At 40.8% G+C, this 125,318-nt stretch overlaps 2 protein-coding genes across 9 annotated transcripts; one reads left to right on the top strand and one right to left on the bottom strand.

The window, feature by feature from the left end:
• Positions 1 to 16,682: 16,682 nt before the first annotated feature.
• LOC121876677 (ubiquitin-conjugating enzyme E2 G1-like) lies at positions 16,683 to 44,702 on the bottom strand. 2 transcript variants are annotated; one of them, XR_006090800.1, is made up of 7 exons: positions 44,568 to 44,702; positions 33,389 to 33,491; positions 26,526 to 26,623; positions 23,094 to 23,272; positions 20,746 to 20,847; positions 20,606 to 20,641; positions 16,683 to 18,968 (listed from the first exon to the last, which is right to left on the bottom strand). XR_006090800.1 is itself a non-coding variant. In XM_042382028.1 (6 exons), the coding sequence occupies exons 1-5, from the start codon at positions 44,611 to 44,613 to the stop codon at positions 20,773 to 20,775; spliced, it is 501 nt and encodes a 166-aa protein (XP_042237962.1). In that variant the 5' UTR covers positions 44,614 to 44,702; the 3' UTR covers positions 16,683 to 18,968; positions 20,746 to 20,772. The 2 variants fall into 2 exon arrangements, 1 of the variants encoding a protein (XP_042237962.1); XM_042382028.1 differs by lacking the exon at positions 20,606 to 20,641.
• Positions 44,703 to 45,198: 496 nt separating this feature from the next.
• On the top strand, positions 45,199 to 98,790 carry LOC121876673 (hepatoma-derived growth factor-related protein 2-like). 7 transcript variants are annotated; one of them, XM_042382018.1, is made up of 15 exons: positions 45,199 to 45,541; positions 62,062 to 62,138; positions 63,976 to 64,108; positions 65,027 to 65,207; positions 65,970 to 66,175; positions 67,287 to 67,473; positions 69,941 to 70,089; positions 70,598 to 70,775; positions 74,155 to 74,210; positions 79,950 to 80,116; positions 82,218 to 82,433; positions 85,301 to 85,475; positions 85,948 to 86,013; positions 88,317 to 88,459; positions 95,436 to 98,790. In XM_042382018.1, exons 1-15 carry the CDS (start codon positions 45,464 to 45,466, stop codon positions 95,437 to 95,439), a joined length of 2,016 nt encoding a protein of 671 aa, XP_042237952.1. In that variant the 5' UTR covers positions 45,199 to 45,463; the 3' UTR covers positions 95,440 to 98,790. The 7 variants fall into 7 exon arrangements, with proteins under 7 accessions (XP_042237952.1, XP_042237955.1, XP_042237954.1 ...); XM_042382020.1 differs by having other exon boundaries at positions 45,200 to 45,541; positions 65,970 to 66,085; positions 67,290 to 67,473; positions 88,317 to 88,455; XM_042382019.1 differs by having other exon boundaries at positions 45,200 to 45,541; positions 65,970 to 66,085; positions 88,317 to 88,455.
• The last annotated feature ends 26,528 nt before the right edge of the window (positions 98,791 to 125,318 follow it).

The following is a 125,318-nucleotide window of genomic DNA, read 5'->3' as shown; positions in this document are numbered from 1 at the left end:
TCCTGACGAAACTCTGTACATATGCTGTATACTATACTGTATTGCAATGGATCAATGTTAAATAACTGTCAAACGGGATGTGGTGTTTTCATAACAGAACATCTTATCAATGAGTTATGCAGATAAAACAGTTTGTAAAATAGTTAGTAACAACCAACATCTCATCCACACTGGCTGAACTACAGTACATGCAATTTGTGAAGGACTTCAGGTTGCTATAGAGAAAGGGTGGACAACAAAGAGGTCGTCAGATAGGCTCAACTACCCTTAGAGATTGGAGCACCTGAACTTGCCTAGGTTATGCTTTACTACACTACCTCCTGCAGGACAGTATTAGTTCCTGGAAGCCTCCACTACCTCCTGAAGGTCAGTATTAGTTCCTGGAAGCCTCCACTAACTCCTGGAGGCTAGTATTAGTTCCCAGAAGCCCGTATTACCTCCTGGAGGAAAGTATTAGTTCCTAGAAGCCTCCACTACCTCCTGGAGGCCAATATTAGATCCTGGAAGCCCCTACTACCAACCGGAGGACAGTATTAGATCCTGAAAGCCTCCACAACCTCCTGGAGTACAGCATTAGTTCCTGTAAGCCTCCACTACCTCCTGGAGGATAGTATTAGTTCGTGGAAGCCTCCACTACCCCCTGGAGGCCAGTATTAGTTCCTCGAAGCCCCCACTACCTCCTAGTGGACAGTATTAGTTACTGGAAGCCTCCACTACCTCCTGGAGGCCAATATTAGATCCTTATAGCCTCCAGTATCTCCTGGAGTACAGAACTAGTTCCTAGAAGCCTCCACTACCTCCTGTTGGATAGTATTAGTTACTGAAAGCCTCCACTACCTCCTATGGGCCAGTATTAGTTCCTGGAAGCCTCCACTGCCTTCTGGATGACAGTGTTAGTTCCTGGAAGTCTCCATCACCTGCTGGAGGACAGTATTAGTTCTGGAAGCCGCCACTACCCCCAGGAGTGCAGCATTAGTTTCTCGAAGCCCCCACTACCTCCTGGGGTGCAGCATTAGTTCCTGAAAGCCTCCACTGCCTCCTGGAGGACAGTATTAGTTCCTGGAAGCCTCCACTACCTCCTAGAGGACAGTATAGTCTCCCCCAGGGTCCCTCTATGAGGCGCCTCTGCTCCCAAGGAACCTACCAGGGGCGACGGCGCCCCCAGGGGCCCTACCACGTACAGTATCGCCCCAAAAACTTCATAGTTTTGTCGTACATTTTGCATTCGTCCAGTAATCCCTTACTTAACTGTGGTTGGTGGAGCAAGATGTAACGTCATCAAATTACAGCCAATAGGAGAACAGAGCAATCAGTCAGCACAACACCCCAACTTATGCTCTGCTGTTGGATATTTATTCTCGTTTCACTATTTAAACTCTGGGAGATATGACGTTAAATACACACTGCCCATAGCATTTTCAGTATTATCACAACCTGAACAATGAAAAGGAGAATAAATATCCAACAGCAAAACATAAGTTGGGGTGTTGTGCTGACTGATATCTGTTTTCCTATTGACTGTAATTTGGTGACGTTACCTCTTATTCCACCAATCACAGTTAAGTAAGAGATTACTGGAAGAATGCAATATGTACGACACCACTATTCATTGTTTTGGGGCGCCGACTCCGATTGGAGGACTTATTGTGAGCCACAGGCCTTGGAAGGGTCCCTGGGAGCAGTGGCGCAGCATAAAGAGGTCTGGGGAGAGCCACCGCCTCGGGAATAGCCGCTGAAGGCGCCACCACTGCTGGCAGGGCCTTTGGGAGCACCACGGTCCCTAGGAACGTACCTGGAGGCGCCCCCATCCCTAGAAAGGCCCCAGGAATCATGGCTGTCCCGGTGAGGGCCCCTAAGGTCGCCAGTGCCCCTAGCAGGTCCCATGAGGGCTCCGCCGTCCCTGTGAGGGTCCCTAGGAGCGTGGCCGTCCCTGCAAACGTCCTTTGGAGCGTTGCCGTCCCTGAGAGGCCCATGGAAGCTCGGCTGTTCCTGGAGGATTCAGTGTGGACGCCGCTTTCCCTGAGAAGGCCCCTAGGACTGCAGTTGTCCCTAAGAGTGCCCCTGGTGGATCCAGCACCCCTGACAGGCCCCTGGGCGGCACCGCCGACCCTGAAAGGGCCCTGGGGGTACCTCCGTGCCTTGCATGGCCAAGTGACCCTCACAGGGATAGCAGCAATCCCAGGGTCCCTTACAGGGACGGCGGCGCCCCCAGGGGCCATACCACAGCGGTGGCGCATTCAGGGGCCCTTCCAGAGGTGGTGTCTCCCCCAGGGTCCCTCTATGGGGCGCCTCTGCCCCCAAGGAACCTACCAGGGCCTGAGGCGCCCCTATGGGCCCTCCTAGGGCCGGCGGCGCCAGTATAGGCCCTCCTAGTCGCAGTGGGTGCCTTTCCAGGGGCTGCAGGGTCACTGCCAGGGGCGACGGCACCCCCAGGGGCCCTTCCACATATCGCCATTCTCCAAATTTTCATTTTATTCAGAAATAGGAGAACAGAGCAATCAGTCAGCACAACACCCCAACTTATGCTTTGCTGTTGGATATTTATTCTCGTTTCACTATTTAAACTCTGGGAGATGTGACGTTAAATACACACTGCCCATAGCATTTTCAGTTTTATCGCAACCTGAACAATGTAAAGGAGAATAAATATCCAACAGCAAAACATAAGTTGGGGTGTTGTGCTGACCGGTTGCTCTGTTTTCCTATTGGCTGTAATTTGATGACGTTACCTCTTATTCCACCAATCACAGTTAAGTAAGAGATTACTGGAAGAATGCAATATGTACGACTCCACTATCCATTGTTTTGGGGCGCCGCCTCCCCTAGGAGGACCTCTTGCGAGCCACAGGCCTTGGCAGGGTCCCTGGGAGCAGTGGCGCCCCATAAAGAGGCCTAAGGGGAGCCACCGCCGCTGGAAGGGCCCCTAAAGGCGCCACCGCCGCTGGCAGGGCCTCTGGGAGCCCCATGGTCCCTAGGAACGTACCTGGAGGTGCCGCCGTCCCTGGAAAAGCCCCAGGGATCATGGCTGTCCCTGTGAGGGCCCCAGGGCTCGCCAGTGCCCCTAGCAGGGCCCATGAGGGCGTTGCAGTCCCTGTGAGGGTCCCTAGGAGCGTTGCTGTCCTTGCGAGGGTCCCTTGGAGCATTGCCATCCCTTAGAGGCCCTTGGAAGCTTGGCTGTTCCTGGAGGGCCCCTGTGGACGCCGCCTTCCCTGAGAAGGCCCCTAGGATAGCAGTTGTCCCTAAGAATGCCCCTGGTGGATCCAGTGCCCCTGACAGGCCGCTGGGCGGCACCGCCGACCCTGAGAGGGCCCTGGGGGCACCTCCGTGCCTTGCATGGCCAAGTGACCCTCACAGGGAAAGCAGCAATCCAGGGGTCCCTTACAGGGACTAGGGCGCCTTCAGGGGTATTCCCAGGGACGGCGGCGCCCCCAGGGGCCATACCACAGCGGTGGCTCATTCAGGGACCCTTCCAGAGGCGGTGTCTCCCCCAGGGTCCCTCTATGGGACGCCTCTGCTCCCAAGAAACCTGCCAGGGGCTGCGGCGCCCCTATGGGCCCTCCTAGGGCCGGCGTCGCTGGTATGGGCCTTCCTAGTCGCAGTGGCTGCCTTTCCAGGGGCGGCAGGGTCACTGCCAGGGGTGACGGCACCCCCAGAGGCCCTTCCACATGCGGCATCGCCCCAAATTCTTCATAGTTTTGACGTACATTTTGCATTCGTCCAGAAATCCCTTACTTAAACGTGATTGGTGGAGTAAGATTTAACATCATCAAATTACAGCCAATAGGAGAACAGAGCAATCAGTCAGCACAACACCCCAACTTATGCTTTGCTGTTGGATATTTATTCTCGTTTCACTATTTAAACTCTGGGAGATGTGACGTTAAATACACACTGCCCATAGCATTTTCAGTATTATCGCAACCTGAACAATGAAAAGGAGAATAAATATCCAACAGCAAAACATAAGTTGGGGTGTTGTGCTGACTGGTTGCTCTGTTTTCCTATTGGCTGTAATTTGATGATGTTACCTCTTATTCCACCAATCACAGTTAAAAAAGAGATTACTGGAAGAATGCAACATGTGCGACACCACTATCCATTGTTTTGGGGCGCCACCTCCCCTAGGACCTATTGTGAGCCACAGGCCTTGGCAGGGTCCTTGGGAGCAGTGGCGCCCCATAAAAGGCCTGAAGGGAGCCACCGCCTCTGGAAGGGCCCCTGAAGGCGCCAGCACCGCTGGCAGGGCCTCTGGGAGCACAATGGTCCCTAGGAACGTACCTGGAGGCGCCCCCATCCCTGGAAAGGCCCTAGAGATCATGGCTGTCCCTGTGAGGGCCCCAAGGGTCGCCAGTGCCCCTAGCAGGGCCCATCAGGGCGTGGCAGTCCCTGTGAGGGTCCCTAGGAGCGTTGCTGTCCTTGTGAGGGTCCCTTGGAGCATTGCCATCCCTTAGAGGCCCTTGGAAGCTTGGCTGTTCCTGGAGGGGCCCCTGTGGACGCCACCTTCCCTGAGAAGGCCCCTAGGATAGGAATTGTCCCTAAGAGTGCCCCTGGTGGATCCAGCACCCCTGACAGGCCCCTGGGCGGCACCGCCGACCCTGAAAGGGCCCTGGGGGTACCTCCGTGCCTTGCATGGCCAAGTGACCCTCACAGGGATAGCAGCAATCCCAGGGTCCCTTACAGGGACGGAGGCGCCTTCAGGGGTGTTCCCAGGGACGGCGGCGCCCCCAGGGGCCATACCACAGCGGTGGCGCATTCAGGGGCCCTTCCAGATGTGGTGTCTCACCCAGGGTCCCTCTATGAGGCGCCTCTGCCCCCAAGGAACCTACCAGGGCCTGAGGCGCCCCTATGGGCCCTCCTAGGGCCGGCGGCGCCAGTATGGGCCCTCCTAGTCGCAGTGGGTGCCTTTCCAGGGGCGGCAGGGTCACTGCCAGGGGCGAAGGCACCCCCAGGGGCCCTTCCACATGCGGCATCGCCCCAAATTCTTCATAGACTTAACGTACATTTTGCATTCGTCCAGAAATCCCTTACTTAAACGTGATTGGTGGAGTAAGATTTAACATCATCAAATTACAGCCAATAGGAGAACAGAGCAATCAGTCAGCACAACACCCCAACTTATGCTTTGCTGTTGGATATTTATTCTCGTTTCACTATTTAAACTCTGGGAGATGTGACGTTAAATACACACTGCCCATAGCATTTTCAGTATTATCGCAACCTGAACAATGTAAAGGAGAATAAATATCCAACAGCAAAACATAAGTTGGGGTGTTGTGCTGACTGGTTGCTGTGTTTTCCTATTGGCTGTAATTTGATGATGTTACCTCTTATTCCACCAATCACAGTTAAGAAAGAGATTACTGGAATAATGCAATATGTGCGACACCACTATCCATTGTTTTGGGGCGCCGCCTCTCCTAGGACCTATTGTGAGCCACAGGCCTTGGCAGGGTCCTTGGGAGCAGTGGCGCCCCATAAAAGGCCTGAGGGGAGCCACCGCCTCTGGAAGGGCCCCTGAAGGCGTCAGCACCGCTGGCAGGGCCTCTGGGAGCACAATGGTCCCTAGGAACGTACCTGGAGGCGCCCCCATCCCTGGAAAGGCCCTAGAGATCATGGCTGTCCCTGTGAGGGCCCCAAGGGTCGCCAGTGCCCCTAGCAGGGCCCATGAGGGCGTCGCAGTCCCTGTGAGGGTCCCTAGGAGCGTTGCTGTCCTTGTGAGGGCCCCTTGGAGCATTGCCATCCCTTAGAGGCCCTTGGAAGCTTGGCTGTTCCTGGAGGGGCCCCTGTGGACGCCGCCTTCCCTGAGAAGGCCCCTAGGATAGGAATTGTCCCTAAGAGTGCCCCTGGTGGATCCAGCGCCCCTGACAGGCCCCTGGGCGGCACCGCCGAACCTGAGAGGGCCCTGGGGGCACCTCCGTGCCTTGCATGGCCAAGTGACCCTAACAGGGAAAGCAGCAATCCAGAGGTCCCTTACAGGGACGGTGGCGCCTTCAGGGGTGTTCCCAGGGACGGCGACGCCCCCAGGGGCCATACCACAGCGGTGGCGCATTCAGGGGCCCTTCCAGAGGCGGTGTCTCCCCCAGGGTCCCTCTATGGGGCGCCTCTGCCCCCAAGGAACCTGCCAGGGGCTGCAGCGCCCTTATGGGCCCTCCTTGGGCCGGTGGCGCTGCTATGGGGCCTTCTAGTCGCAGAGGGTGCCTTTCTAGGGGCGACAGGGTCTCTGCCAGAGGCGACGGCGCCCCCAGGGGCCCTTCCACATGTGGCCTCGCCCCAAAAACTTCATAGTTTTGTCGTACATTTTGAATTCGTCCAGTAATCCCTCATTTAAACGTGATTGGTAGAGTAAGATTTAACGTCATCAAATTACAGCCAATAGGAGAACAGAGCAATCAGTCAGCACAACACCCCAACTTATGCTTTGCTGTTGGATATTTATTCTCGTTTCACTATTTAAACTCTGGGAGATGTGACGTTAAATACACACTGCCCATAGCATTTTCAGTTTTATCGCAACCTGAACAATGTAAAGGAGAATAAATATCCAACAGCAAAACATAAGTTGGGGTGTTGTGCTGACCGGTTGCTCTGTTTTCCTATTGGCTGTAATTTGATGACGTTACCTCTTATTCCACCAATCACAGTTAAGTAAGAGATTACTGGAAGAATGCAATATGTACGACTCCACTATCCATTGTTTTGGGGCGCCGCCTCCCCTAGGAGGACCTCTTGCGAGCCACAGGCCTTGGCAGGGTCCCTGGGAGCAGTGGCACCCCATAAAGAGGCCTAAGGGGAGCCACCGCCGCTGGAAGGGCCCCTAAAGGCGCCACCGCCGCTGGCAGGGCCTCTGGGAGCCCCATGGTCCCTAGGAACGTACCTGGAGGTGCCGCCGTCCCTGGAAAAGCCCCAGGGATCATGGCTGTCCCTGTGAGGGCCCCAGGGCTCGCCAGTGCCCCTAGCAGGGCCCATGAGGGCGTTGCAGTCCCTGTGAGGGTCCCTAGGAGCGTTGCTGTCCTTGCGAGGGTCCCTTGGAGCATTGCCATCCCTTAGAGGCCCTTGGAAGCTTGGCTGTTCCTGGAGGGCCCCTGTGGACGCCGCCTTCCCTGAGAAGGCCCCTAGGATAGCAGTTGTCCCTAAGAATGCCCCTGGTGGATCCAGTGCCCCTGACAGGCCGCTGGGCGGCACCGCCGACCCTGAGAGGGCCCTGGGGGCACCTCCGTGCCTTGCATGGCCAAGTGACCCTCACAGGGAAAGCAGCAATCCAGGGGTCCCTTACAGGGACTAGGGCGCCTTCAGGGGTATTCCCAGGGACGGCGGCGCCCCCAGGGGCCATACCACAGCGGTGGCTCATTCAAGGGCCCTTCCAGAGGCGGTGTCTCCCCCAGGGTCCCTCTATGGGGCGCCTCTGCTCCCAAGAAACCTGCCAGGGGCTGCGGCGCCCCTATGGGCCCTCCTAGGGCCGGCGTCGCTGGTATGGGCCCTCCTAGTCGCAGTGGGTGCCTTTCCAGGGGCGGCAGGGTCACTGCCAGGGGTGACGGCACCCCCAGGGGCCCTTCCACATGCGGCATCGCCCCAAATTCTTCATAGTTTTGAGGTACATTTTGCATTCGTCCAGAAATCCCTTTACGGTCAGTGATTCTCAATTTGCTTTGCTGTTGGATATTTATTCTCGTTTCACTATTTAAACTCTGGGAGATGTGACGTTAAATACACACTGCCCATAGCATTTTCAGTATTATCGCAACCTGAACAATGTAAAGGAGAATAAATATCCAACAGCAAAACATAAGTTGGGGTGTTGTGCTGACTGGTTGCTGTGTTTTCCTATTGGCTGTAATTTGATGATGTTACCTCTTATTCCACCAATCACAGTTAAGAAAGAGATTACTGGAAGAATGCAATATGTGCGACACCACTATCCATTGTTTTGGGGCGCCGCCTACCCGAGGACCTATTGTGAGCCACAGGCCTTGGCAGGGTCCTTGGGGGCAGTGGCGCCCCATAAAGGGCCTGAAGGGAGCCACCGCCTCTGGAAGGGCCCCTGAAGGCGCCAGCACCGCTGGCAGGGCCTCTGGGAGCACAATGGTCCCTAGGAACGTACCTGGAGGCGCCCCCATCCCTGGAAAGGCCCTAGAGATCATGGCTCTCCCTGTGAGGGCCCCAAGGGTAGCCAGCGCCCTAGCCTTGCGAGGGTCCCTTGGAGCATTGCCATCCCTTAGAGGCCCTTGGAAGCTTGGCTGTTCCTGGAGGGGCCCCTGTGGACGCCGCCTTCCCTGAGAAGGCCCCTAGGATAGCAATTGTCCCTAAGAGTGCCCCTGGTGGATCCAGCGCCCCTGACAGGCCCCGGACGCCGCCTTCCCTGAGAAGGCCCCTAGGATAGCAATTGTCCCTAAGAGTGCCCCTGGTGGATCCAGCGCCCCTGACAGGCCCCTAGGCGGCACCGGCGACCCTGAGAGGGCCCTGGGGGCACTTCCGTGCCTTGCATGGCCAAGTGGCCCTCACAGGTATACCAGCAATCCCAGGGACCCTAACAGTGACGCCTTCAGGGGTGTTCCCAGGGACGGCGGCTCCCCCAGGGGCCATACCACAGCAGTGGCGCATTCAGGGGCCCTTCAGGCGGTGTCTCCCCCAGGGTCCCTTTATGGGGCGCCTCTGCCCCCAAGTAACCTGCCAGGGCCTGCGGCGCCCCTATGGGCCCTCCTAGTCGCAGAGGGTGCATTTCCAGGGGCGGCAGGGTCACTGCCAGGGGCGACGGCACCCCCAGGGGCCCTTCCACATGCGGCATCGCCCCAAAAACTTCATAGTTTTGTCATACATTTTGCATTCGTCCAGTAATCCCTTATTTAAATGTGATTGGTGCAGTAAAATTTAACGTCATCAAATTACAGCCAATAGGAGAACAGAGCAATCACTCAGCACAACTCGCCAACTTATGCTTTGCTGTTGGATATTTATTTTCGTTTCAATATTTAAACTCTGGGAGATGTGACGTTAAATATACACTGCCCATCATAGCATTTTCAGTATTATCGCAACCTGAACAATGTAAAGGAGAATAAATATCCAACAGCAAAACATAAGTTGGGGTGTTGTGCTGACTGGTTGCTCTGTTTTCCTATTGGCTGCAATTTGATGACGTTACCTCTTATTCCACCAATCATAGTTAAGTAAGAGATTACTGGAAGAATGCAATATGTACGACTCCACTATCCATTGTTTTGGGTCGCCGCCTCCCCTAGGAGGAACTCTTGCGAGCCACAGGCCTTGGCAGGGTCCCTGGGAGCAGTGGCGCCCCATAAAGAGGCCTAAGGGGAGCCACCGCCGCTGGAAGGGCCCCTAAAGGCGCCACCGCCGCTGGCAGGGCCTCTGGGAGCCCCATGGTCCCTAGGAACGTACCTGGAGGCGCCCCCGTCCCTGGAAAAGCCCCAGGGATCATGGCTGTCCCTGTGAGGGCCCCAGGGCTCGCCAGTACCCCTAGCAGGGCCCATGAACGCGTTGCAATCCCTGTGAGGGTCCCTAGGAGCGTTGCTGTCCCTGCGAGGGTCCCTTGGAGCGTTGCCATCCCTGAGAGGCCCTTGGAAGCTCGGCTGCTCGTGGAGGAGCCCCTGTGGACGCCGCCTTCCCTGAGAAGGCCCCTAGGATTGCAGTTGTCCCTAAGAGTGCCCCTGGTGGATCCAGCGCCCATGACAGGCCCCTGGGCGGCATCGCCAACCCTGAGAGGGCCCTGGGGGCACCTCCGTGCCTTGCATGGCCAAGTGACATTCACGGGGATAGCGGCAATCCCAGGGTCCCTTACAGGGACGGGGGCGCCTTCAGGGGTGTTCCCAGGGACGGCGGCCCCCCCCAGGGGCCATACCACAGCGGTGGCGCATTCAGGGGCCCTTCCAGAGGCGGTGTCTCCCCCAGGGTCCCTCTATGGGGCGCCTCTGCCCCCAAGGAACCTGCCAGGGGCTGCAGCGCCCCTATGGGCCCTCCTTGGGCTGGTGGCGCTGCTATGGGGCCTCCTAGTCGCAGAGGGTGCCTTTCTAGGGGCGGCAGGGTCTCTGCCAGAGGCGGCGGCGCCCCCAGGGGCCCTTCCACATGTGGCATCGCCCCAAAAACTTCATAGTTTTGTCGTAAATTTTGCATTCGTCCAGTAATCCCTCATTTAAACGTGATTGGTGGAGTAAGATTTAACGTCATCAAATTACAGCCAATAGGAGAACAGAGCAATCAGTCAGGACAACACCCCAACTTATGCTTTGCTGTTGGATATTTATTCTCGTTTCACTATTTAAACTCTGGGAGATGTGACGTTAAATATATACACTGCCCATAGCATTTTCAGTATTATCGCAACCTGAACAATGAAAAGGAGAATAAATATCCAACAGCAAAACATAAGTTGGGGTGTTGTGCTGACTGGTTGCTGTGTTTTCCTATTGGCTGTAATTTGATGATGTTACCTCTTATTCCACCAATCACAGTTAAGAAAGAGATTACTGGAAGAATGCAATATGTGCGACACCACTATCCATTGTTTTGGGGCGCCGCCTACCCGAGGACCTATTGTGAGCCACAGGCCTTGGCAGGGTCCTTGGGAGCAGTGGCGCCCCATAAAGAGGCCTGAAGGGAGCCACCGCCTCTGGAAGGGCCCCTGAAGGCGCCAGCACCGCTGGCAGGGCCTCTGGGAGCACAATGGTCCCTAGGAACGTACCTGGAGGCGCCCCCATCCCTGGAAAGGCCCTAGAGATCATGGCTCTCCCTGTGAGGGCCCCAAGGGTCGCCAGTGCCCATAGCAGGGCCCATGAGGCCTTCGCAGTCCCTGTGAGGGTCCCTAGGAGCGTTGCTGTCCTTGCGAGGGTCCCTTGGAGCATTGCCATCCCTTAGAGGCCCTTGGAAGCTTGGCTGTTCCTGGAGGGGCCCCTGTGGACGCCGCCTTCCCTGAGAAGGCCCCTAGGATAGCAATTGTCCCTAAGAGTGCCCCTGGTGGATCCAGCGCCCCTGACAGGCCCCTAGGCGGCACCGGCGACCCTGAGAGGGCCCTGGGGGCACCTCCGTGCCTTGCATGGCCAAGTGACCCTCACAGGGATAGCAGCAATCCCAGGGGTCCCTTACAGGGACGGGCGCCTTCAGGGGTGTTCCCAGGGACGGCGGCGCCCCCAGGGGCCATACCACAGCGGTGGCTCATTCAGGGGCCCTTCCAGAGGCGGTGTCTCCCCCAGGGTCCCTCTATGGGGCGCCTCTGCTCCCAAGAAACCTGCCAGGGGCTGCGGCGCCCCTATGGGCCCTCCTAGGGCCGGCGTCGCTGGTATGGGCCCTCCTAGTCGCAGTGGGTGCCTTTCCAGGGGCGGCAGGGTCACTGCCAGGGGCGACGGCACCCCCAGGGGCCCTTCCACATGCGGCATCGCCCCAAATTCTTCATAGTTTTGACGTACATTTTGCATTCGTCCAGAAATCCCTTACTTAAACGTGATTGGTGGAGTAAGATTTAACATCATCAAATTACAGCCAATAGGAGAACAGAGCAATCAGTCAGCACAACACCCCAACTTATGCTTTGCTGTTGGATATTTATTCTCGTTTCACTATTTAAACTCTGGGAGATGTGACGTTAAATACACACTGCCCATAGCATTTTCAGTATTATCGCAACCTGAACAATGAAAAGGAGAATAAATATCCAACAGCAAAACATAAGTTGGGGTGTTGTGCTGACTGGTTGCTGTGTTTTCCTATTGGCTGTAATTTGATGATGTTACCTCTTATTCCACCAATCACAGTTAAGTAAGAGATTACTGGAAGAATGCAATATGTACGACACCACTAGCCATTATTTTGGGGCGCCGCCTCCCCTAGGAGGACTTATTGTGAGCCACAGGCCTTGGTAGGGTCCCTGGGAGCAATGGCGCCCCATAAAGAGGCCTGAGGGGAGCCACCGCCTCTGGAAGGGCCCCTGAAGGCGTCAGCGCCGCTGGCATGGCCTTTGGGAGCACCACGGTCCCTACGCACATACCTGGAGGCGCCCCCGTCCCTGGAAAGGATGCAGGGATCATGGCTGTCCCTGTGAGGGCCCGTAGGGACGCCAGTGCCCCTAGCAGGGCCCATGGGGGTGCCGCCGTCACTGTGAGGTTCCCTAGGAGCGTTGCCGTCCCTGAGAGGCCAATGAAAGCTGGATCTACCATGGGCGGTCTTAGGGACAATTGCAATCCTAGGGGCCTTCTCAGGGAAGGCGGCGTCCACAGGGGCTCCTCATGGAACAGCCGAGCTCCCAAGGGCCTCTCAGGGACGGCAACTCTCCAAGGGACACTTCGCACGGACGGCAACACTGCTAGGGACCCTCACAGGGACGGCGACGCCCTCATGTGCCCTGCTAGGGGCACTGGCGACCCTAGGGGCCCTCACAGGGACAGCCATTATCTCGTGGGCCTCTCCAGGGACGGGGGCGCCTCCAGGTACGTTTCTAGGGACCGTGGTGCTCCCAGAGGCCCTGCTGGGTGAGAGTATTAGTTCCTGGAAGCCTGCACTACTTCCTGGAGGACAGTATTAGTTCCTGGAAGCCTCCACTACCTCCTGGAGGACAGTATTAGTTCCTGGAAGCCTCCTCTACCTCCTGGAGGACAGTATTAGTTCCTGGAAGCCTCCACTACCTCCTGGAGGACAGTATTAGTTCCTGGAAGCCTCCACTACCTCCTGGAGAACAGTATTAGTTCCTGGAAGCCCCCACTACCTCCTGGAGGACAGCATTAGTTTCTGGAAGCCTACACTACTTCCTGGATGACGGTGTTAGTTCCTGGAAGCCTCCAGTACCTCCTGGAGGACAGTATTAGTTTCTTGAAGCCTCCACTCTCTCCTGGAGGACAGTATTAGTTCCTGGAAGCCTCCACTACCTCCTGGATGACAGTGTTGGTTCCTGGAAGCCTCCACTACTTCCTGGAAGGCTCCACTACTTCCTGGATGATAGTGTTTGTTCCTGGAAGCCTCCACTACTTCCTGGATTACAGTGTTAGTTCCTGGAAGCCTCCACTACTTCTTGGATGACAATGTTAGTTCCTGGAACCCTCCACTACTTCCTGGATGGTAGTGTTAGTTCCTGGAAGCCTCCACTACTTCCTGGATGGTAGTGTTTGTTCCTGGAAGCCTCCACTACCGCCTGGATGACAGTGTTAGTTCCTGGAAGCCTCCACTACTTCCTGGATGGTAGTGTTAGTTCCTGGAAGCCTCCACTACTTCCTGGATGGTAGTATTTGTTCCTAGAAGCCTCCACTACTTCCTGGATTACAGTGTTAGTTCTTGGAAGCCTACAGTACCTCCTGGAGGATAGCATTAGTTCCTGGAAGCCTCCACAACCTCCTGGAGTACAGCGTTAGCTCCTGTAAGCCTCCACTACCTACTGGAGGATAGTATTAGTTCGTGGAAGCCTCCACTACCTCCTGGAGGTCAGTATTAGTTCCTGGAAGCCTCCACTACCTTACGGAGGATAGATAAGTTCCTGGAAGCCCCCACTACCTCTTGGAGGATAGTATTAGTTCCTGGAAGCCTCCACTACGTCCTGGAGGACAGTATTAGTTACTGGAAGCCTCCACTACCTCCTGGAGGCCAATATTAGATCCTAGAACCCTCCACTATCTCCTGGAGTACAGCACTAGTTCCTGGAAGCCTCCACTACCTCCTGGTGGAGAGTATTAGTTCTTGGAAGCCTCCACTACCTCCAGGAGGATTGTATTCGTTACAGGAAGCCTCCACTACCTGCTGGAGGCCAGTATTAGTTCCTGGAAGCCTCCACTACCTCCTGGATGCCACAATTAGATCGTGGAAGCCTCCACTATCTCCCGAAGGATAGTATTAGATCGTGGAAGCCTCCACTACCTCCTGAAGGTCAGTATTAGTTCCTGGAAGCCTCCACTACCTCCTGGAGATGAGTATTAGTTCCTAGAAGCCTCCACTAACTCCTGGAGGCCAGTATTAGTTCCTGGAAGCCCCCACTACCTCCTGGAGTACAGTATTTGTTCCTGGAAGCCTCCGCTACCTCCTGAAGGTCAGTATTAGTTCCTGGAAGCCTCCACTACCTCCTGGAGGCCAGTGTTAATTCCTAGAAGCATCCACTACCTCCTAGAGGACAGCATTAATTCCTAGAAGCCTCCACTACCTCCTGGAGGCCAGTAGTTCCTGGAAGCCTCCTGTACTTCCTGGAGTGCAGCATTAGTTCCTGGAAGCCTCTCCAGTACCTCCTGGAGGCCAGTATTAGTTCTCTGGAGGGCCCTACTACCCTCTGGAGGACAGTATTAGTTCTTGGAAGCCTCCACTACCTCCTGGAGCCCAGTATTAGTTCCTGGAAGCCCCCACTACCTCCTGGAGTACAGCACTAGTTCCTGGAAGCCTGCAGTACCTCCTGGTGGACAATTTTAGTTCCTGGAAGCCTCCATTACCTCCTAGGGAACAGCATTAGTTCCTGGAAGCCTCCATTACCTCCTAGGGAACAGTATTAGTTCCTGGAAGCCTCCATTACCTCCTAGGGAACAGTATTAGTTCCTGGAAGCCTCCATTACCTGTTGGAGGACAGTATTAGTTCTGGAAGCCTCCACTACATCCAGGAGTGTAGCATTAGTTCCTGGAAGCCCCCACTACCTCCTGGAGTGAAGCATTAGCTCTTGGAAGCCTCCACTACCTCCTGGAGGTCGGTATTAGTTCCTGGAAGCCTCCACTACATCCAGGAGGATTGTATTAGTTCCTGGAAGCCTCCACTACCTCCTGGAGGCCAGTGTTAATTCCTAGAAGCATCCACTACCTCCTAGAGGACAGCATTAATTCCTAGAAGCCTCCACTACCTCCTGGAGGCCAGTAGTTCCTGGAAGCCTCCTCTACTTCCTGGAGTGCAGCATTAGTTCCTGGAAGCCTCTCCAGTACCTCCTTGAGGACAGTATTAGTTCCTGGAAGTCTCCCCTACCTCCAGGAGGCCAGTGTTAGTTCCTGGAAGCCTCCACTACTTCCTGGAGGCCAGTGTTAGTTCCTGGAAGCCCCCACTACTTCTTGGAGGACAGTATTAGTTCCTGGAAGCCTCCACTACCTCCTGGCGGACAGTATTAGTTCCTGGAAGTCTCCACTACTTCCTGGATGACTGTTAGTTCCTGGAAGCATCCAGTACCTCCTGGAGGAGAAGTATTAGTTCCTGGAAGCCTCTACTCCCTCCTGGATGACAGTGTTAGTTCCTGGAAGCCTCCATTACCTCCTGGAGGACAGTATTAGTTCCTGGAAACCTCCACTACCCACAACACGCTCAACCTTGTTGGGCACTTGTTATGATAACACTCATGATCCATTATCCACTAACAATTTTGTGTTATTTTTCAGCCATGTTTCTGAAAATAAATTTTTTCATGTAGGATCACTTTAAAATTTATAAAAATAACATGAAATACAGTACAGCAAGTCCTCACTTAACGTCGATGTTACGTTCCTAAAAACGCGATGTTATACGAAACAATGTTAAGCGGAAAAATTTTCCCCATAAAAAATGGCTAAAATACGGGACTTGCGTTCCTGACCCTCCCTTTGTCCCTCATACCCAGAATTTTCTGGGTAATGGAAAAATTTTCTCTGAAGTTCCAGAAATTGTGCATTACACCATCTCTCAAAGCTGAGTACCAATACAAACTTAGTTTTGTATGCACTATTTTCTATAGAAATGGCAATGATTTTCCGTATAAGTAATGTATTTCATGGGCAAAGGGAGGCTCGGGAACGTAACTCCCGTATTTTATATATTTTTTTATGGGTAAAATTGAACCACTTAACGTTGTTTCGTATAACTTTGCATTTTTAGGAACGTAACCCCGACGTTAAGCGAGGACTTACTGTATGCAAACAAAGTATTTTAAGAAATCTTCAATGTCCCACTTACACAACCATAATATTTAAAGGGCAATTTTATGTATAAAAAATCACTTAGCTTCTCTTTCTGCCTTTTCAATATGTAAACTGTAGATGTACAGAAAACCCAAGATACAACTTTTTCAACAATTCTACTTTCTCACTAGTCAATGTGTGTCTTCCTCTTTGGAGAGCTAGGACCACTATTTACAAGAAATTATATATTGTACTGTGAATTGGGGGTAAACAGTCTCTGGGTCAGGAGCAACAGGCACACACATTGGCAACTGGACAACTACATGTTGGCTGAAAGTACCATTAATTATGAGGTTTGCCAGATAATGATTTTTCTATAACCAACATTAAATGGGAGTTGTACGTTGATAGAATGCTGGATAAGAGAGGGTCAACTTGTATCATAATCTTGCTCATTTTAATTAGAATTTTGATGAACATATGAAAAAGGTTTTTTCTTAAGTTGAGGGCCACATGATAACTCAGTGGCCTGCAGCCAGAGTTAAGAACTGCTGCCCTACCTGATAGCCACTTAAAAACAAAATTCATAAACCCAAACCATAAAGTCAGTCAGTCTGATAGACACATGCATGTTTACAGATTACAGACATGGAGTACTTTCCTGAGTTACTTAAACCCCTAGCAGGGAATGAACAACTAATAACAGATAAAACAAAGCAGTCCTTCTCTACTTAGGTGATACTGACACATCCCAAAATAACATTTAAGTTTTTCTCATAGATGAACACTCCAGCTAAGGTTACCTGAAACTTAATGATGCGCACAAAGGAACAATGTGAGTTTCTAGTAATAAAATTCTCTTGAAGCTTGGTGTTTATTGAATATAAGGACAGCTACAAACTGTTACTTAAAACATATTGCAGGAATATGGAAAAAAAGTATAAAACAAATGTTCACAGTAGCAGTTCATAATGTCCAGTATCATATCACACTTTGTTTTTTGTTTTCATACTGGGGCTTCCACTTATTTGCCGAGACAGGGTTAAGACAGTGCTCCACCCACATTCCCTTAAGGCTTAACAATGACAGATTCTTGACAAACTCGCTCTCGACTATTTTTGGGTGACACCACTGTCGCTCCCTGAGCCCAACGTTTGCACAATGAGACAACTCAACACTTTGAGGTATTAAATCTTTCATGGGGGTTCTACAGAAGAACATGTAGTCAACTAACATGGCAGAGTCAAGCTAGGTAATATGAGCTGTACTTAAAAACTGTTGATTTACTGACCTGAACAAACACAACAGGAGGACGACCTTTATGTAGTCTGTTGATGCACATTTTACTTCTGATGTTACTTATATAAGCTGCTGCCCCAGAAAATTCACATAAGCCTGATAAATACCCGACTGTGCATCCATTTACAGCTATGAACAAAATTAAGATTCTTCTTTTGGCACAAAACATAAAACTAAAAAAAAATGAACGGCACACTAAAAGGTATTCCCTCCTGAAGGTAAATCTGACGTGTAGAAGAAACCCGTCTAGATCAAACGTGTAAAAACAGAATGAAAGCAATTCCTCATGGGTAGCTCAACTCTGTGCTTTGCTGAAGATAATGGCCTAAACTTAAACAGGGCTGGTAACAATTAGAGGTACCTTGAGCAGTCTCTTTCCATGAGCTTGACAACTTTTAGTGAAGAATTTTTATAGTTTAAGACTACATCTGCCCCCTCCATGATCAGTGAGCAAAAAGTTTATATTACTCCCATACAAATTCATTAGGGAAAAAAAATAAAAAAAATCACAAAAATAAAATTAAAAATTGAGAGAAAAATTCAATTGTATTCCCATTTTGTGCTACTGCACATTCCACTATATAGTTTAAGGCTCGAGACAGTACAGTAATTGCATACCTAATTCTAATTTCATTATCTAAAAAATATGACCTATCTAGTATTTTTGAATTTGATAATTCTAAGATGATGAGATCCACCTTCTTTCCTCTTAAAAGTAGAACCAAAATGGAGCCAAATTTGTAGGTAAATGGTGTCTGTTGTAGACGGCGCTTCTAGCAACTCTTGGCAACACCAACAACCACAAAATTCAGCTGGTGACTATCCCAATTGGGCTGAGGGCTGGCCATAACCCAAATATCCAAAGGTACTGATCATCAAGTAATACATTTAAAAAGTCTTGCGGTGAAATTTGGAGGGTTTCCATTGTTAAACAACTACCATCTTCTCTTGCTCAGGACCAACTCAAAAAAGCCAACTTGATGAGACTTGACGCCATCAGATGATAGCCAGAAAGCTGCAATCGAAGCTGAATTCAGGGTGCGTAACAAAATCCAAAACTTTCTAAAAGTAGGGCTTGACTGAGTAGTTTAATATCTATAAGAGCACTGTGGATTCGAGTAAGGAAAGGCAATCTCTCTTTCCTGTCTTAACCTCCACAAACTGTCATATTCTAGACATTAACTCACCGGAGTCCATCCTGAGCAAGGCAACACACTACTTCCTTACTATTGCTCTTTGAAAGGTAGGAAATACCTGTTGATCTGAAACAAAAAAAATTACACTTAAACTGCTTTATAAGATAGGAAATGTAAAGTAAAGGCTAAACGAGTTTGAAGCCTTGCTTTGACTTAAACTAGGGTGAAGTCAATGTCTAAGATATACCTATGAGCTTTTTTCACTGCTACTCTTTCCCTGGGGTAAGTTGAAGAGGTTTCACCTTAAAAATGATCACTGATAATTCACTGTGACCCTGATCAGACATAATGCCACAAGGATGCCAAACACTTGACTCAGTCTAGCATCTGGTCCCAGTTTCTTGCATCACCAAAAAAACTCTTTTCTGCACACTTCTTTGTAAGTTGTGAATATTTCTTTACATATATATATACACAAATATACATAAAGAACACTTTTTGATTAATGTTTATAAACCAATTTGCATTTTCTTAAAGTGCTGTGGTCATCTTGGTGACCTCTCCCACTGTTTGCCAACAGTTGCAAGACATTTGGATATCATCAGTTCCTTACAAGTGTGTCACAGGTCGGCATTTGTTGCTGTCCACACTTAAAAGACCATTTATGGTCTCTCGGGGATCACCACCACACCACTATTTCATCCTTAATACCTGAAGCAGAAAAATGATATTCATTATTAATTTCCTGAACACTTGAAGCAAAAATTATATTCATTACCAATCATCCTAATACTGAAAGAAGAGAAATAATATTTATTACTAATCATAATGAACACATGAAGCAGGAATAATATTCATTGCTTGAAGCAGATAGACTGCATTCATTTCCAATCATCCTGAATACTTGAGACAGACACACCAAAATATAAATATTGTTTCTAAAAATGGTAAACTGCCAACCCATGTGGTCTGGTACAACATGAATGACAATTTGAAACATAATTATTCAGAGTTGGTACATTGTTTACCACAGGCTGTTGTAGCCCACTCCACTGCTTAGTCACTGTGCTCTTAGTTTTCAGTGTTGTGTTTTTATAAATTATGCCCCTTTGATGGCATCCAAATAGTGTCTGAGTGATAGTGTTGTGAAGTGGAAAACTATTACAATAGAGGCACCAATGGAATGCCTAACTCCCAGACCGACACCTACAACAACTCGGCTCACCTAATGTATAAAGTCGGTTGCAAAGCAGCAAAAGAACTTTACCTTTTTCCAAGAGCCATTTGTCAACTGAGAGATGGATGGATTCACACCATCATATTCCCTAAACTTTTTCATTATAAGCAATACCATTAAGTAACCAGTAATCATGATGCTGTACAGTACACGGTCATGTCATACTGACAGTACTGTGCCCTCTTTCTATTTATCACAACAGATTTTCTATAAACTAAGTGGAAAAACAAAGTTTGACATAAAAAGTAATTCTGTCAAATAGAAATTTCTTACACATTAACCCCTCCCAACCAATTTAGGAATCAAGTTGGGTCACTCGTTCTAAGCAACTGTGCAACGAGAGGCAAATGTGAAATAAGCAAATAGCCATAATTCATCCTGTTGATCAAGCTCGGTTAAGCTTAAGTTAAGTTGGGTTAGGCTAAGCAAGGGCTGGGAGGACTGTTTGGCTATGGTTAGGGGGAGGTGGGTTAGATTGGGGTGAGACTAAAGCAAGGGTCAGGTTAGGTAAAAATGGGTCAGGTTAGGGAAAGATTAGCCTAAAATTGGATTAAAATAGGGTTAAATCATATTTGGTTGGGCTGTGTTAGGTTAGATTGGGTTTGGCTTGGTTGTTAAATTAAGTTAGGTTGGCTTATATGTTAGGTTAGGTTAGGTTGGGCTAGGTTGTGTTTGGTCAGATTGAGCTGATTTGTGTTTGGTCAGGTTGAACTGGGCTGTGTTTAGGTTAGGTTAGGTTAGGTTGAGCTGGGTTGTGTTAGGTTAAGTTGAGCTGGGTTGTGTTAGGCTAAGTTGAGCTGGGTTGTGTTATGTTAGATTAGGTTGGGTTTGACTGTGTTACATTAGGTTAGGTTGGACTGTGTTATGTTATGTTACATTAGGTTGGGTTGGGTTGGGTTGTGTTGGACCGTGTTACATTAGGTTGGTTAACTGTGTTATGTTAGGTTGGGTTGGTCTTGGTTGTTATATAAGTTAGATAAGGTTGTGTTCATCAGGTTAGGCTGGCTGGATAGGTTCTTCAACACACTTACTGACATATAACTGCCTGGTTCACTTAACTTTCCTTCTCACCAGGAAGACCAAGGCAATACTCCCATCTGTATAAACTTACCTGAAGTGTTTAGTTGCCAAGGGCATGAGGATTTCTCTGAAAGAACAGAGTTGGTTTGTGAAAGCCTCTACTCAACTTGATAATCGAGGTTATTATTATTTCTTTACTGTACAAATATTTACAAATTCAAGTCTACCCACCAGGGATATGCTAATAGTCTAGAGTTCCTATTCCTCTTGACTTCTCCGAACACAACGTGCTACTTTCTTCTTAAAGATATTGTAATCTTCACGCCAGTCTTTCTGTAATTAAAACAAAAGGGAGTAATTAAACATTTGATACACTAAAGGCAACAAATCAAGTCATTCAAGTACAGACAAGTAAAATTATTCCATAAGTATGAAAATTCTTGTACAGAATGTGACTCACAAATGATTACTGTAAACATATATATGTGTGTGTGTCTGTGTATGTAATGTTTCTACTTCTTGTAGCATCTTCCTGTTGCTTCATACAATGTTCTTGCACCACACTCCATTAGTTTGAAGTATATTTCACCTGATTCACCTCAAACAAAATAATGAGAGCCCAAGAAAAGTGACAGATAGATACTGTACTTATATACTGTATATACAGTATATATAGTAATACTAGCGTCTTAGATCCTGGAGTTCCATTTCAAAACGATCAAAATTACTTAGTTTATGATTACAGTGACCCCTCGTTTAACGAATGCCTCGGTTAACGAAATTTCAGTTAAGGAACTGCCTTCCATAAGGATCTTCAATTCGGTTAACGAACAAAAATTCGGTTAACGAATTTCTTACAAACCGACCTCAACATGTTTTCGCTTGCAGTGACCGGGCAACCAGCTTTAGTATCAGTCCGCCAATACATTAATCGGTTCTAGGGCTTAAATTCCTTACTATTTTAGTAAATATCAAACAGTTTATACTATTCAATAATTTTAAAAGTTTAATATTAACTTTTTTAGTCATTTTAACAATTATTGAACATAATTGAAGGTAAAGAAACTAGTTTCTGGCGTGCCATCCAGCCTGTTAACACACCAGACAGGCGTTAGTCTCTCTCTGTTTTCAGTGGAGGTAACATCTTGCTTGAGACTCTCTTCAACTAAATGCTTTTTTTCTGTGTTTCCAAGCAAATTATTGGTCATTTTGAAATATATTTTACATATTGACAATATATAATGCAGTGCAGTGTTGATTTAAAGAAAATAATCTTGAAATACACCAAGAAAACTAAAATTTTATGGATGAAATGGTGCCATGGGGTGACTTCTCTTCCACCCCAATGCCTTTTCTTCTTCCTTCTCCTCCACCCCCATTCTAATTCCCATCATCATCATCATCCAGGAGCCTTCTACATACACACCTCAAAGTAAGTGAACTTTTCTACCATTTTTGTTGAATTTAGGAAATTTTCGGTGAGCTGGAACCAATTACCCAAAAACGCATTGAAACAATGGTTTCGGTTAACAAACTTTTCGGTTAACGAACGACCTTCTGGAACGGATTGAGTTCGTTAACCGAGGGGTCACTGTACCAAATTTGTAAGGAATACACATTCTATGTTTAAGTTAAATATTCAGTAGATTTTGTGGTCCACATTCAAATGGAATTAATGTATGCTTAAATTATAATTTAAGATTTAAAATATTTTAATACAAAAATAAATAAAATGTAACGTACAGTACTGGTATTTATGTCAGACCAATAAATATATTTAAATTCTGACAGACTAATAAACATATTTATAAGGTTTCATTGATCGGTACAGTACAATACAATGAAATTAAGGGTTACTGAATAATTTACACCCTTTCATTCTATAGACTAAATAAGTGATGTCACCATGAGACTTGGGAATGGTAGTGTGAGCACCATGGTGAAATGATCCTTCTACTTCACAGACAGTACTGTACGGTACTGTACCTCATTTTGGCTAATATGAATATCTACATGGTTAAAGAGTTAGAATTACCCTAGTTCTTACTGAAAACCCAATACAATATAAGAGTTGAATTAAAACACTACCTGTAATGGAGTGATAGGTAAGTGAAACTGATAGGGTACAGTACTTAAGATAAATTATTTTTTCTTATGAAAGATGGGGAGATGTATATCAATGTCAGGAACAGTAAAATACACTGCTCCCTATACACAACAAGTCTTACTTTACATATTACAAAACATATATTCACAATATGACTGACATAATAAATTATCTTCATTATAAGCATGAACCATTATCTGAGTCAGTTAGCACCTGTACTATAGCTAACCTGATAGTCCCAAAGAACTTTTTGACCAGTCTGCATTAAGGTAACTAAGGAACCAATTCTTTATCATCTTGTATAATGGTGACAACATCTGGACATTTTTGGTATTAAGACTCAGTTTCATCAAAGTATTTATGATGAAAGCAGTAGCAACAGAAAATAAAAAGAGAGGACACAAATTAATGGACTTAGAAGAGATGAGATGGAAGTAGATGTATGACCAACAAAAAAAAAAAAATTTCTTACCGCTGCATCGACATTTGCTGGACTTTCATCATTAGGATCTGCTAGCATACTAATGACTGAGATGAGGATGGTCTCAACTGTATGCACGGGAAGCCAGCGCTCCGAGGCCTTTTCATATCCCCACTTATCATCCCCAGGTTCATGAAGAATTGAGATACATACATCCCCATTCTTCTCAACTGCAAAAGTGAAATACTATGTTCATACCATTGGCTTTTAAATAAAGTACGTTAAAATTACATTCCTAGCACACACAAAAGTATAGGGACAATTGCTATACAATACTGTATCTTAAATTCATTTTTACAACTAGCTTTCAGAAGTTAACAATCAGACCCCTGGAACAGACAAAATATTTAGAATACAAAAAAGTTGTGATTGGTTCACAAAGACTTTTCTTCCACAGAAACAAGATCCCTATACAGCATTAACCTTGAAGTACAGTAGTGCATGCAAGCAGCTGTCACACCACACACCATGTGGTTTACAGGACACATTATCTGGTTTAGTTTTAACTCATTTTAGATATTGCTGCTATAACAAATCAAGCTACAGCTCTAAAATATGCCCTAATACAGTACAGTCAACCCTCGCTTTACGCGTTTCCACGTTTACGCGGTACCCTGCCGAAACCAGAATGCTCACTTTCCGCGGTGCGTGTACCCCTTTAGGCGGAGAGCGGCTGGGGCGGTCCTCTCGCGCCGCGCCATTTTTGGATCCAAATCTCCCACCATCCGCCATGTTGTGTAAGCGGCGCGAGTAGGTTGCGCAGTGTATGTCTTTGTTGTGTTATCGGTGACGTCATATGACGTAGCGGACTGTGATTGGGCAAAGCATCCTTACCTCCCTCCCTGCTAGCTGTGATTGGTTTAATGTAGTACTATGACGTGCCCCGCCGCGGGAGCGTTCAAGCCCCTCGACCTACAGCGTCAGTTACACCCCTCCAGGCTACACCATGTATATCGGTATCCATTGTTCCATAAGAATGGCTTCCACCGGACCACCACCACCACCACAAAGAAACCTTGCATTACCTGGACCCAGCCGCCCTAAGCCAAATAAGACACGACGCTCCTTAAGCTACGAAATTAAATATAAGATCATACAAGAGTTGGAGAAAGGAACAAGACAGGTTGATCTTGCACGCCAGCATGGTGTTAACGAGTCTACGATCAGGACAATTAAGAAGGTTGCAGCCAAGATAAAGGAGCACATGAACATCACAAAGTCTACAGGTGCTTCTATGATCAAGTATTGCCACAACCAGGTGCTTCTCAAGACAGAAAAATTACTTGTGAGCTACTTGGTGCGTCAGGCGCGACGGAACATGGCGGTGGACACGCGCTCAGTTAAGGAGTACGCACGTGAACTGTATGCTGCAGTGTCACGAAAGATGGGAATTACAGAGCCCAAACCCTTTAATGCTTCCTCTGGGTGGTTACAGAGGTTTAAGAAGAGAAACAAGATCACCAATATCAACATTGGTGGTGAAGAAGCTAGTGCTGACCGTGTTGCGGCTAGGGAATTTCCTCCGTTTTTACGTGAGATTATGGAGGAAGGACAGTACACCGACGACCAGGTGTTTAACATGGACGAATCTGGTCTTTTTTGGAAAAAGCTACCTTCCAAGACCTTCGTTGTGAAGAATGCCAGCAAGTGTCGGGGCCGGAAGTTGCAGAAGGAGCGCATCACCGTCCTGTTTACCACCAATGCCTCCGGTACCTGTAAGCTCAAGTTATCGGTGATCCACACAGCACGCAAGCCGCACGCCTACAAGAGCATGGACATGACCAAGCTAAATGTCCACTGGCTGACCGCACGTAAGGCGTGGATGTTCTCTACACTGTCCCTCTCCTGGTTTGATGACTGTTTCGTTCCCGATGTGAAGAAATTCTGTGAGCAACATAATGTGCCATTCAAGATTTTGTTGCTGCTGGACAACGCACCAGGACACTCGCCCCTACTGTTAGATCGTCACCCCAACGTAAAAGTGGTCTTCCTTCCTCCCAACACTACGTCTATATTACAGCCCATGGACCAAGAATTGATCTGTAATGTAAAAGCTGCATTCTCTGCTAAAAAATTCAACCTCCTGAACGACTACACCAACACCAAGGAAGAGTTGCGTAACCTGAGTGACACCAACACCGATAGCAAGAGCGAAGACGACGAGAATCAACAGTTGGCAGAGCAAGAAGTACTTTTAAAACAATTCTGGAGAACATTCAACGTCAAGAAAGCTGTGGACTTCTTGGTGGAGGCATGGGATCAGCTGTCTGTAGCAACTGTTCGTCACGCATGGAGACATGTGTTGCAAGGCATTCCAGGTGTTAGGCAGAGTAAATCTGTGACTGGTGAGGTTCAGACTGTTGCAGTAGCAGTGGACCTTGCCAGAGAAGCTGCGCAGAGTGTTACAGTTGCAGGCTTCTCCGAGACCACCAACGACGACATCCTGGAGGTGATAAGGGATCCTGATGTGACTACCGACGAGATGGTAGATGATGATGATGTCAGTGAAGAGGCAGGTGGTGCGTCATCCCAAGAAGAACGCCGCTTATCCCATAGTAATGTTAGGGGTGCCATCGAGTGTATTGAGAAAGTCAAGCTCCTCCTTTCCGACAACCCTGACTCAGACAGGTATGAAATCTTCACTACCCAGCTGTTGCAGACTATGGAGCCCTACATCAAAGTTTATCACGACAACATAAACACCAGCCGTCAGCAAAGCATAACAGAGTTCTTCGCCCGCAACCCACCACAGCCAGCCCAAGCCAGTGATAGTGACAGAGGCAGAGACAGTGATGATGACTTTGAGGGATTTGTCAGGGAGGCACTAGTAAGTGTGGATGACACCGATGGAGACTCACCTGAGGGCCAGTAGCCTGCCCTCTGCTTCGGAACCAGCCTCCATTCCCCTACGCCGCCCCATCTCTTCTACTAACGTAAGTGTTAACCCCAACCTTGTTTTTTTCTAACCTAACCTTCAGTTTATTCTTCTCTTATTGACTGTTCCCTTCTATATTATGTGTGGGTGAATACCATCATAAAGTTAAGATGTTATTTTTAGTAAAACGTACGTATTGTGTCGGGAAAAAGTGGAGTTTGGGGGTCAGCCCGGTCTCTATTTCAATTAATCCCATATGTTATGTTGTTCACTTTCCGCGTTTCTCACTTTACGCGGGCCGCCGTGGGTTGAATTAACCGTGTAAAGTGAGGGTTCACTGTACAGTAATACTATTCCCAAAGTTCAAAAAATGACAAATTCAGGTCAAATCTAATAGACAGTGGCCTTGTGGAGTAAAAGAAACATATGGTCAATGAGCCATAGATGGATGGTACGTATGAGATGGTAGTTGTGGGAACACTGCACAAGACCACATGTCAATCATAACTATATTTTGTGACAGACATACACCCAGAACATGAACTTACTGTTTGGATGCCAAATATCTGTGATGAACTTCATTTTAGGTGGTCGGAGGGGATATTCTCGGGGAAATATTAGATGTGCTTTAAAAAAACCGCCTTCACTACAGGGTAAAGAAAAAGGAACTGTTATTAGTGAAGAAAATCTATTGCAATGAAAGAGAAAGCTAATAACAATAATGAAAGAATACATTTTACATATTGAACTGAAAAGTCTCTTCTTTCAATATTAAATTTTCTTCCTCTGATTATGAAATATATCTGAAACATCAGTAACTGATAATGATAATTGACACTGTCAATGACTAAAACAATGCAAGTGTCAGGCATTTACATGACAGAGACCAACAGCTACACCAATAAGGGTAACTAACCTACAGCACAGTGTATACACCACCCACCCATGTACACTTTTAACAAAACACTACCATTCTCTTAAAATATAGTCATATATTTTAATTATATATATATAAAAAAATAATAAAACAGATTAAAATATTATAATTATCTGAGAAGTGTATGATACAGGTACTTGAATATATTTTAAACTTTAATTTTTGAATGTGTATACAGTATCAGTACATACTGTTAATATTTAAAATTGTTCAAGACTATTGAGATTAAAATAATATTTTTTTAAACATGTAAATTATAAAATTCTTTAGAATAAACTGGTTAATTTTTCATAAAAGCATATTTTTTAAATTCTCTCGGTGCAGAATGCAAAATGAGACTACTATTTGTGGAATACAATATAAAGATAATTAAAAAAAAATCCTGAGAATATGGGCTATCTCAAAATTCTTTAGGGATATACAGGTAAAAAAAAAAGAAAAATAGCTTTACATTACAGAATACTAATGAAATTTTAAAATACTTTAGTGTAGAATTTAAATAAAATTACCTTAGGGTACAGTAAACAAGGCATATTACACAGGCTAAAAATTTAAAACAATTAGTATCCAGGTTACATTTTAAAATTAATTTGGGGTTATGCAATTAACCAATCACTTTTAAGTACTATACGGTTAAAAATAATGTTTTTAGCATACAGGTTAATTTAATTTAAAAAAAAAAGTATACAAATCACAATGAAATAAATAAGAGAAAGCATATATCACAGGTTAACGCGGCAGGAGTATTCACCGACTGCTGTGGCTAGTGTCCTCCCTACGACATCCTGTGCTCTAAAGGTTCAGTGTGTGGTGAGGGTGTCAGTTTTAGTGTGGTGAAGAAGGGTTTCAGTTTGTGGCAAGGACGTGTTTCAATTCCAGTGTGTGGTAATGAGGGATTTCAGTTTCAATTTGAAGTAATGAAGGTTTTAAAAGTGGAAGCTATACATATACTGTAGCCGGAACACTTGAGGAGACTCTGGCCACACCATAAGAAACAAGTTAACAATTGCTAGTTTGACTATCATGTAAGTGAAGCAGTTGACACTTGCTTGTACTGTACACAAGAATGTGGTCTTACGTCCATATAAAAAGTAACAGTCCAATTGAGCGGTGATTAACTGTGATTTTTGGACAAAGAAATGAACCATCAATTAAAGACTGTCTATATACTTCCCCTCAGCTAATAACCCAGAAAATAGCCTCTATGTAAATATTTTTTTTCTGTCGAGATTAACCAAATACAATACTGTACTGTAGTAGAAAAACTTCCGCTGTGTATGTTCATTTTATTGTATGGGCAATGACAGATATCCACCAATAGTGTACAAATTTATATTCAATTTACACTTTAAGAATCATTAACATCTACAACTGAACTGGAATCTTGAATTAAAAATTTAATTTTAACCCTTAAATAGGAACCTACATCAATACACCCATCCTAAACAGCACAGCAACCAAGTCACCGATGGTTTACCGTCATGCATTCTGGGGCACATCTGAGGTTAGGTCTGCCATCTTTATTTTATTCCACTTAAATTACAAGGAATGAGCGACATTATTAGTTATCTAACGTGAAAATAACAAAAGTAGGCTGATGTATGTTTTAACAACAAGCCTTCTCTAGATGTCTATCAGCTACCAGTTCATGATAAGGAAAATAAATAAAAAATATTGACTAGAAATGTACTTTCCTCTACTGTACTCCCATGTTACCATATTGTTGCCACTGCATCAAAGAAAAGGTAAATAATTTACTGAAGTGTGACCCCATTAAATGTTGCTAGAATAACAAAAGGCAGAGAAAAAGTGATGGGTAACATATGGCTTGACTTCAGATTTTGGATCCAAGATCAGTCAATGGAACACAGCAGTATGACTCACTTAAACATAGTGCTATGATGTTTTCTGTGGTTAAATTGTATGCTTTATATTCTACAGTAAGTGGTTTATATATAAAAAGGAAAAAATAAAAACAAACACAGGCTCCATCTGGGTGATTCTAGTCACATGGAATGAAATGCCTTTGAAGAGCAACATAATAAATATATGTACATTATGTATACAGTATATACTGTACAGTATAGTGGAACTGTATTTTCCTATTTACAAACACTTATAGAAGAAAAAATACAATAAAAATTATAAAAAAATATCATATATCAGCCTCTACATGGTATAAATTAAAATTGTCAAGCAGATAAATGATATAATGAAACTATACAAGTATCTCATGCTATACGAACGTTCAAGGTATCAATATTCATTTATATGAATTTCCTAAAATGACAACTATTTCGAGATATGAAACCTTCCCCCACTTATATGAATTTTGACCTCGGCTAAAATTCAAATTGTGTGCCCTGGAAGTCAGCTGGAGCATCCATCTTGGGGAGAGATGCACAGAGACGTATTCTTGCTCACTGACCATACCCCCTGCCCTCCTGCATCTCCCAAAAACCTGCGTCTTTCCTTCCGCTATTTGTGTATATGAAGTGATTTTTCATTTTCCGTGTGCATTCGTGCCATCCTTTCGTTTTGGCATCCAAGCATTCTGCTGAATCTTTGGATACCTGTACTACACTAAAAAAATATGAAAGGCTGTGACTCGAGAAAAACCTGGAGGTAATAGTGTCATGAACATGGTGACGGACCTACGAAGATTAGGAAAGATCTTAGTCTGGCCGCTTCTACTGTCGCCACAATATATAAACATGCTCACGAGATCAAGCAAGCGGCTAAAAATTTTATGTGTAGGAACAAGCAGGCTAACCTGTAGTTCATGACACTGATGGACAGAGGTGATGAGGTAGACAACTCTCCTCATCTTGCAGAGTAAGGCCCTAACTCAACCCTCCCCCTTGTGATGGTGGGCCTAGACTGCCCTCCCATAAGGTAGTGTACCAAAGTTACACAGTATTTTATTAGTGTTTTTAATGCGTTAGGTAGAAAATTACAGTGGTTATGTACTATTTATCATTAGTTGGGTAGGTTTTTTATTGTCTGAACCAGTTTCGTGTTTTTGAGGTATGATGTTTATTTTTCTTTGGAAACTGAACCCTATTTTCCCCATATGTTCTTTTATTTGCTATACAAAAATCCATTTAACAAAAGGATTTTCAGGAAACTAACCTATTCATATGTCGAAGGATGCCTGTACTATATACCGTAGTAATTTATAGTTACAGATTACAGTAAGAAAGTTCACTGGTAGCTATCATAAATGTCATGGATACATTGATAATTTTGATTGGTGGGCAAGGGTAACTTACCTTCTTTATCAAACTAGCTTTTAACTTAAATCTCCTTGCATATAAGACATCATCCTCGGTCACCAATCACAAAACATTAAGATGGCCCCTCCCCAAAAATCCCTTTCAAACAAAATTACACATACCCCAGCAAAAATGACCCCAGGTTTGGTCCAGAATGCACTGCAGTAACCAATTATGTCCTAGTTATGCTTAAGCCCCATTGATATTAGTTGTAGGGATGGTGGGCAATGTCAAAGGGCGTTTTTTGTTTTCCTGATTTAGAATCAGCGGAGGTGGAATCGGGAATCTTTACCAATCATTTAAGGGATAAGACTAGAGTATATATACCAGATACACAAAGAACATAGGCTCACATTAACTAAATGTATATCTCATGGGCTACAAGAGTTTATTTGGTGATAATTAATGAATCATTTCCCTGAACTGGTGGGGTAAAACAATGTAGGCCCATTAGGAGTTTGAGACTGGTGAGCCCCAAGTGTTTTGGTAACTTGTGCGTGTAAGTATTATCTGGCTAAATAACACAATCTTTCAGGATAAGTGATGAATGTTTTGTATAAAGGCTGAAGTGGATATATAAGAAGAGGCCAAAGATAAACTACAGGAACTGAATGGAGAAAGGAATACAGGCATATTTAGATGAGAACTTTTTTCTATTCTCAGATAAATGAAGATGCTGCACTATGAAAACTCTGAATACACCCAGATCTCGCTCTGAATCAATCAACCAATGAGCTAGTGTTTTGTTCAAAATTAAAACTCTCATCTTTAGTCATATGCAGTACAGTACTGACTAATAATACATTAATTTGACTTTGCCAAACAGAAGTATCTTGTTGGAAAGTCAGCATTTAGTCTTAATGGTGTAGGTGGCATATACAGTATAATTCCTGATATATTTATTACTGAGTAACTGTTAGCTTCTTTGTTCCCAGCACAATATGTAAGCAAGAGGATAGGTCTAGGTATGAATGCTACCTCACACCTAATGCCATGAAAGTCTGCAGGATGAAAAATATTTCACAGCCACTGTAGCTGACATTAAACAAAGTAATCATGTGTATCATTAGATATAGAATATAAATATATTTTAATAATTTTTCCCTAGATGTACAGCATCAAGAAGAACCTGTAATTAAAAGCACCAAGTTTTAACCAGTGATTATAAGTAGACCATCCGAGGCACAAAATGCACCAAGTTGGAAAAGTACCACAAACAGGAATGCTAAACCACATATACTGTATGGTAGTTGGACAGCAAAAACCAACCAAACTTAATTTAAAGATCCTTCACAGTTTTGGTTAAGTTAGTTTGTGTCATATGGTTTTGCTGCTCTTATTGTGGAACCTTCCATATATTGCACAGTTTACCAGAGAAGCAAGCTTTTCATTGTAATAATTTAAGAACACATGACTTGTAAGAACACACTGGTATGTGGTACTAAACTAGTTTGGACAGGGTAAAACAAATAAACATAGGTTACAACTGAAGCTTCAGCGTATTTAAATGTTTAAAAAATTGCAATTTGTTTTATTGGTAACCTCCAGGCCAAAGACACTGGGAATGGAAGAATTCAAGTAATACTGCACTACAAATATTTCTGCTTCCTTTCCCATCATCACATACCTGAAATAGTCATCCTACAACTATGGTCAAGTGTAGTAAATGAGGGGGAAGAAATCATATGTAGGTTATGCATGCTGTATTATGTCCAAGTCATGCATACACCAGAGTACCCCTGCATTAATTCCAGTTTTGTGCAGTAATGTGTTTGTGTGTGTGTCTGTGTGTGACGAACAGTGCTCATCATGTATAAGACATTCATCATTCACCAGGTCGTCGGGGGGTTGTCAAGTGACACTGCCTACCTACCAAGTGCTTCTGCAGATGAAGCAATGTGAGGAGTCTTACGACTCTGAAATTGAAACAAACAACAGTGAGAATAATAATGAACATCATGGCATCTATTATGACAGCAGTTGTGCCTCATACACTTGCTCTGGGCTGTTCACAAGACTGCCATGCATAATTACAGTTATGCCACACTCACTTATTTGGGAGTTTCCATCATTACACAACTTACATGCACGGGAATGGCATTCTGATGATGTATCCTATGACAAAACTATACATAAATGAAACCAAATAATGTGCATTATCATCTCTCCAAAAACAGACCAACATTTCTAGTGATGGTTCAGTTCCCTCGGTGGTTGGGAGGCAGTAAGGGGGAATGATGAGAGACGAAACTAAATGGTAGAGAAAATCTTGGTTTGTTTCTCTGTATCCTCCATGTATGATACCAGTGAACAGTGGTCATGGCTACCAAACAGGAACCATTACAGTATATTCAAACATCATGCCTAAACTATACTTTGCAAATACTTATAAAGAGGCATAAAATATCACATGCAAGTCTTTGGACAAGTACCTAAGCCTACTCTTGTTCATCAACATTTAATCACTTCTAGTAGATATTCCTCAGCACAGGTGGACTTAAAACATTCAAAACTGCCACTTGTTAATATCACCCACTAATCTACCTTGTCTCTGTGTGCCCAGATCTCACTCTCTTAACTGATAACGGAGCCCCTGTACAGAAACATCTTCCAAAATCATTTTTTTTAGCACTTCAGTTACCAGTGAAGATACAGTACAAACCTACCCTCACACTCAACACTAGTTACACATTCAAAACAAGAGGGGGAGGGAGAGAGAGAACAGGATCAAAGAAAACCAAATACTAATAAAATGCAGTTAGATCAATTAAGGTAAGTACATATATAAAAATAAATGTTGTCAGTATGTGAGTGACAAATTTCTCTCCATAAGTGAAAGAGTCAGTGAGCAAAGGCTACAGATAAGTGAATGAGCAAAAAAAGACATTCAAGGAAATGAAAAATAAAATGAAGAAAAACAATTTAAAGAAGAAGAAACTAAAAAGAAAAGATCATATCACTATCAGTCACATCCTCCTCCTATGACTTAATGTCTTTAAAGCCTTCTCACTTATTATAATGTGATTGATAAGCTCTCTCTCCCTCGGCACTAGTGAACTCTTTCAACCTCCTAACTTCTCAAAGTATTCATCCAAATATATTCCTTAAAAGAACGCGTAATGCCTCCAGGACTTAAGAGAAAAATTATACAACAATTTATGAGGGTGCAGACAAAAAAACCAAAGAAAAACATCCTTACTAAAGTGTATCAGGAGGGCCTATAATGAGAACTTCCCATTTGAAGATGTCGTTGTCGTCGATAAGCCCCGCCGAAAAGCCCTCAACTGGATTCTTGTTCAATTCTGTGGAAAAAATATAATTAATGACATGCCAATCTGAAAAATGGGGAAATTTATTCTAAAATCTCATTCTCTTGTGAAGCTCATAACCATGTGGCTTATTAATCTGGAAGTCTGGAGTGGGAAGGAGCAGCTCCCCACTTGGCAGCTGGTGGCTCATTATACCATCACCCATCCCTCCCAGCCTCATCCATTTAGGTACAGCAGATATAAATTAGTACTGGTATAGTATTTTCTGATTCATGAAACGATTTGGTTCCTGAAAAACCTCATTGTATGTTATAAAACCAGATTTATTCCAGTGCTACTACTGTGAGTGTGGAACACCAATGTATACATGTGCGCTCAAGGAAACAGTCATTTAGCTTAAGAATATGTACAGAAGATTCATTATTGTTTATTACTGAATATGTATTCGATTGAATTAATGTTTATACAGTGATCCCTCGGTTAACGAATTACCTTCCATAAGATTCTTAACTTCGGTTAACGAGCAATCCCTCGATTAACGAGTTTTTAACGAGCGCCCCTCCACATGTTTTCGCTTGCATTTGGCGGTCCACCAACTGTAGTATTAGTCCGCCAATACCGTAATCGGTTCTAGGGCTTAAATTCCTTACTATTTTAGTAAATATCAAGAAGTTTGTACTATTCAATAATTTTAAAAGTTTTATATTACATTTTTTAGTCATTTTAACAATTATTGAACATAATTGAAGTATAGGAAGCTAGTTTTTTGCTCGCCAAACAGCTTGTCAACACACCATACAAGCGTCAGTCTCTGTCTTTTCAGTGGAGGTAACATCTTGCTTGAGACTCTCTTCAACTAAATGCTTTTTTTGTGCGTTTCCAAGCAAATTATTGGTCAATTTTAAATTTATTTTACATATTGACAATATATAATGCAGTGCAGTGTTGATTTAAAGAAAATAATCTTGAATTACATACACCTAGAAAACAAAAATTTTATGGGTGAAATGGCGCCATGGGGTGACTTCTCTTCCACACCAATGCCTTCTCTTCTCCCTTCTCCTCCACCCCCATTCTAATTCCCATCATCATCATCATCCAGGAGCCTTCTATATCCACACCTCAAAGTAAGTTTCGGTTAACTAGCAACCTTCTGGAACAAATTGTGCTCGTTAACCGAGGGACCACTGTATATGTGAAATGAACAATGCAATTCATTAATAATTCGTAGAATATTAAAACACACACGAGGAGACAAGACGGCATTGTTTTCGTGAGTGACGATGGTTCTACATAAGAAACTGAAGAAAATAAGACCCTGGTTGTAGCTGTAGTGAACTTAATTTTAAAAAATTTAATACCTGTATGTATGTTTTAAGTAATGTTATTTAATGTTAATAAATGGAACACTAGAAGTAGCTAACCAATAATGGTAAAGAAATAATGCGAGACAATTGGGAACGCCAACATATGAACAGTAAGTGCGTACATGTGAAAACATATAGTCATTTCTCTACATACGAAAATGAAAGCAGCACTTATTTACTGTTCATATACGTTTTAAATTATATTGACGAATGTAAAACAAAAATTTTACTCACCAATGGCGGTAAAGTCTAAAACATAAGGACAGCCAATGAATACAGTATTGTGCAAGTTTTTACTCAGATGACGAAGTCATCAGGTTCAACTCTGGCTGAAGCTGTAGCTTTCCATAAAGCTACTGCTGAAACTGTTACTGAACCTGAAGTTGATGTTGAAGCTGCTTATGATGCTGAATTTGATGGTGTAGCTGAAGTTGATGGTTTAGGCCTTCGAATAATAAAGCTGTCAAAAGAACCTTGCACAGCTGCTTTCTTTTCTTATAATACATCTCTATGTAGAGGTCATTTGCATTTATTTAAATTTTAATGCTTTGTTCTGTCAATGGATCCACTTCAGAAAATATGTTCATTGCTTGCTCCATATAATATCCACAGACCTCTCACCTTTTTCATGTCGTTTTAACACATCTAGTTTCTCGTCTAAGCTTATACACTTTCTTTTAGCTTTTGAACCAACACTACCATCACTTGCTCTCTTGCTCATGTTGAATAGGGATGCAAAAATGCTGTAAGAAACCTGAGAAAGTTTTTCTCCTGTTCCTGTTCCAGATGTATGAAAACAAAAGGCCCGCCAAGCTCCGAACTAGGCACTCTTCATTTTTATTTTTTTATATAATACATATCAGGATTTAGTTATTTTTATGAAAATGTAATTTTATTTCATTTTTATTATATTTTGGTCGTAAATACGAATGAAATAAAGAGGTAAATTGAATTGGGTCCTAAATTAACTAGGGTTTTAAATATGAAAAGTTGTTGGTCGAACCGTTGTTATCGGAGGCTTTATTGTACACATTTTCATTATTAATTGAAGGGGGATGTTTTGTTCATGAATTAAAACATGGAACTTTTTTTAATTACTTAAAATTTTCATAAATCAAAACTTAAAAAATCAGTAACTACAGTACCTGCAAGTGTCCACCCAACCTGTACACACGCTCACTATGATATGCCTGGCATGATTCTAAGGCCCATCTGCCATTTTGGATTACATTCAGTTTCCCAGCTAACTATGTATGAACTTAAGGGAGGAGGAGGGTATCTGAGCCACTTAGCTACACACTTTGTTAAGAAATATGACTTCAAGATCAAACCATTTCTAGTTTGTCTTTTGCCAAGTGGCTCGTTACAACAGCTGACCCAAAGAGTTGGTGGAGGGGATATTACAAAAGCTCAAGAACTAAGCAGACAATAATCCCCAGGAGAGCTACCCCAATGACAACCAAACACTAACAACTCTCCATTACTGTATAGTTCATCAGTGATATCCTCAAACCTCTAGGAATGTAAGCAATCACTGGTACTGAATTCCAAACCCCCAAAAAATGGGTATCATACATTCTCTCTAAGATGGGTCATATCTCCAAGGTTCCTTGAAGCAGTACTATGCATATCATGATATAAATGCAAACAAAGGGAAAAAAAGGGCACCCTGAACATCCTAGAGAAATGAAGCCTCATTCCATAGCAGGTGGCGAAGCAGAGCAAGAGAACAGTCAACACCGGGGGTTCCCAAACCCGGGTTTGCAAGTTTCACCATAGAGGGTCACACAACAGCTCATGGGGTTACCTGGACCTCTGCAATGGTCACAAGTAATTTTTCTTAGGTTCAGATGTCAAGGGAGAACAGAGAGTAGCAGCTGATGTCCTTAAGTTTGGACCATAAATTATGGTCAGGGGATTAAAGTGGACACTCTTCTTAGGTCAGGTCGTGGTAAACCAGGGGTGGGTCATATGAAATCTGAATAGGCAGTGGATTTACATCAGGTACATGAAGTAAGGTTATTCTGACCCCAAACTTGACCTGATGACAAATTAATGCTCTTTAATAGATCAAGGTGAGGCACTTTTGCTCTTGAAATGGCATTATTTCAGGCACTCACTGATACTGGTGCTAATGATAACCCCTTCTAGCATACCAAGTTTAATATCAGTACAGGCTGAGTATCCCTTATCCGAAATTCCTAAAACTGCTATGCTCTGAAATCCAAAAGTTTTTTTGCGCAATACCCCAGTTTAGGATAATTTAAGACCTTCAGGGTGAAATTTAGTGTACAGTAAGCAAAAATTGACAAAATCTTGGGAAATCAAGGATTTCTTGGGGTATTTTACATCATATTTTAAGGTAATAACTTTGTACTGTAGTACAGGTAGTAACCAAATGTTAAAGTAATTTGCCGTTAGACTGACTTGCCGTTTCTTAATTTCTTGCAACAATTCTGCTTTTATACAACCTAGGTAAGGCTCCCATTAATACAAAACAGTTTATCTTTTCTTTTATTAAGTTACTAGGCAGTGCTCTTGCTTTTAAGGAAATGTCCTTAGACTGGTATTTGTGATACAGTACAGTACTGTACTTTAAAAGTACACTTTACCCCTGTTAATTTTGACAAAAAAAGGGGGCTCTAGGTCACTCAAATTACTAAAAAATCAGGTGCATGAGATAGTGAGTGCTGGCAACAATGTTAGGGACAGCAGGACTGATCAGCTGTTACTGCTTTGTAAACAAGACTGGCAAAATACTATGGAGCAATAGTAGATATGGGATTGAGTGGGATTTTGAGGAAATTTAGTTATTTTTCAACAAGGTTTTATTAACCCGGACCAAATGAACCTAAATAATATGGGAATTACGGTGAAATTGTATGCTGTCTCTATAAAGGGCCTGTGGGCTCTCCCTAAGCCTTACATAAAATTATGATAATAATATTTTAGATAATTTTTAGGGTGTTTCAGCAATAAACTCTGAATAAGTATGTATGTGTAATGACTAAATGTAAGACACAGGATGCTCAACACCTTAGAGTCAGGTTTCATGGGGATGCCAAACAGACAGAAGTGAGTGCTACCTTTTTTATTCTTCAGTGTATATCTCATCAGGAATTTCACACACAAAATTATTTCAAATATTTCATAACTAACCTGCAGGCAATATGCATCCCTATGATGTAAATGAAATACAGTACTGTACACTGAAAATTAATTTCGTGCATAGACTTGGGTCCCATCCTCACTGAGTGAGTTACTGCAGTATACAGGTATACAGAATACTGTATAGATATTCCAAAATTCCCCAAATCTAAGACCCCTTCAGCCCCAAGCATTTTGGATAAGGGATACACAACCTGTATTACATTAACCAGTAGACCCCCAACAACCATTCCTGACATGCCAAAAGGGTCCAAAAACATTATGCCTTTGTCAGAAATCCAGCCAATCCGGGGAGGACAGTATCTGATAGCTTTCAGTGGTTGTAAGTGAAGGACAATGGATTAAAAGCAGCCAGTGGATTCATGAGGGATGGAGTCCTGTAGCTGGCCAGGTATGTGTATCAACTTGGTGGACATGTGCTCCAATCAAATCTCCTGCTCCTAGAGGGAACCTTTGTATCGCCCTCACTGATGGACAATGAATGCTACATCAGCTGTCAAGGAGGAGGTGTAACTGACCACACAGTAACACCAGCCACTTAGTGGATGGCACCAGCAAGAAAATTTCCTTACACAAATGACTCAAAATGAATATTACAACAGAGGGGTTATGTAGGTAAATAACTTCCTATATTCAGTGATCTACTAATCTCATGGAAATACTGCTGATCATATCTAAAAATACCAAGAGTTGAATTTTCTGATTATTTGTGAAATAAAAATTAATGCAAGATGAGAAAACCATTTTGCTATGTTACTGGATCTTTACTATTGATTGTTATCTTGCCACTTGACTACTCCTTGAAGATATGGATTCTTGAGGCAACAAAAAAAAAAAAAAAAAAAAAATTACAACCTGAATTCTCCAAGCAGGTTCATTCCTGGCTCAGTGAGGATAGTTACAATTCCCACTCCTACCTCATACCCATCAAGCAGCTAAATCACCCAGTCAGTCTAATTATTATTATTTTATACCAAGCACAGGTAGGACTGTTATTTGTTTAATGTCTTGGCCCTGACAACCCTGAGATGTGAATTGAAGTGTGCCAGTCCCATCTCTTTTGTAATAGCATTTTCATGTACCAGGGTTCTCACAATAGGTTGGGAATAACATTTTCTGACCCTTTCCAGACTTTTCCTCACCCATTTCTCAATTTTTCCCGGCTTTAAAACACGATGTATAATTGATTTCTACAGCCTCTGCCGACCCTTTAAAGCCGTCATTTCTTCCCATTTTAATATTTTTAAAAGGAGATCTATTGCACTTACAAAATATTAGAACAATGTCACCATGAGACTATACATCAGAACTGACAAACTACAGTACAGTACATAATTCAGAGTTACAGTGGTATGGAGTTACTTGTAATCACATTACAGTAGTAACAATAATGAAACAAAATCAAAATCATCATGCAATTGTTTTTCTTAGTAAAACCAGGTTCACAAAAAGTAACAGAAAAAAAAAATCCCCAAATTCCCTGACTTTTGAGAAATATGGTTTTCCTGACTGTGAGACCATGCTGATATCCAAGACTATGCTAGTTCATGCATCTTGGAAATTAGAACCCCAAGGCAGACAACAGCATGCTCGTAGAATATTCACTAACTGCATCCTAGTAGAATAACCACTATAACAGCCTGCTAGTAGAATAATCACTAACAGCCTGCTAGTAAAATAACTGCTAACACTCTGCTAGTAGAATAACCACTAACAGCCTGCTAGTAGAATTACCAATATAACAGCCTGCTAGTAGAATAACCACTATAACAGCCTGCTAGTAGAATAACCAATATAACAGCCTGCTAGTAGAATAACCAATAGCAGTCTGCTAGTAGAATAACCACTATAATAGCATGCTAGTAGAATAACTGCTAACACTCTGCTAGTAGAATAATCACTAACAGCCTGCTAGTAAAATAACCAATATAACAGCCTGCTAGTAGAATAACCAATATAACAGCCTACTAATAGAATAACCAATAGCAGTCTGCTAGTAGAATAACCACTATAACAGCATGCTAGTAGAAATACTACTGTAACAGTCTGCTAGTAGAATAACCACTATATTTCTGCTAGTAGATTAACTACTGTAACAGTCTCCTAGTAGAATTATCACTATAACAGTCTTCTTGTAGAATAACCACTATATCAGCTTGCTAGTAGAATAACTACTGTAACAGTGTGCTAGTAGAATAACCACTTTAATTTTGCTAGTAGAATAATCACTAACATCTTGCTAGTATAATAATCACTATAACAGCCTGCTAGTAGAATAATCACTAACAGCTTGTTAGTAGAATAACCACTATAACAGTCTGGTATTGGAATAACCACTATAACAGTCTGCTAGTAATCACTAACAGCTTGCTAGTAGAATAATCACTATAACAGTCTGGTATTAGAATAACCACTATAACAGTCTGCTAGTAGAATAATCACTAACAGCTTGCTAGTAGAATAACCACTATAACAGTCTGCTAGTAGAATAATCACTAACAGCTTGCTAGTAGAATAATCACTATAACAGTCTGGCATTAGAATAACCACTATAACAGTCTGCTAGTAGAATAACCACTATAACAGTCTGCCAGTAGAATAATCACTAACAGCTTGCTAGTAGAATAATCACTATAACAGTCTGGTATTAGAATAACCACTGTAACAGTCTGCTAGTAGAATAACCACTATAACAGTCTGCTAGTAGAATAACCACTATAACAGTCCGGTATTAGAATAACCACTGTAACAGTCTGCTAGTAGAATAACCACTATAACAAGTCTGGTATTAGAATAACCACTGTAACAGTCTGCTAGTAGAATAATCACTAACATCTTGGTAGTAGAATCATCAATATAACAGTCTGCTAGTAGAATAATCAATATAACAGCCTGCTAGTAAAATAATCAATATAACAGTCTGCTAGAAGAATAATCAATATAACAGCCTGCTAGTAAAATAATCAATATAACAGCCTGCTAGTACAATAATCAATATAACAGCCTGCTAGTAAAATAAATCAATATAACAGCATGCTAGTAAAATAATCAATATAACAGCCTGCTAGTAAAATAATCAATATAGCAGCCTGCTAGTAGAATAATCAATATAACAGCCTGCTAGTAAAATAATCAATATAACAGCCTGGTAGTATAATAACTAAAACCGCCTGCTAGTAGAATAAGGATTATAACATCTTGCTAGTAGAATAACCACATAAAAAAGACTGGGTGAAAATTCGTTTTTATCCCAATTTCCGCCAATTGGTACGAGATATTATTTTCCAGTGTTTCTTAATTGATTCTAACATTTGTTTCTTCTGGTTGAAACAAGTTTGATTAGGGAAATGAATTCTATAAACCTTTGTGATGGTCAGTACAAAATTGATGTTATATAAATTTATTTGTCAATGGCCCAAAGTTAAAAATTATTTGAAAGCATTTGAGGTAGATGTAGAATAGATGATTAGTGGGTCTCATATTCTTGACCTGGCTTGACATGACTAGTTACATCACCCACTTTTATAAGCCCCTCTTATGTTTGAGGTGGTGGTGGTGGTGTGCGGATTAGTGGATCTCATGTTATTGACCTGACCTGATGTTTTGTAAGGTCATCCTGTGTATATAAGCCTCTCTCTGTCCCTGTAAATTCAGTTGCCTCTGAAGATGTCTTGAATAAAGACAAAAGCTAAAGTGCTCCATTGTTTCCCTTCTTTGAGATTTATCCTGCCCACGTTTCCAATGTGGATCTACATGAAATATTAAAAACAAGTAAACTTCAAATTTTGTGAATCAGAAACTGCATTAATGGTATATTAAGGGACTCCTATAAAAAATAGATGATCTTTCCTTATAACTGGAAAAAAAGCCTCGTATTTAAATCCTGACTTAATATCTTTGTTGACTTCGCCTGTATCCAGATCTGCTTAGCTCACTTATTTTATGCTGTATTGTATTCATATTCCCATCAAATTAATTATAGTCATCATTATTCACACCATCAGCCCAAATCTAACCCATACAGGTAAATATGACCTAACTTAACTTTGCCTACATAAGTGGAAATGACTAAGAAACAGCATGATGTACTTTTTAAAAAAGGAGAGCTTGCATAGCTGGGTACTGTACCTTGCTTTCACAAGATCTATATTATGTTTATGATATTTATGTTCAATATGTAGTGTTCCATGTGTGGTTTTGGGTTACAGATATAACAGTATGATAGAATACTGATATCCACTTTTATTAAACCAACAATATTGTCAGAGCAAATAAAGAAGTATACTACCTAAAGTCTACTTTAATTTTTGATGAAATAAAGTATAACTTTAAAGGAAACTACATAAAATAACCCAACCCAACCTAACAACCACTTCTAATAAGTTTTTCTAAAGAAAAGAAAAGAAAAAACAGATGAAACTGTGAATGAATAAAATACAACGAAGAAAGAAAAAAAAAAATTTATATATATATATATATATATCAGTGAGGTTTAAAATTAATCAATATCAGATGAAGTATACACAAGCTGTTACGTTAAGTATGAGGGGTACCCCTCAACACACACTATTTTCAGAAAGTGCCAGAAGGCAACTATGAAAAGGATGCCAATTAATAATCTTTTCAAAAATAAACCAAAGAAATAAAATGATCCTTAGGTAATTTTGGTAGTCATGTCGAAGTTAGCAGTTTCAATTTGTTTGCTTCCAAAAGTCAAGAGATTTCTTAATAGTCTTGCAGTAGTACTGTACACCTGTACTGTATTTTTCTTTCAGATCAAGAGCCTCCAAGCTTGTTTTACCTGATGAATGAACACCCTAATGCTACCTGGGGTAGGTAAGCATTAGGGTGCCCATCACCAGGTGAAATAAGGCCTCTTTTTAAGTAATCATTTACAGGGTAACATATCTTTCTAGAAAAGAACTTTCATGTTACTGTAACAACACTTAATACAGGTACTAGAATCAATACCAATGCTACAAGTATAGTACAGAATATATGTAGAGAAACCACAAAATATATGGGACTAATGTATAAAACTGAAAGATGCTCGCTCTGATGAATAATCCAAAATTGTTGATTTTTTTATAGGAAAGTTATTTTGCACCTTTATTCTGTCATACCTGTCACATAAATCTTAAAAAGCAATAAAAATCATGTAATGTAAAAAGTGTCCCTAATAAAGTGCCACCATTTTGTAAAACTTGATGTCATGGTGGATATGCATCATGCAGTATGTACAGTTAGTTTAGGATTGTTATGTTATGAATGCAAGTGTGTTATTCCAGCACTGTACAGAATTTCCCCTTTCCCACTGTGGGAGGAGAAAGGAGTCGAGAACATTGGCCAATACAATCCGTTAGGAGAAACACAACTTTTCTTCTAAAGAAAATTATGGTATGCTGCAATCTATCACCTAACAGTTCAAGTTTCCTTAAACTACACAGGTACTCTACTTACCTAACATAAGAGTAACATACATAATTTTCTTTCCAGCATAAAAAAAAAATCTGGCCCTGATACTACACCTACACCACTGACAATTATCTACAGTACTACTCATCTTTGACACAAGCAGTATTGTTGAACTGACTCGAAAATAACTCACAGAACTTGACCCCTCCTCAAAAAAATGTTGATTATTGGATAAATCAATATTTAATTATTTTATTTTTTTACACTGAAAATATGATTTAAAATTCAAATGAGACAAATGGTTTGATAGGAAGCAATTCTGATAGTATAATTATCTACACCACAGGCAACACTTTTTTGCCTCATTTTATCCCACAAAGACATTAATATAAAGAAGGACTGGGAGAGTTTTCTGTTACCTTACACCACTTCATTATAATCTCCTAGTCCTTATAATAGTTTCTTGTTTGATCTACAATATCTTCCAAGTCTTTTGTTTCTGTTTACAGTTATAATGAATGATTGATCCAAACAAAGATATTCAATAACATGTGATACACTGCAGATGTGGCTAAGTGGGTGAGGAACTGTGGTATATCGTGACCCACCACGCACATACACACACACATAAAACATATAATTTAGGTTTATAGAAATAGTTAGCATAAATTAATTCAAAATTCTATGATAATGAAAGCGAGTGTACATCACCTCACAGATAGTCTATTTAATGATTTACATTAACTAGATTACATAATACGTATTTATTTAACCGAGAAATTATATGAAAAGGTAATTAATGTGTTTCAGATGACCATTAACAATGATAATAAAAGTAATAATAGTATAAATCACAAATGACCCTGAGCGGTCGAGGTCTTGTTAGCACAAAGATACGAATAAATATATTCCTTTGAATTTCATTTGGGGTTTTACTTACAGATTTTTCTTTCTGGTGATCACTCGTAAAAATCAACCATTATAAGAGATGAGGCCATACATGAATGAGAAAGGAGAAACACACATGCTTTGTGTGACTTGTACCCCACACACACAAACCATCGTCTGCCTGAAGGACATTCCCTATTAACCCCTCAAAAACACCCCTTAAACACAAGAAAATACAGTGATTGATTCATAAAATCCTTAAAAAATTTACCTGCCAACTGTTTCCGGAGTAACAATGCGCTCTGTGGTTCACCCATTGTGGAAAAATTGTTAAATAAGGAGAGCGAGTGAAGGTGCTGTGTGTGTTATCACTGTCGCTGGCAGCACACCCGCGCCTGCGCACTCAGTCACGCCGCACTTATATACATGAATTTAAAACCCTTTCTCCTTCAACAAACATAAGAACTTTGATGAAATATATCATACACATCTTTAAGAGTACTGATATTTAAACAAGAGACAGAATTTAATGGAGACTTTTACTTGAACAGTTATTTTTTTGTTTATGACCAATATTCTGGTGTTGGTCTATTGAAAGAAGCAAATAACACAAGATACTATTATCTCTAACGTATTTTAACAAAATTAATGCTATTTATGGCCATAATGATGAGTAACCAACATGAAAATAATTGTTTTATAACATGTGGAAGACACACAAATCCGCAAGGTAATCGTATACCATGAATTAAGCTGAAAAAATGATTGTTCAACAGTATTCTCCAAACAAGTTGTAATTTTTATTCAATATTATCTATTTATATAAAAAAATAGAGTGTTAACAGTATAGACAACTGAGTAAGGTCTATTTAGTGAGTTAGTGAAGAGACGCAAGGCGATAGTCATTTACCAGACGTTGTTTACGATTATGGCGGCGAGTCCCCGCCAAGTGTGTCCTCTATAGCTGCCCACTTTACTGACTCATATACCACAGTTTGTAGTATATATAAACTTAGGAAATTACCCTCTCATATCCTTTTTGTACTTAGAATATTTAAAGCAAGTAATAATTTATATTAAGAGAGTATTAGCGGCATCAATCTCTTTGGCGCCACTCCGGGCTGGCGGGACGTGTGACAACATCCTCGCGTTAGGAACACATTCAAAATGCCCAAAACCGATGTGTTTAAACCTGGTGATGCTGTGTTTGCCAAGGTCAAAGGATATCCGCACTGGCCCGCCAGGGTAAGTGTTATATAAATCAATGTATGCTCTTATGTGTTGCGATGTAAGTATAATACCATGGTAGGTGGTGAGGGAGCCGGGAGGGACAACTCAGGGGAGCTAGTCTTAATTTTTCTTTTAAAATAAAATTCATGTACTCTTAGATATTTTTCACCAAACTTGTCTAGTGAATTAGTGAAACCAGTTTTTTTTACTGAAAAAATGGGTGGGGTAGATAATGTATTATAACAGCATTATGATGTTAAATAAGGAAATAAGGTGTTAAGTGTTAGGCAGCATAGTGAGATGCTTATGTTAAAAAAAAGATTAATTATTAAGACACAAAAACCCTTTACCATGCTTTCGTAAAATTTAACAGTGGCAATATGATGAAAGAATCACTAGAAATTGATAAATTCCTCCTAAATCATTTAAAAACATACATTACTGTACCTGACATGATATGCTTGTACAAAATGACCTTATTAAATATCAAAGATTAAGAGAAAAATGAGTGCAAAGTATGTTTCCAGTCAGTAGTAAGTACAGAAATTACTGTCAAATATAAAATAATGGTATTTAAATGTAAGGATGTCCTATACAGTAGTCTTGCACTCACATTAATAGTACTGTATGTGTTATGGTAATGCATAGAATACAAATATACAGCAGTTGGTAACACGGAAATAATTTAAAGGTATTTAACCCTTAGACTTCAGGTAAGGGAAAGCCTGTTAATCTTGTTAGTGGGGGGGGGCAAGATTATTATTTTTTTATTTAAAATATTCATGCACAAGAAAAAAGAAAGTAATTACAGGGAATTAATTTTATTTGTACAGCCAGGGTGGAGTGTTTTAAGTGAGACACAACCAAACATCACAAGTTTCCTAAGGGAAGCTACACCAGTTGCATCCTGTACTGGACAAACTGACCAGTAAGCTGATAAGTGGGGAAATGATAAATAAATAAAAGTGATCATGTGTGGGCCGAGACTTGGGGTTGGGGGGGGGGTGATGGCAGGTAGTAGACTGCTACTAAATGACAATGAACATACATCTTCATGACAACAAAGGCAATTACTGTATAGCCCTATTGAGGTGTGGGTGGTGTGAAAAGATCTCCTGGGACAAGTGATGTACAATAGAAGTGATAAATTTGGCATTATAGAAAAGGATGGATATTTGTCTGGTCATAAGTTAGGCAGGGTATTTTTTTTTAGTCTAACACCAGAAGAAGTTGATAGAATTGGGCGAAATTTTGTGGAAACATTATTTACATTCTATTAAATATATAAATGGAAACAGAAATGCATAGAACCTATTAGAACTTGATCTAACCAACCTAACCTAAAGTAACCTACCTAACTTAGCAGAAAATTATAATGTTAAGGAGAGACTATAGCATTTATTAAAAGCAGGATATATTATAATAAATGGATGATTAAGTGTATTTTAAAAGAAAAGTCATCCAAATATTTAATGGACAAATATATTAATATGTAATATTTATGAAGAGTACGTGTAAATTGTCAAAATTTAAATGAAAGGATAAACAAAAGACTTGGTAGAAAAAGTAGAAAAACCTTTTAAAACATACCTGACGACACAATGGATTCTCGTTTCCATTTATGTCCAATTCTATCAACTCCCGGTGTAAGTCTAAAAAAACTTCGTAATTGGTTAGAGAACTGGACAAATATCTACAGCATAAAAAAAGACTTTTTCTCATTTGAGGCATATTGTTGTTGTGTAAGTAGACTCATGAGGCATGTTATTGTTGTGTAAGTGGACTCAAATGAGTAAATCTTAAACACAACAATATACTACAGTACCTAATCACTCTGGAGCAGTAAAAGTATGATAACAAAAAGATACTTATGGTTTGGGAGGCAGGAGACAAGGTGTTGATCTCAGGGCAGTTACTCTTCAACTAACTCTGAACCCTACCAGATCATCCAGCTCAAGGCCAGGACCAATCATAGGGGTCCACATACAGTACATACTCCTATTCTTCTGTACTAGGAATGTCAAGTCCTATACCGGTACATCAGATATTCAACTCTGATGGCCAGCGCCATCTATTAAACAGATTCTTCCCTTTATTAAATCAACCTTACAGACCTCATGAACAGTGATGGGATCATTTATGAATTAGAATTGATTGAGAGAATGCTTGAATTTGAATTGAAGGAATTTTTTTTAAATGAATTGAATTGAAATTGATACAATGAATTGATGTTATATAAAAATAATAAAATGTGTGTGCTTTTGATGTGTCCAATGTATTAGCTATTGATATTTTTTCAAAGTTTGTTCAACATGTCTAATGTGTGAAACCAGATTCACACTTGAATGTTTTGAAGTAACAAGGCACATTGTTCAATGTGGTATAACAAAAGGTAGTGTTTTATTAATTTCATTTGCTCCTGTGTAGGCACTTTAATTAACGGTGGTTCACTTGGTTCTTTACGTACGTGTACTCATCCATCTGTTACTGGGGACCCATTATTGTTATTATATTAGTTGGGGGAAATGTAAAAAGTTATCTGGCTAAATACATTTCTTCAACAAAAGACGTGATGTGAAGTTGCATGTCTTGTCCCTATTTCTAACTAGATACTGTATACTGTGGGGGAGGGAATTCACTATACTGTACTGTACACCCGTATGGCTACAGAGAAACATTGATCAACCTTACCACCTTGTACTGTTGTCACCAGCCCACACAGAGAATCTGATTTTCACTGATTCTTTTGGCACCTATTCCACTGATTGGCTAGTTCACACTATGGGCGTTGTGACATCAGTTCTATGGGGGGAGCTATCTTCATGGCTCTTGGTTTAGGCAGAGATCTGGTTACCCTTGAGGGGATAATGAATGGTGACGAATTGGGGTAATTATCGCTTGACATGCACTGTATATACACAGGGCCCCACAGGTAAATTTTCAAGTTCCTCTTAGAATATAAGAAAATAAGGAGTCTGCAATAGGCCGGGTGGCCTGTGCATTAGGGTGTGTCATACGGAGGCGAATTTTTTTTTTGAGTTTGAAAAATCGGCCCATGGTATTAATGATGTAGTTCTATGTGCAGAATCGTGTGATATCTTCAGATTTGAAAAGTTTTCATTTTTTGCTAGGTAAATTTTAACTTGAAATCTTATGAAAATTCAGTACTGTATTCCCACCCTTTTACCAACACCACTAAATAGCTTATTTAAAGTAAAGTAAATGTATCAGGTTAATTTATTAGGATGAAAATGGTCCAGAATAGTGAAACGAATGATCTTGACACATTTATTAAATTTAATATTCCTTTAGAAAACAAAATCATCAAATACAAAAACCGGTTTTACTACTACGACCCGGTGTTGCTGCACACCATAGAGAACATGTCTTTCTTGCTTCTGTTTCTACTCATCACCTCCCTGCTGACCACCTGAGCTCGATGTAGCCTTCCCTCCTCTCCTGGCTGTACACGTGACTGCTGGCCTCGGCCACTTGCTGTACACAACGCCTATACTCTGGGTGTGCGAGGGCCAGGCAGGGACATGCATGGGGTTGTCCAGGAAAGCTCTGACTTGAACATTGGTGAGGCTGCAGGTAAGAGGGGGCTCACTGCCAGCCTGGATGTTATCCAGATCTATGAGATCAGTGAGGGTCTTGGCACCTAGATTGACTTCAGGAGTCTTCCTGACCCTGAAGGAATCGTCACCAACTGATTCGTCATGCCCAGATCCTCTCATAAGTCTCATATCCAAGATCTTTTTGACTGCCACTCTTCTCTCCTCCTCATCCTTACTGCAGAGCATTGTCTGCAGAACTGCCTCGGGATGAGCATACCAGGAAGATCTCCTCAGTCTGCTCCACAATCTGAACAACCTTCCTTGGCTGACTCCCTCAGGAGCTCAAGCTGGAAGAGAACATGCCTCGGACCTTCGGAGAACGATGACTTGACCTTGGTGTTGAACCAATTTGGCAAGAGACACTCACGATGAATTGGACAATAAGTCTCAGGTTGTGAAGCTTGTTCCCTTTCAGTTTATGATGAGCGACCCAAATTCTGCAGAACCTGAGAGCCGCTAGAGCCACCTAGAATGTGAGACTGACCTATCTGCAGGTAAGCAAGTCTATCAGGCATGACCCCAGTTTTGATGGCACTGCAAATCATGTAACCATAGTACTGGTCAGTACTCAGGTCGTCAATGACAGTATGTGCAAGCTCAACGAGTGGAGGGCCAACTGTGATTTTTTCAAAGCTCGGATTTATTTCTAACTCAGTGGCAGAGTCCAGCATCTTGCCAAGAGGACCAGACCATCTGTTGTTTGAAAGAGTCTTGCCATCCAGCTCCTGGATCAGATGTCTGAGTGGCAACTCGTTGGTGTGGAGGTCACAAACAATCCAGACCAGCTTCCTCCCAATCTTCCGCTCTATCCACTGTATGACCCCCCCTTGCCACCCTGTGTTCGTGTTGGTGCTGTCCCCTCCAATGGCCTGCAGGGTCTGGTCTACGTTCCTCTCTCTGAGCCAGTTCACAATGTTATCTGCCACTATCTCAGCTGGTTTCCTGATGTCATCTTTCTCTGGAGTGAAATGCCACAAATACTTCCCTCCTGGTTCACTGCAGCAGGAGTAGTGTTCCTCCTTCACCATGGCAGGAAACAACTTGTCAGAATCTCCAACTTTTATGAACACTTTAGTGTCATCCCTTCTCCCATCAAAGAACAAACAATTGATTCCATTTTCTCTTATCCCCTTATCAAACTCCTCTTCTAGGTTACTGACAAGTTTCTCCTGAGCTCTCCTTACTTTGTTATGATCTATCACCAGGTGAACATCATCAGGTGTTATCAAACCACCGTCAATCCAGGCAGCTGTTGCTATCTCTGCAGTTTCTCTGAGACCAGTGTGGTCGCGATGCTGGCCAGAGCTATGCTCGGGATATCTTTCCTATTTCGAATCTTATGCCTGGAAGGTTTGGGATCATTATTTTCTGGGTTAGGGACAAAGTCACCATTCTCCTGGTCAGCACTCGGATCAGCCATGGGGAAGTCATTAAACTCTGAATCAGCTTGACTCCAATCATCGGCCTTTTTTTACCTCACCCTGGGCCTTCTCAAGTCTCTTTTCCTCGGCAACTCTTCTCCTCTTCTGTCTCTCTGTGGCAGCCTCCTGTCTCTGGACTCCGAATATCTTGGCTAGAAATCATGAGAGCCCCTATACTGCCAGTCTTCTCTGTGCTTTGACAAATGCCAGTTTGATCACAGGAATCTTCAGTTCACGCTTGCAAATACAGGAGATGTGGGCCTCGGATTTACAGTCACGATCGCATCCAAACTCAGGACAGAGAACAATTGGGCACTTGCAAGTAATTATGTCAAATAACTGGTCCAGTTGCTTGGCAAAGCTGTCCTTAACTGCAAGTTTTCCTCTCCCAAGAGAGATATCTCTTGCCTTTTCCCAACTGGCTAGCAGTCTCTCACTAATCTTCTTCTGACTTGTTATGACTGGAGGCTTGAACTGAGCGTTAGCCAGAGTGTACTGTGCCAAGACAGCTTTGGTCATATCACTGGCAATGTCTTTGTTTGTGTAAGTTCTTTGGTTCTTTTCACTGATTTGCCTGATTAAAACACCGTATCTCAAAGCATCTCTCAATGTAGGCAACTCCGACTTCAGGAGCTCTCTCCCAGACCCAAGATAGTGACTGAGATGGCTGGATTTTTTGGTTCCTCGTCCTGACACAAGCAGCCATCGCAAATATTATCAACTTATAAATGCATCAGAATCTGAAACAGAAAAAAAATATTGTTAGTTGGGTTGTTAAAGAATGAAGTCAGAAAGCAATGTTCACTATTTAATTGTAATGCACTAATGCAGCTGTACGTTAGATTTTCGATAAATTTCACGCTAAAATTTACCTAGCAAAAGGTTGCAAAATATTGAAACTGAAATTATTTTCTGTTTATATACACTAAAATCTACCCAAAAAGTGATGGGCCATTAGTTTTAGCTGATCTTCCCTCCTATGACACACCCTACTGTGCATGGCAGCTCCTGTCGAGAGTTACTACCACTCTCTATCATCCATGAATCTATCTAGCCTCCTTTTGAAACTTTCCAGAGTTCCAGTACTTACTACAAAGTTGGTAAGCTTGTTCCACTCGTCCACCACCCTATTTGTGAACCAGTTTCTTCCTATCTCCCTCCTAAACCTAAACTTATCCAACTTCAATCCGTTGCTCCGAGTTCTATCCTGCTCGTATATTATAAGAACTTTATCTATATCCCCTTTATTTATTCTTTTCACCCACTTAAATACTTCTATCATATCTCCCCGCACTCTTCGTCTTTCTAAGGAATGCAAGTTAAGTTTCTTTAACCTATCCTGATATGGAAGGTTTCTAAGTCCCGGAATCATTTTCGTCATTCTTCGCTGCACCGACTCTAGTGAATTGATATCCATTCTATAATAAGGGCACCAGAGCTGAACCGCATAATCGAGGTGCGGCCTGACTAGCGCAAGATATAGTTGCAATAAGACCTCTGCACTCTTATTACTTACACTTCTAGATATAGAACCCAATATTCTGTTTGCCTTATTTCGAACATTAACGCACTGTTTTCTAGACCGTAGGTCCGGGCTTACAAGTACCCCTAGGTCTCTTTCACAAGTCGACTTCTCTAGGTTGATGTTGTTAAGGCTGTATACATTGTCAGTATTTGTTCTTCCAATATTAAGTATGCTGCACTTGCTGGTGTTGAATTTCATTTGCCATTTTTCATACCACCCCTGCAGTTTATTTAGATCCTCCTGTAATGCATTTGCATCCTGCCGTGAATTAATCTGCCGCCCTATTTTGGTGTCATCCGCAAACTTGCTTATGTCACTGCTGATCCCAGTATCTAGATCGTTTATGTAGATTATGAACAAGAGTGGGCCTAGTACTGACCCCTGGGAAACCCCACTGGTTACACGGCCCCACTCAGATTTAACACCATCTACGCTGACCCTCTGCATTCTATCGGTGAGCCATGATTTTATCCAATTTAAAACTTTCCCATCGATACCATGAGCCTTAATTTTTCTCAGAAGCCTCTGATGCGGCACTCTGTCATATGCTTTGCTAAAGTAATGGTCTTGTAATGGTTGGCTCTCGTGGGCGTAGACATGCGTGGGCATCCCTTTTATTAAAGTGGGAAAAAAAATATGACACATATAATACCTTGCCGACTAAATTCTGATGAATATCGGTCAACTTGCCAAACATGAAAAATATTAGAACAGGACTTCATGTAAAAATTCAAGTGGGAATGCGATTGGCAGTTGTCAATATGGTTGAAACTTGAATGGCCCTAAAGCAAGAGGGGTAGCTGGCCATTAGTGTACTGTGTGGCAGCCTTGCCAGACGTATGATAATTATTGAGCTCTGTGTATGATGTAGGTACCAAAATGTACTCGGATTATTCTTATGTTTGAAATGTGTATATGATTGGGTGGCAGTTATCATTTGTTGGTGTGTAGTAAACAGTAGTGTACAGTATGTTGTCAGTTTCTGTGGAAATATAATGGTTTTGAAACTTTTTTAATGCAAAAATTAAATAATTGAATTGGAATTTAAAAGCACATGATTTGAATTGGAATTGATGTTTTCTTTTTCTAAACGATTCGAATGGAATTGGAATTGATAAATTTTAATTTTGTCTGAATTGGAAGTAATCTCATCCCTACTCATGAAGTACAGGTACTCCCCGACTTACGACAGGGTTAGGGACCGACATCCAGGTCATAAGTCGAAATGGTCGTAAGTCGGAAATGCTTAAATAACACATAGAAAATCGAAAATTTGGGTCTCTTTTTCTTCTCAGCACCACAAAACACTCACTTTTAAGCTTGCCAGCCATTTTAAAGTGATTTACAGATGAAAATTTTGTCTGTGTACTGACTTTGGGACTCAAAAATACATAATTTGACCACATTTTGGCAGGTCGTAAGTGCGGGTGGATGTAAGTCGAGTCGGTCGTAAGTCGGGGAGTACCGTTCATTGTAGCATTACTTTCCAGCAAAATTATGTTTATCTTCTCATGTAGCAGCTCTTATTTATGTTGAGGCCTACCTGTACTAAACTGTACATTTGTGTTGAGGCCTACCTGTACTGAACTGTACATTTGTGTTGAGGCCTACCTGTACTAAACTGTACATTTGTGTTGAGGTCTACCTGTACTAAACTGTACATTTGTGTTGAGGCCTACCTGTACTAAACTGTACATTTGTGTTGAGGCCTACCTGTACTGAACTGTACATTTGTGTTGAGGTCTACCTGTACTAAACTGTACATTTGTGTTGAGGCCTACCTGTACTGAACTGTACATTTGTGTTGAGGCCTACCTGTACTGAACTGTACATTTGTGTTGAGGCCTACCTGTACTAAACTGTACATTTGTGTTGAGGCCTACCTGTACTGAACTGTACATTTGTGTTGAGGCCTACCTGTACTGAACTGTACATTTATGTTGAGGCCTACCTGTACTGTACATTTATGTTTAGGCCTACCAGTACTGTGTATTTATATTTAGGCCTACCAGTACTGTGTATTTATGTTGAGGCCTACCTGTACTGTACTGTACATTTGTGTTGAGGCCTACCTGTACTGAACTGTACATTTATGTTGAGGCCTACCTGTACTGAACTGTACATTTGTGTTGAGGCCTACCTGTACTAAACTGTGCATTTGTGTTGAAGCCTACCTGTACTAATCTGTACATTTGTGTTGAGGCCTACCTGTACTGAACTGTACATTTGTGTTGAGGCCTACCTGTACTGAACTGTACATTTATGTTGAGGCCTACCTGTACTGTACATTTATGTTTAGGCCTACCAGTACTGTGTATTTATATTTAGGCCTACCAGTACTGTGTATTTATGTTTAGGCCTACCTGTACTGTGCTGTGCATTTATGTTTAAGTCTACCTGCACTGTACATTTATGTTAAGGCCTACCTGTACTGTACAATTAAGTTTAGGCCTACCAGTACTGTACATTTATGTTGAGGCCTACCTGTACTGTGCATTTATGTTGAGGCCTACCTGTACTGTACTGTGCATTTGCAGTCTGCGCGGAAAGGTAGGTTGCGTTAGGGCCGACGAAGAAAGTTCTCGCGTAAATAAGTTCATGTGTTGTGAAGGCTGTCCCGGGATGCGAGATGTTAGTACGCTTGGTTGGTTGGCAAGTAGTCACCTTTGACAACTGAGCCTATGTCACAGCTTACTCCCAGTGCGCTCCTGGCAATCGTGAAGGGAAGAATAACTCTGCGGGTTTGCGCGCCCCATAGCCATTGTTTGCCTCGTTTACGGTGCATTACCCCGAAATACTGTAGTGGCCATCAGAGATATCCAGGAGGGTTACTACGAGGGACGACATTGCAGCAGTGATTGCTTTGTACAAAGCAAACCATGAACTGAGAGATATTTCCGCTCAGACTGGTGTGGGGTTGAGTGTTGTGCAGCGTTACCGTGAGCTTGGAGAGGACGTGTTGCTAGCTCCCCTACGCAATTCTGGTAGGCCTAAATTATTGTCTCCACGGACACTTAAGGTTATTTCACGCCAAGTTAAGTCCAATCTTGCCTTCACAGCACGCAAGGTGAAAGAGAGAAACCCACATCTTCTCAGCCAACTCATACTTTGGTTTCATTACAGCGGGAAAAATAATATCGCCTCGGTCACGTCTCCTCAGCTGGGTTGACACAATTATGAGCAACATCTACACCTTCCTTTCTCTGGTAATGTTGATGGGGCTAGTGAAGAAGAATGCATACCCCAATTACTGGGGCACTGACCCACGCAATCTTTGGGAAACAATGTCTTGTCGACCTATTCACCAATATTCTGTGATTTCTTCACTTCTATGACAACCTGCAGCTAGCAGCTTACAACAGGATGAAGAAAGTGCAGCTCATCTTCAATTATCTGAGGCAGTGGTTCAACAAAGTATTTGCCCCTGGTTAGGGTGTGACCGTTGCCCTCCAAAAATAAAAAAAATGGTCCTACAATGCTGTTCAAAGTTTTAGTGTTGTGTATTTATCTAGGAAACACCCCTGTAAATTTTCTTGGAGATCGGTGCATGTTTGAGCTAGCACTGTCGGCTTTACAAAATAACAAGGAATATTATTATCTAATGAACAAATTTAGTGGAATTTCTTTTATTAGACTTATAAGATATACTAACACCAAGCAAATGATCGATCATATCAATCTTAATACCCCTAAAACAATATTATAGATTAGTACGAAATAGAATAATCCCAATAATTGCATTTCTAGGTTCAAGACCCATTTCTCTCAACTGGCGTACAATGAAAAAAAGAAATACTATTACCCCGCAATGCCTGAAGTGTTTGAGGAGTGCCAGCAGGAGATGGTGGACTTCTTCGATGAATCTCTAGCCCAACCATTTACACGTGGCGACTACAAGGAGCTGGTAGAGCTTTGTCTGCTGCTTGTAACTAAAGGATCCGAGCCAGTGAACTTCACGATGGTCTACCCCGGCGCACTTCACAAAGCAAGGTGGATGGCTAAACTGCTCTATACCCTCAAGATTGTTCTTTTGTCAGACCAGATCAAAGAGCAGTTTCCCAAAGCCGAGGTTGTAAATAAAAGTCAAATCAGCAAGTTAGAACGGTTTGCTGTGTTCACAGTCGCTGTTTATGTCCCATGGTGGATTGTTTGCCCCGTTCCAGCATGTGCGCCACTGAATGACTTGAATTTGGTCGAAACCTTGGCTGAATTTGCCCCATATGACGCCACAATAGTTGACAAAGCACGTGTGGCACTCGGTAGACACACTTGGTACCTAACTGAGGAGTTGGCCCCACTGGCTTTGTTCTCGTCCCAAGTACAAGAAAGGACAAAAGAGGAGATGAGGAAGGCCCTTCTTTGCCATGAAGGCACTGAAGTTACTAAGAGAGTGGGGTTCAATCATGGGGGCTATGGAAAGCCATATCTTCCCCCTGTCCCAGAAAGTGGCACTGCCCTGGTGGACCTAATTGGGCCTGACTCAAGCCGGTTCTTCACCATTTTAGGCATGCCCTATCAGTTTCTCCACAGTCCAGCCAGTGAATGGGCGGATCATGACGACTACAAGCTTTAGGTCGTCAATGAGGCTGCAGAGCGTGGTGTAAAACTTTGCCATCACTTTCTTAATGTTGCCAGGGATGAGGAGCGCTTTCAAGAAGTCCTTCAAGTCGTTGAAAATGACAAGACTCCGCGTTCCTAATCTGCGCAAACGATCATCTGTTTACGAACAGAAATCATGGTTTCTTGCTCTAGAGAAATAATACCTTGTGAATATATGATAAAACCCCTTAATGTACCATGAGAGAATAAGAACGATTAACTTTTTTGTGTTAGTGATAACAGCTTTTAATTAAGACAGGCAAATGATTTGTGTTAATATCCCTTATGATGGTTGTGTAATCTCATATATAGGCGCGTATGCCGTATATGCAAAATCGCTATTTTTCAAATTGCTGGTGCTCTCACACATGCATGAATCTTCAAAAAATTGCACGTGGGTATTTTTATGTCAATATGCAACACCAAAATTTTGAACAGCATTGTAGGACAAAGTTGGGGCAACTGTCACACCCTACCCCTGGTGCACTACAGTACCAAGCTTTGTTCCATGGTGATTGCACCTGGCCGTAATCGTGTAGGTCAGTGATTATTATCAGTCAGTATCAGGTATTGTCACTTATCACCGGTGTTTTTTTCTTTTCCTTACAGTGAGAGGACATCACTAATGTTCTCATTGTACTCTGTTTTGATGGCTGTGAAGTGGGTTTTGCTATGTTTTTTGTGACAGTAAAGTGCTCTGCCACTGTTGTTGTGAACATGATGTGACCAGTATCGGCCACAATAATGTTATCATCGTAGGTGGTCCTAATACATCACCAACGTTCAAGCAAAATATCATAAATAGGGAGATCATAAATTGGGGGATATTGTCCCTGTACAGGCATCCCCGAGTTACGGAAGGGTTCTGTTCCTGACAATCTTTCCGTAGCACGAAATCATTTTTCCTATTGACTTTCATTATATAAGTTGAGATGTGTTCCTATGGAAATATTTTGAGGCCCAAAAAATTTAACACTAGCATATATGTCTGAAATTAGATGGGTTTTACCACATACAATGAGTCATTCATAATGTAACAGGATAATGAATGAACTAAAAACTCAAATTTTACTTACCAGAAAGGATGTTGACTGCTGCAGGAGGCGGTGAGGAAATTACCCTCCTGGGAACAGGTCACCAACCCACATTGGGGCCTGGGGGGAGGGGAGTAGATTGAACCATAAATAAAACAAATTGAAAAACTAAAACAAATCAACAGTGAGAAATGATATACACGGGTCCTCATTATAAGTGGTTTCATACTTAAGTAGTCAAATAATTGTGGAACTACACGTAAAAAGTCCCAGAAGTTCAGAGAGTCTAAGACTGTAATCCGTTGATCATTGGGAGCACAAGCGTTTCAGTGATTGAAATTTCTGCCCGCTTCCCATACTGTTTAAAGTTCATCCTTGTGGCCCGCTCTATGCATGATCAGCACCAGTCGCTGTGTCCATAGGCATTATTTTGATGTGCTGCAAGAACTATAATTATCTACTTTGTTGTGCTTTTGGTGACATTGGTGGATTATTTTTGTAACCATCAGTTCCAACCTGATGCAAGGTGGTGTAGTGGCTAAAGGAAGCATAGTAGTTATGGGATGAACGTGAAATTAGAAGTTACATGTCTTAAGAAAAGTGGTTAGCGTGTCTCAATGAACCACTTTCATTGAAATGAGCGTGCGAGCGCGTGGTTAGGTAGCTTGAGCTGTATCAACACACCGACCCCAAACGACTTTAATTACCTTAAATAAGCTCATAAAATGATGCATAATCATATGTTTAACAAAGGTTTCTAAGGTATATATAAATTTTATGGGTGTCACTTACATGTGATGGTCATGATTAGACCCTATTCCTATTAATTTTTATGAGAATTAATTCCCATTTATAAGTTGTTTCATAAGCAGTGGCTTTTTTCTGATCCCTATTAACCACTCATAATAAGGGCCCCCTTCTGGCAGTCCCCGACTTATTACAGGGATATGTTCCTGGACCCTGATCGTAAGTCAGAACAGTGTTAATTCCATAGGTTAGGTTAAAGCTCAACCCTGCCCATACAAAGCAATAATAATATCACATACATAACAAATACTGTAAATAAAGTGGTGTTAGAATAATGTAAAATATTATATTTTAATTTCAAATTTTTTTTTTTTAATATATTGGGATCCTGTTTGTAAGTCGGACAGTCTTACCTCAGAGACTGCCTGTATATCTTTGTAATATTATACCTATATTATAAAACAAATCTTACCTCTCAGAGTGATGGCAGATACTCAGATGTTTATGGTATCCACAGAAGGGAAATAATTAGAGTTCACACATGTGATTCTTGCAAGTTTGGAAAATTTTATATATTGTTAAATAAACAGATAAACACCTTGTAAATGGTCATATAAAACACTATTTATCACTTAATACAGTGCTGTAGCTCAGAACATCTATCGTCTCCACAGAAGGGCATTAATACACATTTTACACACATGACGGTTACAAATTTGAATACTGTAAGTAAAATATCATAAAATATGGAAAAATGTGAAGTTGTTTGCAGTCATATTTCCTACCTCTGCTGACGGCCATGTAATATTTCAATGTGATTCCGATCTTTTAAAATTTTGGTTTTTGCATAATGTAATATAACTGATAAGTAATTTGTCTTAGTAATGTCTTATTGTGGGTAAAAATAAGTACTGTATATATATTAAATGCATCCTCCAAAAGCATCAATTTACTACCAGAGTTTAACAGTTAATTCATGTACAGGTATAATATTTCTGATAAACTTCCTGCATGCTTATGTTTGAAATAATGAATGTATGTATCTTTATATAATTTAACTAAATATCTTTCTCATCAGAAATGGTCATCCCAAAGATTATGAATAAACTCGTTTAGAAATACAGTGTACTGTACATCATTACTTCAGGATGAAATCGGACAGGTTTCCATCAGCCAATCAGCTCTAACTCTTGAGTAGGGAGTGGGGGATCTTTTCTCAGATGAGAATTAACGTACTATAGCAGTTTGGGTGGTTGGTCTATCCAGTGTTAGTAGAAAGTGAAACTGGAGTACCCGGAGTTGTAAGAATATAATATTTATGGAAGCAAACATTTGTAGCACAAATGTTTGTATAACGAGGGATGCCTGTATCTCACAAGTGTCCGTTTTCACTGGCCAAATTTGTACTTTGGATAATTCATTAAGGGTAGAGCCCTGAAGTTGTTGAATTAAAGAAGTTCAAGTGTATCTAGCAGTTCAGATTATTACTGAAACAAAATTTGAATTATATTAAATATATATTTTTTTAAATTCAACCTTAATTTTACATTAGATACTTACACCCGTATTATTAAACATCATCTTCCCTTGAAGAGGGTCGTCGTGTTTCAACCCGAGTTTTAAACTAAATGAGTCCTGAGGGACATCGCAGTACAGTACTTAACGGGTTGGTGTGGCGGTAAAATTAACTAATACCGATAAAATTAATTTGTAATATTGGTATTAGTTAATTTTACCGCCACACCACTCCGTTAAGTACTGTACTGCGGTGTCCCTCAGGACTCATTTAGTTTAAAACTCGGGTTGAAACACGACGACCCTCTTCAAGGGAAGATGATGTTTAATAATACGGGCGATAATGTCTTCATCACTTAGTCAATGTAGTTTGTTCCTTATGCTTAAGAACAAAAAAACACAAACCATGGACTCCCTGATCCCCAACTTCATCAAATCCCTGCTAAGCCTCCAGCCAAAACATTACTGAAAACTTGAAATGTACCATACATTTTTTAAACCTTTTTATTTATATACAGTATTGTACAGTACAGTAATAGAGCATTGTTAAGGGTAAAAGGTACTCATACAGTATTGTGGACATTGAGTGGAATGACGAATAAACTAGATGCTGGTAGTAAGAGTGAATTAACGACATTGGGTGAGGGCTGAGTCCATTATTACAGTAAAGCCCCGATAAGGCGGATATCGCTTAAGCCTTACAAAATTATTTTCTTAAAAATAATAAAAAAGAAAAAAGTAGGACAAAATTTGTCCTCCAATGACACGTCTGCAAATTTTCTAGGGACCAAGGCATCAGCACGTGGGACACAGGTGTCGGAGAGTTATCAGTTGTTGCATTGGGGAATATTATTTCATTCACAATGTTTTTTCTTATGTTGTCATAGGTAAATGCGTGGTTTATAAAAAATTTTATCACTGCAAATCACTGTTTTCAAATTAGACTACAAGATATGTATTTCTCTCATCCGTATTTCGATCGTACGCCTGTCAACGGGAGCCTGGGAGCGAGTGAGTGACCGACCACGAGTCAGCACGTTGTCTGCAGTTGTATCTCTCCTCCCTCACTGCCATATTTCACTTGATTTACTGTTATTATTAGTATTTACTGATATAATAGTGCTTAATAGTGATTAATCATGGCATGCACACACCATCCTACATACGTACTGTGAAAAAGTAAAAGAAATTATTATCCTAAGGGCAAACACATAAAGGGAAAATACATTTCTTTGCACACAAGTTAGCTGGCTAAGTGAGGGAGGGGAAGACGGTCACAGAGTGTAGAAGGGGGGGGGGGCGTTGCTAGGGAAGTGGCGTGCCAGCTGATGTTCGCTACTATGGTGAAACGGAGTAATATGCAAATGGCGGCTATGTTGAACTTTCATTTGGCTTTTATTTACTGATTTGACGATACAGTATTTTTTGTTGGTTTTATTTTTATTTATTCCCCACATTTCCTGGTACTGTATAAAAGTATTGTATATTATTTTAAGAAAACTATGGCTACAGGAGAAAAATATGCACAAAAGTTTTTTCCTAAATACTCCCTTCCATAAAATACGGTACTGTATTTTGTGTCATTATTTATCGTTTTTATACATTTAATACATTCTCCGTAAGCTGGAGTAGCATTCATATTTTTTTGCATTATAATTGATAAATTAAACAATAACCATGGCCCCTAGGAAAGTGTTTGGTGTCCATAAGGGTAATGAAAAGGTTAAGCCTAAGACCTTATCAGTGAACTAAAAGTAAGTGTACAGTACTTTTTAAAATTAGTTTTGATTAAAAAACATGTATTTCTATCATAAAACTTGGATACATTGGTGTTGTACTCGCTTTTTTGTTTAAAATGGCGGTCTTTTGGGAATAATTTGCTCTAAGGTGGAAAACCTCTTATCCTGGACACCCCTTCCCCCCAATTAGTCCGCCTTAGTGAGGTTTTACTGTACTTCTGGTTTTTGGCCACCTGCACCAACACAGGAGGAGATTTGAAACACTACAAAGAGGATGAAAAATGTGCCTTAAAATGGAGAATGCCTTTAATATACCAGTCTTTTCTTCTATTTTTCAGGTTGAGCATTTTGAACCAGATCCATTGGGCAAACCACTCAAGAAATACCCAGTCTTGTTCTATGGGACATATGAAACGTAAGTACAGTACAATATTGGTGCTGGAAGTACCTGTAGTGGAAGTTAATTACTGCAGTTGACCACTACTGTGTGATTCATATAGTAGAACCTGTAGGTGTAATTGTAATTAGTTTTTCTATTTATTTTACATATATATTATGGACCAGTGTCTAGTGATTGACCTGTGGTGTAATGGTCAGCATGCTCGCCTCGCAAGTGAGTGGATCTGAGTTAGATCCCCGGACAGGGTGAAACTATGGGCAAGTTTCTTTATGCCATTTGCCTCTGTCTGCCCAACAGCAATTTGGGAACCTGGGTGTTAATCGATTTGCAGATTGTGTTCTGGGGTAATGGTTAGCCAGTGCAGTTGGCGAGTTGTCCGGCCTTCTCAGACTGTTCCTTGACACTGGGTCATGCAACTTGTTAACTTAGGGTGTGGTTGTTGTGTTGGCAACAGCCTCTAAGCCTTAAATAAATTCACACTTAGGTGGCCCTGAGGCCGGCCATCCTTGATTTCGAGGGGCATCCATTATCTAGTGAGCAAGTGAGACTGGGCCCCTATGGGCTTGACAGCCCATTGGGGGCAGTGCAGATACAGGACAAGGAGGCAGTGTGATTTGTTCTGTATTTGACTGCCTTTCACTTCCCAAAATGTAAAGTTGATACCCATTAACAGCAAGGTGAATAAGGGTGCCCTGGGAGCAAACCAGGAACTCTTAGGACAGGAGACGAGCACTTAGTATCCACTTGGCCACCACACCCCTCGTGAGCTACTAAACACCCCTAATGTACCACACAACAGTTTTCATCATTGCTCCATCATACTTTATGTCTATCAGCAGTATGTTAGTGCTCTCTGCTGCAATGATAGATTCCTGGGCTCACAACTTTATAAAGAAAGGTTAAAAGATCCCACCAAAGGCTGTAAATATTCTTTAGAGGAAAGACAGGTTCGCTAATTACTTTGAAAGCTTAAAAAGTGCTGATGACCCTTTATCACAAAGGTGGTGCTTAAGCAGTTAGAAAAAATAAAGTGGTAATAGTCTTACCATTGTGTAAAATGAATCTGATAAAGGTGGTTGTCAAGAAGTACAGTATGTTCACAGTATCAGTATTGACCAGCCATTAGCACCCCAGTTATAACAGACCCCAACCTAAACTAACCATAATATGCTCCAACAGGGCTGGCTGTAGCTTCTGAGGGGCCCTGTGCAAGATAATGGTTGTGGGCTGTTTGATGTACTGGTTATAACCAAACCAGTACAGTACTTTACGCATCATTGGTCAACATGGATTTAGGGTTTAATGCTGTTGTCTTGTCTTGGGAGGGAGATGCTCAGTTACAAGAAATGGTTGTGTAATAGGGGACAGAATGTTGTATAGAGGATCACTTATCCATTATACTGACCTAAAGTCAAGTTATTTGTTGAGATGATACCATACTGGGATATTTTAGGTATTGTATTACATAATATACATATTGCTTTAGTTCAGCTCAGAAGTGCAAGGCATCAAGCAGACTTTGATGCCATCACTACAAGAGCAAACATTATACCTGTGACTTGCCGACAGCCTGTTCTTAAGACCAGACAGGATGTGCGATTGTCACAGACAGCAGATGTTATTGTAGTGACTTTTGTGGTGACTTAAAATATTTTGCCCATTATTAGTGCACAGTTAGTGGCTAGAAATGTTTCCATTTCATATACACTATGTACAGTAATTAACATTACTGTATACATTTAACATTTTTTAACTCATATCCTGGATATTTTCCTGAGGTTTGCTTGTGTTGTATTCACCTATACATATACATTACTGTATATAATACCATATATACTCTCTTTTTTTTCAGAGCATCTCTGAAGCCTGATGACATATTTCCATACAATGAAAATATCGAGAGATTTGGCAAACCACAGAAGAGGAAAGGCTTTAATGAAGGACTGTGGCAAATTGTTAATAATCCCAATTTTGACCCCAACGTAGTAAGTTTAATAGTCGTGTTCTGTAATTGTTAGTTTAACCAGTGAGGACTGCAGGATTGTTCTCTCTCTGCTTATTTAACAGAAACAACTGAAGTTTTCTCCAGCGAACTTGGTCTAAGTTTAGATAATGATAATATTCAGGTACTGTGCAATTTTCTAAACTCTCTGCATAAACACCAGTAAACAAACTAAATTCACATTTGCTTATTGTGTTTATTCAAAAATATCTAATCACTTACCTGTCAGTTTCAACACTTAAAGTCACTGAATCCCCTGAGAAAAGTAAATCTGAAACAGAATATTAAAACTTCTACACTATTTAACAATTTCTTGTACAGTATTTGAATACAGTACAGAAATCCCAATACAATCAACACAAAATTTATTTCTTTCATTAAACCACTTACTGTATGCTGCCAACCATCTACCCACTTCCCTGTTCACACACAACAAAATTAAGAAATACTGTATTAACAAAATTACTTGACGTTCTCTTAACACAGTTTAACTTAACTCAAAATCTTTCACATGGCCCTTTGAGTAATTACCCCATTAAACAATTCATTTCACACTGTAAAGCAATTTAACTGGACACAGAGGAACTAATAGCTTATAGTTCTTCACAGACAACTGAAATAATGGTGTCAGAGTACATTCTCACTGACACCAAACGACCAAAGATCTTGAAGTAACAGATGGTGATCCACTGTGTCAAAAGCTTCAGAGAGATGCAGCAAAACCAGAAGGGAGTAGTTTCTTGTGCAAGTGTATTTACTTTGTTTTGACAGCTACATGTCCTGTCATGTCTCACCTCTGGTATGGTGATATGGAGTGTAGGAGCATTCTATATTTCTCAGGAATTACTCAGTCTAAATCTACGTTAATATTATTTGAATATACAGTATTTTTTTTTTCCAGCCCATTCCACCAGAAGTACTGGCAACTGCTAACTCTGCACCAAACACACCCAAGACTCCCATTGCCAAAGCAGCAAAGAAACTCCAGAACAGCACCCCAGCAGTGGTAGCAACAGATGAGAAGTCTGATGAATCTGATGTGGATCCTGGCGACTTAGTTATTGATGAATCTGCTGGAAAAGGTATGCAAAAGTAGAAATTGTTTAAGAATTTTTGGAGGCTCTGATCCTTACAAAAGAAATAGATTAATTGATTTGGTGTTAGCATCAAGATATAATTCAACCTAGAGAGCAGCAATCAGATAATCATAGCTAACCCATGCAAGCTTTGAAAATGGGAATAAAATGGTGATGATGAGCATATTATTAAGACTTGGCACTTCATTGAAAAATACAAATGCAGTTATGTACATGTTCAGGTGTTTTGTACATTTACAGTAAATTATCATGAATCACAAATTAGGTAATGTCAGAAAAAATTGCAGTTGGAAATTCCTGTTCTGTTCCTACCCACTTGCAGAATGTGGGTGCCCACTTCCAGTCTAGCCCTCATATAGTGCAGTGATTCATGTAAAATCTACCCGGTAATCTTTATTTTGAACTTTTTGCGCTAAAATACATTTCAGTGTTGGAGAAGGTTTGGGTTAAGCGAGATGTCACTGTACATTGACAAGAACAAAAAAGAGGAGTGTTGTGCTAATGGCAAAAGTGGTGTACAGTATGGCAGTTTTTGTTGTGTGGGTTGCTGGACATAAATTTTTTTCTTGTAGTTAAAATTAGTGTGATCTTAACACTGTACAGTTGTTCTTTGTCAGTGTTTCAAAGTTGGTGGTTTGAATTAGAAATGGAAAGAAAACTATCTAAGACTACAATAGTGTCCTGGTGGTCTAGAGGTAACGTTTCCCAGTCACACACATTATTTTATTTTATTTTTTTTTTTTTAAGGTAAGAGAGGAGGCAAAAAGAGAAAAAGACAAGACTCGGATGGAACCTTGGAAACCCCAGCAAAGAAAGCTGCCTCGTCAGATGTGAAGAAGACTCCCAAGGACACACCTAAACAGGTTCGTGCATCCCAAAAAGACACACCAAAGGACACTCCAAAGCAGACACGCTTGATTAATAAAGAAGGTTCGAAGGAGACTCCCAAACAGGTTAGTCTCTTGTTAGTTGTACTACCACAATAGGACTTCTCTTGTTCGCACACTTTGGAGAACACAAAATTCTCTGAACTAAGGGACCACGAGCCCAAAATACCAGGTACGTACAAGACTTACGTTTGGACCAAGTGGCCGTGAACATAAATTATCGCCTGCATTAAAGGTACCATTGATGCTGTGATCCCAGATTAAATATAAGGTTAGAAGTGGAAAGACAATTTGTGTGTTGGTTGGGAAAGGAAGAGTGTGGCTGCAAGATGGTATGATGAACTTACGTGACAAGTGAATGGAGGGTTGCACTTGACTGCTTGGTATGAGGCATGGGGGAGAGAGAGAGAAATGAATATAAACTATAACACAAGTTTATACCTTCTCGTGCTAGCCTAGTATGTAGAGCTGCCAACAAATAATAAAAGCTGACAGGTCTTTGGCTTAGATTTCATCTCTGTTGGTAAAAAAAAAGTCAGTCATGTACAGTACTGTACACCAAGTGTACACTACTACCTGTACTGTACTAGCAGAATACAGTATGCCGATTCATGTTAGTAGTATTCACACCACTCAAAATGCTCATTCGGTGACTTATTTTATCAAACTTTATCTATAACGTAAAACCGATTTTCTTATAAAGATGATGGAAATCGTGAGAACATAATGTTAAGGAGTACAAAGAAAATAACAATACTGATGGGGGGTTAAACTTTAAAGTCAGATGCTTGACAAGCTTATGCCTTAGGGTGTTTTACATTTGGTATCCTAACAAGCTTGCTGAAATCATGACCCTGGGGTCATAAATGGCTTCATGCTGAGAGTTATATGTTTTATGGTTTTATGTAGGCAACTAAAGTTTAAAAAATATTCTTTTTATCTCACTAGGGAAATAGATGCAGTTAGTGAATGTAAATGACATGAGTATTTTTTTGTCAAAGTTGTTGAGCTTTGCAATGTTCTGTGATTTAATTTGTTCACAGTTTCTTGCTTTTAAGTGCATTGCCTCATAAAGTAAACTCCTCTTTCCCCGAGCATCACAGTAATATCATACTTTGCCTTTAGTCTTAATTTGACATTTTTTATTCATATATTTTTTAATTTATTTGAATCTCAGCAGGCAGGAGACACAACAGAGCCACAAGTCAGTCGGAGTGGACGATTGATTAAACCCAAGAAGTTCCTAGATGAGGGAGGAGATGCTTCTCGGCCACCCTCGGCCGCTGCCGGAACCCCTGTGGCAGGTACAGATGTACCCTCAGACACATCTGTCCCCACAGACACACCTGCCACAACAGTATCAGGTGAGTTGTTTCACAGCAGGATATAAAAATAGGAATATTATTCATCTGGAATATTAGGTGTGAAACAATAAACTTATTGTGTATACGAGGTTGTGTATAAGTTTTATATACAGTACTGTATAAGTGCACTCTTGTTGTATTGTATGGTGTAAACTTTTGTCATGAATGTCAACGTAACAAATTGAGAGTCTACAGTTGTACTATTAATACTCAACTCTTTGGTACAAGAAAAGGAATTTTTTTCACAAAGAAATGTTAATGATTATCCCTGTTGGTGACTTGATTTAAGATTAATATTTTAGCATCTCACCTTGCATCATTAGTGGTGAGGCTAAGCAAATATTAAGTGAGAAGAATGAATTTATATCAAGGTAAATAATTACAGTGTTACAAGTGATATGGTTCATATGTGAAAAGGAAGCACCAGGGACCCCTACGGTTCCTGATTGTAAAAAAAAAATGGTAGAGACCTTGTAGTTTGGTCTTGAGAAAAATAAGATATGTAAGGTGTTGTCAAATGATGTTTATGGGTTCTTGTTTTGTTGGTCAGAATGCTCCTTGGGTGATGAACAACACTCCTGTGCATATGTGTTTTTTTATGTTAAATACTCTTTTCAAATCATTATACTATCAGTGGAGTGCTAGATATCTAAGTGCCTAAAGTGTACATGAATTTAGCTCAGGCATACCTGTGCTCTAGGGAAGTCATCAGATGAAGTAAAACTGATTTTCTAATGTATTGAAGGTTTATGTGTAGTGACATCTTGGCTATTGTTAAAAATATGTAAGCTAAGCTACTGAAACTTGGTTTTGGTTGGAGAATGTGTGAGGAATTCAGTTTATACTGAATGAAAGACCTTGGACCTGTATAGTGTTGTAGTCACATATTTTATTACACAAATTCATATATCATATGTAGAATCAGCCAGCTTGAGTAATGTCTGCTAAGCTGAAACTGTGATTAGTATATAGTAGGGACTTGTATTTTAAAGGTGATAATTGCCTCATCAACCATGTATTAATACCAAGTTATAATACAACATTCATGGGTGTGGTGTTCACAGTGTTGGTTATTTTAGGCAGAGTTCTCTGTTGATGATAATGTTCTCTCTGCATGTGTTTACCCATTTAAAATTTGTGGCACATAAATTTGGTTATTCATGGATTCAGTCTGTGGTGTATCATTAATTTCAACGGGAATATTGTAACTAGGGCTGGAGGCTCAAAATATCATTCTCATTTACCCAATAAATTACTGTGCACTCTACAAAACATTTATTTAGCCTTCCCCATTTAAGAATAACCTACATAGATCCCAACTGTACATGGGTTTTTATTTTGTACCAGTTCAGCCAGGACTGGTTTTAAAACTTTAAAAACATGCAACAGTCTTCATAACATGAGGGTGTGCAAGAATTTTTTGCAAAATTAGATTAAGAATAAAAGGTTTTACATGGACTTCAAAATACAGCACAGGTGCTCTTCTACTTACGAACGAGTTACGTTCCTGAGGCTTGTTTGCAAGTCCAACTTTACTCCTGTAGATACCAAACATATTGTAAAAAAATGAAAAGATTATGGATATTTAATACAGCCTTAAAACCTGGCTCACTCTTCTCCCCTTAGGTAATGTTTGTTCTATCTGGAATTTTCTTCAAAGTAATCCAGTTTCATCCATATTAAACACCTGTTCTGGCAGGTAACCCCCCCCCTCCCCTCAGTGATGATGTTTGTATCTCTGAAAGTTTGTAAGTTGAACGTTCTTAAGTAGAGGAGCACCTGTACTGTATCCTTGAATGTTAAAACATGCACATTATTTGTCTTTTTCTATATTTCTTTCAGCAGTGGATTAAAATTTCTTATGTACAGTACAGTATTACTAGTTATTTTTGGCTAAAACCTAAATGAAATGTAAATATCAAGGTTCCTGCTACACCAAGGATAGGGAGGTATTTGAATATTTAAGGATTAATTTTGACCTTATAAGACTTGTTGAACACTCGTAATTAAGAATGAATGAAATGAAGTACTGTACTAAGAGTTACCTGAAGCTAAAGGGTGAAAAACTTATGAGAAAGGGCAGTGTGCCAGTACCTTTGGTGGCAGGTATAATTAAAACAAATACAGTACAATAGCCCCTTGCCAACCACAGATTTTGGGTATCCTCAGTTTTTACTCTATACCCTTTCACCAACCATGGTATTAAACCGAGTATCCATGGTTTAGCCTGACGTCATTTTTCCCTACGTATTCCAATGTATTCCTCAGTAAATATGAGGAATTAATATTTATAATACTAATAAATAAAAGAAAAGAAAAAATACTGCATTACCATTTGGCCATCATTTCACTTAGAACTCGGGAGACAGGAGCACGCTCCCCCTCCCGTGATTGTGGGCTAGCCCCCACTGACTTAAGAAATGTTTATTCTCTCTATGTTTTTGACCTAATGATTTTCTTTTTCCAGACACTACTGGTACATCTACAACCACCAAAGCAAGCATTGCCATAAAGAGTCCGCCCTATTCACCACCCATCGCAACTCCGAAGAAGAAACTGTCCCTCTCTGGCACTGAGGATACACCAAAACCACAGGAAGAAGTGCCTACTCCTACTGTAAGTGTTAGTGACATATTTATTGAATTAAATTTATGATTTACCTTGAAAAGTATATGATCAATAAATGGAAATATAAAGAACTGTTAAATTATATAATTTCTGTCTATTGAGAAGATATTCATTGTTTGTTGTCTCTCTCTCTCATACTCTCGACTCTCCTATTGTAAATGTGATGTCACCATCCCACCACTGTTCACATGTTCCATAGGTCCCTCCCATTTCTGTCCGTTTTACTCAGGATTTAACCCACGTATCTCACATCTTTATTCCTTACTCTTCAGCCATCAGATTCTGTTCAATCCTGGCATGCCATTTCTCCCCACATTCCTATAACCAGTCTCTCATTTAAATCCCTCACCATGATCACTCTATGACATATGCTAGAATTTTCAGTGGAGTTATTTGGGTTTCCCAGTACGTATCTCTTTCTTGTTCACTCTTTATCATTCCCTGGTGTGTATCTACCCAAGTCATATTCATAGTTTACAATTTTTTCTCCTCCAAGGGTCCCCCTCCACCAAGGAAGAGAGGGCGCCCTCCAAAGAACAGGGACGTAGATGCTTCTCCAAGGATCACTAATGCAAATGTAACGACCCAGTCCAAGACCTCCACTAAAGACACTACCTCAAAGTCCTCCTCATCTCCTAACAAGGCTCTAGGAGATCATTTAAAGCAGTCACCATGTTAGTAACAATAAGTTTTAAACATTTTATATAAGTGAATGGATACAGACACTTCCCAGGTTACAGATTTCCAACTTTGTGGATACTCTCCCAAAAGTCCCATTTAAATTGAGCTCCAAGTAATTCCCAGTCGAGAGGAATATTTCCATCCATATCCCATCTGTGAGTTTTATATTGTGTTATGATTATTCTTTACCTCATAATTTCTGGAAGATAATGCATATATAATTTTCTTCATACACACACACACACACTCCTACATACAGAAAGTGCAAAAATAAATAATAATTATAAAGATTCAAGTACAGCTTCTCCCCGACTTACAACCACCCAGACATACGACCGCCTCAGTCATACCAAAAATTTTTCAAATTACGTATTTTCAAGTCCCAATGTCAGTGATTGCGCTGTGTACTGACAAAATTTTTGTTTGTAATTCACTTTAAAATGGCTGGCAAGCTTAAAAGTGAGAGTTTTGTGGTGCTGAGAAGAAAATGAGTCACCCATTTCAGATTTTCTATGTATTATTTAAGCATTTTCGACTTACGACCTGGAATTGGGTCCCTAACCCCGTCGTAAGTCGGGGGGGAGCTGTACCTATGGACTTCCACTGTGAAACTGTGTGGGGGTTGGATGCTCTGTGGCAGAGCACCGTTTAGGGACACTGTTGTGTTACTAAGGCACGCACTGGGGTGACCACAGTGCAGTTTGAACACTAAACTTGTATCATTTTCTTCTCTATGCTTTCATTAATGCTATTTATATGCTTTTGTTATTGATGTTTATATACCTACAGTTTTAAGTTACAGTGTACTGTTAAAACTACTTTTAGGGGTGAATCTAGTAATCTGAACAGTTTTTACATGCAGTTACACAGGGTACATTGAGGGAAAAAACCCTATCTGGCAATCCCCAGGTCCCAAGGATGCCGGAAAATGGTCCTATGCTTATACAGGCCGTCCCTGACTTGCGGCAGGGATACGTTCCTGGACCCATAGTTTAGGTTAGGTTAAAGCCCATACAAAACAACAATAATATATCCATATATAACAAATCATGTAAATAAAGTGATGTTGAACACTATATAATGAAGAAAATAATGTAAAAAATGGGATTTTAATAACCAATTTTTGCAGTGAATGTATTGGGATCCCTTTCATAAGTGCGGGTGATGGTAAGTCGGACGGTAGTAACCCGGAGACTGCCTGTATAGTAATTGTATATAGCTACAGTATGTGTACTATGCATTTTCAAGAATTAAGTTTGGAAGGGTCACATCGTTTTTATGGATAGCCTCCAGGAACGAACCCATCCGTAACCCGGGGAGTGTCTGTACTTGTGTTCTTTATAAGTTAACCCATCCGTAACCCGGGGAGTGTCTGTACTTGTGTTCTTTATAAGTTAACCCATCCGTAACCCGGGGAGTGTCTGTACTTGTGTTCTTTATAAGTTAACCCATCCGTAACCCGGGGAGTGTCTGTACTTGTGTTCTTTATAAGAAGTTAGTTGGATTAGTTACTTCACCTTAAAAATTGACGAGGAATATCAGTGTATAAAAAACCCTCATAAGGTGCAGAGTTGTGTTTCTGGGGCCTCTTTCTGGAATCTTTTTCTTGTATTTTTAAAGTAAATAACATGGTTCCTTGTGTGAAATAAAATGCATAAGTTTTGTATAAATGTTTTAGTGGTGTATAAGTGTGTAGAGTGTGTATGAGTACAGTACAGGGGTCCCCGAGTTACGAAAACCCTCTGATGTGAACGAGGCCCCATAAAGTCGGTTATTTTAAGAATCCGACAAAGGTACAACTGGTTCGTAGTATTAACGTATAAGAACTAGTTTGCCAGGTGTAGCAGCGGGTAGGGAGTAATGCTTCACCTAGCCACACGCCTTGAGGTAGCGTCTGTACTTTGTATCTTCACCTCAGTAATGTGTGTGATCAAGTGCACACTGTTGTTTTTTGCTTATTAACTCCATTTTCCTGCCCTCATCATGGCTCCTAAGGCAAACCTGATACAAGTGATAGTAGTGCATCCAAGAAAAGGAAAACAATTATATACAATGGAAGTGAAAGTTGATGTAATTAAACGTTCTGAAAAGGGCGAAATGCCCTCAGTCATTGGTAAAGGCTTGGGCTTCAGTCGGTCAACGATCAGAACGAAACACAAAATTCTTGAACATGTAAAAGGATCTACACCAATGCACTCAGCTGTGATAACAAACAAACAAGTGAATTGTTAATTTAATTGGAAAGATTGTTTGTGATATGGGTGAAAGATCAGCCAGACCCAAGGTTTCAATGTAAGTGGTAAACTCTAATTTTTATTGATTTTCCTTTATTGTATTTTGTCATTCAATTTCTTCTTTTCTATTAAATTAAGTGATTCAAGATGTATATAAGGACTTCGGGTATGATATAGTGCACATAGGTTGTGTGTTCCGACTTAAGAACGTCCTCAGGAACGGAACTCGTTCGTAACCCGGGGACCCCCTGTACCAGGATGTCGTCTCAGCAAACTTTAGCTGGTGAGGTCTGATATTTGGTGAGGTCATGAAGGATTTACTGAATTCTATAGTGGAGGTAAAAAAAATTGCTTGTAATGTTACTGTAGAGGACTTAGACGAGACGATATTATAGCAGAAGAGGTGAGCTACTATAGTTATCTGAAAGGAGAACTGTGCCCTGATGAGTTTTACAGTTAACTGCTGAGCCTAGAGAATCTTTGCCAGAACCAAAGGCAGTTGTGTCGGACCAGCAAACAATAGGCCGAGTCCTTTAATTTGGCCATCACCTTCCAATTTTTTATTTGTAGTGTGAACTCAACTGTGGAGAGCATTTGAACCTTCAGTGCTCGTCTTAATAGAACAATGAGCGTTTATGGTAACCTGATTGAACAGATAATTAGAACCAACACACCAAGCTCAAACTTGGTGACTAGACTCCATTAGTAGCAGTTTATGCCCTCTATCTCTACCTCCACTTGTATGATAATTTTACTCTTCAGACAGATTGTGAGCCAGAGTTAGTTTCACTGGTTTCCAGTGTCCTCCAACCCTTAGTTCTCACCTCATGATTCTCAAGGATTGTAGATAAACAGATCCCCACCAGTAACATAGCTTTGGAGATTATCTTACAGGTTGATCCAAGTTAATTTTTTGCAAACGTGAGCATAATATACACATTTTTGCACAAGTTCTGTTATGTGTTTGAATTAATACTGACGAATAAACCTATAATATGCCATTGCGATATTTAGTTACAAAAAAAAACAATATTGGTACTACATGGAGGCCCAGGGACACAACTCCATGTATTATGAGGGTTTCCTGTATACATAAAATGTGTCTGTAGTTTATTTATTTATATTATGTATTTTCCAGCCAAAGAAAAAACAAAAAATCAAGCGAAGCAGAATGAGATTGAGCTCCCAAAAGAGGTTAGTACTGAATATGATGATCTTGTTTAGTAATTTATAGGAGAGTAAATGGGAAGATGTTAACTTACTTATGATGCACAGTAAAACCTCGATAAATCAAACATCAGTATATCGGAATTTGCTTTTTCCGGACTCTGAGATGCTCTGGTCACCAAAAATACTGTAAAAACGGAGAGAGGGGGGGGGGGGTTAAATAAAAAAAAAATCTGATGAAATGAACAACACTTACTGAATACTGTACAGTGGTCTAATCAGATTTGCTGTAGGCCTACTGAGACACTTGATTATGTAAGCAGGCTGGGGCTGATCAGGTGTTGCCATATTTGTCAGGTTTATTTATTTATTGATTCAGTATTATATTCTCATGTGATTGGCCTCTTATGGTTTTTCATCAAGATTAATATAACATCTTCAGTAAGAGATCAAAATACTGTACTGTATGTAATTTGTAATACAGGTATGTCTTGAAAATAAGAGGATAAGCTGTATCAAAAGGTTGTTTACTCAGATGTGTTCGTGTGAGCTTTCTGCAGACCAGATTACAACAGGGGTCACTATAACACACTGTATAGTATTTCAAATGACGATACCATTTTAAAAATGTTATATGATGGCTCAATTTGGCTACTTGTACTTAGACAAATGAGTAATGAATAAACCAGGATATATATAGATACATAATACTTTACTACACTGCAATATTAATTATTAAGCCATGATAAATACCTGTACACTACACTAGTATTTGTTAATTGGTGATAAATACACTGCAATAGTATTTGTTAATTGGTGATAAATACACTGCAATAGTATTTATTAAGTGGTGATAAATACACTGCAATAGTATTTATTAAGTGGTGATAAATACACAACTGTACTGTACTAATTTTTACTAAGGTTTGAAGACCAATCAGCTGTTTGCTCTTTGTAAACAAATGAATATGAAATGACTGATGTTCAGTGTGGGATTCTTTTTCAGGAAAGTTGATTCTTTTAGGATAATATTTTATCAGCGTGGCACCAAATGATCCTGAATTGTGGTGGAATTGAATATTGAAGTGTTAAAGGAATCTTGGGGGAGAGAGGGAGCTCCCCCACCCCTCTGCCAGCTGCTCACAGATAAACATTCGTCATCCACATACAATATACTCCTACACTTGTTTGTTCTTATTTTTATCTTTTTAGTACTGTACTGTATAGTATAGTATACAGTTTTCTCTTAAGTCACAAGACAAATTATTTGGTTACTTACATATAACACTTTACTGTAAATAACAATCATCTCGGTGACAACCAGACTTACATGTCTGATTTTCAACCCAGAGAGATATTTAATTTTTTTTTATTGTTGATGTAATTTTCTTTTAGTAACCTTGTTATACACTGAAAGACCTTAGTTGTTGAAGTGCATTAATAACATAACAACTGATTTTCGTTAATTAGTTCAGATAGGCAGTGTTATCTCTACCTACAAACCCCCGCCCCATATATTTGCCTTTTTTTTTTTTTTGACTGGGGTCTGCCCCAATTAGTCCAATTTATCGAGGTTCTACTGTTTAAGATTATCATGGAGATTCTTAACATGAGAAATGTATTTGGTGCAACAGTCATTTATTTTCTCCCATGTTTGTGGTCAAGGATATACTGTAAGTACCAGAGCCCTGTGCAGTTCCATTGATTGTCTCCACACCTGCAAGGTTAAAATTGCAACCACAGTGTTTTGCACTGTACTTGGTGATGCCACTCAGTTTTAAAAAGCAGTATCGGGTAAAATGAGTAAACTAACTTAAAAGATTGATGGAGAAATAGCTTTCTCTTACATATGATTTCGTCTACTAGTTTTTTGCCATGAGTCTAGTTCACAATTTTGTTTATGGAGTTTAACCCCTATCTTGGCTAATGTATGAACATTTAGGATGACCACCAAGACATTGAATTTTGGGGGTTGTAAAAAGAAATCTAAAAGAATATTTGAAGATTCTTATTCACTTCTGGATAAGCTAAAACATATGCTCTAAGAAAAAGAATCTGAAATTATTCATATGATTTGTGTGTGTGGGGGGAATTAGCTCACCCGGGCATAGGTCAATGACCCACATCAGGGCCTGGGGGGCTAAAATATAATACAGTAGAACGTCGATATGACACGAGATACGTTCCAAGAGAGGTCGCTTTAAACCAAATTCGCACTAAATCGAAGTGTTGTTTCAATGGAATAATTTAGTTTGGTACATGAGAGAAACACAAAATACTAAAAAGACTGAGAGTCTACCCAGATGCACCTCAGCCCATCTCCTAGAATAAACAAAACATTGTTTTTTGTAGTATTATGTTAAAACAAACACATTTAAATCAACACAGCTAAAATTATGGGACGTGAAATGGTCTGTTTACTAGCGATCAGAAGAGGGGGGGGGAGGAGGTGATATGTTTGACAGTTGATGCAAAGGTCTAGTGCTTATTTATTTATCTGTACTTAAGAGTGACTTTAAGTTTTTCTCTTATAAAATGTCACTGAACTGATATGTTCTAATTAATTTTATTATAAAGGGCTAAAATTTTTATCTATTCTGCTAAATATACGACGTTTATATTCAAAATTTTCGCTGTCTTGCTAGGACTCTAGCAATGCAAATTATATTCTCCTAACTTTAGTCTGTGATATTATACAAGATAAAAACTTAAAGCCTAAAACCACCCAACCCTGGCTGGGAAGATGGGGGGGGAGGGAGATGACATATTTGACAGCTGCGCCGAAGGTCTAGTGAAGAATTTATTTGTTTATTTATGTCCTTTCGAGTTTTTTTTTTTTTATGTCACAGAAGTGACCGGGAGAATATAATTTACATTGCTGGAATTCTTGTAAGATAGTGATTAATTTGAATATAATCATGCTATAGTTTGCACTTGACAAAAATTTTTGTAATCATTTCATACATTATTTTGAGTACATGTACAGTACAGCTTTGGCCTTAGGACAGTGTAGCGTGCCCAGAGAAACATTAGGTGCTAATTTTAAAATATGATGCTCCAGATTGACTTGCGCAAAATAGGAAAGATTCACTTTAAATGAAAACATTGTCCTTATTTGTGGGAGTCGCTTTAAATCAATAATCTTAAATTGATTCGCTTTAAATCGACATTCTACTCTAATAATAACATTAATATTTACTACTAATAATAAAGAGCCATAAACAAATACAAAAAAAGATCAATAGTGAGAAACTATATATGTATGTTGTGTACTCAAAGTAAGAGAGACATTTGAGACCCTGCAGTTGTGTGTAAATGAAGCAGAAAGTCAGATCATCAACCTGGGACTTGGTCACAATTTTTATGATGCCATATGGCAGAAGGGGCTGCCATTAGACAATACATTATGCTTCCAATATCTTCCCAGGGTGTAGTACCTCCCTGTTTGGTAACTGCCTACTACAGGTTGTACCTCTCTAGTCCGGCATTCTGTGGTCCGGAAACTCCCGTGGTCCGGAACGATTTTAGTTTGTCCAACAGGTAGATAGGCAGCTTTTTTGTTTTTTTATTTTTTTTATTTTTTACTTATTTTAATTATTATTATTATTACAGGAGTATTAAATTTTTGCCCCTCAGGCCCCTCGTGGGTCAGTGACTTATGCCCGGGTGGGCTAATCCCCTTAAAAAAAAAAAGCCGCGGGAAATTAAGGTTTGTTTACATCCGGCAGTTCGGCTGCTCTCTCTCTCTCTCTCTCTCTGCTTGTCTATACAGAGTACAACATTTAACCCTTCAATATATATGAGCAGTAAATAAGTGTTGCTTTCATATTCTTATGTAGAGTAATGACGATATGTTTTCACATGTGCGCACTTACATATGCGCAGTCTCACTTTTTTTTTTACCATTAATGGTTAGCTACTTATATTGTTCCATTTATTAACATTAAATAACATTACAGGTACTTCAAACAACCATATTAATTTTTTTACATTAATTTTACTGCAGCTAAAATCAGGGTCTTATTTTCTTCAGTTTTATATGTAGAACCAATCAGTCACTGGTTTTGTAAGCTTTAACATAAACAATGCCGGCAGCCATCTCATCTCCTCTAATATTCCACGTATTATTAATAAATTGTATTGTTAATTTTGCACACACAAACATTAATTCAATAAAAAGAAATTCAGAAACATAAATTAAAATATATATGAACAGTAAATAAGTGTTGCTTTCATATTCTTATGTAAAGTAATGACGATATGTTTTCACGTGTTCGCATGCCCACTTACATACGCGATCTCTTTTTTCTTTACCATTATCGTTAGCTACTTCTATTGTTCCATTTATTTCCATTTATTAACATTAATAACATTACTTAAAACAACCATATTAATTTTACTACAGCTACAGCCAAGGTCTTATTTTCTTCAGTTTTATATGTAGAACCAGTCAGTCACTGGTTTTGTAATCAACGAAAACAATGCTGTGTCATTTCCTCGTGTGTTTTAATATTCTACGTATTATTAATGAATTGTATTGCTCATTTTGCACACATAAACATTAATTCAATAAAAAAGACATTCAGTAATAAACAATAATGAATCTTTTGTACATACGAGAAATGACGCTGTTTACACGATTATGCCCGTCGTCTGCACGTTGGCGGGCCGTTCAAACCCGTCGAAATTCAAGTTTCCGCCGTCAAAATTTTTATTTATTTATTTTTTTGTGTGTTCCAATAAAATACGTTAAGAATTAAAAACTCGCGAAATTTGAGAAGCTACTATACGACATTTAACCCTTCAATATGTCTTCAAAGAGACCATGATGCAGAGAAGGTGGTGCTAGTGCTTCCAGGCATAAGCACAAGTCACTATCTATCCAGGAAAAGGGTGAATTTCCATGGTCCGGCAATTTCCATGGTCCGGCACCGGTCAGGTCCCGAGGTTGCCGGACTAGAGAGGTACAACCTGTACCTATAAGGTTATCTAGTGACAATAATAAGCCCCTATTTTTCACTTTTCTGTTGGCTCTTTTAAATTTTATTTTTAGGCAAGAGCATTTCAAGTCGTTTCCTCACCCATGTTATTGAGTGTGATATTTCTTTTCAGTTAAGTATTTATTGTAGAAATTATTAGTTATATCAGAGAATATAAATGATTGAAGGGGTAGTTATGATAATCTTTGGCATAATTTTGATGATCGATAAATACTCATTCAATATTGCACTTGTTTAATATTTTAAAAAGTACAACCACTCTTACCTCAGTTAGCAGACAGGCTAGGGAGCCACATAATTATGGTTAATCTTTTAAAAATGAGCATAATGTGTAGACTTCTAAGTGTCCTCTTACTTAGTAAAGCAAGAGTTGCAATGCCCTGATTCAAGCTATGCAGATTGTGGAATATTTACTTGTCCTGGACGTGTCTTACAAAATTTACTTGCCTGGACACTTTTTTTCCTTGCTCTGACAAGTTTAAAGGAAATTTGCTTGCTTTGTTTTTTTAATGGAAAAAGTTTAATTAACCTTTTAAAATGTTCAAATGTGCAGGTATTGTGTCTACCAACTCACAGATCACTTGCCCAGGCTACCTGGCACTTCTAATCTGCACAGCCTGCCCTAATTACCTGCTTACCCATTTATGAGACTTATTATTGTTGTTATTATTACAGTAATGTTTATTTATTTTTTTAAGTACATTGTTTGGACATATTTGAGAAGGGTTATATCCATTTAGTTACTGCACTTCAAACTTCCTTACAGAGTGACTTAGCCAGTAAACAAACGTTCCTGAAGTTAAAAACAGACATGGAGTCCGGCACACTAAATGCTGAAGAACTGAAGGAGTTGACTAAAGCTAATGAAAAGGAGGAGACACACACAGCCATTATTGAGGAAAATAAGAAATACACAGAGACCTGCAAAGCCAAGTAAGTTTAAGAGTTATGTGTTGTTTTGAGCTTGAGCTTATTTTAAGAGGAAAATTTTCACTTAAGGTAACTGTTGATTTGATGGTGTTCTAAAACGAATATGTGATTTAAATATAAGTACAGTGACCCCTCGTTTAACGAACTCAATCCGTTCCAGAAGGTCGTTCGTTAACCGAAAAGTTCGTTAACCGAAACCATTGTTTCAATGGGTTTTTGGGTAATTGGTTCCAGCTCACCGAAAATTTCCTAAATTCAACAAAAATGGTAGAAAAGTTCACTTACTTTGAGGTGTGTATGTAGAAGGCTCCTGGATAATGATGATGATGATGGGAATTAGAATGGTGGTGGAGGAGAAGGGAGAAGAGAAGGCATTGGGGTGGAAGAGAAGTCACCCCATGGCGCCATTTCACCCATAAAATTTTAGCTCTCTTGGTGTAATTCAAGATTATTTTCTTTAAATCAACACTGCACTGCATTATATATTGTCAATATGTAAAATAAATTTCAATATAACCAATAATTTGCTTGGAAACACAGAAAAAAAGCGTTTAGTTGAAGAGAGTCTCAAGCAAGATGTTACCTCCAGTGAAAACAGAGGGAGACTAACGCCTGTTTGCTGTGTTAAGAGGCTGGATGCCGCGCATTAAACTAGTCACTTTACCTTCAATTATGTTCAATAATTGTTAAAATGACTAAAAAATTGAATATTAAACTTTTAAAATTATTGAATAGTATAAACTTCTTGATATTTACTAAAATAGTAAGGAATTTAAGCCCTAGAACCGATTAATGTATTGGCTGACTGATACTAAAGCTGGTTGCCCGGTCAGTGCAAGCGAAAACATGTTGAGGTCGGTTCGTAAGAAATTCGTTAACCGAATTGAAGATCCTTATGGAAGGCAGTTCGTTAACCGAAATTTCGTTAAACGAGGGGTCACTGTATAATGAAGGAAGTGGTTTAAGTCATTACATTGCCTAACACTGGGATTTTTAAAAAATAAAAGTTTGCGAGATAGGAATATTGCATAAAACTTATTAGTTTAACAGTTTGGCTGTGGGAGGTTTCCCTAACTGAATAAAATCGTCTGGCATTAGTCGGACTAAAATGATAAGTGCGGGAATCACAGAAAAAGGGTTAATGTTTTTTCTATATTATGTTATAATGTATATTGCCAATTCAACGTTGTTCTTTTGTATGTTCTAAAATGTTGAGTGAAGCTTTTCTCAACATAGATCCTTTGAATTCATATATAAAACAATACTGGGGCTCCTTGTTATATCCACGTTCAGCATATGCAAATTCAGTTATGTGCGAGGACCCTTTTTCTACCAAAAGTTAATTATATGTGAGGTAAATTCAATCTTATGCAGTTGAATGTGTGAAATGTTCTGCACCACTTCCCGTCTCTTGGTATCATGCCCCCTACAAACTGCTGCTCAATTGCTGTGTGCTGCATTATGGTGACAGGAGAGTTTGTTCCATGTGAAATACACACACCACAAACATCAGTCTCACATAGACCATGACACTGTGCATATCTGTGCTGGTTTTACAGTGTCCCTTGCTTTATGTATGAGCTGTTTTCTTAAAAAAACAATAATAATAATATATATATTATTACATGTGCTTAATAGGGATCCAGTCCAGGACCTGTAATGGCCCTACAAGAATCTTATCAAACACTTTCATAACAGCTCCGATGAGAAATCTCCAAATAGAATTTAACAGTCATCTGACATAAAAAGTAAAAAATAAAATAAAAGAAATAAGATAGATCGTCAGGAGAAGATTGTGCTGGGTCATCTGCCTTACTTTCACTTCACTTGTAGGAGTAGGTAGGGTGGCATCAAGAGGATAAAGCACAGGCAAGAAACTGACACCAGCAGACAACACAAATGGAGGTGGTGTGATGGTGGGGCTGCTGACGGGCAGCAGATATAAGGGTTGATGTTGAAGGGCCAGGAGAAGCAGGTGGAGTGGGAGTGAAGGCAGTGCGAGGCTTAGAAGTGCATCATGGTTGTCTGCTTTGCCAATTATTGCTTATGTGCATAAACCTTCTTGTAGGGTGCAAGAGCAGTCTAAACTATGCTTAAAATGCAGGCTCCTTTCCAGATTAGGGTCCAGGTCTATTGCAGCCTGCACAAGTGCCTCAGCCTGCGATAAAAAGTCAACCAGCTTCACAGACAATTCCTTGACTTCAAGGACCATTTCCTGTTCCTCGTCTTCTTTATCATCAGCAAACATACCCATGGGATCTTCCACACTCAACTCCTCGTCACGGGAATCAGTTGGTTCCAATATGTCTGCTTCCCCAAGGTCTGGATATTAACAGCACATACACAAGACACCAAATACACAGTAACAGCATAGATCCATACAGCAAAATGGATTATGAAAGTGATGCTTGTGGTGTGCTTGGTACCAAACGTTGTGGTTAGGTAACAGCTAATGGGAGAAAAGATACTGAAAGGCAGGAAGTGGCGCAGAACATGTTTTCACACGCTCGACCGCATAAGATTGAATTTCTGGTAGAAATTGATTCCTTGCATATACAGTAGAATCCAGCACCTATGGGGATTGAGAGGTGTCTTAGAAATAAAGAAAATATAATATGAAACTATAAAATAAGGAAAATGAAGAGTATGGGTGTGTATGTGTGGGAAGTGAATGTGTGTAGAGGTGATGAGCCACAACTGTTGTTGACTTGCCAGCCCAACCACGGTATTTATTGTGACAAATAATAAAACTATAAACAAATTTGAAAAATCATTACAATACAGTGATCCCTCGGTTAACGAATTACCTTCCATAAGATTCTTCACTTTGGTTAACGAATTCCTTACGAATTTTTCCCAATGTTTTCACCTGCTCACCAGCTGTAGTATTAGTCTGCCAATACAGTAATAGGTTTTAGGGCTTAAATTCATTACCATTTGAGTAAATATCAAGAAGGTTGTACTATTCAATAATTTTCCAAGTCTTATATTAAAGTTTTTAGTTATTTTAACAATTATTTAACATAATTGAAGTACAGGGAACTAGTTTTTAGCACGCCAAACAGCCACTCAACACACCCAAAATGGCGTCAGTGTGTGTCCCTACTCAGTGGAGGAAGCTTCTTGCTTGAGACTTTCTTGAACATAAACTATTTTTATGTTTTTACAGTACAATTATTGGTCATTCTGAAGTTTATTTTACATATTGACAATATATAATGCAGTGCAGTGTTGATTTAAAGAAAATAATCTTGAATTACACCTCGTGAACTTAAAATTTTATGGGTGAATTGGCGGCATGGGGTGACTTCTCTTCCACCCCAATGCCTTCCCTTCTCCTCCACCCCCATTCTAATTCCCATCATCATCATCAACCAAGAGCCTTCTACATGCACATCTCAAAGTAAGTGTACTTTACTGCATTTATTTTTAGTTTGTATGTAATTTTCGGTGAACTGGAACCAATTACCCAAATCCCATTGAAACAATGGTTTTGGTTAACAAAATTTTCGGTTAACGAACGACCTTCTGGAACGAATTGTGTTCGTTAACTGAGGGACCACTGTGCTGTACTCTAATGTGGCTTAGAAAAAAAGAAAATATAATATAAAACTGTAAAATAAGAAAAATGAAGAGCATGGGGGTGTGTGTGTGTGTGTGTATATTATGTGATGTTACAGGATACACACAGCCAGTGCAGCAGTCACACATCTGTGAGTCAGCTTGAACTGTGTCATGTTGCCGAGAGGATGGTTTGAGTGTGGAAGGAGCTTCTTTTCTTTTTTTTCTAACATGTGGGGTTTTATATTTTATGATGTGCTATGTATTAATTTTATGGTTTATTATAGCAATATATGTGGCAGTTCATCCCTGTTACACACAATATTCAAACTTGTGAATCTACTTGATTTTGGGAGGAATTATTGTTATTATTATTACAGGTATTTCATCTTGGTGCCATTTAGTTGACTGCCGGTTGCACGGATACCGGATAACCGGGATTCTACTGTAATTGAATTTGTATAAGCTAAACTAGCATATAACAAGGACCTCCCCCCAAAAAGATTATTGTTTGAATATCATATAGTAGTAGTAGAGTGTTCTTGGGGCAGTACAGCTTAGTTTGAGGAATGTTTACATGTTGGAATGGAACTCCTGGTATAGGTTTTCTCTACTTAAGTTAGTAAATTCATTGCCAAATGATAATGATAGTAAAAGCATTGCTCAAAAATTTTTTAAAGTCACTGCTACTCTATTAGGGAATGAAAGGTGTTTCTCATGTTGTCTTATCATTAAAAACTTAACATGACACAGTACCTCTTACCAGTTGTGTGCATCTTGGTATTGTATATGTACCACAAGTTTATACCGTACATGGTAAAGTACAGTAGAACGTCGATATAACGCGAGATACATTCCAAGAGAGGTCGCTTTAAACCGATTTCACACTAAATCGAAGTGTTGTTTCAATGGAATAATTTAGTTTGGTACTTGAGAGAAACACAAAATACTAAAAAGACTGACAGTCTACCCAGATGCACCTCAGCCCATCTGCTGTAGAATAAACAAAAAATAGTTTTTTGTATTATTATGTTAAAAGAAACACTCATAAATCAACACAGCTAAAATTATGGGATGCGAAATGGTCTGTTTACTGGCTGGGAAAATGGCGGGGAGGCAGGGAGGTGTGGTGATATGTTTGACAGTTGATGCCAAGGTCTAGTGCTTATTTATTTATCTGTCCTTAAGATTGACTTAAAGTTTTTCTCTTATAAAATGTCACTGAACTGACATGGAAGAATATAATTTACATTGCTGGAATTCTTATAAAATAGTGATTAATTTGAATATTATGGTATAGTTTGCACAAGACAAAAATTTTTGTGATCATTTAGTACATTATTTTGAGTACATGTACAGTGCAGTTTTGCCCTTAGGACAGTGTAGCGTGCCCAGAGAAACATTAGGCGCAAATTTTAAAATATGATGCGCCAGATTGATTCGCGCAAAATAGGAAAGATTTGCTTTAAATTAAAACATTTTCCTTAATTGTAGGTGTCGCTTTAAATCAATAATCTTAAATTGAATCGCTTTAAATCGACGTTCTACTGTATATGTACGACAAGTGCCATATAATGGTGCTGTACAGAAGAAGGGGGCAGATAAAGAATTTTAGTGTTTGTACAGAACCCTGGACATGGAGGCACAACTGCTGGACCTGGACCAGAAGATACGTGAGGCCCTCTCCGTCACTAACCCACGTAAAGATGATGCTAAACTCTATCTCGAGAGGATGTCCAAGTTAGTCATCTCTGGTTTGATGCTTAAGAAGAATCCCCATGTTGTTGATGCCATTAAAAAAGTAAGTAGTATTGTTTTTAGTATTTGTGGTGTTATTAGTGCTTAGCTTTTTGAAACAGTCTCAAGAGAATTATAGGCTTAGCTTTTGTAGAGGTGATGAAACCTAGTTAAAAGTCAACTTAACTTGGTGAATTTTTTTGGAAGATAACGAGGTTAAGGTTGTTGGTACCACATTTATACACATGAGAGGATGAATGACTTCTGATTATTTTGGGGGGTTTGCAAACTCATTATATATTTGGGAGATTGGTGTAAAATTTTGTAATTGAGTTTATCAGTCTGGTTATAAAGAATTAGAAACCTATTGGCTCAGTTATGTTATATGTAATGACCAAAATATCTTGAAATATTTTATTTCGTTGGAACTCTAATGATCTGGATGTCCTAGATAACACTTGATGTAGTTGATTGCTTTTTTTTTTTTTTTTTTTTTATCAAAATAGAGCAACCCTAAATTAAGGCTTATTTTTCAGTGTCGTAGATACAAATACGATGATGAGGTTCGGCTGAAAGCAGACATGGTGTTCAACAGATTTAAGGTAGGTAAACTTCTCCACATTATGTTACTAGTACTGTATTTGATTTAATTCATATGTATGCCTGAGTGAGTTGATGCAGGAAAATGGGAATGGTGGGATGAGACATTGGCAATGCTCATCAAGGAGAAGAAAAGGGCATGTGAGTGCTATTTGCAAGAAAGGAATGATGAAGGAAGGAGTACAAAGAGATTACTAGGAAGATGGAGAAACAGTTGTTGTAAGTTTAAATAGAACAAGAAGCTTCTCTGGTGGGAACTAAATAGATTGAGAAAAAGCCCAGACAAATAGAATAGGCAGTTAAGAATGAAAGAAGGAATATAGTGCAGAAAAATAAGAAGTAAAAAGATGATAGGGAAAATATTTTGAGAAGCAGCTAAATGTAACAGATAGCAAAAGGTAGATTTGTTTTGTTTACGAGTTAGTGGATTGAATAGTGTGAAAGATAAAGTGGAGACGAGCATAAAGGGAAGAAGAGGAGGAGGAGAGACTGAATGTAATCCCAAAAAATAGTAAGGCACCTGGAGTAGTTGGAATTGCCATGGAAATATTAAGGAGAGGAGTTGGAATAGTGATTGAAAGGATGACAGGGGTGGATAGGTTATGTATGACAAGGCGAGGTATCAAAGAAATAGCAATAAATGTGTATAGTTGTCTTGCATAAAGGGAAAGTTGATAGGCAAATTTATAAATAATCAAAGAATAATTTAAGGATACCAGAAAAGGCATATGGTAGAGTTATTGAGAAAATTTTAGTTTAAATAATGTATATTGGGGAGAGCCACATGGGTTCAGAATAGGAAGAGGATGTACAATGTGTAGCTATCAAGTTTTTGCATTAATGAATACCAGAGTATAAGTTCTAGAGGTGAAAATTTAGTTTGTGGCTTTTATAAATTTTGAAGAAGAAAAACAATTATTGGAAAGAGGGAACGCTGGTGTCCAATTTAGTGGAATTAAAGGGAGAATGTGTGATGTCACCATGGTTGTATAATACTTTGCGTGGATGAGATAATAGGTGAAGTGAAAGCAAGAGTAATAGAGACGGATACAAAATAGTAAAATATGATGAGAATGGAAGGATAGTCTGCTGCTTTTTTGTGGGTGATATGGCTTGTAGTGGCTGATTTAGAAGAAAAATTACAAATGCTAATACAGTATTGTATATCTGTTTGGAAGAGTATGTATGAGGAGAAATTTGAAACTCATTCCGCCAGCAAATCAGTTGCATTGATAAAATCTGCTCTAGGTTTTGGTTGCAAAGCTCATGTGAATGGAGTATAGGTTGTGAAGTGACAGGTAAAAAAACCAAAAACAGGTAGTGATATCTCCGTTAGCCGGAACAATTGGTGCAGAGCACTTCCGGGAATGAGAGATTTCTGGGTAACGAGACGACTCTCAAACCTGGAAAAAAAATCACCCATCCCTGGAATTGTCTATTTTTCCCAGAATTTCCAGAAATTGTGCATTACATTATCTCGAACCCGGAAAATAATCCCCCGTCCCCAGAATTTTCCAAGGGGCCGGAAATTTTTTCTCATAATCTCTGGATAATGCACCTAATTCTCATCTCTCAAACCTATAAAAAATCCCCATTCCAGAAAACTTTTCTCAGAATCTCTGAATATTGTGCCTGATTTTCATCTCAAACCTGGGGGGGAAAAAAGGGGTCCCCCAAATCTTCCAGTATTTTCAGGGTACCAGGAAATTTTCTCAGAATTTTCCAGAAAATGCGCCCCTTGATAAATCGTTCCCAAGCCTAGAATTTTCAAGAAAATTCTGAGCAAATTTCAATTCCAGCAATAGGAGAGTTCCGGTTAAGAAGGATTCCGGCTAACGGAGATATTACTATTTATGGAGTCTTGTTGTGAAAGGTGAGTCTGATAGCAAAACATGTCTATTACAGCTGTAAGAATGAACAAATGACAGCAATTTAAGGGAGACTCAAAGTGTGTGTGTGTGTGTGTGTGTGTGTGTGTGTGTGTGTGTGTGTGTGTATTTTTTCTGTTGATTCCAGTTACCGTACATTATAGTGGGAAAAGTCTTGAAAGGGTGAAAAAAAAGATACAGTATTATTTCCCTCTCTGATGTTTCTGTATCCCTTGATCCACTCAACATAAAAGAAGTAGTTGAGTAGAAGATAATTGAAATTCCTGCATAGAAAGTTATGAGGTGGAAACTTGAAGGCTTGAATGAAGGTACAGTAGTCAGTGCTCTTTTTGTAGCTTTGGTAGAATAAAATCTGCAAACAAAACACCTTGGCCAATTAAGGCAAAAAATTAACGTTTATGTTATATCATTGACAGTTGCTGTTTGTGGTTCCTGAAAGTCAAGAGTGGGACTCTATGTTTGCAGAGAAAGTTGCCGAATTTGACGAGGCTTGTCATAAGTCTGGTATATCAGAAGAGAGTAAGATCTCGCTGGTTCGCGACCCGACCCATCATAGTAAGTAGGTTTAAAAAAGAAGACTGATTAATAAAACTTGAAACCACCTTTATTATATATTTAAATATATATAAATAAATTTTTTTTATTCAAGCCTTTTCCCGCTATAGTGCAGGATGGTTGGAATCAAGTAGACTCATATACTCTCCCTTCAGTAGCTGTTATTCATTCATTCTTACTTCTGTAATAAATGTGTTGTATTACTCACCTTCCACAACAACCTCAAATATGTGTTTTACCTTTCATTTCACATAACTTACTTTCACCCATCAGCAAACATGTCCTTCCCCAAAAAATCACTAGGTGTCATGGTCTTTGGTCTTTCAGGCACAATGCTGCTTTCTTTAAGTCCATCTCACATACTTCCAGTGCATCTTTTACCCTGTTCTTTCCTCTTTCTTGATGTTCTTTCCATTCTGCCACCCATCTGTGTATTATACATGTGTTTTTACCAATCTAACATTCCATTCTCTCAGAATCTTCGTACCACCTTGGCAAACCCCTAATTTCCCCCATACTTCCCTATTTCATAGTCTCCGCATCCTATTTCTCTCATAATCTCCGCATCCTATTTCCCCACAGTGCTCTCAACCTCAAGCACATCATTTCTACCACTTGATCCTCTTTTGTCCAGAATCCATGCACTTTTGTCTTTGCCTCCATCCATCTCTCAGTGCCTCTCACTTTTCCTGGCTGTTGCCATTTAACCAGACCATTATTACATTGTGATTTTTGAGGCCCCAGCATCAGATGGGGTTTATGTCAATACATAGGGTTTACTGTATCAATCACCCTTCCCTCATTATTTTACACTGCCTCATGAGTGGATGACTTGGTGCAACATTTGCTCTTTAGAGGCAAGCAGGTCTTATTAGAGCTGACTCAGCCCAGTCAGCATAAGATATTCCAAAGCATACTTTCTGCCATCTTTATTTCAGGTCATTGCCATTTTGATTAGGTCTTGGTTGATAATTTAAGAGAACAGTCATGGCATATTTAATACAAACAAAAGCTAAGTGTTGATCCCTCTTGCTGCCAACCCTACTAAGTCCAAGTTAGGGTGAGAGAAGTGTTTATTCTTAGCACCAGCATTTATTAACCAATTCTCATAACTTTGTACCCCAATCTACACATTTTGTGAGAGCTGGGACTTGTTCCAGGCAGATTATTTTAGACAACTTGACATGAGCGCAAGATAACCTTAAAAATTGTAATTTGTACTCAGCTGCTCCCTTAACTTATTTTGTGTGCAGTTTGCTGCTCTGATGCTGCTTCTGCCATTTCATATGTTCCATTGTTGATGGGATTTTGAATTCAAATTGTTTAATCTTTCCTGGAGGCCCAGAATAAGATCGTGGTAAGAGACTAGGAATATTAACTTCCTGAGTGAGTATGTTTTAGCTGGCTTGGCATTATGATTGATGTCTGGCTGGCTGAAGGGAAGTAGAGAATGGAGGATTTAAACTGAAAGCCAATTTTTTTGGCAGAACCTGTAATTGTCGTGATACCCTCCCCCCTCTCCTAATTTAGTAACTTAGCTGGAACTGAAGGGGGGGTTTGGCTTAAATAAAGATGGCATTGGTATATCTGGTACTAAATGGGTAGATTCTGCTCTTAAAAATACCCAGCCTTTAAAGGACAGTTGTGGGTGTGTGGAAGGATTGATGATCAGTACAGAACTGTCCAAATGGGTTAAAAAAATTATCCAATTGGTGCTGGATGTCCTATCCAAGGGAATCAGGGCATGGACAGACCTGCCAAAATCAGATTCGTCTATTACAGCAATTGTTTGACAAAAGGGTGAAAGGTAGGAAAAAGAGATACCCTTTAACAGAATCAATTCTAATATGTCTATCCTGGGTGCCAATGAAGTCGGCCCTTGGTGACTTCGACCCAGTGATCTTGGCCCATATAGGGAGTGAGCCGAGGTCAACAATGACATTAACAGTCAAGATTTGAATATGAGGCTGTTTTTTTTTCAGTTAAAGGAAAGATAATCTCTTTTTTTTTCTTTTTTTTTTTTTTTAGAAGTCCCTTAATATACCATTATTGCATTTTCTGTGCTGGCATTCATTACAGAAATCACACTTTACTTTGCACTTGTCGGTTTTGAACTTCTGATTCACAAACGATTCGATTCACAAAATTCGAAGTTTACTTGTTTTAATATCAGGCTGACACCTCATTTCTACCACCACTGTGCTCACAAGCGGAAGTCACCAGCAATGGCTTCGAGCAATACCTGCTACAGTGTAATGCATGGCAGCACAGAAAATGCAATACAGGGATATCAAGAGACTTCTATCAAAAAATGTTTTAAAGGACAAGCAGATCCACCAAACTGGAAATGTTCAAGGTGTGAAGCTGAAATGCACAACACAGCTCAGAACACTGCAACCCTAGATGAACCAGACCCCCTCAACAAATCTTCACTGGTTGATCTGGAACCCAACACAACGACTGCAGTGGACCAAGACACGCATGAAGATTATTAAAGCAACTTCAATTCATGGTGGAGATAAACTTTTTGATTCCAGAGGTTACTCGTATACAGTCAAGAGGAAATGTGTCAAGTCCACTACATGGAGATGTTCTCAACGATCCAAACTGATTAACTGTGCAGCAACTGTTCGTCAGATCGATGATCAGTTCATTCCTGGACCCCAAGACCACATTCATTCATCAGGCAAGCATGGGATCGGATGTTGCTGCTCCATTGCATTGCAAGCAAAATTAACTGCAAATCAACAGCCATTCACCTCAGCTGCAGGCATTGCCACTTGAATTTATCAAGAATGTCTTCCCTCATGACCCTGTAGGGCAATTAAGTCAGTTGAATATGTTGTTCACAATGCAAACTATTACCGCCGTAAGCACCGTCCAAAACATCCAAAGAATCTGGACTTTGAAGTGGGGTCGCAACACATTGCTGAAAATTTCTTACGTGGTGACATACGGGTTGATGACGCACGCCACTTAATTTTCTCAACAGATGACCAACTTCAACTGCTCTCCAGTTTAAAGACATGGTATGCTGATGTCATGTTCCACATATGTAGTTAGAAAACCTTTCAATCAGTTATTCAGTATTCATGTGTTTGTACACTATGAAGAAGCAACAAAACAGCTCCCAGTCATACAATGTAGTGTGTTATGTCTCGTCCCCAGAAAAAAGACTACGTTTCTGTGATTAAAGCCATCATTGATATGCTTCCCAGTGAACCACATGTGGAGAGAATTGTGATGGACTTCGAGAAAGCTCTGTGGCATGCTACAAGTTCTGTGCTTCTGACTTGAAATAAAAGGATGTGCATTCCATTTTACTCAAGTAATCTTCTGGAAAATACAAGAACTTGGATTGCAAACTTCCTAATCATCAGATGAGGGAACTCACAAGCTGCTTCGGAAGTTCATGGCGCTTTGTTTTATTCCGGAAAAGCATATTCTGGAAATATTCGAGGGCTTAATGGCCCGTGTGACCTCAGGACCACTTCTGGAAATTGTGGAGTACTTCAGGAAAACATGGATTAACAGTTCTATCTGGCCACCTAAGTCCTGGAGCATATATAAGCTAAGTGTGAGAACTAACAACGACGTTGTGGGGTGGCATAACCATCTGAAGACGAAAGGGTAGACACAGATGTCCTTTTACATGATGATGAAGCAACTTTAGTAACTACAGGGGACCCTAAAATTCGCGGGGATTAGATTCTCAAAATGGCCACAAATCGCCAAATCCGCGAATAACATTTGCTGGGCACATTATTACTTGTGTACAGTACAAAGAAATGTATATTCCTCTATGTGTTTGCTCTTAGGACAATTATTTCTTTTACCTGTATTGTATATTTATATGTGTGTGTGTGGAGACACATACAAATAAATAATAATGGGAAAATACTCGCAAATAATCAGAAACAAATTTATTAAAAATGTGAGTCTACCCTCAAGTCTGTGCTTTAATAAATAAAGTACGGACTTGGGGGTAGACTCACATTTTTAATAAAAAAAATTGATAATTTGTGAGTATTTTCCCATTATTATTTATTTGTATGTGTTTTGTGTGTGTGTGTCCACACACACATATTTACAATACAGGTAAAGAAATTGTTGTCTTTAGAACAAATGGGTCCCTGTCCCAGCGGCAAAAATGTCGGCAACTTTAAAACTGCCAAGAGACATTCTTGGGTACATCCAGTGTTGTCCACAATTTTTTTTTGTGGGTACAGTACTCGGATTTGTCTCAAGTCTTAGGGAAAACTAAAGCGGTACCAGCGCCAACCCTACAGGCAAGGGACTTCTCCGTATGGGAAGATTATGAAAATGGTGGGCGAAGCGCCCTGCAACTTCTCTGCAATATCCAGACTGTATGGCCCATAGGAGTAAACTGTTTGTTTTTCTGATTTTAAGTCTATATGCTTAAAATAGTTATAATAAAAAAAATCTCAAAAAGCCTGACAGTTAATACCATTGTTGACATCGGCCCATCCTGTGTGAAGCCAAGATTACCGAAATGGGCCGAGATCACCACTGTAACTGGGGCTGAAGTCATCAAGGGCCGACTTCACTTGGTATCCCTCCATCCTTAGTTCAGTTCATCACTCTTATTCCTTTTTCAGACATATCCATACTCAGATATGTGGAACATTTAACTTGTCTTTTCTATTACCATTCAAGCTAACTTTCATTTTTCCTAATATACTTTGTTAATTTATTGATTTATGGGCAGAAAAAAATGCACCCTACTCAGGATTTGACTTAACTTGGACTTCCAGTCCAGGAATGTGGGGACAACAACCCCACCTTCTTGTATTCAGGTAACATTAAGAAAAAAATATATATATGATTAATCACCTTGCATTACAGTAGAAAAAGGTTTGAAAGAAAATTATATATATATATACAGTATATATTTTGTTAGGTGCTCCTGTCACAGTTATGAGGTGAAGCTCATTGTACCACATTTAGTAAATAGTTCTCTTATACTTTTTGATTAGTGTCTGTCGGTCATTCTGATTTTGTTTTTTATACACACAATCACCTGAAAGTCGGGTTTTGAATAAGCTGATATATTATATGATCTTGTTTTGGCTGATATACAGTCAGTTGTGTGTGTAACTGGCACTACTCGCTGGTAATATGGTTGTGTGTGTAAATGACCTCTTAGTGGTTATACCCGTGATTAGTACAAGTGGAATTGATGTTTAGGGTTCAGTTATTAAGGTTTTTGTTAGTTGAGACTATTACTTATGAAAGGTATATCCATCTTCATGTAATAGACACTTTACAAAAAGGTATAATGTTAAGTGAAATAAACTTTCCCATAAACTCCTATATTGTAAACTGAGACAGTCTTGGACAAAATCAATATATATATAACTTAAATAAAGTGGTAACACTTGCTAGAAACAAATAAGAGGTTGCGTGTTGAGGCTTACTAGGAGGGGGAGAGCTAGCAAGTTACTGGGTGATTGGTTAGCCACAGAGTCTCATGCTGTGTTTACTATAGCTTAGACTCTAAGCCTTAGAGGAACAGTGTTGTGAATCTTATAAAAAAAAAATGTTTCCAAACTATGTCATACTGAGTCATGGACTACTATGAGCCTCACCAACCATGTTAAGTGAAGTGAGCAATACAGTACCTCAAGTGGACAATAGAAACAATACTCTAGGACTTTACTGAAGCTGGTTCATTAGGTGTGCCACACTGTTCGCCTTGTACTGTAATGTGTTATTTTGGTGCTTTTATAATATATGCCTTGATTTTTTTCTATGATTTAACTTTTGAAAATGGTTTCTAATGTATATTAAAACTACGATAGCGTGGAAGCTGTCTTCATCTTGCTTCCTATGCCTCATATGTCTGTCTGGTAAACAGCTGTGAGATGGGAAGCTCAGCATAGTCCATTTATTCATCAGTGTAAAATTTTTTTTTATATATTTTGATAGTTGTGTAAATTTCTCCAAGCACTGGAATTTAAGCAAGGTTTATTGCTCTACTAAAATTGATATGTGTACAGATTTAAAAAATAATTAATCTATTTAGGGCCAATGGTGTGATGAGGAGGGAAGGCTGATCATTATATCCAAAATAAATTAACAGATACTTCTTTTGATCTCTCTTCCTGTTTTGTGCCAGAAGTGGGAAGAGATCTTATTGTTTCTGTTCTTTTCAAGTTCTTCAATTTCTTTCTGACCTGTGATGTACATGCAGTATCTTGTTCACATTTTGGAGACAATTTAATGAAACTTTATCGCCAAAAGGCTTTGTGGTCATACATTTATCAGAACTCTGGGTAATGATTGGTCTTTTCCCAGAAATTTGGGGTTAACACTGAAGAACAGTTTGGTTAGGGAGTCTATTGCACCCTCCCAATCTTTAGATGAGAACTGGGTTAACTCTCCTAGGGTTGCAGACTCTCTCTCGCTCTCTTTTTTTCTAACTTTTGATTATGAGGGCCGCCAGTTGTAAGGGTGCATGTTAGAATGGAGGGATTGAACTTATGATCTTATTTTCTTGTGGAGCTCATTGTCAGACAGCTTGGTTATCCTCTCCTCCTCCCTTGGGTTATACATTAGTCAGCTGGTACCAAATTCAAATTAAACCTAGAATCAAAGATGGCAGACAAAAGTGTGTGGTGATTGGGTAGATAGCTCTTTAAGGCCTGCCTCTAGAAAACAACTGTTGCATCACATTTTGGGTATGATGATGTATTGGGGAGGGAAGAGTGATTGTATTATCAAAAGAGGATTGACAGATCAACCCTGATTGACATAATATGGGCAGTGTGTGGGGCTAAAACCTGGCTGTAGGCTCTGCTGGATTGCAGGATTTCAGGGTCAGTCCCTCATTTATTGCCATCAGTTTTGAAAGTTGGGATTTAGAGTATAATGAGTGTGTTGATGGTCATTTGTAGCCAAGGCCACAAAAGTAGAAAAGCATGCAAGTTAACAAGATCCCTCCCCACTTTATCTTTCAGCTGATGGATCTCAAGAAGAGGCAGGAAAAAGGGGAAAGGAGAACACAAGTCCATTATCCAAAAGCTGAACCAGAAAAGATCACCAAATGCTGTTAACGAGATCAACAAATTTGAGCCCTAGTTAGTACTTAATCAAGGCTTCGACTGTACGACGAGATTAATATCTTGGAATTTAAGATATTTTGTGTGTGTGACTAGAGGTGTATTTTTGAAGCTTAGATGATACTTGGAAATGGCTCAAGATAATTAGGCTAAACAGATTCGTAGAGTTGAGACCTGGACATAACTCCAACTTGCGGTCACGTGACTGAATCGGTAACTTTAAGCCTACGGTGTTATGACGACCAGTGTGGCTTTTAGCTAAACCTGATGCGTCAAGTGTGAGTCCTAGACATAAGGTTAATACTTATAAATTCATAAGGTATCATCTTTAATGTAAGCCTAATTCTAGTTCTTTGTATACCTAAATGTGTGACAAGGCTAGTTAAGTGGGCTCTGGACGATGGTGTGTAAGAACGGAAGTCCATGTAACTCGTATCACTGTGTCTCACATGTTGGAGTTTACATGATGATGTTATTGAATGCAAATATGTATTTTAAGATTATGTAGCAAGCAGGAAAAAAAAAAATTATTAGATTTAGGTATATGCAGTGTGCCCAGTATGTATATAGTAAATATATTTTCTCTATATGTGTAGAGCTTTTGACAACTAAGAGCAATCCAGCCTTATTCCAATTAAGAATTTTAAAGCCAGATCAACGGAGGTCAAGTCAGGATTACACTGGGCTCACATTGGAAAGTTGAGTTTCATTTTCATTTATTACATCCCCTTCCTGGAGTATTGAGTTGTTAAGAATGAACACTTTCAGGGTTGATTAGACGATCTTTTTGGGGGAGAGAATATGATGATTATGCAGGAAATTCAAGAGTCAATTAGTCACTTACAATCTTGACTCTCTGTTGAATGAATCTAAAGCTTCTATATTTCAAGAGGCTAAGCACTCGCACATGGCTACGGGACATGATAACATATGGTTTCCTTATTGAAGTAGTTTCTAGGGCAGAAGGCTATGCTTTACAGGAAATGGTTTCTGGTAAAGAGACCGTGTGCTACATAGGGTACAGTCCAACCTCTTCCATTTGTGCTACTAGAGAGGGCCATTTGTACCACTTGAAGCCATTTGCGCCACAGTTGAAGGATATAAATAAAATAGATAACCTCCAGTAATGGTGACTCAGACAAATATAAGATTCAACTACATTTTGAAGTATGTTATCACCGGTAATCATAAACGAGAATAACTTGGTTGTATAAGAAGCAAAGATATGTAAGGTTATGTACACAATGCCTCATTTGCTAGTTATTCATCATAGAATGCCATTGTTTGATCTGTCTACCGATCAAATTTTTTTCTAAGGGGTTTCATACTTATATATCAGGAATCATATCAAGGGTCCAAAGTTGGTACATTACTGCTTTTAGAACCTATTATTACATGTGTGCAAAGGTGTCTATAACTAGTATGCCTGTGGGCCTAATGATCAGGGTCATGTCAATGTTGAAGCTATGAACTTAAACAAAAATTTAGGTCCACTAGGGAGGTAAGTCTTAACACTTGAATTTTTGTTCCTATTTAAGTTCAGAGATTCAGAAATTGGCATGACACATCTCGAGGCTCGCAGACAGATTTTATGTCTGTACACAAACATAAGTTCCAAAAATAAAATTGGGTCAACTTTTTCCATTGGCATGACCAGGTAAATAAGATATTGGCTGATTGTTGATGGGGAAAAAAATTCTTTTAAGTGTAGTTATGTATAAACTACAGAGTTTGGATTGATCTAAATTTCATTACTATGTTTAGATACTTCTTCTCATTTACTGTTGGAGGAGGATGTAAGTGAACAGTAAATTTATTTTAGAAATAAATTAAGAGGAAGGATTTGTAAGCTTTTTCTTGTTAAGACCTGATGTTAAGTTAGATTGTACTGTACTTGAGAATGAAGTTTAGATGAGGTTTCAACTGAACATTTTATAATTCATTAATTTGTTTCTTGGTCCACTTTTATAAAAAAAAATATAGATGACAATGGTTATTTGATTTTCTTTTAAGTATCAAGTAGAAGATAATTTAATTTAAAATTGTGAAAAATTTCAATGGAAAAATTTGATTTTTTTTTTATTCATTAATGTGTCATATATCTCACTATTGTGTAGGCTGAATCAAGAGGTATTATAGAAACTAAAAAAAATTTTTGACCTTTTTAATTTTATTTGGTAACTTTGAAATGCAAAAGTTAGTTAATACACATGAGAGTGTAGCTTCCTGAATACTGTAAATTTATTTTATCCAGCTCTGCAGTGTTTATTGAATTCATATGCAGATGTGGTGGAAGTGAGCTTCACTGCAGAATATCTGTACATCACATTACTTAAATATATATTATCTATTATCTTTACTCTACTCCCTCATTTATGTGGGTTGGGTGATGATGATGATGGATAAAGGGGATACTGGTACTGTACCTTAAAGACAAGAGGGAATTGATAGTAATACAAAACAAGTGTAGAAAGTGATATGAAAGAGACAAGAAAAGAAATACACGCTTCTCACACCCTTAACTCGCATACACGGTATATAAAGTGATATCATAAGCCTCCTTATTCATTCACAATGCTTTATATCAATCTCCTTTTCTGCTACACCTACATTGCATTTCAAATTTTACTATAATGTGATTATACGTTGGCAGTGAAGCTCATTCCTAGAAAGTAGTAAATGAAGGTTTCCACAACAGACAGTGGCTGAGGTTTTTACCGTTGATCTCAGCTCAGAAAAGGACCACATTTATTTTTTTTCAACAAGCAGTGCATCCTTATTTTGATTATTATGAGTCATTTGATTTTTGTCTTTTCTTGGTGATTCTGATATTTGAGTATTTTTTCTTTAGATTGAGGTAAAAGGGGCATTAAAGTATTGATATAGGGTGAATTTCATTGCTCATTTTTATGAATTTTATACTCTTATGTAGGGATGATGACGATCCATTAAGATAGAAATGTCTGTCTGGGTCTGCATAGTATAAATAGTTAAAGACGTTCATTTTGTAGGTGTTTAGTTTATATTTTAAGTAACCATACGCTTATTATGAAAAAATCTGAAATTGATAATGAAGAGCCTCTTAATGGATCTAAACCCCAAAATGAGTCAAATATATCCTACGTTCTGTATCTTGGGCTTAATTCAACTCTACATGAGAAATTACTAGCACTTGACTTGTAAGTACAAAGGTGCATTAAGTAGTGCTAATTATGTAAGAATCACTCAGAATAAAAATCTGAATCACCATAAACTGAGTGTGAAAATCCTTATTTTAATAACCTATTATGTTTTTCACTTGCAAAGTCTTTTGCTGCATCACTACAGGATGGCTAAAATCAAGAACATCATTGACTCATTCATTCATTATATCTAGTCAAAAAGGCCCCCAGGTATATACTGTATCTAGTTTATCCTTGTCACATCACACAACCCAGTACAGTAGTTGGAACCATTTTTGGTTCGGGGGATGTAATATATCCAAGGATTTTTACTCTTATTTCCAAGATGAGGTATTTTAGATATCATCAAAGTGACTATAGTCTCAGCTATACTTAACCACATGTATTTATTGGTGGAAATGTCTGAAGACTGAGTTGCTAACTACTGAAAGATTTGAAGGTAAAAGAGCATGCCTGAGAGCAAAATGTGTTTGTTTCTACCACAAAATATCATTCCTAGAATGAGAAATTCACTTCCCAGGGCATTAAGTGTCACTGCCAGAGACAGAAACATAAACTAAGCTATGTAAAGGACATAACCACTAAAGGATGTTAAAGAGTGACATCTACTGTTCCACAGTATACCTGCTGTAACTGATAACACTCCAGAGAGACTCACTAGTCACTCTCCTGAAATGACCAACACTTGGTATCCACAGGCATTTAAGAAACTACAAAGAGTGGGTAACACAGGTTACAAATGAGATAAACTAGATTTTATTTGACTATGTACATACATCAAGGAAGGACAGAGGCTAAAAGTGGAGCCATCATAACCATGCACACAAGACAGGGTAATGCTGCAGGATGAAAGATGTACTTGAGGCTACCCAATAAGCCAGGTGAATTTTCTCCTATTTGAACTTTACAAAATCAATTTCAGACAGAGCTACACATCCCTTCCAGAACAGAACAAAAATCATGACCATCTAAGGCTGGGCTGTCACTCATGTAACTAGCCTGCAGACTATTTGGCTGATCTAGCAGCACAATAAGGCATAAGCTGCTACTCACCTAGCTAACACCCAAAGTACTCTATATCACAATACATGGAATAAAACTATACCGAGTATCATTTTAAGCATACGAATAAACATACACTTGAAGGAGCAATACTTTTACGAAAAAAATATCAATACCTGTACTGATACATTATACAGTACAGTATACTGTATAATGTGATAATACAACAGCAAAAAAAAGATGCATTGAGGTCAATTGGTTATTACTGTACTGTACAAATATCAGGAAATGTAATGAATTATCAGAGAATTCTGAACATCTTAAGAAATTCATGTTATGGGTTTGGAAGTATGAAATGCATAAAGGTTGCATGGCCATGCACAGGCCAACCGGCCTATTGCAGACTCCTTATTTTCTTATGGTCTTATGTTCATGCCACTGTACAAGTTGTGGACTCACCAACAACGTGTCAACTCTGATGAATATATTATTTAATTGTAACGCACGCACAGTGATATCCCCGTTAGCCGGAACAATTGGTGCAGAGCACTTCTGGAATGAGACATTTCTGTGTAACAAGACAATTCTCTCAAGCTGGAAAAAGTCCCTCATCCCGGAATTTTCTGGGTAACGGAAAATTTTCTCGGAAGTTCCAGAAATTGCCCTCTTAAAGTATTTAAATATTATATCTGGCCCGCCATAGCAAATGAGTTTGACACCCCTGATCTAATGCTTGGGTTGTGATAGAATAGTCAAAATCTGTCTAGATCAAATTGCTGAATTACTAATCACATAGTTCTGCCATGAGCTTCCTAAGAAAGTTACTGTACCCACTTTATGGAAGTGACTAATGAGGAAACTTTCCCTTCTGTCACAGTGTGTCATCCTTGACAGGAAAACCAAGGATCTGAGGCTATAATCACACCATGAGATGGGGCGTTATTCAGTGGAAGCCTTGTATCACTGTTTTCCCCTGTAACCCCTGCTGTCTTGCCCAACCAGAACAAGAAGTCACCATGTTATGTACTAAGAACAATGTGAATATAGAGTAAAAACTATCAACATCTCTTAGTACCTTTTCAGTGAAAGCACCAGGTGATGATCTTAAGTGTGGATTCCAGAAGTATGTACAGAGGAAGGCACATCTCAGAGTAAAGAAAATGGTGCCAAGGTCTCAAAACATTACTAAGAGGTATGATAACCCCCCCATGCCATAACCAAAGCTTAATACGATGTGGAAAAAATTATCCCCATTGTCACAGACTATGTCAAGAATCAGGAAGTACACTCAACAGGATGCAATTCCTATGGTGTCATGAAATCAAATGACCCTAGGTTGCCAACTACCACACTCTACTGTAGTTGAACATTGGAAGAATGTGAGACAGTGACAAAATTCTCAAGTCTGTATGAAAAGGACTCCAAAATCTCTAATCATCTAAACCAGAAAGAAGTTGGAATGTGGAATCCATGAATTACCCAAGTGAAATTGGAAATAATGACAATGTCACGGTCCGGAAATTGCACTAAGCAAAAAGGGTCAGGCACAATGGAGCTTCTAATTACCAATCAGAAGATTATTCATAAGTGTAACACTATTAATTGTCTTCTTTTTTTTCTTCAAATGCTATTGCTTTGTTCTCACCAGCATTTACCTTCAACTTTCTTCTACAAACTAGATTGAGGCATTCTACCATTTCCTTTATCTCTACCTCAGACATGGTACAGTAATACTACAGCAGCGACAACATAAAAGGGTTAATATTGACGACTGACCTGCGGACAAGTTATTTGTTTTACTGTTTACTTTCTTACTTTAATTTCAACATTGAGTTCTGATATGATAATCATTTCTTGTACAAATGCTTTATTTGGTAGATAATTAGGCACCTAGGAGCGCTACTTTGTCTTCTTGGCGGTAATGTGGCAGTGATGTCTCATCCCAGGATGTAAACAGCCAATCATAGATGTATTTCAAAACACTGCTGCATGGTCTTGATCAACGCTGATACTCAGTGAATGCTTAAGAACCGTTTGGTATGGATAGCTGATCTCACGTCCACAAAAAATGTAAATTTACGCCATGTCATCGTAAGTTCTTTCTGTTAGGTCAGTTTGTTTGGTTAGGTTGGTGAGGTCTTGTAACAACACTTCTGCTGCTTCTTTTTCATATCAACTAAGATTGGGATACATTTAATTTAGTAATAATTTTTTAACACATTTGCACAAACTACGACAGTGTCCATTATAAAACAGTGAAATTGCGGCATTTTTATAATTGTTTTCTATGAAAAATCGGCTGCAGGTCAGTCATCAATAATTACCCATAAAAGAAATGTAATAGCTTTCACTCTGGATTATCAAGGCCAGAACTTGTCACAGGACCTCTTATTTATCTAATACTGTACTGTGCATACTTTCTCTTAAGTCTATAAATACAGCATATACTTTCTACTCTTATAAGCTCCTCTCCTTCACTTGTCTTTGTCCAAATATTTAATCAGTACTGTACACCCTCTATCTGTCTTTAAACCTCTCTCTTCCTTACCTACAAGTACTGTCATTATCTGCTGCTTTTTACATGAGCAGTCAATAACCTCTATTTACCATACTGAGGATAAATTCACCTAAATTTCTTAAAACCATTCTTACTTTCCTTGCTATTATACAAAACGAAAATACCAGTGTCCCTTCAATACTCTGTTACTCTTCTGTTTTTCCTGGCAACCATAAGTATTTTCCTCGTCCATTCAATTTTCCATGACAGATGAAGGGTATCCACTGGACTAACTCACTGAGGTATGAGAATGCAGACACTACGCTGAATATCATAACCAATAAAGTGAACCATTTGATCGATAAATATTTAACCAAGACCAAACCCAGTGCTTGCAGGAATACAAGGAAACCGCTATACATGAACCATGCGGCAGTTGACAAAGTTAAGAAGAAAACTCAGAAATTCGAGATGTGGATTAGGACAAATGAGAGCAGGACAGGAGGATGTATGCCAGATCCAGGAACCAAGCAAAGTCAGAGTGTAGAAGGGCTGAAAAAGAGTTCCAAAGGCAGATTGCAAGCAAGGTCAAGTTAAACCCAAAGGTGTTTTGCCACTACGCTAAGTCAAAATTAAGAGCGCGAGTAGGTATATCGGACCTAAGGCTTGAAGATGGTAGTTATGCAGACTCTGGCCAAGACAAGGCAGAGGCGTTGAACAGTTTCTTTTCCTCGGTGTTCAGAAGAAAGGATGTGAACAATCTTCCTGTGTTTAAGGACAGATGGTTTGGCACAGCGCTGACATGGTGCATCCCAGAATGCTAAGAGAGTTGTGCAACGAACTTGTTGAGCCCCTAAAGATCCTGTTCTATAGATGCCTGGATGAGCAAAAGATCCCGTCATTGGAAAATGGCTTATGTGAGTCCCATATTCAAGAAGAGCGATCTTCACTCCACGAATAATTAATTATAGACCAGTGAGACTGACCAGCATAGTATGTAACGATGGAATATCTACAACGAAACAACCTTGTAAAGGATTGCCAGCATGGTTTTATGCTGGGACGTTCCTTTTAACACAATTACTCAAGGTACTGGATGTTTGGACCCAAATTCTGGAACAGGGTGACATTATCAATAATCTATACTGTACCTAAATTTTGCCAAGGTTTTTGACAGCGTAACCTATGAAAGACTGAGAATTAAACTGGAAGGGTATGGGATTCGGGGAAGTGTCCTTGCATGGATCGGAGATTTTCTGTATGATCGCAAGCAGTGTGTGGTGATTAATGGTACGAAATCATTATGTGTACCCTTGACAAGCGGGGTACCACAGGGCAGTGTATTGGGCCGTTGTTGTTTGTTTGTTTCATAAATGACATGCCAGAAGCTATACAGTACACTCCTTCATACAAATGTTTGCAGGTGATGCCAAGTTATTTTGGGAAATTAAGAACCAAACATCCTTAAGAGGATGAACCAGGGTTGTACCAACAGTAAGGAGGAGTATCATATGTCCCAATGGGATGAATAAACTGCATTAATAGAGACTGAATGCGAAAAGGACCTGGGTGTGTATGTTGACAATGAAGTGAAGTTATTGGGCCATTGTGAGAAGGTGAATCAAGCAACTAAATTATTAGGTCTTATAAGAAGGTCGGTCAAATATCTAGACGGTCCGTCCCTCGTCACGACCTTCAAGAGCGAAGTGCTTCCCCGCCTGGAGTACTGTCACCCCGTCCGGTCCCCGAGATATGCGTGGGACTGTCAGTTGGTTGAAAATGTCCAAAGGAGGGCCACCAGACTGGTGCCTGCACCTCAGCTATCCTGAGAGAGCGCCCAAGCGGCTAACAAGCCGATCAGTGGTGAAGAGGATAAAAGTATAAGTAAAAGCAAAGGGCACTACTCAGTCACTACTCAGTCAAGTGTCCATACCTGGAGCTGGCGGACGCTCGCCCCACAAGGGGGTCACAGCTCAAGGTTGAAGAAGCTGCAAGTCCAGAAAACAGTAAGGGCGAACCTTTTCAGAGTGAGAGTTGTGGACTCTTGGAACAATCTGCCAGAAGATGGTGTGACTGGTGGCACCGAGTGTGAGTTCTTTCAGGACCAGACTTTACCAACACTGGAGCAGGTTCAGATACATTCAGGAGCCAGTGCATGCCCAGTACTTGCCAACAGTGCGTAACAGAGACGTGACCGATCGCCCAAGCGTCTAACGAGCCATACAGTGGCGAAAAGGATAAAAGTAAAAAAGTAAAATAGTAAGACTGTATTTCCTAACATTCCATTCCTTATTTGCTTTATCTCCTGCTGTACTTGTTCTTGGGATTCATGAAGATGAGTCCCTTAACCTTATTTATTTAGATGATTAAACACCCTAATGCTAACCTTCCCAAATCTCCCGTAGTATTAAAGTGCAGTATTTAATCATAGGTGAAATACGCTGGGAATTAATCTTCAGGTAATTTGAAAACTGTACTAAGGTTCATCAACTTTCCAAAGGTGATCATTAATCCTCATGATAATATCCTTATGACCTTTTCAATTGCTCTATCTTACCTAACCTTATATAACACTTGTTACGAGTTGGGGATTTAGAATATAGTTAAAAGTCTACCCAGATCCCAACAGGCAACAAAAAAAAAAAAAAAAGACAATCGGACTATAAAAGGGTAGACAAAGGATGCGAGTTTTTGTTGTGTATAATAAAGTACCATAAATTCCTTAACAAAATATTCAGCTTCCTATAAATTACCCTTAACCATACTTAACCAAAACATTAACAGTATATACATATTAATACAACATAAAACAATCTTGAAGCAAGTGGACGTGGGGGAGGCAATACAAGATTACAAATACTTAAGTGCGGAGCTGAGATGGCTGACGAGTAAGGCTGAGTATTGTAGAAGACGGTAGGTAGTCACTGTGCCGTAGGTTTAGAGGATAGGTGATCCTGTGGTCACTTCCCAGAGTGTACTGAACTTTCCTCGAACTCGAGCTGACAAAGAAGACTTGGAGGAAGTGACGCAACAACCAGGATATGGAGAAAGGAAACCCCGGAGTGGTAACTAAGACGAGTCATACTCGTGTCTCGTCCCTAGATGGCGTTGCTCGTGGTGCTGGGTAGGTAGATCAAGACAATAGATGGCGTGGTTCGTAGTGCTGGGTAGGTAGATCATGACAATTGGTGGCGGGGTTCGTAACACACTTTATACACCTCCTGCTCTGTACATCACCAAACTAGCTGAAGGTAAACTCACTTCTAACCAAACTTGTCTTAATACCTTCATTCATGAGACTGTTATTCCAAAGTAAATACAAAATAAATCCCCTTTAAAAAATTGTGATTTGTTTTCAACCTCAATTTATGTTGTTGTCTAGGAAGTGACTTACTTGCATTTATTTTTATGTATACACCCAGTACAACTTTCTGTCATTTTTAGCAATAATCTCTGAAGTTTGTACATTAAATTTTCCCCTAGCTGGAGGTGTAAACAATACCTCTAACTCCCGGCAGCTGGAAAACAACACTATTACAATATTGAATAGATAGTCAGATAGCTAGGATTTTATTTCAATGGTACATGATATTGAGTGCACACTGGTACTGTCTTACTGTTGCTAAGACAAATATAGATTCTCAGAGACAGTGTGTTAAAATATTCTGGAGATGAGTGATGTGAGAACTCGTCTGACAGGCTCACTTAAAACTTACCCGGTAACTTGAATCCAATTTTTTATTCACTTTTACTGTTGCCACCTAAAGATTAATCATCATAACGCTAACCTAACCTAACCTAAGCTAACCTAACCTAACCTAAGCTAAGCTAACCACCATAACGCTAACCAAACCTAACTTAACCTAACCACCATAACGCTAACCTAACCAAACCTAACCTAAGCTAACCACCATAACGCTAACCTAACCAAACCTAACTTAACCTAACCACCATAACGCTAACCTAACCAAACCTAACTTAACCTAACCACCATAACACTAACCTAACCAAACCTAACTTAACCTAACCACCATAACGCTAACCTAACCAAACCTAACTTAACCTAACCACCATAACGCTAACCTAACCAAACCTAACTTAACCTAACCACCATAACGGTAACCAAAGCTAACTTAACCTAACCACCATAACACTAACCTAACCAAACCTAACTTAACCTAACCACCATAACGGTAACCAAACCTAACTTAACCTAACCACCATAACGGTAACCAAAGCTAACTACCAAAATGCTAACCTAACCTAACCACCATAATGCTAACCAAACCCCAGGTAACATTAGTGCAGTTCATCAGCAGGTGAAATAAGGTGGTGGTGGGGAGCTAATCTTCAGGTGATCCAAACTGTCTTTCAACAACTTAATATAATGTAGATACATATTGGACTAAAACACTACATTATAATTTCAAAGTAACCTGGAATTATGATGTGTTTATTGTTCAGGATTTGGTTCTTGTCTTTAACTAAACTAAACTAAACTAAACTAACCTAACCTAACCTAACCTAACCTAACCTAACCTAACCAAATCTAACCTAACCAAACCAAACCCTAAAACCAAACCAAACCTAACCTAACCTAACCTAACCTAACCAAACCAAACCAAACCAAAACCCAACCTAACCTAACCAAACCTAAAGCCTAACCTAACCAAACCCAAACCTAACCTAACCTAACCTAACCTAACCTAACCAAACCAAACCAAACCAAGCCCAACCCTAACCAAACCTAACCAAACCTAACCTAACCTAACCTAACCAAACCCAAACCTAACCTAACTAACCTAACCTAACCTAACCTAACCTAACCTAACCAAACCAAACCAAACCAAACCAAATCTAACCTAATGAAACGAAACGAAACGAAACCTAACCTAACCTAACCAAAGTAACGCCTATCAATCACAGACTAATCTCATGTAATCTTCAACTAACATGAACTAATCAGAGCTCACCCATGAAAACCTTCCAATTCTAACCCAACACAAATTAACACTACCCAATCATTACTCAGTTCTATTCAAATCCTCCAATCATTAGCCAATCAGAAAATTTTTATACACACTCCATCTTAAACCACCACTATCCAATCGGAGTACTTCCCAAACCAGATATAACACCACTAACCAATCAGAACAGTTCCTAACAAAACCTAAAACCACCACTAACCAATCAGAACAGTCCCCAACAAAACCTAAAACCACCACTAACCAATCAGAACAGTTCCCAACAAAACCTAAAACCACTACTAACCAATCACAACAGTTCCCAACAAAACCTAAAACCACCACTAACCAATCACAACAGTTCCCAACAAAACCTAAAACCACCACTAACCAATCAGAACAGTCCCCAACAAAACCTAAAACCACCACTAACCAATCAGAACAGTCCCCAACAGAACCTAAAACCACCACTAACCAATCAGAACAGTCCCCAACAAAACCTAAAACCACCACTAACCAATCAGAACAGTCCCCAACAAAACCTAAAACCACCACTATCCAATCAGACCAGTTCCCAACCAATCAGAACTCGCAGAATAATTACTAGACTGACGAACCAGTGCAATACAGCATGGCAGGACTTAATGACTGAACACTAAAATATCTGTGTGTATATGAGAGAGAGAGAGAGAGAGAGAGAGAGAGAGAGAGAGAGAGTAATGTGTTCAAATGTGCTGGATACATCAACATTATTGCGTATATAAGACAATAGGGGAGTTTAATGGATTCCTAAAGACATTACCTACCTATACTGTATATGTGTAAGTGTATGACTGTGTATGTGTAAGTGTATGTCTGTGTATGTGTAAGTGTATGTATGTGTAAGTGTATGTCTGTATATGTGTAAGTGTATGTCTGTATATGTGTAAGTGTATGACTGTGTATGTGTAAGTGTATGTCTGTATATGTGTAAGTGTATGACTGTGTATGTGTAAGTGTATGTCTGTGTATGTGTAAGTGTATGTCTGTGTATGTGTAAGTGTATGTCTGTGTATGTGTAAGTGTATGTCTGTGTATGTGTAAGTGTATGTCTGTGTATGTGTAAGTGTATGTCTGTGTTTGTGTAAGTGTATGTCTGTGTAAGTGTATGTTTGTGTATGTGTAAGTGTATGTCTGTGTATGTGTAAGTGTATGTCTGTGTATGTGTAAGTGTATGTCTGTGCATGTGCAAGTGTATGTCTGTGTAAGTGTATGTCTGTGTGGGTATAAGTGTATGTCTGTATGTGTGGGTATAAGTGTATGTCTGTATGTGTGGGTATAAGTGTATGTCTGTATGTGTGGGTATAAGTGTATGTCTGTATGTGTGGGTATAAGTGTATGTCTGTATGTGTGGGTATAAGTGTATGTCTGTGTAAGTGTATGTCTGTATGTGTGGGTATAAGTGTATGTCTGTGTATGTGTAAGTGTATGTCTGTGTATGTGTAAGTGTATGTCTGTGCATGTGCAAGTGTATGTCTGTGTAAGTGTATGTCTGTATGTGTGGGTATAAGTGTATGTCTGTATGTGTGGGTATAAGTGTATGTCTGTGTATGTGTAAGTGTATGTCTGTGCATGTGCAAGTGTATGTCTGTGTAAGTGTATGTCTGTATGTGTGGGTATAAGTGTATGTCTGTATGTGTGGGTATAAGTGTATGTCTGTGTAATGGATGAAGGAAGTTTACTATACAACACGTGATCACGAAAGTGGGAGGAGGGTGTGGGAGAGTAGAGAGGGTGAGGAGGGGAGAGAGAGAGTAATGAGGGAGAACATGGGAGAGGAGAGAGAAAGTCATGAGGGAGAACATGGGAGAGGAGAGAGAAAGTCATGAGGGAGAACATGGGAGAGGAGAGAGAAAGTCATGAGGGAGAACATGGGAGAGGAGAGAGAAAGTCATGAGGGAGAACATGGGAGAGGAGAGAGAAACAATTAACCTATGAAAATGTTCCAGGTCGTATGGCTAAACGTTCCTCTCCTCTCTTATTCGTCTTCCCCTTTCTACCCCCCTTATTTCCTCCTCCTCTTTCCCTTTCTTTATTCTTGCTCCTTTTCTTCTCCAAGCAGTAATTGGGAACCTGGATATAAATCGATCTGCGGATTGTGTTCCGGGGTAATGGTTAGCCAGTGCAGTTGGTGAGTTGTCCGGTCGTCTCGGACTGTTCCTTGACACTGGGTCATGCAGCTCGTTAACTCAGGGTGTGGTGGTTGTGTTGGCGACAGCTTCTACACCTTAAATAAATTCAGGCCTAGATGGCCCTTGGGCCAGCCATTTTTGTACACGAGGGACAACCATTATCATCATTATTATTATTATTATTATTATTATTATTATTATTATAGGTAACAATAATAATAATAATAATAATAATTAAACGGCTTATTGAAAAAGTTCGGCAGCCAAAGGCTGAAAATATATATTAGACTTGTTTCATACAAAGACAAGGGGGGTGTTTAACAAAAGCTTTCATTAAGAAAGGAAAATGAACACAGTGGACATTCTAATTAATGTTTACAGTGGAGGTCACGTAGGTCACGTGCGCTGAGGTGTAGCAAACACGTGGTGTAGTAATTCCCTCACAGATGGTGTTATGAGGGGCCTCACGTGGTGTAGTAATTCCCTCACAGATGGTGTTATGAGGGGCCTCACGTGGTGTAGTAATTCCCTCACAGATGGTGTTATGAGGGGCCTCACGTAGTAATTCCCTCACAGATGGTGTTATGAGGGGCCTCACGTGGTGTGCCTCACAGATGGTGTTATGCCTCACGTGGTGTGTAATTCCCTCACAGATGGTGTTATGAGGGGCCTCACGTGGTGTAGTAATTCCCTCACAGATGGAGGGGCCTCACGTAGTGTAGTAATTCCCTCACAGATGGTGTTATGAGGGGCCTCACGTGGTGTAGTAATTCCCTCACAGATGGTGTTATGAGGGGCCTCACGTGGTGTAGTAATTCCCTCACAGATGGTGTTATGAGGGGCCTCACGTGATGCTGTAGCAACTCATTCACTACGTGGTGTCGTAGCGTCATGGGAGCACCACGCAGGTTGGTGTCACAGGACCTCACTCACTCAAGTGGTGTACAGTCAGGTTATACTGCCCTTTCTGGGGTCACTAATCCTAAGAGGATAACTTAAATCTACTCTTAATTTTAAGGTCGCTGCCACCAGACCCCCTGGACAGTATGTAGCTTGTTTAGGTAGCTGGCAGAGCAAGCCAGGCATTGGGTTGGGTTTCTCATTGACCAAATCGAGGGTGAAACATCAATCATGACTTAACTAATTTATTCCTTAACCCAAAACATATTTCATCCCGTCACACTACAAAAATAGTTGGTATTCATCAAATAACTACTATTATGTTCATTACACTTCACACCAGTACACGTCCTTCATCAAATAACTACTATTATGTTCATTACACTTCACACCAGTACACGTCCTTCATCAAATAACTACTATTATGTTCATTACACTTCACACCAGTACACGTCCTTCATCAAATAACTACTATTATGTTCATTACACTTCACACCAGTACACGTCCTTCATCAAATAACTACTACACTATTATGTTCGTTACACTTCACACCAGTACACGTCCTTCATCAAATAACTACTATTATCATTTTCATTCTTCATAATAGTACAGCGGCAGAGCCAAACATTTGTGCATTTTATGATGAATATTTTCAGATATGGAACCACTTGAAACTCAACCTCTGTGGGCACCATATTGAATTTCAAGATAGCTCCCGTTCAGGATATGCTAAACTATATATGTATTTCTGTTTTTACGGTTGCATATTTCATTCCAATGCATCAATATACATAATCCGGGTTACGAAAATTATTTGGGATAGTTTTCGAAGTTTATTACAATGAAAAAGCCAAGTAAAAGCAGTACACTGGAAAATTAACATACAAATTTTCCGAACTCCCAAAACTTAAAAAAAAAATTCTGAACATTCGGCTATTGAGCCCGAATCTCTGTAGATATTTGGCCTTAACAGCCACCTTCACATGCACAAAGTCCAGTGCATTTAAGTGCAGCTTTTTTGCACCTACACTTGCCACCGCAGTGTTTTCTGCAACCGCAAGAGATGAGCTCGTGGCATGACTTTGACACTTCAGAGAGTGTGGTCCAGAGTGGTTCCAGCTCATCACCCGACTTCATCCATCCCCAGTCACATGGTGATGGCAGACTGACAAACGCTATTGAGGCCTGTCCCCAGATATGTCCAGCCTGATAAGCAGCTCTCTTTATGTGCTGCTCCAGAGCTGCTCGTGCTGGTGGGAGATGCTCCAGTGATCTTGATTTTCTTGAAAACAGTTTCTTTCTCAGCACGTTCACGTCACAGCATGTGCTCGTACGGTCATAGAGAAGCACGATGAATCTCTCCAGTGTCGACAGGACACCATCAGGCAGCTCACTTGGGGTGGAAGCCAGACTGAGGAAGGCGGTTGTCACTTCCGGAAATGCATTCCATGTGGCCCAGGCTGCCTTCTTGCTATGATCTGCAAAGGCAGATACCGTGTCGCAGACCGTTATTGCGTGAAACACTGGAAGAGCTCTCGACTTCTCAGGACCCAGGGCCTTTGCAATCTGATGTGCTGCTATGTAACGTCGATTCTTTCCTGTGCCAAAAGTAAGCCATAGTTCATCTAATACCTCACTCCGTTCATTCGCTAGACCAACTGCAAGGATGACAACATCTGTATCGACGGTACGAATGAGTGTTCGCCGATGACCACATTCCAAGGCATCAGCTGCATGAACCATCATCATAGTGTCGCCCTCTTCGTGGTTGCATGGTGCCAAGTTGGCAGTGTCCTTCCGGGGTGGAACAGTGAGTACCTGTTTCTTGTCTGTGACAACCAGCTGTTTACTTTCTTTGACAGCCAACTGCATAACCTGTTCTGACAGGAAACTGAAGAGTTCCTCTTTGTTGTCACTGTTGCGGAGAAAGTTTTGCCAGTTGCTAGGTAGAGGACCAGAGGCAGTGACGCGTCTTCGAATGCCCTTGCCACGGTTACATTTTACTGTTGCTTTTAGTCTCCCAGATTTCAGATAGCATTCCCATACCAGGTCAAGTCGAGATCGATATTCGAGCTGTGATTCAATATAGGGAATGTATACAGCTGTGCTGTATTCTTGAAATGTCCTACTGCCTCCTGGCTTCAACATTTCCACAACGGCAGGTCCATCGAGTATAATTGAGGTGACATGTAGAGCGTCAGTGATCTTGTCAGCAAGCTGTTCAAGGGGTGTGAGTAAGTCGGTCTTCTTGATGAAGCGGAGTTTCCCATTACTGGAGAGTGCTGGTGGATAGGCCCGGTTTTCATGCTTGAAGAATTCGTCCAAATCACCCTCTCTTGTTTGACAGGCTATGTAGAGCCTGGAGAAGAGTCCACAGTCGTCTTTTGCGAAGGCTAGTTGCTGCTCACTCCTAGTTGGAGCCTTAGATTTCATAGAACTGAATAGTGTTAGCTTGTTGAGCTTAATAGTGTCACCAATAGGCTTAGACTTGTCTTCAAGGAATTGTTCTTGTCCAAGCTTGACAACATTTTGCACACTCTTCACGGCTTCTGGACACAAGATTTCCTTTGTATGAAGAACCATTAAATCAGCACTTTCTTCTTCAAATGGGTTTCCCATTTCTTCCATGACAAGTGTAAGTGCTTTCACATCCTGAAGAAACTTGTCCTGCGTTGTGTTGGTTTGCTCATGGTGGTGGAAGTTAGCCTTGGTTTGCTCAGCTTTCTGCGATGATTCAAATTCAGCAATGACCCGTGCTACTTCTGGACCTGCAACCATACACCGTCGAAGTGCACTAGGGTTTCCAGTCAAACCGACTGCACCACCATCACCTTTGATGTAGGCATTGTTCTGCTCAAGGGCCTGGTCTAGTGCCATTGCAGAAAAACGGCGGGCTGTCATTTTTGCAGTGAAATGTCCAGCTTGAAACTTTGCAGCCACATCAGGATGCTTGTCCGAGAGCTTGTCATGTCCTTCAGGTGGACTGGAACCTACTGAGAATAATGAGTATGATCCAAGGCGAAGAACCACTGACACAGTTCAGCCAGAGCATCCATGTACAGCGAGAAGTTTGATTCTCGTAGTGATCTAACAAACAAAGATACTTAGCTCAAGGTTGAGGGTGGTTGCCCAGTACTGAAACTGGAGACAACATTCAGCCCTTTGCTGACACCAGACACCAAACTCTAGGGGCTCATGACCATCACTTTGGGCATCTTCAGTGTATTTGCCATAAGCCTTGTGCTGTAGGATGTTCAGGGTTGCTGCTGTTATCTGATGGCCTTGCCTGGTGCGTGTGACGTCAGCAGCCTTTAGGAAAGAGTTCGCAGTTCCCATTTTCTTTCTTCCAATAGTCTATTATTTCCCTATGCTTTGCAGTATTAGACGGTCTCGCAGGACTAAGACAGTGGCGTGGTGAAACCTGAATTTTTTTCCTGGACCCGACCCTTATTTATAGCGGCAACTCAAATCCAGTATCGAGTGGTTCCATATCTGAAAATGTTCATATACCATTACTCCATCACTGTGCCAAATCTGGTGCTTTCATCATTAAATGCACAATTGTTATGAAAATTGTAGCTATGCCGCTCCACTATAAAAACCAATGACCTCCTTACCTCGGTCATTCCTTCTTACCATAACATCCAACACATCAGACTGCACCACCAGTTAGAGTATAGCTCCACATGTTATATTATAGCACCACATCTCAGGTACACTCCACACCTACAAGTATGGAACTCCTCGGTATTCTTAGGTACACATACCAGGTACCTCGTTCACACTTTACTCTTGCTAAGTAGATGGGATACTTCCCAGGTAATCATACCAGTACTGGTTCCACGCCTGGTATTATTAGGTCGCTCCACGTGGCGACCGCAAAACTTCTCAAACACACAATCCTGTTCTCCTACCCCGGGTGGCGATATGTAGGGTATCCACAGATTCACAGTGGAGGTGCATAATGGCCATTAAGCAGACACACCACACCCGGTGGGTTCCTCACAGTGGAGCAGTGGTGGTTGTTAGGTCTACGCTCTGGGCGCACACCTGTTTCGGTGAGAAGTCGGGCGTCACTGAGAATAATGCCTGAGAGGCTTTTATCACCACACACTATTACAACTGTAAAAAACTGCTAGATAAGTCTCTGGAGTGCTGATGAAGCACGATGGAGTTCACTGACCTGCTTTGGTGAGAAGTCAGGCGTCACTGAGGGCGATGCCTGGTGTCTCACTGAACTAGGCCTACAGTTTCCAACCTTTAATTTTCACTTTGATATTATTCTGGTTCTCACATATACACTTTCCTATCTATTGTGACCTTATGCCTTATAATTATATATCTTAATCCTAAATTACATACCAAAGTAAGGGTTTGATTTGCTAGTTCCTGGGGAAATTCATTTGGTTATAACAATAACTAGCACCGTAGCCCGGAGCAGCTCAGGTGCCAACCCAAACAAAGGCCGAGCCTCGTGTTTCCTTGGCGTGGGTATACCCACTTCGCTTCACTCTGTATTTAGGGATACTCCCCTCACAAGTTGCAATCGTTGAACACATTCATAAAATCCTCTGATCATTGCACTGTTCATGGTTGTTCGTCATATGGGTTAACGAGGTGTATTAAGCTCACCCCGAGGTATACAAGATCTTCTCTTTGAAGCATAGTTTCTGGATCACTTCCAACACTTCACATAGGTCTGATACTTTTATCCTTTTTCCAGATCATTGTTCTCATATATTTTCATCTGATACCTGCGGTAGCTATGTTTAGTAACTGTTCCTAGACGTAAATATTATGACCTTCAGACATGGTCTACACACGGTTACACTTATCCCTTATAGTACACCTTCCCAATCATCCTATATATACCTTGAGTTCTCCTTAATATTATCAGTGCATACTCATAATATTATATGCCCGTACATTGGTACAATTCGTCTAAAACAACATACAGTAGGCGAGTTATCCCTTACAAAAGGTTCCCGTTTTCTACCGTTTTCTGTGACTCTACAAGCGCAGTGGTTTTGAATGTTATGTTGCGTAATATGAATTAAAGAGTTATTAAGGATGACAATGATGTGCGCAGTACAAGGTGCGGTCCCAGGCCTCCCTATCGTGGACGGATTAACATTGCTGCTTGTTGTTGGGTCTCCTGGGCAGTTATCACTGGGTACCTGGGACCTCACTGCGTGAAGGTTAACTTGGGTACGACTCTCAGCTGTTACTGTTTTGTTGTTTTCACTGGTTTAAGCACTGTTCACCACTGTTCACCACTGGTTCCATTCCTTTCCGAAATGAAGTTGTAACTTCTGGCGAGAAATTGCTGATATTCCAATGGGGAGGAAGGGTTCACGGGAGGGAGTTGGGGTGTGTGCCAACATAACAGTTGACCTAGCCGCCGCCTGAGCAGCACCAGATACGTTTTGATCCTTCGGTGGTCAAGGATATGTGTGTGTGTGTGTGTATGAGTACAGGGTGGTGTAATGCATCTAGTGTGGCAGCATGATGTTAGTATTAAGGTGCAAGCACTGCTTGCTTCTTCTTGCTTTCAACTACCGCCGCTGACTAGCCCTCGTAGTGAACAGGGAGGCAGACTTGCGTAAGTCTTCCCCTGCCAGTACACAGCCTTTTCACCATCAAGACTCCTGCTGTGCCTCCTCGTGGCAACACACGGTAACTGGGTGCCTCGCAGCCCCAGGCCAGACCAGCAGGGGATTTCGGAGCAGCAGTGGGCCCCCACAGGGACGGCACATAGGCCCACCATGCCCTGCAAACATTGCCCTGCTGCCTTGTGGATTAACCTTGGTAGGTAAAAGGCTACGGGAGTAAACCCCAAACGAAAAATCTGCGGTGGAGCGCTGCGTCAGGCAGACATGCTTACAGAGCTCCATTAAGATCCCAACGGCAGAATGGGCAGAAGAGGTGACCAACATGGGACCCCACGATTACACCCGCGGATGAAGGCAATGCAAGATGGACAGGCTACTAAGAAGAAACCCAACAAACTGGGCTATCAGCAGTCCATTGCAATTTTCCCTTTCCTCAGTCGTTGCAACTACCTGCACCATTGGATCAGGAAAAGGAAGAGCCAAGAAGTGTGGTTGCAGCCTGCGCTCCTGCCTCACCACATAAATCAACTTAGACACAGCCATCATCCAGTTCATCATCATCAAACCCTTATACCCCTAAAGCCCTATGGCAATAGACGAGTGGCGACGGGGACAGACAGAGATGACTGCCGGGAGTCTCTAGTCACAACTCTGCACGTGGATGGCATAGATAAGATGGTCGTTTATGCACTGGGATCTAGGCAGCAGTGCAATCCAGTAGTGTCTGTGCGACTGAGCAGCCTTTTCAAGGAGCCACTCTGCTCACCCCACTTGGGGGGAGAGCTAGAAAAGGTGCCCTAAACATAGCCTGCCTAAAGAACCAACCTGACTGGGCAACAGCACCCAGTAAGGTCATCCTTATGCGGTCGAAAACACAATTATAGTCACAGATCAAAACAAAAACAAACTATACAACCACTTATGGTCGCTGCATGGACTGTCAGGACCCTTCTGGATACTGGCACAGATGAGCATGCTGAAAGAAGAACTGCCCTTGTGGCAAAAGAGCTGGCTATGTATAACATCGACATAGCAGCCATTAGTGAGTCCCGGCTACCTGACGGGGGTCGACTCACAGAACGGGGGTCTGGCTACACCTTCTGGAAAGGGTAAGCCTGCTGTGGAGAAAAACTCCATTTATGGAGTTGGATTTGCCTTTTACCAATCCATCCTACATAGGCTAACTGAAATGTCTGTTGGGGTCAACGAGCGCCTCATGACGCTCCGAGTCCCAAGGAATCACTCACGTTATGCCCTCTTCATCAGTGCAAACGCCCCAACACTGGATGCAGAGGATGACATCAAGGAGGCCTTTTATGCCGACCTTGGCAGAGTGCTAACATCTATCCCCAGAGAAGATAAGGTTGTGCTCCTTAGTGACTTCAATGCCGGAGTTGGCAGAGATTTTGACATATGGCAGGGAACAATAGGGAGAAACAGAGTAAGCATGTGTAATCCCAACGGTCTACTCCTCAGCAAGTGTGCTAAACACAACCTCAATATCACCAACACCTTGTTTAGGCAGGACGACAGGTTCAAGGGTTCGTGGCAACACCCACGATCCAAACACTGGCATATCATTGACTACATCATTGTCAGAGAAAGAGATTGCCGAGATGTCCTCATCACCCGAGCCATGCGTGGCTCAGACCACTGCGACACTGATCATCGGCTCGTCAGAGCCAAGCTCTCACTTCACGTTGCCCAAAAATGGCAAAGGCGAAAAGCTTCCGAGGAGGTTTTAACACCAAGAGTCTGGATAATCCAGTGGTGGTACAAGCTTTCAGAGAGTAGCTCGAGGATGGGATGATTAAAACCCCAACAACAAACAACCCAAATCCGAGTGCCGAATGGGGTATTCTTGACACTGTCGTGGCAAAAAACCTGCAAAGAGACCCTCGGCCAGATTGAAAGAACACACCAGGACTGGTTTGATGAAAATGACCCGGAAATCAATGTACTCGTCGATGGTAAACGTGCTGCTCTCACTGACTGGCAGAACAATCCTCAGTCATGGACCAAAGCCAATATCTTCCATGAGAAGAAAGCGAAGGCTCAGCGTGAACTTCGCAAACTTATGAATGAATGGTGGAAAAATAAAGCATGAGAAACGCTAAAACCTGTGGATCAACAAAAGATGTGTGAATTTTTCAATTCCACTAAAACATTGTATAGCCCAACTACTCATGACGTGGCCCCCCTCTGCTCATCCAACGAAGAAGGTATCCGTCAGCGCTGGAAAGATCACTACCACTTGCTGTTCAACCGAAACACCGATGTGCATCTCTTGACTACCCAGCAGGTTTCTCAGCACTCACAGCTGATCCACCCCAGCTATCCTCCATCCCTGGATGAGGCAGCTACTGCCATCAAGCATATGAAAAATAACAAATCTACAGGGCCAGATGGAATCCCAGCCGAGGTGTATAAAGCAAGAGGACCTCTGCTTACCAGCTGTCTCCACTCTCTCCTGGAGAATATATGAGCAAAGGAGGAAATCCCATAAGATCTTAAAGACGCTTACATATTCAATATTTACAAGAACATGGGAGACCGGTCAGACTGTGGCAACTACCGTGGATCTCGTTGCTGTCCGGAGCTGGCAATATTATCGCCCGAGTCCTTCTAAACAGATTTCTTCCTGAGGCAAAAAATTGTCAGAATCTCAACTATCATGTGGCACCACTGACATGATCTTTGCTGCCCGCCAGATACAGGAAAAGTGCAGAGAACAGCGTCGTGATTTTTACATGGCCTTCATCAACCTTACTAAGGCTTTCGACTCGGTCAACAGGGAAGCTCTCAGTCTTTTCGGCTGCCCACCAAATTTAATCGCCATTGTGAAGCAACTCCACGATGGCATGAACAGCAGTGTCCTGCACAATGGCACCCAGTCTGAGTTCTTCCCCCTTAATTTAGTCGGTGGGGTGGACATCAATATTGGATGAAAGGACTTTTCAACATAAGACGACTCCAGGCTGGGAAGACAAGAGAACAAATGCCAGTATTCTCACTGACACCAACTGTAGGAGCATAGGCTACCATTATCCAAGAACAACTATGTTGGACTGCCCATGTTACCCACATGGATGGTAGTGGACTGCCATACAGCTACTTTACAGTCACCTAATGAATGGTAAACGTAATGCTGGCGTACAGTGGAAAAGGTATAAGGATAGTCTTAAGACAAACCTGTAAGTGCTAAATCGACCCCCTCACCTGGGAGACAATCCCTCCACACCATAACGCTTGGAGGAGCACCACACGAGATGTCAATCCTTTCGAGTTAGACAGACTGCATACTGAGGCAGACAAACGCCAGAAAGACGCTGCCGTTGCTCATCCCATACTACAGTAGATGTAGCCCTCCACATGTGCAACACCTGTGGAGGGCCCTACTGGTTCCGCATCGGCCTCTTGAGTCACCTCAGAGCTCACCAGCGATGATATCATTAATAACCCTCATCATTGTCTCATAGCTGGATGATCACCACACTCGATTCAGAGTTACAACAAAGTAGCAGCAGCAGTAGTGTGCGTGTGTGTGTGTTTACACCTCATAGAAGAATTTACGTATATATATTCCCCAAACCTAATTTCAACTGATATCTTTAAAGAATATAATCCAGCGTATTGTTCTCCATTTCACAATATTCTATGAAGGTTTAAAATAATCACACCTGGTTTCCGCAAGACTTGACTTTACTTACACTGATTTCTTTCGCCACGTCTTCTAATCTTCTCGGAACTCAATCGACATTATCACCAGTTTCCCGTCAATTTACTTCCTGCATTTCAATTATACAGAAAGAACGAAAGAAAAATGTATAATACTGAGTTAAAGGTCTTACCAATTTGGCGTTGTGTGTTCAAAGACTTCATTGCCTTCATCGTGTCAATATACGAAGTCTTCAAAAAGCTGATTGAAGCGCACTGTTGACACCAGATCCCAGTACGTGTGAGGAATGACGCTGGGATATTGACTGTGGATCCTGACTCCTGTGAAAAGAAGAGAAAAAAAAAACTAACTACAGTAGCTCATTCGTTATTGCACAAATATAAAAATTAAATAAACAAATTCAGTCTTGCTACAATACGGATATTAAACAAAAATAATTAACCCTCAGATAATGGATTAAAAGGTGTATTACAACCTCAATTATTAGAGGATTACAGGATTTATTTTCCCCCCACATAAAAATAAAAATCGAATGCCCCCAACAACTCTCTCTCTCTCTTTACATCTCTAGCCCTCTAGTACTGGGTGAGGAGGTTCTACTGGTGGAGGAGGTTCTGGAGGGCTACACTGGGTGAGGAGGTTCTAGTACTGGGTGGAGGAGGTTCTAGTACTGGGTGGAGGAGGTTCTAGTACTGGGTGGTAGGGAGGTTCTATACTGGGTGGAGGAGGGTGGAGGAGGTTCTAGTACTGGGGGAGGAGGTTCAGTACTGGGTGGAGGAGGTTCTAGTACTGGGTGGTGGAGGTTCTAGTACTGGGTGGAGGAGGTTCTAGTACTGGGTGGAGGAGGTTCTATACTGGGTGGAGGAGGTCTAGTACTGGGTGGAGGAGGTTCTAGTAGGAGGGGGTGGTGGAGGTTCTAGTACTGGGTGGTGGAGGTTCTAGTACTGGGTGGAGGAGGTTCTAGTACTGGAGGAGGCTCTAGTACTGTGGAGGAGGTTCTAGTACTGTGGAGGAGGTTCTAGTACTGGGTGAGGAGGTTCTAGTACTGGGTGGTGGAGGATCTAGACTGGTGTGGTGGAGGTTCTAGCACTGTTCTAGTACTGGGTGAGGAGGTTCTAGTACTGGGTGGTGGAGGATCTAGCACTGGGTGGAGGAGGTTCTAGTACTGGGTGGAGGAGGTCTAGTACTGGGTGGAGGAGGTTCTAGTACTGGGTGGGAGGACCTGGGTGGAGGAGGTTCTAGTACTGTGGAGGAGGTTCTAGTACTGGGTGGTGGAGGATCTAGTACTGTAGGGTGTGGAGGAGGTCTCTAGTACTGGGTGGAGGAGGTTCTAGTACTGGGTGGAGGAGGTTCTAGTACTGTGGAGGAGGTTCTAGTACTGTGGAGGTGGTTCTAGTACTGGGTGGAGGAGGTTCTAGTACTGGGTGGAGGAGGTTCTAGTACTGGGTGGAGGAGGTTCTAGTACTGGGTAGTACTGGGTGGAGGAGGTTTTAGTACTGGGTGGAGGAGGTTCTAGTACTGGTGGAGGCGGTTCTAGGGTGGAGGAGGTTCTAGTACTGGGTGGAGGAGGTTCTAGTACTGGGTGGAGGAGGTTCTAGTACTGGGTGGAGGGGGTTCTAGTACTGGGTGGAGGAGGTTCTAGTACTGGGTGGAGGCGGTAGTAACATTTGGAAAGCTGCCAAGCGAAAATGTTTGCTGGAATCCCATGCATTGATTCCTATCCCCGCCTCCTACCGCCCACTCACCCCGCCCACCACACCCATCCACTCACTCGCTCACCCCACCTACCACACCCACCTACTCACGGACACCACACCCACAACACAACTACCACCACCCTCACCTCATTATCATCACCACTAACTACTAATCAGACCCTATACTCCTACGCCACTACCACCACGACTTGCGCCACTACCAAACCATCACCACTACCACAATCACCACAACTACAAGCACACCTCCTACCCCACTAGCTCAATCACTACTAAACCACTACCACTACCACAATCACCACAACTACAACCACACCTCCTACCCCACTAGCTCAATCACTACTAAACCACTACCACTACCACAATCACCATTACAACAACTATCACCACAAACACAATACCAGCACCACCAACTTCCCAACCAACACTACCACAACTACCACCACCAATTCCTAAATACATTCCTAATCTATTTTTTCAATTAATTCGTTATGTATTTCCAATCTATTTCTAATAAATTTCCCAATAACTAATTTATTTTCAATTTATTATATGATTCCTAATTCATTCGTAATATGACCCCAATTAAATAGCCTAGTATTCCCGAACCATTGTTAATTTGTTTCCGATGTATTTCTAATATATATGTAACGTATCTAATTTATTCTCAGTGTATTCTTCACTCATTGTTAATGTATTTATGTATCTCACGGAGCTTCAATGCATTTTTTGGTAAATTTCCGATTTATTCTTAATTTATTTCCGATGTACTTTTAAATTTTCCTAACGTTCCTTTAATTTATTCTGAATGTAAAGCAAATCTATTCGGTGTCAGTTTTTTTTTTTTGGGGGGTGGGGGGGCGGAAGCGTCATGGATTGGCGCCAATTTTCACTAAACACTCACTTGCTTTTAAGTTTTGGCGGGAAAAATAAAGTTCTGAGGGAGGGGGGAAAAATACCGACTCCTTCTAATTGCACAAGTTTCTAACCGCTCTCCTTTTATTTTTCTCGTAAACAACTTTTGAATCGCTATCACGTTAAGGAAAGAAAAACAAGGGGAGAAAGAAAGAAAGAAAGAAAGAAAGAAAGAAAGAAAGAAAGAAAGAAAGAAGGAAGGAAAAAAAGAAAGAAAGAAGCCGCTCGTTCACGAGTTGGGTATTTTATGACAGTTGAAGACTCTCATAGAGTTTCTTACTCCAAGTTTGTTTACTCATCCGGCACAGATCTCAGTATTTTGCTCTTGTTTGGCAATGAGTTTGAGGTACGCAGATTTCACTGTAATTTATACTGACTGGGATTTAACGACGTGCTCGTATGTAAAAACTCATATAAACATACATCCGAAAGTCAACATACGCACCTACAGATTCTAACTTAAACAAACACACATACACACACACACACCCAGTTCACCATCCCTGGACTGAAGTGCTTAGTGTGGATGACGTGGACACCAAATGGATAAATTTTACCAACACCACCACGGAAGCTCACCACCACTTCTTCCTCGAGAAGTCCGTCAGATCTCACCCAGCTGATTTGCCCTGGATCACACCTCGGATCAAAAGACTTATGCAACAGAGAGACAGAGCCTTTTATCTCAATGACCACATCCACTACAGGTCCCTTCGCAACCGAGTCATCCACGAAATACGCCCCGCAAAGAAGTCTCACTACCCAACCAAATTGCAACACCTGAAGCAGACCAACATCAGTCAGTGGTATGGTAAGCTTAAAGAACTCTGTGGACTAAACAATAAGACACACCCCCCTCCCCTTCCTTAGCCATCTCACTAATGTTGACGCAGCTGAGCAATCAAATAACCATTTCGCTACTATATGCCAGACGCTCCCCCGGCTTGACACAACCAGTCTCCCTGCTTACCTACCAGCCTCCTTTCCCAGTGACTTAGTAGAAGAATTTGAAGTAGCAAAACGTCTGGACAAACTGAAGTTAAAACGCTCCACCACCCCCACTGACTTACCAATGAAACTCTTCAAGGAGTTCTCCCCGGATCTTGTTAAACCCCTCTGCTCCATCATCAATGCTTCCCTCAGTAAAGCCAGATGCCCAGCTGACTGGAAGACATCATATGTGTCACCAGTGCCCAAGTTAACCAGCCCACAATCCTTAAATCAGCTACGACCCATTGCAATCACCCCAAAACCCAGCATAATCTGCGAAAGTTTTGTGTTTGACTGAGCCTATGCTAATATTGCAGGCGCCATAGATCCTCAGCAATTTGGTAATATGAAAACTTCCTCCACCACTCACTGTCTTGTCAGCTTTCTCGACTACATATACTGCATCTGGAGAAACGAAAAACGTCTGTAGCTGTCGCCTTCATTGACTTCACCAGGGCATTCGACCTAATCGACCTCAATTTAATCATCAACAAAACTATCGACCTCGGGTTTCGAAGAAGTCTTATACCATGGCTTAAAGACTTCCTCAGTAACCGACGCCGAGCTGTACGCTTCCGAGGGGCTGTCTCCATCTTTCAGTCACTCACCTGTGGCATCCCCCAAGGCACCAAGATGGGACCACTATGCTTCCTTATGCTTATCAATGATGCCCTAAGAGAAATCCCTGCTCGCTGGAAATATGGCGACGACTCCACCATTTGGATCAGTGTCAACAATTCTGCTCCCGACTATACCGCCCTTCAGGATTTATTGAACAGTCTCCTAAACTGGGCCACCAACAACCACGTCACCATCAACCACACCAAGACCATGGTTATGCACATCAACCTCTCCTCCGACGTTGTCCCACCCCCTTCTATTACTTTAGGTACGAACACACTCCAGGTTGTAGATTCCACTAAACTCCTCGGCGTCACCATAGACAACAAACTAAACTGGAAACCACGTCAGTGAAGTTGTCAAATCCTCCAGCTTCCGTCTCCACCTCCTCCGCCGACTCAAGTCCCTCGAAGTTCCTGCGCCCGAGCTCCACAGTGCTTACTCAACATTCATACTTCCCAAGCTCACCTGGTCTTCCTCCCAAAACGCCACACAATGTAAACACCTAGAAAAAGTGCAAAAGAAGGCATGCAAGATTAATCTCTCCCCTTCCTACTCCACATATCAAGAAGAGCTCAACATAATGACCCTCTCGGCTCTCACTGACCATCACCACGACCTCATCTGCAAATTTGGTGAGAAGCTTCTGCACCATCCTCGACACCGGCTCCTATTACCACCTGAGATCCCTCGCCCAAGAATTGCTGCTCGACACCACAACTGCATCCAGCCCATACGAGCACGAACTGATCGCTATAAGAACAGCCCAGTCCCAACCATTGTAAAAATTATCAATAACTTGTAATCAACCAGTGTATTCACTACCAGTCGATCTTACTTTTTGCACTGTCACTACGTTGAAATGCCCTGTAGTTTGAGCTTCTCCCCACTTAGTTATTATACAAGTGATCGTGGGCCCTTCGTGCCCGGTGGCGAGTCCGGTGGTACAGTTTACCAAAGCGTGAAAGTTCGAACGCTCATGCTTGGCTAGCGCGCAATCCCCGGCCGGCTGACAGCGTACAGCGACATCGTTTTCCAGCGTAAATAAAATGGTTAATTAATGCCTTCCTAAAGAAACCATCGACATGGGACCAGGTTTGCTCCACTCTACGAATTTTTTGCGATTTTTCCACCAAGTTTGATGAAAAACGATTGTGCCGTTTCGGCTGTCCAGAACAGACAAACACCCAGACAGACAGACAGACAGACAGACATACACATGGCTAGTCCTATAGTATATTAGATACCATATTTGTATCACTTATGTTACTTGTTCATTATTTGTCACTCAAGTGATCCATTCCCCAATTATGTAACTGTATATTTTCAGCCTTCGGGCTGCCAGGCTCTTTCAATAAACCGTTAATTATTATTATTATTATTATTATTATTATTACTATATACACACACACACACACTACTACTACTACTACTACTACTACTACTACTACTACTACTACTACTACTACTACTACTACTACTACTACTACTACTACTTGGCCTCCAGCCTCCCCCAATAGCCACACCTTCGC

This window comes from Homarus americanus, unplaced genomic scaffold, assembly GCF_018991925.1.
Source record: "Homarus americanus isolate GMGI-L3 unplaced genomic scaffold, GMGI_Hamer_2.0 scaffold28, whole genome shotgun sequence".
Classification (NCBI taxonomy): Eukaryota; Metazoa; Arthropoda; class Malacostraca; order Decapoda; family Nephropidae; genus Homarus; species Homarus americanus.
This window is presented reverse-complemented; position numbering and strand designations above follow the sequence as displayed.

Coding starts and splice junctions, on each gene's coding strand:
- LOC121876673 (XM_042382016.1), top strand. CDS start 45,464: ATGCCCAAAACCGATGTGTTTAAACCTGGTGATGCTGTGTTTGCCAAG. Junction 64,109..65,026: donor CCAATTTTGACCCCAACGTA/GTAAGTTTAATA, acceptor TTTTTTTTCCAG/CCCATTCCACCAGAAGTACT. Junction 67,474..69,940: donor ACCTGCCACAACAGTATCAG/GTGAGTTGTTTC, acceptor TTCTTTTTCCAG/ACACTACTGGTACATCTACA.
- LOC121876677 (XM_042382028.1), bottom strand. CDS start 44,613: ATGGGTGAACCACAGAGCGCATTGTTACTCCGGAAACAGTTGGCAG. Junction 33,492..44,567: donor ACTCCGGAAACAGTTGGCAG/GTAAATTTTTTA, acceptor TTTTTTCCACAG/AATTGAACAAGAATCCAGTT. Junction 23,273..26,525: donor AGATATTTGGCATCCAAACA/GTAAGTTCATGT, acceptor TCACTTTTGCAG/TTGAGAAGAATGGGGATGTA.